Source organism: Heterodontus francisci, chromosome 34, assembly GCF_036365525.1.
Source record: "Heterodontus francisci isolate sHetFra1 chromosome 34, sHetFra1.hap1, whole genome shotgun sequence".
Taxonomy (NCBI): Eukaryota; Metazoa; Chordata; class Chondrichthyes; order Heterodontiformes; family Heterodontidae; genus Heterodontus; species Heterodontus francisci.
The window spans coordinates 19,263,925-19,396,229 of NC_090404.1; the positions used below are offsets into that span (position 1 = coordinate 19,263,925).

Here is a 132,305-nt window from a genome sequence, read left to right on the forward strand (position 1 = left end):
GGACCTGAATATCACCTGGCTTTGAATGTGGAAGGAGAAATGTTTGTCTGTTCTGTCTGTGGAAAAAGATTTCAAACATCAGTGTGACTGGAAACACATCGAGACACACACACCCGAGTGAGAGTGTCCCAGTGCACTGACTGTGGAAAGAGCTTTAACTAGTTACACAGCCTGAAAAAACATCGCACCATTCACAACGGGGAGAAACTGTACACATGTGTGTGTGGATGTGACGTCAATAGATCTTGCAAGCTGGAGATGCATAAGGACACCTGCACCATGGAAAAACCATGGAAATGTGTGGACTGTAAAAATTACCCATCGGAACTGGAATCTCATCGGCTCTGTTACTCTTAGGAGAAGGAGTTTACTTGCTCTGTGTGAGGGAAGGGATTCAGTCAGTCAGGCACACTTCTGATACACCAAGCTGTTCACACTCGGGAGAGGCTGTTCTCTTTCTCTGTGTATCGGAAGGGATTCACTCACTCATCCACCCTGTAAAACATCAGCAAGTGCACATGTGGAATAATGTAGTCTATAGGTGATAAAGGCTTGGATGAGGGTGCCAGCAGCAGATGAACTGAGGCAGGGGTGGGGCCTGGCAATGTAACAGAGGTGGAAATAGATGGTCTTGGTGATAGCACGGATATGATGTCAGAAGCTCATCTTGGGGCCAAATAGTGCACCAAGGTTGTGACCCATATGGTTTATCATCAGTTGCCAGGGAGATGTATGGAGTCAAAGGTTAGTGAATGGATTGTACAGTGCAGACCGAAGACAATGGCTTCAGTCTTCCCAATATTTAATTGGTGGAACTTTCTTCTCATCCAACACTGGAAGTCGGACAATCAGTGTGATACTTTAGTCGAGCGAGGTGGCGGTGAGGCAGAGCTGGGCGTGATCAGCGTATAAGTGAAAACGAGTGCTGTATTTTCAGATGGTGCTGCATGCAGATGAGAAATAGGAGGCCAAGAGTAGATCCTTGAGGGACACCAGAGGTAACTATGCAGGAATGGGAAGAAAAACTATTGCAGGTGATACTCGGGCTATGATTAGATAGATAAGAATGGAACCAGGTCCCACCCAGCTGGAGAACAGTGGAGAGGTGTTGGAGGAGGAGGATGTGGTCAACATGTCAGAAATTGCAAACAGGTTGGGAAGGATGAGGAGCGATAGTTTAACTTGTCTCAGTTACATAAGATATCATGTGACTTTGAGAAGACCCATTTCTGCTCTCTGGTAGCGGCGGAATCCAGATGGAGGGATTCAAACCTGGAATTCCGGGGAAGATGGACATGTATTTTGGAGACAACAGAACATTCAAGAAATCTGGAGAGGAAAGGGAGGTTGGAGATGGGGCTTTAATTTGCAAGTGAGGTCAAGGGATTTTTTTTTTGAGGGGAGGTGATGACAGCAGATTGAAAGGAGTGAGCGAGAGCACCTGAAAAGAGAACCATGAACAATATCAGCTAACATGAGAAGTTGACTGGTCAGCGGTTTGGTGGGAATCAGGTCGGGCAAGCTGGAGGTTGATCTCTTGGATAAGATGAGCTCTGAGAGGGCATGAGGGGAGAAAGGAGAAAAAATGCTCCAGAACCTGCCGCGCCCCTCACCAAGCTGTTCCAGTACAGCTACAACACTGGCATCCGCCCGGCAATGTGGAAAATTGCCCAAGTATGTCCTCTGCACAAAAAGCAGGACAAGTCCAACCCGGCCAATTACCACCACATCAGTCTAACAAACAAAAAACATTACAGCACAGGAACAGGCCATTCGGCCTTCCAAGCCTGCACCGATCTTGATGCCTGCCTGAATAAAACCTTCTGCACTTCCGGGGACCGTATCCCTCTATTCCCATCCTATTCATGTATTTGTCAAGATGCCTCTTAAACATCGCGATCATACCTGCTTCCACCACCTCCCCCGGCAGCAAATTCCAGGCACTCACCACCCTCTGTGTAAAGAACTTGCCTCGCACATCCCCTCTAAACTTTGCCCCTCTCACCTTAAACCTATGTCCCCTAGTAACTGACATTTCCACCCTGGGAAAAAGCTTCTGACTATCCACTCTGTCCATGCCACTTATAACTTTGTAAACCTCTATCATGCCCCTCCACCTCCGTCGTTCCAGTGAAAATAATCCGAGTTTATCCAACTTCTCCTCATAGCTAATGCCCTCCAGACCAGGCAACATCTTGGTAAACCTCTTTTGTACCCTCTCCAAAGCCTCCACGTCCTTCTGGTAGTGTGGTGACCAGAATTGCGTGCAATATTCTAAGCGTGGTCTAACTGAAGTTCTCTGCAGCTGCAGCATGACTTGCCTATTTTTATATTCTATGCCCCGACCGATGAAGGCAAGCATGCCGGATGCCTTCTTGACTAACTTATCCACCTGCATTGCCACTTTCAGTGACCTGTGGGTCTGTACACCCAGATCTCTCTGCCTGTCAATACTCCTAAGGGTACTGCCAGTTACTGTATACCTCCCACCTGCATTAGACCTTCCAAAATGCATTACCTCACATTTGTCCGAATTAAACTCCATCTGCCATTTCTCCGCCCAAGTCTCCAACTGATCTATATCCTGCTGTATCCTCTGACAATCCTGAACACTATCCGTAACTCCACCAACCTTTGTGCCGTCCACAAACTTACTAATCAGACCAGCTACATTTTCCTCCAAATCATTTATATATACTACAAACAGCAAAGGTCCCAGCACTGATCCCTGTGGAACACCACTAGTCACATCCCTCCATTCAGAAAAGCACCCTTCCACTGATACCCTCTGTCTTCTATGACTGAGCCAGTTCTGTATCCATCTTGCCAGCTCACCTATGATCCCGTGTGACTTTACCTTTTGTACTAGTCTACCATGAGGGACCTTGTCAAAGTCTTTACTGAAGTCCATATAGATAACATCCACTGCCCTTCCTTCATCAATCATCTTTGTCACTTCCTCAAAAAACTCAATCAAATTAGTGAGACATGACCTCCCCTTCACAAAACCATGCTGCCTCTCGCTAATAAGTTCGTTTGTTTCCAAATGGGAGTAAATCCTGTCCCGAACAATCCTCTCTAATAATTTCCCTACCACTGACGTAAGGCTCACCAGCCTATAATTTCCTGGATTATCCTTTCTACCCTTCTTAAACAAAGGAACAACATTGGCTATTCTCCAGTCCTCTGGGACCTCACCTGCAGCCAATGAGGATGCAAAGATTTCAGTCAAGGCCCCAGCAATTTCTTCCCTTGCCTCCCTCAGTATTCTGGGGTAGATCCCATCAGGCCCTGGGGACTTAACTACCTTAATGCTTTGCAAGACACCCAACACCTCCTCCTTTTTGATAATGCGATGACTGAGACTATCTGCACTCCCTTCCCTAGGCTCATCATCCACCAAGTCCTTCTCCTTGGTGAATACTGATGCAAAGTACTTATTTATTATCTCGCCCATTTCCTCTGGCTCCACACATAGATTCCCTTCTCTGTCCTTCAGCAGGCCAACCCTTTCCCTGGTTATCCTCTTGCTCTTTATATACATATAAAAAGCCTTGGGACTTTCCTTAATCCTGTTTGCCAATGACTTCTCATAACCGCTTTTAGCACTCCTGACTCCTTGCTTAAGTTCCTTCCTACTGTCTTTATATTCCTCAAGGGATTCGTCTGTTCCTAGCCTTCCAGCCCTGACGAATGCTACCTTTTTCTTTTTGACGAGGCTCACAAAATCCTGCGTTATCCAAGGTTCCCGAAACTTGCCAAACTTATCCTCCTTCCTCACAGGAACATGCTGGTCCTGGATTCTAATCAACAGAAGTTTGAAATACTCCCACATGTCAGATGTTGATTTACCCTCAAACAGCCGCCCCCAATCTAAATTCTTCAGTTCCTGCCTAATATTGTTATAATTTGTTTTCACCCAATTTAGCACCTTCACCCGAGGACTACTCTTATCCTTATCCACAAGTACCTTAAAACGAACAGAATTATGGTCACTGTTCCCGAAATGCTCCCCTACTGAATGTTCGACCACCTGGCCGGGCTCATTCCCCAATACCAGGTCCAGTACAGCCTCATCCCTAGTTGGACTGTCTACATATTGTTTCAAGAAACCCTCCTGGATGCTCCTTACAAATTCTGCCCCATCCAAGCCCCGAGCACTAAGTGAGTCCCAGTCAATATAGGGGAAGTTAAAATCACCCACCACTACAACCCTGTTACCTTTACATCTTTCCAAAATCTGTCTGCATATCTGCTCCTCTACCTCCTGCTGGCTGTTGGGAGGCCTGTAGTAAACCCCCAACATCGGGACTGCACCCTTCCTATTCCTGAGCTCCACCCATATTGCCTCGCTGCATGACCCCTCTGAAGTGTCCTCCCGCAGTACAGCTGTGATATTCTCCTTAACAAGTAATGCATCTCCCCCACCCCTTTTATATCTCCCTCTATCCTGCCTGAAGCTTCTAAATCCTGGAACATTTAGCTGCCAATCCTGTCCTTCCCTCAACCAAGTCTCTGTAATAGCAACAACATCATAGTTCCAAGCACTAATCCAAGCTCTAAGTTCATCTGCCTTACCTGTTATACTTCTCGCATTGAAACAAATGCACTTCAGACCACCAGTCCTGCTGTGCTCCACAACATCTCCCTGCCTGCTCTTCCTCTCAGTCTTACTGGCCTTATTTACTAGTTCCCCCTCATTTATTTCACTTGCTGTCCTACTGCTCTGGTTCCCACCCCCCTGCCACACTAGTTTAAACCCTCCTGAGTGCCGCTAGCAAATCTCACAGCCAGGATATTTGTGCCCCTCCAGTTTAGATGCAACCCGTCCTTCTTGTACAGGTCCCATCTGTCCCTGAAGAGATCCCAATGGTCCAGATATCTGATACCCTCCCTTCTACACCAGCTGTTCAGCCACGTGTTTAGCTGCACTATCCTCCTGTTTCCAGCCTCACTGGCACGTGGCACAGGGAGTAATCCCAAAATTACAACCTTAGAGGTCCTGTCTTTTTACTTTTTACCTAACTCCCTAAACTCCCCCTGCAGGACCTCGTCACTCTTCCTGCCTATGTCATTGGTACCGATGTGTACCACAACCTCTGGCTGTTCGCCCTCCCCCTTCAGAATGCCCCCTGTCCGTTCAGAGACATCCTTGACCCTGGCACCAGGGAGGCAACTGACCATCCTGGAGTCTCTTTCACGTCCACAGAAACGCCTATCTGTGCCCCTGACTATACAGTCTACTCTCAATCATCAGTAAAATGATGGAAGGTGTCATCAACAGTGCCATCAAGCGGCACTTGCTTAGCAATAACCTGCTCAGTGACACTCATTTTGGGTTCCGCCAGGGCCACACAGCTCCTGACCTCATTACAGCCTTGGTTCAAACATGGATAAAAGAGTTGAACTCAAGAGGTGAGGTGAGAGTGACTGCCCTTGACATCAAGGCAGCATCTGACCGAGTATGGCATCAAGGAGCCCTAGCAAAACTGAGGTCAATGGGGATCAGGGGGAAAGCCCTCTGCTGGCTGGAGTCATACATAACTCAAAGAAAGATGATTGTGGTTGTTGGAGGTCAATCATCTGAGCTCCAGGACATCACTGCAGGAGTTCCTCAGGGTAGTGTCCTAGGCCCAACCATCTTCAGCTGCTTCATCAATGACCTTCCTTCAATCATAAGGTCAGAAGTGGGGATGTTCGCTGATGATTGCACAATGTTCAGCACCATTCGTGACTCCTCAGATACTGAAGCAGTCCGTGTAGAAATGCACCAAGACCTGGACAATATCCAGGCTTGGGCTGATAAGTGGCAAGTAACATTCGCGGTACACAAGTGCCAGGCAATGACCATCTCCAACAAGAGAGAATCTAACCATCTCCCCTTGACATTCAATAGCATTACCATCGCTGAATCCCCCACTATCCGAGGGGCTACCATTGACAAGAAGCTGAACTGGAGTAGCCATACAAATACCATGGCTACAAGAGCAGGTCAGAGGCTAGGGATCTGGAGGCGAGTAACTCACCTCCTGACTCCCCAAAGCCTGTCCACCATCTACAAGGCACAGGTCAGGAGTGTGATGGAATACTCTCCACTTGCCTGGATGGGTGCAGCTCCAACAACACTCAAGAAGCTCGACAACATCCAGGACAAAGTAGCCCGTTTGATTGGCATCCCATCTACAAACATTCACTCCCTCTGCCACCGACGCACAGTGGCAGCAGTGTGTACCATCTACAAGATACACTGCAGCAATGCACCAAAAATCCTCAGACAGCACCTTCCAAACCCGGTCTCTACCAACTAGAAAGACAAGGGCAGAAAATGCATGGGAACACCACCACCTGCAAGTTCCCCTCCAAGCCACACACCATCCTGACTTGGAACTATATCGCCGTTTCTTCACTGTCGCTAGGTCCAAAACCTGGAACTCCCTTCCTAACAGCACTGTGGGTGTACCTACCCCACATGGACTGCAGTGGTTCAAGAAGGCAGCTCACCATCACCTTCTCAAGGGCAATTAGGGATGGGCAATAAATGCTGGCCTGGCCAGCATCACCCACATCCCATGAATGAATAAAAAACAAACTTTTCTTCAGGAGGTTCGATTTCCTGGGCACTAAGACCTGGAAGCCCTGCCCACTCAATGTGCCCTCACCAAAAATAGCTGCGCAGGCGCCCTCACCCTGTCCCAGATGGCGGCCCGTGCCCCCGCTACTGTCACCACGGGGCCTGTGGCCTCTGACTTGGGTCCTCAGGCCGACCCCAGGTGTTCCTGAAGCCTCCTCGCCCACCCACCGGCTCCATTCCTCCCCTGCGCCCCGCCGACTCTCACCCGCTGCAAAAGCGTCTCCAGCATTCGCACGACTCTGATCATAATGACACTGCACATGCTCCAAATAGAGGTCAGCACCGCGCCTGTGCGCTGGACTTCCTGTTGACTGAATCGAGAACATTCACTGGCGGAGGGGTTGCTGGTTAATAGAGCCACCACTGGCCACACCAGTTACTGAGGAAAGTCATATTCTGTGGTCGGATTGTGATGAAATTATTAAACAGCTCGCACAGAAACCGAAATGCGTGGATCTTTTATGATCTTGGAATCCCAGAAGTGATTAATATAATTTTGGATATACTTAGAGTCATAGAGACAGCACCGAAACAGGCCTTCGGCCCATCGAGTCCACGCCAACCATCAACCACACATTTATACTAATCCTACATTAATCCTATTTTTCCCTCTCACATCCCCACCTTCCCTCAATTCTCCAACCTACACGAGGGGCAATTTCTTTTACAATGGTCAAGTTACCTATCAACCCACAAGTCTTTGGCATGTGAGAGGAAACCAGAGCACCTGGAGGGAACCCACACGGTCACAAGGAGAACTTGCAATCTCTGCACAGGCAGTACCCAGAACCAAACCCAGGTTTTTGGGAGTTGTGAGGCCGTGGTGCTAACCACTGCACCACTGTGCCTTAGCAGGAGTGCAGCGAAGGCTCTCTAGACTGATTTTGCAATTGTCCTATGAGGAAAGAGTAAGGAGAAGAGGCCTATAATACTTACAGCTTAATGAATTTCAGGTGATCTCATTGAAATATATACAATTCTTATGCGGTTTGACAGAGTCGAGGCTGGGAAGATGTTTCCCCTGGCTGGTGAGTCATGAACCAGAGGTCACTGACTCACAATAAGAGTTAGCCATTTAGGATTTTTATTTATTTTATTCCTTCATGGTATGTGGACATCGCTGGCAAGGCCAGCATTTGTTGTCCACCCTAATTGCCCTTAAGAAGGTGATGCTTAGCCGATATGAAGAGAATTCTTTCCACTGAAATTAAATTTCTCTACCCCAGAGGGCTGTGAATGCTCAGTCATTGTGTAAAATCAACACAGAGAATTATAGATTCTTGGATCCGAAGGGAGTCAAGAATATGGCAATAATGAAGGAGGGTACTGTTGAGGTAGAAGATCAGCCATGGTCTTATTGATCATGATGGAGCAGACTCGAAGGGCCCGAAATCTACTCCTGCTCCAAGTTATGTTCTCTCCTGAATGTGCTGACTCTGGTTGGGTTGCAGAATAAAGATCTCTCTGCACAGTCCCATCAAACACTGTCAACCCATAATGAGCAGGGTTCAGCGAGGCTGGTTACTAAGCAATACAATGATGTCATAAAGAAACGCCTTTCAGCCCCGCTGGTCCTCCCCTTGCCCCTTTAAAGGTGGTGAAGTGCGACATCCTGTCTCAAAACATATCCCACCCTGTTCATAGTGAGAATCCCAAGGTGAAGAGCTGGGAAATCCTGTCTCAAAACGCATCCCACCCTGTTCATAGTGAGAATCCCAAGGTGAAGAGCTGGGACATCCTGTCTCAAAACACATTCCACTCTCTTCATACTGAGACTCCCAGAGTGGAGAGCTGGGACATCCTGTCTAAAAACGCATCCCACCCTGTTCATACTGATAGTTCCCGGGGAAGGGTCAAGGTCTAGATTGTGGAACAAAAGCAAGGGGAGAAAATAGGAGATAAGAGGCGGTAAATGAAGGAGTAGGGACTCAGGGACACCAGGCTTCAGTTTTAGAGCCTGTAGACTTCAGGAGGGAATGACTGAGTTCAGTAGTTTTAGGATCAGGGACCTGAAGAAGGAGCAGATAGGTAGACTGGGTCCAGCACAGTGAGGATGTAAGGGGAGGAAGATTGTGTAGCATTGTGTATTAGGGTTGTCAGGGGGACAAGAGAGGAAAGGGCAGATTAGCAATTACGACAGCAGTGTCCATAAATAGTGAGAGAGAGAGACAGCGGACGGGGGCGGGGTTAGAGTGGGCCATGGTCTGTCAAACTGTCGATTTGCTGTGTGATCAGTTTTCCTTCTGTTAAAAATAGCCTCCTGCAGCTCAGTGACACAAACAGCCCATTAAACGCCACCAATGTCCTTTGGTCTGCTGAGGTCTCCCTTGGTGAAACATCAGCTGTTGTTAAAGCCTTTCATTCTGACTCACTCACTGTGTGAAATGAGGCGCAGAACTGCCAACACCGTCAGCTTTAATGAGACGTTTCCCTTTGGAGATCGGATTGCTCATTGAATTGGATCAGGGGGATATTGGACAGGAAGCACACAGCATGAACATGACATTGCAACTAGGATATGTGAGAGTGTTACAGTGAGACTTTCAGGCACTTTATTTAACACACACACAACAGAAGCACATTATTCTGATAGGAGATCACTTACACACGAGCACCAGCGGTGTGGAGCCTTCTGAGAATCTTGTTCCTTTACAGCTAATGCTAACAGAATCTGGGGCACGGAAGAGAGTCTCAGTAAAACCAAGCATATATTTGTTTACACAATCCAACCTCCCAAAAACAGAGTTATTTATACTTCATTTACAGACACTCCAACTGTCTTGCGATTGATCGGCACTCCAACCAATAGGAGGAACTGGGGTGGGACTGGGGGACCAAGCAGGTGTTTGATCCACCAACCAATCGATCTGCTGCATGCATTCAGATAGAGTTCCCTTAACATTGCCTTTTTAACCGTGTTCCGCATTCCGATCCTATTTGATGTTTGCTTTCCCTTCATCTATCTTCTAATTTCACTTACCATTTTTCTCCTTCCTGTTACCAGTTTTGCTTCCCTCCTATCTTCCCTTCCTGCCACACTCAGATTATCAATTCCCTTATTGCTACCTTGCTCTCTTGCCTTCTCATCTCTCTCTAAATTATCACATTTTACCACAATTGATCCCTCACCCCCACTATTTAGTTTAAAGTCCTCTCTACCGCCCGAGTTATACGACTCACCAGAACACTTGGCCCAGCACGATTTAGGTGAAGACCATCCTTGCAGTGTAGCTCCCACTTTCTCCAGTACTGGTGCCAGTGTCCCATGAATCGAAACCCAATTCTCCCGCATTAACCTTTGAACCACATATTTAACTCCCTAATCTTATTTACCCGAATCCAATTTCCTCGGGTGGATCAGGTAATAATGCAGAGATTATTACTTTGAGGTTTTACTTTTTGATTTAGCCCCTAGATGCTCATACTCTCTATGCAGAACCTCTTTCCGCGTCCTATCTATGTTGTTGGTGCCCACATGGGCCACAATGACTGGATCCTCCCCCTCTGACTGCAAGCTCCTCTCCAGACTGAGCAGATGTCCCGAACCCTGGCACTTTTCAGGCAACACAGCCTTCTGCACTCTGGCTCTCGGCTGCAGAGAACTGTGTCTATCCCCCTGACTATACAGTCTTCTATTACCAATACATTCCTATTTACTTGCTCTGCTTGAATGTCTTCCTGTACCACGGTGCCATGGTCAGTTTTCTCATCCACCCTGTAGCCCCTGCTCTCATCCATGCAATCTGAAAGAACCTCAAACCAGTTGGACAATTGCAAGGGCTGAGGCTCCTCTACTTCTTCCTTCTCAATCCCCTTACCCACCACACTCGCAGTCACACACTCCTGTCCCTGACCACTGACCAAATCAGAAGACGCTATCCTAAGGGGTGTGACAGCCTTCTGGAACAAAGTGTCCAGGTAAGTTTCCCCTTCCCCGATGCATCACAATATCTGTAGCTCGGTCTCCAGCTCGTCTGCTCTGAGCCGAATCTGCTTGAGCTGCCCCTATTGCAGATGTCATTGCCAGGATCACATTTGTGTGCATGAGCTCCCACATCATCACCTGCCCTGCCATCCTTATTATGTTTCAATGAATTATTTGATCAATTTCTTTCTTTATTTTTTAAATTAATGCCTCTAGTCACCAACCACTTAAGCTACTAATTGAAACTTTAGTATTATAAAAAAAATAATCATACCACTTATAAGGCAGCTACTTCATGGTTATTTTAAAAAGAGAAAATGTTATGTATTTCCTATTTTCCAGTTATTTACACGCAAAAGCTAATAGCAATCAACCAATCGACTTACAGCTTTCCTGAGATGTCAATATCAGATTTTGGTATCAATCTTTCTTCAAACCAAGCACGAGCCGACGTCCAGATCCAGACACAACCACCGGCACAGCCTGAAAACACAGGCACAGACACAACCACAGGCACAGCCTGAAAACACAGGCACAAACACAACCACAGGCACAGCCTGAAAACACAGGCACAGCCTGAAAACACAGGCACAAACACAACCACAGGCACAGCCTGAAAACACAGCCACAGACACAACCACAGGCACAGCCTGAAAACACAGCCACAGACACAACCACAGGCACAGCCTGAAAACACAGGCACAGACACAACCACAGGCACAGCCTGAAAACACAGCCACAGACACAACCACAGGCACAGCCTGAAAACACAGCCACAGACACAACCACAGGCACAGCCTGAAAGCACAGCCACAGACACAACCACAGGCACAGCCTGAAAACACAGGCACAAACACAACCTGAAAACACAACCACAGACACAACCACAGGCACAGCCTGAAAACACAGGCACAGACACAACCTGAAAACACAACCACAGACACAACCACAGGCACAGCCTGAAAACACAACCACAAACACAGCCTGAAAAGACAACCACAGACACAGCCTGAAAACACAACCACAGACACAGCCTGAAAACACAACCACAGACACAACCACCAGCACAGCCTGAAAAAACAGCCACAGACACAACCACCGGCACAGCCTGAAAATACAACCACAGACACAACCACAGGCACAGCCTGAAAACACAACCACAAACACAGCCTGAAAAGACAACCACAGACACAGCCTGAAAACACAACCACAGACACAACCTGAAAACACAACCACAGACACAACCACCAGCACAGCCTGAAAAAACAGCCACAGACACAACCACCGGCACAGCCTGAAAATACAACCACAGACACAACCACAGGCACAGCCTGAAAGCACAACCACAGACACAAACTGAAAACACAACCACAAACACAACCACAGGCACAGCCTGAAAACACAGGCACAGATGCAACAACAGGCACAGCCTGAAAACACAACCACAGAAACAACCACAGGCACAGCCTGAAAACACAGCCACAGACACAACCACCGGCACAGCCTGAAAACACAGCAACAGGCACAATCACATGCACAGCCTGAAAATACAACCACAGGCACAGCCTGAAAACACAACCACAAACACAACCACAGGCACAGCCTGAGAACTCAGGCACAGATACAACCACAGGCACAGCCTGAAAACACAACCACAAACACAACCACAGGCACAGCCTGAAAACACAGGCACAGACACAAACACAGGCACAGCCTGAAAACACAACCACAGGCACCGCCTGAAAATACAGGCACAGACACAACCACAGGCACAGCCTGAAAATACAACCACAGGCACAACCTGAAAACACAACCACAAACACAACCACAGGCACAGCCTGAGAACACAGGCACAGATACAACCACAGGCACAGCCTGCAAACACAACCACAAACACAACCACAGGCACAGCCTGAAAACACAGGCACAGACACAACCACAGGCACAGCCTGAAAACACAACCACAGGCACCGCCTGAAAATACAGGCACAGACACAACCACAGGCACAGCCTGAAAACACAGGCTCAGACACAGCCACAGGCACAGCCTAAAAACACAACCACAGACAGAACCTCAGGCACAGCCTGAAAACACAACCACAGAGACAACCACAGACACAGCCTGAAAACATAGGCACAGACAGAACCACCGGCACAGCCTGAAAACACAGGCACAGACATAACCACAGACACAGCCTGAAAACACAACCACAAACACAACCACCGGCACAGCCTGAAAACACAACCACAGACACAACCACCGGCACAGCGTGAAAATACAACCACAGACACAACCACAGGCACAGCCTGAAAACACAGCCACAGACACAACCTGAAAACACAACCACAGACACAGCCTGAAAACACAACCACAAACACAACCACCGGCACAGCCTGAAAACACAGCCACAGACACAACCACCGACACAGCCTGAAAACACAACCACAAACACTACCACAAACACAGCCTGAAAACACAGCCACAGACACAACCACAGGCACAGCCTGAAAACACAGCCACAGACACAACCACAGGCACAGCCACAGACACAACCACAGGCACAGCCTGAAAACACAACCACAGACACAACCACAGGCACAGCCTGAAAACACAGCCACAGACACAACCACAGGCACAGCCTGAAAACACAGCCACAGACACAACCACAGGCACAGACACAGACACAACCACAGGCACAGCCTGAAAACATAGCCACAAACACAGCCTGAAAACACAGCCACAGACACAACCACAGGCACAGCCTGAAAACACAGCCACAGACACAACCACCGGCACAGCCTGAAAACACAGCCACAGGCACAACCACATGCACAGCCTGAAAATACAACCACAGGCACAGCCTGAAAACACAACCACAAACACAACCACAGGCACAGCCTGAGAACACAGGCACAGATACAACCACAGGCACAGCCTGAAAACACAACCACAAACACAACCACAGGCACAGCCTGAAAACACAGGCACAGACACAACCACAGGCACAGCCTGAAAATACAACCACAGGCACTGCCTGAAAACACAGGCACAGACACAACCACAGGCACAGCCTGAAAATACAACCACAGGCACAGCCTGAAAACACAACCACAGACACAACCACAGGCACAGCCTGAGAACACAGGCACAGATACAACCACAGGCACAGCCTGAAAACACAACCACAAACACAACCACAGGCACAGCCTGAAAACACAGGCACAGACACAACCACAGGCACAGCCTGAAAACACAACCACAGGCACCGCCTGAAAATACAGGCACAGACACAACCACAGGCACAGCCTGAAAACACAGGCTCAGACACAGCCACAGGCACAGCCTAAAAACACAACCACAGACAGAACCACAGGCACAGCCTGAAAACACAACCACAGAGACAACCACAGGCACAGCCTGAAAACACAGGCACAGACATAACCACAGACACAGCCTAAAAACACAACCACAGACAGAACCACAGGCACAGCCTGAAAACACAGGCACAGACACAGCCACAGGCACAGCCAAAAAACACAACCCACACTCAACCACAGTCACAGCCCAAAAACACAGCCACAGACACAACCACAGGCACAGCCCAAAAACACAACCATAGACAGAACCACAGGCACAGCCTAAAAACACAACCACAGCCACAACCACAATCACAGCCACAAAACACAGCCACAGATACAACAGGCACAGCCTGAAAACACAGCCACAGACGCAAACACAAGCACAGCCTAAAAACACAGCCACAGACACAACCACAAGCACAGCCATAAAGCACAGGCATAGACACAACTGCAGGCCCAGCCATAAAACACAGCCACAGACAAAACCACAGACACAGCCACAAAATACAGCCGCAGACATAACTACAGACAGAGCCAAGCAAAAACACACACATAACCACAGTCCAGGGACTGCTCCGCCTTAAAGCCACTTGTATACATTCACATGAGCTTTATAAAGGCTGATACCACGGACTACAGAGCCTTTCAAAGCCTCTCCCTCATTCTGCATGTTTTATTCAAGCCTTTTCTGCGAGGTTTCCCTGGGTGCATTGAGGACTCAGCGGCCATCCGTCCATGGACTGTAAACTGGCAGAGCAACCTTCCCCACACAGCCCCCTTTGGTGAAACACATGAATCTCAGGTCTGGTGAACTGGACTTTAGGAATCTGACCAGGCCACACCAGAGGACTACATGGGCTGAAAACCAGCAGGAATCCAGCAAGACTGGTCTCTGCGGATTTCCCACATCTACCGTTTCTGTTCATCACTGAATTCGGGTGGTGAGAGATTAAAACCTGCCTCATTGTGTGTTTATCACAGAGATGAGAGGATTGGCTAGGACAGGAAAACCACACATGGCGATGATAGAATGTCTGCTCATTATTTAATGAATTTAACTATTACAGTAAAAGGATATTTCACCGCATTCTTCAACTCCTCTCTGAATTTAGTCTGGGTCACTACATAAATACACGTGTTGGTGCAGCAACTCAGGAGCTAAAGCATAAATCCTAGTTCCTGTACAAGTGAAGGTAGATATACAGGAATAACGTCTAACACATACAATCGATAACACAGAGAATCTAACAGAAACACAGCCCAGAACAGAATAAAATTCCCCGATACAACTAACAGTAAAATGATGGATTTCCTTCACTTTTCCATCCCCGGATCACTGGGCTTCTCCCCACTGCTGTGAGTCCGGAGTCTCCTGCCAGCTCCGCTCGACATTAAAATGTGTTTGACAGTTAAAGCATTGAGGAGCAGAATTATAACAAAAGGAACAAATGGGTTCAAAATATAATGAAGGAATTCAATTATTGTCCATAATAGTGAATACGTGACATCAACTGTTACGATACAAAATCAGGGATCATTGACAATCTTATATTCACTTCCATACATAAAGAAGCAGAAAATGTTCTTCACACAGAACAGCACACTCACTGTTCTGAGAACCACAGCCGCTGTTTTCTCAGTGCAGTATTTTACTTCCAGCTTCCGGCCACAAATGGCCACAAATCGATCAAAGGTGAAAGTGACTGTGAACCAGACAGAACAGTCTGTGGCTGCATAAAGCAGGATGGCGTGGATATTACAGACTTTAATCTTCCACATGAACTGAAACTGGGCCGGATAACGAAGAGGAATCTGTCTGAGTATTAGATCAGTGATAATGACCAATAAATCCGCCACTGCCATGGCCACCAGGTAGTGGGTGACACATTTGGAGAGACCGCACCTTCCTCGAGACAGGATCACAATCGTCACTAAATTCACTGTAAGGAAGAAAAGAAAAGAACTTATATTTCAGACTGAGAGCAACAGCAGCCCGTCTGATAGAAATCTGGGTCAAACGTACAGCGTTATAATTGAATCCAGGGACAGCATCTAATTAGTTTACCTGTGGCTGATCTTTCAGAGGACAGAGGGTTTACAGTAAAGCACAGCTCTGTTGTAGCAACAAACCAAAGCTACCAGCAGGTCTCAGCACCATTTCCCGGTCTCTACTGCTTGGCAGTTGGAATCTACAAAGTCCTTAATGATCTTGGCACGGAGGGAAAATAACTCTGTTTCCAGTCCTGATCAATATCCCGTGACCCTGCAGCAAACTGCACACGTGCGGGCATAAGAAATGATATAGGCCATTCAGCCCCTCGAGCTGAACGGCTCCACCGTTCAATAAGATCGTGGCTGATCTGATTCTGGCCTCAACCCCACGTTCCTGCCAGCACACGTTAACCCTTGACTGCCTTGTAGATCAAAAAGCTGTCCAACTCAGCCTTAAATATATTCAATAATCCAGCCTCCATTTATATCTGGAGAAGTGAATTCCAAAAATTAGTGACCTTTTGAAAGAAGAAATTCCTCCTCATCTCCATTTTAAATGGGAGCCCCCTTATTTTGAAAATGTGCTGCCTCGTTCTAGATTCCCCCATGAGGGGAAAATTAATCTCAACATCTGCCCTATTAAGTCCCCTCATAATCGTCTATGTTTCAATGACATCACATCTCATTCTTCTAAACTCCAATGAGTATAGGCCCAACCTGCTCAACCTTTCCTAATAAGACAACCCCTTCATCCCAGGAATCAGCTTAGTGAACCTTCTCTGAACTGCCACAAAAGCAAGCGTATCCCTCCTTAAATAAGGAGCACAAAACTGTACACAATACTCTAGGTGTGGTCTCATCAATTCCCTGTACACAGAGAGAGAGAGAGAGAGAGAGAGAGAAAGTAACCCACACTCACTGGAGCTTTTTTTTATTAATTCGTGGGATGTAGGCATCGCTGGGTATGCAAGCAATTATTCCCCATCCCATATGGCCCAGGAGAAGGTGGTGTGAGCCGCCTTCTTGAACCGTTGCAGTCCATGTGGGGTAGGTACACCCACAGTGCTGTTAGGAAGGGAGTGTCAGGATTTTGACCCAGCGATGGTACAGGAATGGTGATACAGTTCCAAGTCAGGATAGTGTGTGACTTGAAGAACTTTGGTTTTCCCATGCAACTGCTGCCCTTGTCCTTCTAGCTGGTTGAGGTTGTGGGTTTGGAAGGTGCTGTCTAAGGAGCCTTGGTGCATTGCTGCAGTGCATCTTGTAGATGGTACACACTGCTGCCACTGTGCGTCGGTGGTGGAGGGAGTGAATGTTTGCGGATGGGGGCCAATATAGTAGGCTGCTTTGTCCTGGATGGTGTCGAGCTTCTTGAGTGTTGTTGGAACTTCAGTCATCCAGGCAAGTGGAGAGTATTCCATCACAATCCTGACTTGTGCTTTGTAGATGGTGGACAGGATTTGGGGAGTCAGAAGGTGAGTTACTTGCCGCAGGATTTCTTGCCTCTGACCTGCTTTTGTAGCCACGGTATTTGTAAGTCTACTCTAGTTCAGTTTCTGGTCAATGGTAACCGCCAGGATGCTGATAGTGGGGGATTTGGCGACGGTAATACCATTGAATGTCAATGGGGGATGGTTAGATTCTCCCTTTTTTGAGATAGTCATTTGCCTGGCATTTGGGTGGCGTGAAAATTACTTGCCACTTATCAGCCCAAGCCTGGATATTATCCAGATCTTGCTACCGAGATTGGGCAGAATGAGGCAATGGAGGGATTTGAAAACAAGGATGACAATTTTAAAATTGAGGTGATGCTGGACCGGGAGCCAATGTAGTCTGGTGAGCAGAGCTCTCATTGGTGAACTGGATTGGTACTGGGGGCATAGTCTAAACCTGGAGCCAGGCCTTTCATTAAACCACCACGCTCTCTAAACACAAGCATTAATCCACTCTTGGGTTCTGTAAACCCAAGCCTTAATCCACACCTGGGCCCTGTAAACCTGAGCATTAATCCACCCCTGGGCCCTGTAAACCCGAGCATTAATCCACCCCTGGGCCCTGTAAACCCAAGCATTAATCCACCTCTGGGCCCTGTAAACCTGAGCATTAATCCACCCCTGGGCCCTGTAAACCTGAGCATTAATCCACCCCTGGGCCCTGTAAACCCAAGCATTAATCCACCTCTGGGCCCTGTAAACCTGAGCATTAATCCACCCCTGGGCCCTGTAAACCCAAGCATTAATCCACCTCTGGGCCCTGTAAACCCAAGCATTAATCCACCCCTGGGCCCTGTAAACCCAAGCATTAATCCACCCCTGGGCCCTGTAAACCCAAGCATTAATCCACCCCTGGGCCCTGTAAACCCGAGCCTTAATCCACCCCTGGGCCCTGTAAACCTGAGCATTAATCCACCCCTGGGCCCTGTAAACCCAAGCATTAATCCACCCCTGGGCCCTGTAAAGCCAAGTGTTAATCCACTCCTGGGTTCTGTAAACCTAAGCGTTAATCCACCCCTGGGCCCTGTAAACCCAAGCATTAATCCAACCCTGGGCCCTGTGAATCCGAGCATAAATCCACCCCTGGGCCCTGTAAACCCAAGCATTAATCCAACCCTGGGCCCTGTGAATCCGAGCATAAATCCAACCCTGGGCCCTGTAAAGCCAAGTGTTAATCCACTCCTGGGTTCTGTAAACCTAAGCGTTAATCCACCCCTGGGCCCTGTAAACCCAAGCATTAATCCAACCCCGGGCCCTGTAAACCCAAGCATTAATCCACCCCTGGGCCCTGTTAACCCAAGCATTAATCCAACCCCGGGCCCTGTAAACCCAAGCATTAATCCGCCCCTGGGCCCTGTAAACCCAAGCATTAATCCAACCCCGGGCCCTGTAAACCCAAGCATTAATCCACTCTGGGCTCTTTAACTGTTCTATGAAAAGGAAGAATGTGCGGGGTTAAGGGGAGAAGGCGGGGTAATGGAACTGAATGAATTGCTCTTTCGGAAATCTGGGGCAGACACCATGGGCTGAATGGCCTCCTTCTGCACTGTAACCACACTGTGATTTTGTTTTTCAAAGTTGGTAAGGATGTAAGAAGTGCCATGCAGCATGATATATAACACTATTTCAGGTGGTGGGGGGAGATTACGGAGCACAATGCAATATTTCCAACTGTTTAACATCAGAAAATGAGGCTTGGATCTCCGATATTGCAGGAGGTTTTTCATTTTTCAGGATTCCCACCTGAAACATTCACCATTAAAATAGGTTCATAAGAGAACTTCAGACCATCTAATCATGAGATGTTTGGCGAGCAGATTCTTGGTGCTAGTCTGTTATAAATTGATGGACGAGTGAGATTTAAACGGAGCAGCATTTCGAAATTCAGCAAACTTTTACATCTGCTGAATCTGCATCAAACAAAGAGACAAACTGGAAACAAAGATTCTATATTTCCACATCATTCTTAAGATGCTACTTTTCCATTTGCAATTCTGCATGTTTTCTCTAACACTGTCCTTACATTAACAACAGTGACTACACTTCAGAAGCACTTCATTGGCTGGAAGCTGCTTTGGGGTGTCCTTGAGGTCATGAAATAAACTATAAAATACAAATCTTTCTTTCTGTCTCTCACTCTTAATGAACACAAAGATGTAATTGTGAAATGTATCTACACCTTTCAGTCTCTACCTCGCTCTCTGTCTTTGTGTGTGTCTTTGGCTGTCTCCATCTCTTCGTCTGTGTGTGTCTCTCTCTCTTTCGCTCTTTGTTTCTCTCTCCTTAATCACGCTCTGTAATAAATATTCCTCCCTCTGGTGCTGGTGAATTAGACCACAGAGAAAGCATGGTCCGTCCATGTGTCAGCTCCTCATTAATATAGTGGTGAGTATCCTCGCCTGTCACGAGAATAGGGGCAGAAGCATTTTTAAGATGTCAAATTGTCTTTCTATTACTTTGTGCTGATTCATCTTCAATAGCGACAGAGCTATCGCAAGGGGGTTGGAGTACTGGAGTAAGGGCAACTTGCTACAACTGTATATGGCGTTGGTAAGATCAGGCCTGGAGTAGTGTGTACAGTTTTAGTAAAAGCAAAATACTGCGGATGCTGGAAATCTGAAATAAAAACAAGAAACGCTGGAAATACTCAGCAGGTGTGGCAGCATCTGTGGAGAGAGAAGCAGAGTTAACGTTTCAGGTCAGTGACCCTTCTTCAGTTTTAGTTTTCGGTAAGATTACGCCTGGAGTAATGTGTACAGATTTAGTCTCTGTACCTAAGGAAGGATGTCCTTGCTTTAGAGTGGGTGCAACCAAGGTTCACTGGACTCATTCCTGAGATTAGAGAGTTGTCCTGCGAGGAGAGATTGAGTAGAATGGGCCTATACTGTCTGGAGATTTAAAGAATGGGAGGTGATCTCATTGAAATATGTAAGATTCTGAGACGGTTTGACAGGTTAGATGCTGATAGGCTGTTTCCCATGGCTGGAGAGTCTCGAACTAAGGGGCATAGTCTCAGAAGAAATGGACGATCATTGCTGGAATAAATGGAAAATCTTTATCACTGGTTCAGTGAGTCTACCTATTCTAAACTTACTTTTCACTAAATGCATTTATATTCTCTTATAATATATTTATATATTTTTTATACTATATTCTCAACGAATGAATATCTGAAGCCCTCTGGGGTGGAGAATTCCAAAGATTCACCTCTGGCACCACACTGGAAAATTATGACCAGTGCCACTGCAATTTCCACTCTCACTTCCCTCAGTATCCTTGGATGCATCTCATCTGGTCCTGGTGCCTTATCCACTTTAAGTACAGATAGCCTATCCAATACCTCTTCCTTATCAATTTTAAACCCTTCAAGTAGCTGAATTACCTCCTGTTTCACCATAACCTGTGCAGCATTCAGCCTGGTTCCCAGTTGTATTATCTATATATGTCATAAGCGCAATTTTTCTTCTTCATCTTAATCTCTACCCCTTTTGTCACCCAGCTCTGGATTTGTTTGCCCTGCCTTTCCCTTCCGTGGGAATATACCTTTATCGTGCCCAAATTATCTTCTCTTTAAAGGAAACCCACCAACATGGTTTTGTGCAGGGAAGGTCATGTCTTACCAACTTAATAGAATTCTTTGAGGAAGTGACAAAGTTGATTGATGAGGGAAGGGCTGTCAATGTCATATACATGGACTTCAGTAAGGCGTTTGATAAGGTTCCCCATGGCAGGCTGATGGAGAAAGTGAAGGCGCATGGGGTCCAAGGTGTACTAGCTAGATGGATAAAGAACTGGCTGGGCAACAGGAGACAGAGAGTAGCAGTAGAAGGGAGTTTCTCAAAATGGAGACGTGTGACCAGTGGTGTTCCACAGGGATCCGTGCTGGGACCACTGTTGTTTGTGATATACATTAATGATTTGGAGGAAAGTATAGGTGGACTGATTAGCAAGTTTGCAGACGACACTAAGATTGGTGGAGTAGCAGATAGTGAAGGGGACTGTCAGAGAATACAGCAGAATATAGATAGATTGCAGAGTTGGGCAGAGAAATGGCAGATGGAGTTCAATCAGGGCAAATGCGAGGTGATGCATTTTGGAAGATCCAATTCAAGAGTGAACTATACAGTAAATGGAAAAGTCCTGGGGAAAATTGATGTACAGAGAGATTTGGGTGTTCAGGTCCACTGTTCCCTGAAGGTGGCAACGCAGGTAAATAGAGTGGTCAAGAAGGCATACGGCATGCTTTCCTTCATCGGACGGGGTATTGAGTACAAGAGTTGGCAGGTCATGTTACAGTTGTATAGGACTTTGGTTCGGCCACATTTGGAATACTGCGTGCAGTTCTGGTTGCCACATTACCAAAAGGATGTGGATGCTTTGGAGAGGGTGCAGAGGAGGTTCACCAGGATGTTGCCTGGTATGGAGGGCACTAGCTATGAAGAGAGGTTGAGTAGATTAGGATTATTTTCATTAGAAAGACGGAGGTTGAGGGGGGACCTGATTGAGGTGTACAAAATCATGAGAGGTATAGACAGGGTGGATAGCAAGAGGCTTTTTCCCAGAGTGGGTGATTCAATTACGATAGGACACGAGTTCAAAGTGAGAGGGGAAAAGTTTAGGGGGGATATGCGTGGAAAGTTCTTTACGCAGAGGGTGGTGGGTGCCTGGAACGCGTTGCCAGCGGAGGTGGTAGATGCAGGCACGATGGCGTCTTTTAAGATGTATCTAGACAGATACATGAATGGGCAGGAAGAAAAGAGATACAGACCCTTAGAAAATAGGCGACATGTTTAGATAGAGGATCTGGATCGGCGCAGGCTTGGAGGGCCGAAGGGCCTGTTCCTGTGCTGTAATTTTCTTTTTCTTTGTTTTTGTTATTTGATTCCAATTATTCTGGGTCAGATCCATTCTTACCCCATTGAAGTTGGCTTTCCCTCAGTTCATTATTTTTACTCTGGATTGTTCCTTGTCCTTTTCCATAGCTAACTTAAACCTTATGACACAATGGTCACTGTCCCCAAAATGTTCCCCTACTGACACTTGATCCATTTGGTTGGAGAGTGAGATGCATTCAGGAATTTCCTGCACTAGCTGCCTGTTTCTTCTTGACAGTCTGTTAACCACCCATTCCTCCTCTCCCGGCAGGGTGACTACATCTCTAAACATGCTCTCCAAGAAGCACTCGATCTCATGGAAGGGCAACAGTGATACCAGCTGCTGCTCATGCTGTGAAACCTGGAGCTTGAACTGTTGCAACTGATGACACTTCCCGCACAAATGATGATCCAGAGCATGGGTAGTGTCCTTGAGTTCCCACATAGCACAGGATGTGCACTCTAGAGCTCAGAGCAGCCCTGCCATTCCTCTATCTATTAGATAATAAACCTTACTAATACTAATAAAACCTTACTATTTAAAAATAAAAGAGGAGACTCACTCATTTCCCTTCTGTTGCTGTCACTTAAATCTCGGGAAGCTCCCCATTATTCTGAAGAAAACTGGAATGTTTAATTTCCAGCTCCTTGGACTAACTTCCTAACTTTGGAGAAAGGGAAACAAAGCTACAATACTTACCAGCCAATCAACTCACAGGCTTCCTGACTCGGTGGAAACGGGAGAAGAAACCAGGAAGCGGCGGCTAGCATGGGGGTGGGGAAGTGCTGTACCATCACTTTAATGGTGCCCCCTCCCTCCCCCCTGCTCCCTCCCTACCCTCCTCCCTTCGTCCCTCCCTCCCCCCCTCTTTCCCCTGGGTTAGGGACCTAGAGGCCAATTCCTCCCAGATCTGTGACTGAAGATCCATCCCCCAATTTTTCCAGCGAGTAGAAGGGTGAGGCACAGTCGAAATCTTTTAGGATCTGGATCTGCGATCTCACATATGCGTCTTGGGACCGTACAAGCTACAGATCCCTCAGCACGCCCTTTTACTTCCTTCGACGCCTGCCATAAGGCCAGGGCTATGATGGCCTGACTGAGACAGGACTCCAAGTCAAGCATCTCCCTCTCCAGGCGCCCGACCTCAGCCTCCCGCCTCTTGGTCGACACCTTCACGTACTCCTGACCGAAGACACGGCTGTGAGTCTTGCCCACATTCCACCTTAACCTCAAGGAGGGGAAGCCCCCTGTCCAGTCGGCCCAGAATCGACGGAATGAGTCCTGGAATCACTCATCCTCCAGCTGTCTGTTGTTGAAGTGCCAGGACGTGGACCCTGCCCGCAACAGGTGGTGGTCCGAGCATGGCACCAGCCGCATGGAAGCTGCTGAGATGCGGGAGATGTACGCCTGCGAAATGTAGAGGAGCTCTATTCAGGACCCTCCTCCTCCAGACCTCCACGTGAAGGCGCTGGAGTCCAGATGGCGATTCCGCCAGATGTCCAACAAGTTGAGGGAGCTGATCCGTTCTCTGAACTGCTCCGCCAATGCTTGGCCTCGCTGGGGACAGGAGCGATCCCTCACCTCGAGGGTACGATTAAAATCCAACCTCCCCCCCCGCCCCCACCCCGAGGATGATGCACTTGCTGTTATTGATAGAGCTCAAGAGAGCGGACACTTCTTTAAAGAAGCGTGCTTGCAACACGCCGGCCCTGGGCATGTACACATTCACAAAAAGACCCTCAGGATCCCTGGCTGAAAAGTCAGGGCCAGCAAGATAGCCACCCCACTAGAAATAGGGGTGAAGTGACTCATGTAGACCCCACCCTGCCACTCCAGGAGCCAGGTAGCTTTGTCTCCTGGAATGGTGTGGGTTTCCTGCAGAAAGCTAAGCACATACCTCCCTTCCCTGAGGACTGAGAGATTGTGAAATCTGTGGAGAGACCCCCTGCTGCTATTGATTTTGAGGCTGGCTATGGTTACCTTCATGTCAAAAGTACTTTGATCTTTTCACTGACACCTCACTGTGAGGAGGGAGTGGGAGTGCATCTCGCCTTCCACTCCCCCCAGCAACCCAGAGATGAAAGCATTGAAGCAGTGCCTCACAACCAGTTTCACATCCGTTCCCTTGTCCCCCTTCTTGAGGGCAGCACGGACGGACCTGATGATCAGCACCAAATTCGACCAACAGTAGAGGGCTAGCTGAAATTTATTGTGGCAACCCCTGCAGACAGCAAGGAAATCCTGGAGTTCCACAGTGGGGATGAGAGGAGACTCAGTCGGAGGCACAAAGGAGTCCACCGCCTCACTGGCGATGGATTAAAAATCGTCCTCCATGCCCCACACTGAGTCCACATCCTCCTCCGGGTCATCACCACCAGTGGCTGACACCTACCACACATTGTGGGGCGGACGTCCCAGCCGGGCCAGCTGGTCCCGCCTCCAGCATGATCTCATCCCCAGGACTGATGGCAGAGGAGTCCTCCCTCGGCCCTCCTAGGGAACTGGAGCTTATGGGCACCAGTGGTTCAGGACCCTCTCTACCTCCATCCCTGGGCCACTAAGCGGCCCAGGGGATGCGGTAGTTACCGATTCCATAATTCCAGCCAGTACCGGAGGTGGAGAGAGGAGGCCATCTCCTGACCCACCAGTACCACAGGCCCACTATGCAAATTGGCCTCCAGGTCGGGTACATACCGAGTGGCAGTAACAGGCTGGTGGGAGGATTGACCCTCACAGGTCTCACCCCCATCCGGACACCCGATCCATTGGCAGATGGAGCGTTTTCTCCTGTGGGGTCCAGAGGCTCCCCCGCCACAGGCGAGCCCTCTCCTTCCTCATTGGGAGTTGCTAAATTAACAGGGGCTTCTCTCCCCACTCCGTCCAGAGGGCTGCTTCTTAGAGATCGAGGGTCTGATGGTGCTCGTGGCGAGGGGAGCCCGAGGATCTGCACCAAGAGATGGGCCCAGCCAACTCATGGCCCTCTTCAGAGGAGAGGCACCTCCTCCTCTTATTCTGGGAAAGATGCAGAGACTCAGAGACCTCCATCTCAGTAGAGGTCTCTGCTTCTAGCCCCACGCTCTCCTGCACAGATTCCTTCACCCCAAGCACAACCATGGGGGAGGTGGGCTCCCCTGAATCAGGCCTGGGATTGAGCTCAGGCTCAGGTTTTTTTCCTGCTTCTAGGGCTGCCTTCAGGTGTTTTGTTTTATGCCGTGCCTTCCTTCTGCCCAGATGGGTCCTCCCCCTCCTCCGCTGCAGGCCATCAAAAGCATGGCCTCCGGAACCGCTTGTGCGGTGGCTGTTGCAGGTGTAGGGTGTGTAGGGGGTGTGGGGAGGGGGGGAGGCGGGGTAGTAGCAGCTCCACCCTGGGCTGCCAAGGTGGAGTTGGCGGCCAAGAGGTTGGGGCAGTTCTTACAAACATGCCATACCCCTTGAAGGCATGGCATCACGCCCCATCCAAGGTCCAGGAGACACGGTAGGTTGTCCACTGGAGCTGCATATTGAAATGGCCCTCTGAGACAACCTCCCATGCCAGCTGCATAAATAGCTGGCAACAGAAGGAGTAGACGTGCTGTTCTCCCGAAGCCCGGGCGGGACCTCCCCCTCCCCAGTGCGGTGGCTGTTGCAGGTGGGAGAGGAGGACCTCACTGGGAATGAAGGGTGGGACATAGGATAGCAGAATCCACTGTGCAGTGGCCCCCAGAGGGTTCAGTGGAAGGGAAGTCCCACCCATAGTGAGCCCCTTGCTCAGGATCGGGGACACTGCCCGCTCAGTATTCTGGAAAAATACAACCTTCCCATACATTTTTGAGGCTGCGACAATGACTGAAGGGCTGACAACCTCGGCCATTGCGTTTACGCAAGCCACAATTGTCATATTCGGGTTAACGTAACTCTTCACCCCATGCTTTGTTGTTAAAAGCTTGAACAGTGATGGGGCCACAGGAGCAGCCGGAGCAACTGCTGCAAAATAGGAATGCCCCGCCACCGGATTGGACAGAGAAGCCATGGAGCAGAAGAGTCACACCCACCATTTGTTGAGAGAGAGGGAAAAAATTAATTAATAAATAATCAGTAAATGTCATAATAAATTGAAAATAAAAGTAAGGATGTTATGCTTCAGTTATACAAGGCATTGGTGAGACCACAACTCGAATAGTGTGTGCAGTTTTGGTCTTCTTATTTAAGGAAGGATGTAAATGTGTTGGAGGCAGATCAGAGGAGGATTACTAGATACTGATACCTGGAATGAGAGTGTTGTTTTAGGAGGAAAGGTTGAACAGACTGGGCTTGTTTTCATTGAGGTTTAGAAGAGTGAGGGAGACTTGATTGAAGTATTTCAGATCCTGAACGGTCTTGACAAGGTGGATGTGGAAAGGAAGTTTCCAATTGTTGAGTCCAGAACTAGGGGGCACTTATCGAAAATTAGGGGTCACCCTTTTAGGACCGAGATGAGAAGAAATGTTTTCTCTCAGAGGATTGTGCGACTTTGTAACTCTCTGCCTCAGAAGGTGGTGGAGGCGGGATCATTGAATATTTTTAAGATGGAGATCGATCGATTCTTGTTAGACAAGGGGATCAAAGGTAATCGGGGGGATATGGGAGTGTGGAATTCGAGACAGAAACAGATCAGCCATGATCTTATTGAAACGCAGAGCAGGCCCACTGAGCCGAATGGCCGGCTTCTCCTAATTCATATGTTTGTCTGTTAATTTAGGTTTCTGTATAAGTATAAGTATAACTCAGTAATGCCATTGATTCTCTAGCCAGCGGAAAAGCCCCTGGGAAGGACGGCATTACCTCTGAAATCATCAAGAGTGCCAAGCCTGCTATACTTTCAGCACTGTACGAACTGCTTTGCCTGTGCTGAGACGAGGGAGCAGTACCACGGGACATGCGCGATGCCAATATCATCACCCTCTATAAGAACAAGGGTGACTGCGGTGACTGCAACAACTCCCGTGGAATCTCCCTGCTCAGCATAGTGGGGAAAGTCTTCACTCGAGTCCCTTTAAACAGGCTCCAGAAGCTGGCTGAGCGTGTCTGCCCTGAGGCATAGTGTGGCTTTCGAGCAGAGAGATCCACCATTGACCTGCTGTTTTCACTTTGACAGCTACAGGAGAAATGCCGTGAACAACAGACGCCCCTCTACATTGCTTTCATTGATCTCACCAAAGCCTTTGACCTTGTCAGCAGACGTGGTCTACTAGAAAAGATTGGATGCCCACCAAAGCTACTAAGTATCATCACCTCATTTCATGACATCATGAAATGCACAATTCAGCATAGCGGCACCTCATCAGACCCCTTTCCTATCCTGAGTGGCGTGAAACAGGGCTGTGTTCTCGCACCTACACTTTTTGGGATTTTCTTCTCCCTGCTGCTCTCATATGCGTTCAAGTCTTCAGAAGAAGGAATTTTCCTCCACACAAGATCAGGTGGCAGGTTGTCAACCTTGCCCGTCTGAGAGCAAAGACCAAAGTACGGAAAGTCCTCATCAGGGAACTCCTCTTTGCTGACGATGCTGCATTAACATCTCACACTGAAGAGTGTCTGCAGAGACTCATTGAAAGGTTTGCAGCTGCCTGCAATGAATTTGGCCTAACCATCAGCCTCAAGAAAACGAACATCATGGGACAGGACGTTAGAAATGCCCCATCCATAAATATCGGCGACCACACCCTGGAAGTGGTTCAAGAGTTCACCTGCCTAGGCTCAACTATCACCAGTAACCTGTCTCTAGATGCAGAAATCAACAAGTGCATGGGAAAGGCTTCCACTGCTATGTCCAGACTGGCCAGGAGAGTGTGGGGAAAGGACGCACTGACACAGAACACAAAAGTCCAAGTGTATCAAGCCTGTGTCCTCAGTACCTCGCTCTACGAAAGCAAGGTCTGGACAACGTACGCCAGCCAAGAGTGACGTCTCAATTCATTCCATCTTCGCTGCCTCCGGAGGATCCTTGGCATCAGGTGGCAGGACCATATCTCCAAACTAAAGTCCTCGAGGTGGCCAACATCCCCAGCATATACACCCTACTAAGCCAGCAGCGCCTGAGATGGCTTGGCCATGTGAGCCGCATGGAAGATGGCAGGATCTCCAAGGACACATTGTACAGCAAGCTCGTCACTGGTATCAGACCCACCGGCCATCCTTGTCTCCGCTTTAAAGACGTCTGCAAACGCGACATGAAGTTCTGTGTCATTGATCACAAGTCGTGGGGGTCAGTTGCCAGCAATCATCAGAGCTGGCGGGTAACCATAAAGGCAGGGATAAAGCGTGGCGAGTCGAAGAGACTTAGCAGTTGGCAGGAAAAAAGTCAGAAGCACAAGGAGAGAGCCAACTGTGTAACAGCCCCGTCAACCAATTTTATCTGCAGCATCTGTGGAAGAGTCTGCCACTCTAGAATTAGCCTTTACAGCCACTCCAGGCACTGCTTCACAAACCACTGACCACCTCCAGGCGCTTACCCATTGTCTCTCGAGACCAGGAGGCCAAAGGAGAAAAAAGAAGATAAGTTATTTAATAATTTCATCACAATCCGACCATAGGGTATCCCTTGCGTTACGAATTGGCAAGGTCAATGGCGGGACTATTACCCAGCATCCCCCACGGCAGTGACTGTCCCCTATTCACGCTACAGGAGCCCAGCGCACAGGCGCAGTGCGTGTCTATATCGGAGCATGCGCAGTATCACTGTGTTAAGAGCCATGCGAGTGCTGGAGATGCTTTTGCAGCGGGTGAGAGTCAGCGGGTCGCAGGGGAGGAATGGAGCCGGTGGGTGGGCGACGAGGCTTCAGAAACACCCGGTGTAGGCCGCAAGCCCCCAATAAGAAGTTCCAGGTCCCGCGTTTGCACCGAGCGGGGTGGCAGCTGCGGGGCTTCTCTCCCGGTGACAGGCCCTGTTTGAAACTAATTATAAATTAAAAGGAGGGACTAAGTTCCCCGATTGAAGGGAGACCAGGAATAAAAAACCAGAAACACTGACCGACTGAGGCGGAAACAGGCGGCTCGGGAGGAGATTGTGGGCACAGGGGAGGAATTGGAGCCGTGGGTGGGCTGGGAAGCTTCATAAACACCCGGGCCACAGGCCCCGTGTTTACCCCGCGGTGACAGGCCCAGGGGAGCTAGAGCATTGTCCGCCATCTTGGACAGTGCGGCCATCTTGGTGAGGGCACAATGAGTGGGCGGGGCTTCAGGGTCTCTGTTCCCAACCGGGTCCTAGAGCCCGGGAGATATAGCATCCTGGACAACAGGGTTTTTCTGCAGCTTCACCCACTCCCAGGCCGCAAGTGATGTTTTCAGCCTAGAGGAGACCATGGTCCATATATACATTCAGCGTGAGAGGTTATAGGCCCTGTATCGTTACCTGAAGGAACTGCTCACCAACCTTTAGTTACACTTTAGCCCCAAGCTCCTGATCTTTGGTTGCTTGGTGTGGAGGAGGGTGGATAAGTCGGAGGATCTTCTCTTGGACCTGCTCTTGTGCCTGGTTAAAACAGCAAAGTGTAGTGTGGGGACCGTGTTGGTAGGGGTGGGGAGTGGGGGGGGGGGTCACTCTGACTGCATGCCTGTCTTCTGTGGTCTTATCTGAGACCTAGTGGCCGTGGAGAGGGAGCGCACTTAATATCTTCCACGACCGGTGAGTACCCCAAGATACAGAGTGTTTCATCGACACTGGTAACAACATTCTGGTTGTGTTGTGAAAGTTCCCTTTGCTTTTGTTGGGACTTAGTTGCTTGTTTTGGTTTCTTCTAGTTTGATTGGACCAAATGTTTGGGGAAACGAGAGGAAAGAATGTTCCCTAGAAACTAGAATTGTCTGTTCTGACTTTCTATTCTGAACTTACAATGATGACTTTTGTAAACTCCTTTTACAGGACTTTAGAAAGGGAGGATTTGCAGTCAGGAAACTCAAACCAAGAATCACATCATGATCTGACAGAGTCACTCAATTCATCAGGACCTGAATAGCATCATTATTTGAATGTGGAAGGAGAAATGTTTGTCAGTTCTGTCTGTGCGAAAATATTTCAAACATCAGTGCGACTGGAAAAGCACCGAGACGCACACACCCGAGTGAGAGTGTTCCAGTGCACTGACTGTGGAAAGAGCTTTAACCAGTTACACAGCCTGAAAAAACATCACACCATTCACAGCGGGGAGAAACTGTACACGTGTTCTGTGTGTGGACGAGGCTTCAACTGATCATCCAACCTGGAGAGACACAAGGACACCCGCATCATGGAGAAAGCCTGGAAATGTGGGGACTGTGGGAAGGAATTCAGTTACCCTTCCCAGCTGGAAATTCATCGACGCAGTCACACTGGGGAGAAGCCGTTCACCTGCCCTGTGTGTGGGAAGGGATTCACTTATTCATCCACCCTGCAGAAACACCAGCAAGTTCACACTGACAAGAGACCTTTTAAATGCCTGGACTGTGGGAAGTGCTATAAAAGTTCCAGGGAATTGATGTTCCATCAACGTGCTCACACTGATGAGAGACCTTTCAAGTGCTCTCAGTGTGGGACTGAGTTCAGGCAATCATCTGACCTCACTGTACACCAGCACACTCACACTGGGGAGAGGCCATTCACATGCTCAATATGTGGGAAGGGATTCACTTGTTCATCCTCCCTGCTGACACACAAGATCATTCATAGTGATGAAAGACCTTTCAAATGTTCTGAATGTGAGAAGGCCTTTAAAAGCAGACGTGAAATGGTGACACACCAGCGCACTCACACTGGAGAGAGGCCGTTCACCTGCACTAAGTGCGGGAACAGATTCACCCGTTCATCCAACCTGCTGGCACACCAGCGAGTTCACACTGGGGAGAGGCCGTTCACCTGTACTGAGTGTGGGAAGGGATTTCCTCGTTCATCCCACCTACTGACACACCAGCGCATTCACACTGGGGAGACGCCATTCACCTGTACTGAGTGTGGGAAGGGATTCGCTCAGCCATCCTACCTGCGGATACATCAGCGGGTTCACACGGGGGAGAGGCCATTCACCTGCTCAGAGTGTGGGAAGGGGTTCGCTCAATCATCCAACTTGCTGAGACACCAGCGAGTTCACAAGTGACTGCAGGGGTTGGATTCTGCTGTTATTGCTGCTGTTAATCACATCCAGGACTGACCAATGTTCATTCTGATGGTTAAAGAAAGATCTGCACGTTGTCAAAGCCCCCAATCAAAATATACGATTCCAACTGTGGTGGGAGAAACGCACTGTTAATTCAATCCCGTCACTCCATAGATCGCCTAACCTCTCATTTAAAACTTTCCAAATTAAAGAACGACCCGGCCAAATTGTACCATCGATTGATCCCCGAATGAGGCTAACCAAACCTAGTGACTTTAAATCAACAAATTAACTGTTTAATTAGAAATAGTAAATTCTTAAACACTATGAAGATATAAAGAACATTTAAAATAGAAAAAAATAGAGTCCTTGCAGATTTACCGTCCAATGTTGCCTGAAGTCCACACAGCCATCCGATGGGGAAAAAAGGTTCTTCCCCAGTAGAAGAGTCCATAGTCTAACTCCAGCAGTACGTGATGCTTCCTCCTTCAGTGATGGATTTCAACAATTAACAAGTTGAGAACACTTTCAATCGAATCAATCTGACTTTAGAGTTTTTGAGGGATTATAGATTGTCACAGTCTAACTTCCCTTCCTTCAGTTCAAATTATCAGAGATCTCTGTTTTGGCTTGACTTTTTTTAGAATTTTGAGAGATAATAATTAAACAGACTAAAATTTTCTTCTTTCAGTTTAAATGGCTGAGAGCTCTTTTTTCAGGCGCTACCACCCCAGCTGTCTGTCTGTCTGTGTTCTGTTATAACAAACTGTCTTCAACTAAAAAGCCAGTTCAAAATTGAATTGTAACAAATGTATCGCTTGATACTCAATCCCAGTGGCTGTGTCCATGGTAATAAGAATGCACCCTTTGAATCGCAGTCTCTGAATGGCTGTATCCAAGGCAATAAAAATGCACCTTCTTAGTAACTCCGGAGGCCTGCTGGTTCTTAAAGCAGTATTGATCCTTCGCAAGCCTTAAAGGTACACCGCATAAAAAAAACTACAGGACCATGACAACGTAAACAGCACCTTCCACTACTCAGGACCTGTCAAAGCGCTTTACAGCCAATGAAGTATGATTGAAGTGTAGTCACTGTTATAATGTAGGACACACAGCAGCCAATTGCACACAGCAAACTCTCCGGAATGGGACTTGAATCCACAACTATCTGACTGAGAGGCGACAATGGTATCAACTGAGTCACAGTCACAGTTCATTTCTGTTGATGTGAACTGGAAAGTGGGATTAAGCTGGATACCTCTTTTTCTGCTGGCACAGACACGGGCTAAATGGTCTGCTTCTGTGCTGCAATTTTTCTGTTTCCCTTCTGACAGTTGGGGTTTGTTTCTGCAGAGGTTAATATTCCCTATAACTTGGCTGGAGTTAAATATTCTGGATAAATGTCAAATAAATCAGCTTTGTTTGAAACACATTATTGTAGATTTTTGTCTTTCCCACCTGAGTGTTTAGCATCACCTGGCTGGAGCTCAGAAAGGACAATCTGGGGGGAGGATCGTACGGCAGGAACAGAACTTCAGCCTGAACACAGTCCTTCAGGATCACACTGAGAGGGACAAACAGCACTTTGGTCTTTCTCGTCTCTCTTCACTGACAGCAAAGTCCCCGTGTGGGTTAATCCTGAGGCCTGTAAGAAATGTGTCCCAGCCGCTCTCTTCCATGGTTCGGAGCTCCTGGGCACGGAACAGAAGGCTCCTTTACAACTGTGTTTAGAGTCAGGAAGAACAATGATGAATGCTGGAAACGTGCTGTCAAATCAGAGATTGGTGTAAAACTGTGATCTGTTCCTGACTGAAAGTGAAACGGCAGGTTTAAGTTTCCAGTCTGAAAATGACTGTGCTAATTATTCTATAAAACTTTAGTGTGTTTGTGTGACAGTTCTGAGTCTGCCATTTTAAGGCAGGTGTTAACTCATTTCAAATAAACCTGTTTAAAATAAATTGTTTAAAGTCTGCATTAAAATAGCAGATGGAGGAGTTCACAGGAGCCTGTTAACTGCTGGTACAATTATACAACATATGTTTGATCTCCAGATAAAGAAGGACCTGCAGTGTGTTTCCAGGAATTCCCTGTTTTATTGCTGTGTGAGTGTTGGACACCAGGATTACTAAAAATACACAACCCAAAATATCCAGGGGGATGCGATCCTGACAGTTACTCTGGGATCACTCCCGCTGTGGAACTCCACTACTGACCCTGCTGAAGATTGTAGTCTCAGGGAGTGGGGCCTCCAGGAGTGGACGGTAAGAAAGCTGGGTTTCCGCATCCTGACAGATACATGGTGAGGAACCAGAGGAATCCTTACTAAGGAATCATCTGGGGTTTTACCTGTCAGTGTAGGTCTAGGGGCGATTGATGCCTGACTCCCCGACCTGTCTTACATTGAACCCAGTTTGGAACAAGATGGATTCAGTTTCTGGGAGAACAGGGACAAATATCACCCACAATTGAGGGAGACAAAAGCAGCCATTAGAGAAGCTGAGAGATCTTTGGAAAAGAAGATGGTGCACCATTGTATTGATAATAGTGAAAGCTTTTCCAGCTACGTCAGGAGTCAGAGACATAGTAACACAGAGTTACATCGAATTACAGTGAGTGCATAGAGTCACATTGAATTGACAGCAGTGGTTGTCAAAGGTTTTTGGTTGATCCCATTTTCAAATGGATTAGTAATCACAGACCCCTCCCCACCCCCACCTAAATTATACTATAAACTCCTTGTACATTTACATTTCTGAATATAAAATTCATCGGTGTCCTGTTAAAGGGACTTGCAGGAAAGTTTACCAGGGCTGTTCGATATGGTGAACATTGATGTGATACGTGATTTGAAAATTTTTATCCTCCCTTCAGCTGAAAGGTAACCCGACAGGAAATATCCACTGAGTCTCATTGTAAAATTAATTAAATAATGAAAATGATACATTTGAGTTTAATTCAGCTTTCTCTCACCTCCCAGTGGGTCTGTCCTGTCCTGTCACTGCTGGGTCAGGTCCTGTCCAGTTCCACCAGCCCCGATAACATGGGCCATCTCGACATCCATGTGTGAGAAAGACAATCCTAGATCTGATTTGCTCCAAATTAAATTTCATGTTTAATTGAAGAGCCTCATTTCACTCCTGGGAGTGGTTTATTTTTTGAGGTTAAAATTATCATTATAATGACAACACACACTGTGTCCACCCATCATTCTCCCAGATGCACCATCATCTCATATTCGTGATCATGTGTCTATGAAGGGGAGGTTGTTGTCCTGTCTAGACAATCCTGAATACCCTTGCTCCATAACTGTCAGGAATAGAAGGTCCTGGGATTGAGAGGTGAATCAGGGTATCAGTCTCAGTGATCCTGTAAAATAGAGGAGTACATGAGTGGGAGGAGGCCATTCAGCCCCTTCAGTCTGTGTCTTTCTGTTACATCATGACTGACCTGTATCTCAGCTACATTTGCCGAGTTTGGTTTCACATCCCTGAATAACCTCACCCAATAAAAATAAATTAATCTCAAGCTTTAACATTCACTCTATCTATCTGTCTGTCACAGTTAGTCACTCACTCTGTATCTGTATCTATCGCTCACCCTCTTTCTGTCTATCTGTGTCTATCACTCACACACTCTAACTCTCACTTTGTCAGTCTCTGTTTTTCACTCTCTCTATCTCTCACCCTCTTTCTGTCCCTCTGTCTATCTTGCTCAGTCTCATTTTCTATTCCACTGACATTGATTCTCCACCTCAGACACAGAGTAGCTCCCACTCCAAGGTCAACACAACACCCAAGATGAACCCAGGACTGTGACCTCATACAGAACACAATTGGACCAATGTTCCCAGTCATTTCCAGTCAGGGTCCGTGAAGCTGACAGTGGATAAGAACAACATTAACCAGAGTGGAAGGAAATCGGACTCATCCTGGTGTGAGTCAGCTGCTGACTTAAAGCCCCACTGATCTTCCATTTGTCTGATATCACCGTCTGCTTACTGTATTAGGAAAAGGCTGACCTGAGTGCAGCAGAAATGCTGATTTATCGAGAAATGTACAAAATTGCCACAATATAAATCCTAATTTAATTTTAAACAATGATTTGAGCTAATTGCCTACAGGTTTAGCTGTGTGTTCATAATGTTGGCACCTCCAGAGAGTCTCATCAACCCAAAGGCTCTTCTTTAATATATTTCCTGAGTGGATTAACATTTAAAACTAGGTTTGCAATCAAAGGTGAGAGAGACGCTGTGGGAAACACACTAAGTCCAGTAGCTGAAAGTGATGAACAGACTGGGTTTTGCATTTAGTGATCCTAAGCTTGTTATTGATAACTTCCCTGGATACCAAGGCTAGGAGAGGCACTCTGGAAGGGATGGGGAGCTGGGACTTGTCCATGAAAGTAACTGAAGGTATAAGAACTGAAATAATCTGGAGTTAGAAAGGAGAAAATGCACAAACATGGAACAATTGGACATAAATCAGTCTCCTATGGGAATAGGTGCTCACCAGGCAGAGTAGAAGAACGAGGTAGTGCAGGAGTCCCCTGGGTCCATCTCCCTATCTAACAGATTTTCCACTTTGGATACTGTTGGGAGAGATAGCTTCTCAGGGGAATGCAGCAAGAGCCAAGTCTGTGGCACCATGGGTGGCTCAGCTGCACATGAGGGGAGGAAAAGGAGTGGGAGAGCTATAGTGACAGGGGATTCTACTGTAAGGGGTACATATAGGCGTTTCTGTGGCCGCAAATGTGACTCCAGGATGGTATGTTACCTCCCTGGTGCTAGGGCCAAGGATGTCATGGAGCAGCTGCAGGACATTCTGAAGGGGGAGGGTGAACAGTCAGATGTCGTGGTACACATTGGTACCAATGACCTAGGGAGAAAGAGGGATGAGGTCCTGCAACAAGAATTTAGGGAGCTAGGTAGCAGATTAAAAAGCAGGCCCTCAAAGGTTGTAATCTCTGGACTACTCCCGGTGCCACGCGCTGGTGAATATAGGAATAGGACGATAGAGCAGATGAATGTGTGGCTGAGGAAATGGTGCAGGAGGGAGGGCTTTAGTTTCCTGGATCACTGGGTCTGCTCCTGGCAAAGGTGGGACCTGTACAAGTTGGACGGGTTGTACCTGAACCGGAATGGGTCCAACATCCTTGCTGGGAGGTTTGCTAGTGCTGTTGGGGGGGCGGGGGTGGTTAAACTCATTTGGCTGGGGGTGGGATACAGAGTGGAGGCACAATAGGGTGATGCACAGTCAAATATAGAAGAGAAACTGAGTCAGTCTGGAAGGCAGAGCAAATATAGGTCTGTTAAGGCACAAGCGGGCAGTGCAGTGGCACAGTGATTACTACTGCAGCCTCACAGCTCCAGTGACCTGAGTTCAGTTCTGGGTACTGCCTGTGTGGAGTTTGCAAGTTCTCCCTGTGACTGCGTGGGTTTCTGCCAGATGCTCCGGTTTCCTCCCACAGCCAAAGACTTGCAGGTTGATAGGTAAATTGGCCATTATAAATTGCCCCTAGTGTAGGTAGGGGACATGGGATTAATGTAGGATTAGTATAAAATGGGTGGTTGATGGTCAGCACAGACTTGGTGGACCAAAGGGCCTGTTTCAGTGCTGTATCTCTCCATGACTCTATAAGTGTAAATGCAAGGCTGGATTGTATCAATTTTAATGCAAGGAATCTTACGAGTAAGACAGATGAATTGAGGCCGTTGATTAGCACATAGAAATATATTATTGCTATCACAGAGACATGGTTGAGGGAGGGGCAGGACTGGCAGCTCAATATTCCAGGGGATAGAATCTTCAGACATGACAGGGGAGGGGATAAGAGAGGAGGTGGAATTGCACTGTTGATCAAGGAGTCAATTACTGCAGTAAGGAGGGATGATATTTTAGAAGGTTCCTCGAATGAGGCCATATGGGTAGAACTTAAAAACAAAAAAGGGGGCAATCACTTGTACTACAGGTCGCCAAACAGTCAGGGAGAAATAGCGGAGCAGATAGGTAGGAAACTCTCAGAGAGGTGCAAAAATAACAGTGTAATAATAGTAGGAGATTTCAACTTCCCCAATATCAACTGGGATAGTCTTAATGCAAAAGGCTTAAAGGTGGCGGAATTCTTAAAACGCATACAGGAGAGCTTTTTGAGCCAGTATGTAGAAAGTCCTACAAGAGAATGGGCAGTACTGGACCTAATCCTAGGGAATAAAGCCAGACAAGTGGTAGAAGTGTCAGTGGGGGTGCATTTTGGGGATAGTGACCATAACTCTAAAATTTAAGGTAGTTATGGAAAAGGGCAAAGACGGTCCGGAAATAAAGGTACTGAATTAGGGGAAGGCCGATTTCAATCTGATAAAATAGGATCTGGCCAAAGTGGACTGGGAGCAGCTACTTGTAGGAAAGTCTACATCGGACCAGTGGGAGTCATTCAAAGAGGAAATAGTGAGAGTTCAGAGCCAACATGTACCCGTTAAGGTGAAGGGAACAGTCCAGGGAACCCCGGATGTCAAGGGATATAGAGGATTGGATCAGGGAAAAAAAAGGAGGCTTATGGCCGATTCAGAGCGCTGGAAACAGCAGAGGCACTAGAGAAGTATAGAAAGTGTAGGGGGTACTTAAAAAAGTAATTAGGAGAGCGAAGGGGGACATGAAAAAACATTGGCGGGCAAGATAAAGGAAAATCCTAATGTGTTTTATAAGTATACTAAGGGCAAGAGGATAAGCAGGGAAAGAGTAGGGCCCATTAGGGACCAAAGTGGCAATGTGTGCGTGGAGCCGGAGGACATAGGTGAGGTTTTAAATGATTACTTTTCATCTGTGTTCACTATGGAGAAGGATAATGTAGGTGTAGCGATCAGGGAGGGGGATTGTGATATACTTGAACATATTAGTATTGAAAGGGAGGAAGTACTAGCTGCTTTAGCAGGCTTAAAAGTGGATAAACCCCCAGGCCCAGATGAAATGTATCCCAGGCTGTTATGTGAGGCAAGGGAGGAGATTGCAGGGCCTCTGACACAAATTTTCAAATCCTCTCTGGCCACAGGAGAGGTACCAGAGGACTGGAGGACAGCGAATGTGGTACCATTATTCAAGAAGGGTAGTAGGGCCGGTGAGTCTAACATCAGTGGTTGGGAAAATATTGGAAAAAATTCTGAGGGACAGGATTAATCAGGGATAGTCAGCATGGCATGACAGGGGGAGATCGTGTCTAACTAACTTGATTGAATTTTTCGAGGACGTGACTAGATGTGTAGATGAGGGTAAAGCAGTTGATGTAGTCTACATGGACTTCAGTAAGGTTTTTGATAAGGTCCCACATGGGAGATTGGCCAAGAACATAAGAACCCATGGGATCCAGGGCAATTTGGCAAATTGGATCCAAAATTGTTTAGTGGCAGGAGGCAGAAAGTGATGGTCGAGGGATCTTTCTGAGAGTGGAAGCCTGTGACCAGTGGTGTACCACAGGCATCGATGCTGGGACCCTTGCTATTTGTAGTGTACATTAATGATTTAGATGTGAAGATAGGAGGTATGATCAGTAAGTTCACGGATGACACAAAAATTGGTGGTGTCGTAAATAGTGAGGAGGAAAGCCTTAGATTGCAGGACGATATAGATGGGCTGGTAAGATGGGCAGAGCAGTGGCAAATGGAATTTAATCCTGAGAAGTGTGAGGTGATACATTTTGGGAGGACTAATAAGGCAAGGGAATATACAATGGTTGGTAGGATCCGAGGAAGTACAGAGGGAGCGTGGTGTACTTGTCCATGGATCACTGAAGGCAGCAGCATGGGTAGATAAGGTGGTTAGGAAGGCATATGGGATACTTGCCTTTATTAGCCGAGGCATAGAATATAAGAGCAGGGAGGTTATGATGAAGCTATATAAAATGCTAGTTAGGCCACAGCTGGAGTACTGTGTACAGTTCTGGGTACCACACTATGTGATTACACTGGAGAGGGTGCAGAGGAGATTCACCAGGATGTTGCCTGGGTTGGAGCGTTTCAGCTACGAGGAGAGACTGAAAAGGCTAGGGTTGTTTTCCTTGGAGCAGAGAAGGCTGAGGGGGGACATGATTGAGGTATACAACATTCTGAGGGACATTGATAGATTGTATAGGAAGAAACATTTTCCCTTAGCTGAGGGGTCAATAACCAGGGGGCACAGATTTAAGGTAAGGGGCAAGGGGATTTGCGGAAAATTTTTTTCACCCAGAGGGTGGTTGGAATCTGGAACACACTGCCTGAAGTGGTGGTAGAGGCAAGAACCCTCACAACATTTAAGAAGTATTTAGATCAGCACTTGAAATGCTATAGCATACAAGGCTACGGGCCAAGTGCTGGGAAATGGGATTAGAATAGGTAGGTGCTTGATGGCCGGCACAGACATGATGGGCTGAAGGGCCTGTTTCTGTGCTGTATTACTGTTATTGAAGAGAAATCAAGGATTGGAACACTGTGTTTGATGCAAATTTGATTTATTTGAAATATATCCAGAATATTAAACTCCAGCCCAGATTCAGGGATTAACAACATCAACTGAAATAAACCCCAACTGTCAAAATGAACATGGTTCAGTCCTGGATGTGATTAACAGCAGCAATAACAGCAGAATCCAACCCCTGTAGTCACTTGTGAAATCGCTGGCGTCTCAGCAGGTTGTATAACTGAGCAAATCCCTTCCCACACACGAAGCAGCTGAACTGCCTCTACCCAGTGTGAATGTGCTGGTGTTTCAGCAGATTATTTCTGCTTTTAAAGCTCTTCTCACAGTCAGAACATTTAAAAGGTCTCCTATCAGAGTGAACAAGTTGGTGTTCAGCGAGGATGGATAACCGAGTGAATCCCTTCCCACACATGGAGCAGGTGAACGGCCTCTCGCCACTGTGAACTCGCTGGTGTGGCAGCAGGTCGGATGACTGAGTGAATCCCTTCCCACACTCGGAGCAGGTGAACGGCCTCTCGCCACTGTGAACTCGCTGGTGTGGCAGCAGGGCGGATGAGTGAGTGAATCCCTTCCTGCACATGGAGCAGGTGAACGGCCTCTCGCCACTGTGAACTCGCTGGTGTGGCAGCAGGGCGGATGAGTGAGTGAATCCCTTCCCACACATGGAGCAGGTGAATAGCCTCTCGCCACTGTGAACACGCTGGTGTCGCAGCAGGGCGGATGACTGAGTGAATCCCTTCCCACACTCGGAGCAGCTGAACGGCCTCTCCTCTGTGACTGCGTCGATGGATTTCCAGCTGGGATGGGCGATTGAATCCCTTCCCATAGTCCCCATATTTCCATGGTTTCTCCGTGGTGCGGGTGTCTTCGTGTCTCTCCAGTTTGGATGATCAGTTGAAACCTCGTCCACAAACAGAACACACGTACGGTTACACCCGGCTGTGAATGGTGTGATGTTTATTTCAGGCTGTGTAACTGGTTAGAGCTCTTTCCACAGTCAGAGCACTGGAACACTCTCACTCGGGTGTGTGTGTGTCTTGGTGCTTTTCCAGTTACACTAATGTTTGAAAGCTTTTCCCACAGACAGAACAGACAAACCTTCCATATTCAAAAGTTGATGAATCTAGTGACTGTCAAACCTTGATGCGATGTTTGGTTGGAGCTTCCCACCTGCAAAAGGAATTTACAAAATTCATCACAGTCAGTCCAGGCCAGAAATTCAGAACAGACAATTCTAGTTTCTATGGAACATTCTTTCCTCTCTTGTTCCCCCAACCATGTGATCCACTCTAACTAACAGAGTCTAAAATAAGCAACAAAGTCACAACAAAAGCAAAGAGAACCTTTACAACTAAACCAGAATGTTGTTACCAGTGTCTATGAGACACTCTGTACCCTGAGGTGCCCACTGGTTGCAGAAGATATCAACTGTGCTCCCTCTCCAGGGACACCCGGGCACGGACAAGATCACAGAAGAGATGCTGGCATCCAGAGTGACCCCCCCCCCCCCCCCCAAAACATGGTCCCCGCACATCCTGGACCTACACATTACTGTGTTAACCAGGCCCAAGAGAAGATCCTCTGACTTAGCCACACCACACTCACCCACTCTCCACACTGAGCGACCAAAGATTTGGAGATTGAGACTAAAGTGTAACCAAGGCTATTGATTAGGTCCCACATGGCAGACTGGTCACAAAAGTAAAAGTCCATGGGATCCAAGGAAAAGTGGCAAGTTAGGAAGCGAAGGGTAATGGTTGATGGGTGTTTGTGTGACTGGAGACCGTTTTCAGTGGGTTTCTGCAGGGATCAGTACCTTGCTCCTTGTGGTATACATCAACAATTTGGCTTTGAATTTAGGGGGTTTGATTAAGAACTTTGCCGACGATACAAAAATTGACTGTATGGTTAATAATGAGGAAGAAAGCTGTAGACTACAGGAAGATATCAGTGAACTAGTCATTGGGCAGAACACTGGCAAAGGAATTCAATCCAGAGAAGTGTGAGGTAATGCATTTGGGGAGAGCTAACAAGGCAAGGGAATATACAATAAGTGGTAGGATACGGAGAAATATAGAGGAACAGAGGGACCTTGGTGTGCATGTCCAGATCCCTGAAGGTGGCTGGCAGGTTGATAAGATGGTCAAGGAGGTATATGGGATAATTACCTTTATTAGCCTAGGCACAGAATACAAGAGCAGGGGAGGTTATGCTGAAATGGTATAAAATACTAGTTCAGTCACAGCTGGAGTACTGCGTGCAGTTCTGGTCACCACACTATAGGAATGATGTGATTTCACTGGAGAGGGTACAAAGGGATTTACGAGCATGTTCAGATCACAGAATTGTTACAGAGGGAGGCCGTTCAGCCCATCATTTCCAGCCCAGCTCTCCAAATAAGAAATTCACCTCATGCCATCCCTCCCCCTTCTCCCGCTAACCTTGCACATTCTTCCTTTTCGGAGAACAGTCTAATTCCCTTTTGAATGCTTCAATTGAACTTGCTTCTGCCACACTCTCAGGCAGTGCATTCCAGACCTTAACCACTCGCAGTGTGAAAAAGTTCTTCCTCCTGGCACTTTTTCTTCTTTTGCCCATCATTTTAATTCTGTGACCTCTCGTTCTTGATCCTTTAGCGAGCGGAAACAATTTTTCCTCATCAACTCTGTCCAGTTTTGTGTGCATCCACATATTTTGAAATTGTGCCCTGCACGCCCAGGTCTAGGTCATTCATATTTATCAAGAAAAGCAGGGGTCTTAATACTGACTCCTGGGGAACACAACTATGTATCTTCCTCCAGTCCAAGAAAACAACTGTACAGAATTACTGTCACTCAGCCAATTTCATTTCCATGTTGCTACTGTCCCTTTTATTCCATGAGCTATAACTTTGCTCACAAGTCTGTTATGCGGCACTGTATCAAACGCCTTTTGAAAGTCCATGTACAACACACTGTTACCACCAGGTGAGGAAGGGGGTCTCAGGCTCCCCTTTCGCCCCCTTCTCCAGTGTCACTGCAACAGGGTTTATCTTTTTAACCCAGTGATTTAACTTCCCACCTCAGTGAGCACTTACTCCTGCTCCTCTAATACATAACTGCAAATGAACCAATCAGACAGGTTTTCTTGAGTTTAAACAAGAAAGATGCAAGTTTATTAACCTGAATACTAAAACCAATTAAAATTTACTAAAATACGCTCAGCATCTACGCCCCATATTCATAGAAAAGCCACACACACACACAAATAGATTACAGAGGGATAAACAGAGTTGGGAGGTTGAAGTAAAGTCCGTAAGACATGGAATTTAAATACTGAGTCTCAGTGTCTTTAGTTGAAATTATACTCGAGAGAGAGAGCGAGTGAGTGAGAGGGAGGTGCTGTTCTCTTGCTGGGTCTCAGTTACTGTCTATCTGCTGAATCACCATTCACAAATCTCCAGAGTGGTCCAAGTGGTCATGTGATGTGATCACCTCTGTGTTTGAAACAGAAGCTTCTGGAAAGGTCTTTGAAATTCAAGGCTCTCCTCAAGCTGTTGAAACATATCTGGTAGGGGGGGCAGGAGAGGGGAAGGGTTGGCTCTTTCAAAGTCAATGGGTGTCGATGGCTTTTGATGACCCCCATTGATGAGGTTCTCCCAGATAAGTGAATCAGAGAGCATCCCACTGTTCTGGCTAGGCTGGGTTATCACCTCTGTCTCCTCTGCGGAAATTGTGCGTGGCCAACTTAGCTGCTCGCTTTTCTGTTTTTTTTTAAAATTACTTGCAACAGTCTCAGTAAAAAGTCTCAGGCAAAGTTCCTCACAATGTAATTAATATTTCCATTTGGTACGTGGGGTTTTCGTCACAGCATCAACAGCATTGCCCTCATCAACAGTCTCGGTTACCTCTTCAGAAAACCCCAGTTAAACATAATTTCCATTTAATGAATCTGTGCTGGCTTTCCTTAATTAACTCACATTTGTCCATGTGACTATTAATTTGGTCCCGAATTATTTTTAACAGAAGTTTCCCCACCACCGAAGTTAAACTGACTGGCCTGTCGTTGCAGGCCTCACCTTTACAACCTTTTTTGAACAAGGGTTTGCAATTCTCCAGTCCTCTGGCACCATCCCCGAATCTAAGGAAGACTGAAAAATTACAGCAGTGCCTCTGAAATTTCCACTCTCACTTCCCTCAGGATCCTTGGATGCATCTTATCCAGCCCTGGTGCTTTATCAACCTAGCTTACCCAGCTCAATAAACTCCTTCTGCAGAACCACATCCCTCTTCCTACCTACATCATTGGTACCAATGTGGACCAGGACGACTGGCTGTTAACCCTCCCCAGTATCAGGGTGCTCTGCAGCCACACAGTGATATCCTTGACCCTGGCACCAGGGAGGCAACACAGCTTCCTGGATTCATGTCTGCTGTCACAGAAACGCCCATCTGTTCCCCTGACTATCGAATCTCTTATCACTATCACTCTTCCAGGATTCCTTGTGCCCCCACTGTTGCCTGGACTGGAGAATTTTAGTTATGAGGAAAGATTGGGTAGGTGAGGGGTGCTTTCTTTGGAACAGAGGATGCTGAGGAGCAACCTAATTGAAGTGTAAACAATTATGAGGGTTCGAGATAGATGGATAGGAAGGACCCATTTCCCTTAATTGAAAGGTCTATAATCAGGGAGCATAGATTTCAGTAAGAGGTATAAACCTCAAAAAGATTTGTGGGGAAATGTTTTCATTCAGAGGGTGGTGGGGATCTGGAAGTCTCTGCCTCGAAGGGTGGTAGAGACAGAAACCCTCATAACACTGAAAAAGTACTTGAATATGCAATTGAAGTGCCCTAAACTACAATGCTACGGACCAAGAGCTGGAAAGTGGGATTAGGTTGGATTAGATTTATTGGCCAGAATAGACACGAAGGGCTGAATGGCCTCCTTCTGTGCTGTAAATTCCCATGATTCTAAATTGAGGAGCAAATCCTTTCAGCTAACTATACAGGGGCTGTAACCTCTCACACTGAATATATAATGGCCCATGGACTGCTCTAGACTGCTCGATGCAGCCTGTGAGTGGGTGAAGCTGCTTCAAACCCTGTTGTCCTGGATGCTTCATCTCCCGGGCACCAGGACCTGGATGGGAAGAGACCTGAAGCCCCGCCCACTCTCTGTGCCCTCAATAAGACAGTCACGCATGCGCCCTGAGCCCATCCTGCCCAAGGTGGCAGGTAGCAACCCCACCCCCCTGGGCCTGACACCATGGGGCCTGTGGCCTCTTATTTGGGGCCTTAGGCCGACCCCAGGTGTTTGTGAGACTTCCCAGCCCAGCCACGGCTCCAATTCCTCCCCTGCGCCCACAATCTCCTCCCGCCTCCCGAGCTGCCTGTTCTGGCTCAGTACATCTCCACCACCCGCACTGCACATGCTCAGAGCACAGTCCAATCCCACGCCGGTGCACTGGGTTCCTGCAGTCATTGAGAGGGGACATTCGAACCAATGGAGAGTCCTGGGTAATTAACCTGCCATTGAAAGCTCCAATTGTTGAATGAATGATCATTTTCGTGTCATCCTATCAAGATTGGGGCCGGAGAGACAATGAACAAAATTATTAAATAAGTTATCGAGAAACCCAAGTGCCCGGGCCATCAACTATGGTGTGAAGTACAAAGGAAGTTCTGTTGTTTACCCACATTTGGACTCCGGAATTAGAGGAACATTTTCACAATTTGCAGATGACAGTAAATTGGGTGGTAGAACTAATAAAGTGGAGACTGCACTGAAATCCAGGAAGATATAAACAGACTGGCAGACTGGACAGATAAATGGGAAATGAAATTCAACACAGTGAAATGTGAGCTGGTTCATTTTGGGAGGAGGAATAAGGAGGCCAGTTATTGGTTAGAATGTAAGAAATTAAATGGAGCAGAGGAGCAAAGAGATCTGGGAACAGAGTCACATAAATCACTAAAAGGAGCAACACAAGTCGATAAGAGAGCAAAGAAAGAGCTGATGTTCTTTTCTAGAGGAATACAATGTAACAGCAGGGAGGGAATGTTAAATTTATAGAGAACCTCACTTAGAAGGACTGTGAGCAGTTCTGGTCTCCAGATTAAAAAAGGATATTGAAGCACTGAAGAAAGTGCAGAATAGATTTACAAAGATGTCACCAGAGAGGATGCTACAATCCAGCAAGATTGAGCAGGCTGGGGCTCCTTTCTCTGGAAAAGAGAAGACTAGGAGGAGATCTGATAGAGGTCTTTAAAATTATCAGTGAGTCAGAACAAGGGGGCAGCAATATAAGACAGACATTAACAGGTCAAATAGAGAACTTAGGAGGAATTTCTCTACTCAGAGAGTGGTGAGAATGTGGAACTCGCTGCAATGTGGAGTGGTTGAAGCAGATAGCAATGATGTGTTTAAGGAGAGGCTCAATATATTTATGAGGGCGAAGTGAATAGAAGGATGTAGGAGCAGGGCGAGATGAGGGAATTCGAGAGGGAGGAGGCTCATGTGGATTATAAACACCAGCACAGACTAGTGGAGCCAAAAGGCCTGTTTCTGGGCTGTGATTCTGTATCTACAGCAGGGGTGGATTAATGTTTAAGCCCAGAGGCGGTTTAATGCTCAGGTTTACAAGGCCCAGGAGTGGATTAATGCTCGGGTTCACAAGGCCCAGGGGTGGATTAATGCTCGGGTTCACAAGGCCCAGGAGTGGATTAATGCTCGGGTTCACAAGGCCCAGGAGTGGATTAATGCTCGGGGATACAGGGCCCAGGGGTGGATTAATGCTCGGGTTTACATGGCCCAGGGGTAGATTAATGCTCGGGTTTACAGGGCCCAGGGTGGATTAATGCTCAGGTTTACAGGGCCCAGGGGTAGATTAATGCTCGGGGATACAGGGCCCAGGGATGGACTAATGCTCGGGTTTACAGGGCCCGGGGTGGATTAATGCTCGGGTTTACAGGGCCCGGGGTGGATTAATGCTCGGGTTTACAGGGCCCAGGGGTGGATTAATGCTCGGGTTTACAGGGCCCAGGGTGGATTAATGCTCAGGTTTACAGGGCCCATGGGTGGATTAATGCTCGGGTTTACAGGGCCCAGGTGTGGATTAATGCTCGGGTTTACAGGGCCCAGGGGTGGATTAATGCTCAGGTTTACAGGGCCCAGGGGTGGATTAATGCTCGGGTTTACAGGGCCCAGGGGTGGATTAATGCTCAGGTTTATAGGGCCCAGGGGTGGATTAATGCTCAGGTTTACAGGGCCCAGGGTGGATTAATGCTTGGGTTTACAGGGCCCAGGGGTGGATTAATGCTCAGGTTTACAAGGCCTAGGAGTGGACTAATGCTCGGGTTTACAGGACCCAGGGGCTGACTAATGCTGGGGCTTACAGGGCCCAGGAGTGGATTAATGCTGTAGGAGGGCACAGAGTGTGAAGAAGGGAGTTTGGTAAGTGTGGGAGTTCTGTAAGCTAGGGAGTTCGGTAAGGAGGGGAACTGTAAATTGAGAGAGAAAATAAATTTGTCTGCACTGAGAGCTACTTTGAGTGCAGAGAGTGTAAAGTGGGGGTAGGTGCATGAGGGAATTCAGTGAGGGAGGGGCTCCTTTCTTTCTTTTTCTACGTTTTCAGCCTCAAGTAGCTGCCCCTCTCTTCGGTACAGGGAAAGAAGCTGATTGGTGAGTAACTGATGAGTCATTCTACTCCTAATTGTAATAAATAGTTTTTAAAGTTACAGTATGGCAGCTCAGCCAAGTGGAATGTTCGTCCTGGGGTATTTGGGAATTCATGGACACACCACGTATCCAAGAGGAACACATCTGCAGAAGCCTGAGCCCTGGGTTTCGGACCTCGAGCGGCAGCTGGAGTCGCTGTTGTGCGTCCGTGAGGCTTAGGACTACGTGGACAGTACGTTTAGGGAGGTGGTCACACTGCAGGCTAGGAGCATGCAGGCAGAGAGGGGAATGGGTGACCGCCAGGCGGTCTAGGAGAACCAGGCAGATAGTGCAGAAGTCCCGAGTCTATTTTGCTTGCTAATCGGTTTTCCACGTTGGATACTGGTGAGGGTGATGGTTCCTCAAGGGAGTGCAGCCGGAGAAAAGTCCGTGGCGCCACTGATGGCTCAGCTGCACAGGAGGGGAGGAAGAAGAGTGGAAGAACAACAGTGATAGGGGATTCTTTAGTTAGGGGATCAGACAGGCATTTCTGCGACAGTAAACGTGACCCCAGGATGGTGTGTTGCCTCGCTGGTGCCAGGGTCAAGGATGTCACTGAGCAGCTGCAGGACATCCTTTTGGGGGAGGGTGAACAGCCAGACGTCGTTATCCACATTGTACCAATGACATCGGTAGGAAGAGGGATGAGGTCCTGAAAGCAGATTTTAGGGAGTTAGGAAGGAAATTAAATAGCAGGACCTCAAGAGCAGTTACCTCAGGATTACTCCCAGTGCCACACTCTAGCGAGCATAGGAACAGGTCGCTGAGTCAAAATCCTGGAACCCCCTTCCTAACAGCACTGTGAGTGTACTTACCCAACATGGACTGCAGCGGTTCAAGAAGGCAGCTCACCACCATCTTCTCAAGGGCAATTATGGACGGGCAATAAATGCTGGTCTAGCCAGCGACGCCCACATCCCATGAACAAATTTTAAAAACTAGGAGGATAATTCGAGGCATTGGGACCGGTTCTGAGGCAGGTGCGACCTATACAAGATGAACATGCTACACCTTAATAGGACCGGAACTAACATCCTCGCAGGGACATTTGCTAGTGCTGTTGGGGAGGGTCTAAACTAGCTTGTCAGGGGGATGGGAACCTGTGGGGTAGCTCAAATTGGAAGGAAGTACAGCTGGTCACAGGAGGTAGAAAAATAGCAAGCGACATTAGAAGGCAGGCGAAACAAAGGCGTGCATCAGCTTGGTTTAGAATGCAGAATAATGTCAAGAATACATGCACGCAGCATTCGCAACAAGGTAGATGATTTAACGGCGCAAATAGAGGTAAATGGGTATGATGTAATTGCCATTGCGGAAACGTGGCTACAAGGTGACCAAGACTGGGAACTGAATATTCAAGCATATTCAACATTTAGGAAAGACAGGCAAAAAGGAAAAGGAGGTGGTGTTGCACCGATAATGAGGGACAGGATCAATACATTAGTAAGGGAAGATCTCAGATCGGAAGAACAAAATGTGGAATCTGTTTGGGTGGAGCTAAGGAACAGCAAGGGGCAGCGAACATTGGTGGGAGTTGTTTATAGACCACTGAACAGTAGTGGTAGTATGGGGCATGGTATTAATCAGATTAGAGAAGCATGTAGCATGGGTAATACAGTAATTACAGGTGACTTCAATCTGCACATAGACTGGGTAAACCTAAAGAGCACTAATGCTATGGAGGACGAGTTTCTGGAGTGTGTTAGGGATGGTTTTCTAGAGCAGTATGTTGAGGAACTGACTAGAGAATAGGCTATTTTAGATCTAGTATTATGTAATGAGGAAGGGCTAATTAATAACCTTGTTGTAAAAGAACCTTTAGGGATGAGTGACCATAATATGATAGAATTTTACATTATGTTTGAAAGTGAGGTAGTTCAATTTGAACAAAGGAAATTGGCTGAGGTGGATTGGGAAAATACATTAAAAGGTATGACAGTACATAGGCAATGGATAGTCTTTAAAGAATTATTACATAGTTTACAGCAACTTTAGACCGGTTTTAGAATACAGTAAAGGAGGACCAAGAAACTGATAAAGGGAGAATAGAATATGAATGTAAACTAGCAAACATAAAAATGGACTGTAAAAGCTTCTACAGGTACGTAAAAAGGAAACATTTGGCTAAGGCAAATATGGGTCCATTACAGGCAGAGTCAGGAGAATTTAAAATTGGGAATAGAGAAATGGCAGAGAAGCTAAATGAATACTTTGTGGCTGTCTTCACTGAGGAAGATACAAGAAATCTCCCAGAATTAGAGATCCAAGCGGCTAGGGACAATGATGAATTGAAGGAAATTAGTATTAGTAAGAAGATTGTATTGGAGAAATTAAAGGGGCTGAAGGTTGATAAGTCCCCAGGACCTGATATTCTACATCCCGGTGTGTTGAAAAAGGTAGCTATGGAGATAGTGGGTGCTTTGATCATCTTCTAAAATTTCATAGTTCTGCAACGGTTCCTTCAGATTGGAAGGTTGCAAATGTCACCCCACTATTTAAAAAGGGAGAGAGAAAACAGGGAATTAAAGATCGGTTAGCCTTACATCAGTAGTAGAGAAAACGTTAGAACGTATTCTAAAGGATGTGATAAATGGACACTTGGGTAATAATGATCTGATTGGGCATAGTCAACATGGATTTATGAATGGGAAATCATGTTTGACGACCCTGTTTTTTGAGGATGTTACTAACAGAATTGAGAAAGGGGAGTCGGTGGACGTGGTATACTTGGATTTTCAGAAGGCTTTTGATAAAGTCTCCCACAGGAGGTTGGTTCGCAAAATTAAAGCATGTGGGATAGGAGGTAATATACTGGCATGGATTAAGGATTGATTAACAGGCAGAAAACAGAGTAGGAATAAATGGGTCATTCTTGCCTTGGCAGGCTATGGCTAGTGAGGTACCACAGGGATCAGTGCTTGGGCCCCAGCTGTTCTTATCAATGATTTGGATGTGGAGACCAAATGTAATATTTCCAAGTTTGCAGTTGACACAAAACTATGTGGTAATATGTGTTGTGAGGAAGAAGTAAAGGGGCTTCAAGGTGATTTGGGCAGAATTAATGAGTGGGCATGAACGCGGCAGATGGAATATAATGTGGAAAAATGTGAGGTTATCCACTTTGGTAGGAGGAACAGATGTGCAGAGTATTTCAGGTTTTAGGCAAGAGATACAGGAGGGTGTGAGGAAGAACGTTTTTACACAGTGAGTAGTAATAACAAAGAACAGTACAGCACAGGAACAGGCCATTCGGCCCTCCAAGCCCGCGCCGGTAATGACCTGGAACTCACTGCCAACAAGGGTTGTGGAAGAGGAGACGATCAATAATTTTTAAAAGGAAATTGGACAGGCACTTGAGAGAAATAAACCTATGGAGCTACAGGCGTAGAGCAGGGGAATGGTGCTGTATTGCTGTAGCGAGCTGGCATGGACTCAATGGGCCGAATGGCCACTTTCTATGCCACAATGAGTCTGACTCATTTGTGTAATTTCCCCTTGTTATTTAACCCTCGGAATGCAGGTATCATCCAGGTAATACTGCAAAGCACTCCAAGGCCAATATATCCCTTCCTCAGGTGTGGTGCCCAGAACTGAACATACTGCTCCAGGTGTGGTCTAACCAGGGCTCTATGTATCTCAGTGCTTTTCCAGTCACACTGATACCTGAAATCTTTTCCCACAGATAGAACAGACAAACCTTTTTCCTTCCATGTTCAAAGGCTGATGACATTCAGGTTCTGATGAGTAACTCTGTCAGATCTTGATGTGATGCTTGGCTTGAACTTGCTGTTTGAAAATCCTCCCCTTGTAATACTCTGTAAAAGGAGTTTACAAAAATGATCTGTCAGTCAGGATAGAAATTCAGAACAGACAAACATTTTCCTTGGTTTGAGTTTCCCCCTCTGTAAATCCTCTCCTTCTAAGCCCCTGGAAAATGAGTTTACAAAAGCCATCACTGCGAGTCCAGGATAGAAATTCACAACATTCTCTTCTCCTGCTTCCTGGCCCAGGACGGCAGTGCACACACCCTGCTACTCATGGCACGTAGAAAGATTGAGGTAAGACGAGGAACCTCCTCGTGGGACTGCTCCTGGGCCTGGCCAAAGTGGTCAACAGGTCTAGACAGCAGGCAGTTGAGGAAGTCGTCCAGCCAGACTGTCTGCGGCAACGTCTGCAGCCGGGTGCTCCTGGAGAGGAAGCAGTCAGTGTCCACCTGACGCCTTCATCGACCAGTGGGCACCAGAGGAACTGGAGTATCTCATCACCACAAAAAATGTCATTTTAATTCAATATAGCTGAGTCACCTTCATAGTTTTTGTTGCCGCAAATCACTGATGCCCCTCTCTTTAAATTACAGATGCAACAAAAAAGACCTACACAGGTCGGTGACCAACGTCCACATCAACATCCACCCCGATATAAACTAGCTCAGTCTGTCTGTGTTTCTACTCAGTTCTGTGAGCAACACCAGTAATAAAACAAAAGCAAAATACTGTGGATGCTGGAAATCTGAAATAAAAGGAGAAAATGCAGGAAATACTCAGGTCAGGCAGCATCTGTCAACAGAGTTGATTTTTCAGGCGCATTGAGCCACCGGAGCCTGCAGCCTACAACTCTGAGTGGGAGGAGGAGGAAGAATGAGGAGAAGCAACATAGTCTAACACTCACAGCAACCTCCAATCCACCGACATTACCGAGATAGGGAGACAGAGTTTTGAAACACTCAGCAACACGACTCCTGTAAAACATCCCAGGAGGAAAAGGGGGAGCAGTGTGTGTACCTGCCCTGATATCCCCCTCCCCAGGCCTGTCAGTCAAACCCCCCACTCCTCCCAGTCCACAGCTCAGCCTATCAGCTTGCAGCTTCCTGCACCTTGAGCCAGCCCTGCCCAGGTGTGGCCCAGTCCAAGGGGAGTCTTTGTGGAACCAGGGAGTGGGGGAGGGGGGACCTCCTGCCCTGTGCTGTGTCCCAAATGGTTCCTCCCTCCCCTCCCCCAGGCCCCTTTATAACTGAGCTCAGTTTCCTTTAAAGTTTTCTCCTTTGATGTTACACTTTATTAATCTTTAATTCCTCCAAAAGAGCTGGAAATCTGGCGGCCGTTAACCCCGGGCCTGTCACCGGGAGAAGCCCCGCAGCTGCCGCCCCGCTCGGTGCAAACGCGGGACCAGGAGCTCCTCAGTGGGAGCGTTGAGGCCTACACCGGGTGTTTCTGAAGCTTCCCGGCTCCACCACTCCCTTCGCCAAGCCGCCGCTTAACTCACTGGCGTCTCTCCACCGCCATCACTTGCTCCAAACACTGTGCCGCAATACGCCTGCGCACTCATGACCTCTGACCCGACAGCTCAGTCCGGATGATTGACGGCAGCTCAGGAACAATAGGAGGACGGGGGTGACCCCGCCCCCTTGGGCGCAAACTCCGCCCTTCACCGGTTCCGACTCGTTGGAGGATCCACTGCCCGAACGGTCCTCCAGTCCCGCCCCCACTCTTCCTATTGGCCTGCCGTTGATGTCAATCAGCCCGGCGGGCGGAGTGAGGTGAGCATGCGCGGCCAGCTGTGAATTGTTACAGTGCAGAGGGAGGCCATTTGGCCCGTCGTGTCTGCACCGACTCTCTGAAAGAGAAATTCACTCAGTTCCCTGCCCTCGCCTTCTCCCCATAACCCGGCACATTCTTCCTTTTCATATAACAATCTAATTCCCTTTTGAATGCTTCAATTGAACCTGCCTCCACCGCACTCTCAGTGTGGAAGAAAATAATAATCATGGGAAAATAAGTAAAAGAATTATGCTTGCTAAGTAGGAATGAAATAGTTAAAAGTAAATGCTGATGATGTGGATTCATGTAGACTAGCTGACGCCTGTGATTCCCGTAATTATCAGGACATTTGTTCCTTTGTGGTATAATCAGGTAACACTTTGTGATTTGGAACAATGGGCTCTTTTGAAACAATACTACCCATCTCTGTCAGATTAATGATAAGGAATGTAAGAGTCAAGGACAGTTGATGGGGTCTGGGATGACTAATGTCAAGGAATGTGAACTGATAGCGCAAAGTCGTTTACTTTGGTGTATAAATGTAAGCACTCTTCACTGTTCGGGAGAGTGCTGCTTACAGTGCGGACTGTACGGGCTCTCCGTGATATCATGTCAATAAAATCCTAGCCGCGAATCTCGAAGTCTCCGTTTGAGTTATTAAAATATCTTCGACACTCAGGCAGCACATTCCAGACCTTAACCACAAGCTGCATGACAAAAGTTTTTCCCCATGTCACTTTTGCTCCCCTGTACCCACAATCTCTTCCCGCCTCCCGAGCCACCTGCTCATCTCAGTCTGTCTCCACCACCCGCACTGCACATGCTCAGAGCAGAGTCTGATCCAATGCCAGTGCACTGGGCTCCTGTAGATATTGATAAGGGACTTTCTGGCCCAGGGAGAGTCCTGGGCTCCAAACATTGAATGGATGATTTCGTGTCATCCCTTGGAGATCACAGCCGGAGAGGCAATGAACAAAATTATTAATTAAACTATACAGACACCCGAGTACCCGGGTCAACAATTATGGTGTGAAGTACAATGGAAGTTCCGTTCTTTACCCACATTTGGATTCAGGAATTAGAGGGAGGTTTTCACAATATGCAGATGACAGCAAATTGGGTGGTAGAACTAATAAAGTGGAGACTGCACTGAAATCCAGGAAGACACAAACAGGCTGGCAGACTGGACAGATAAATGGGAAATGAAATTCAACATAGTGAAATGTGAGCTGGTTCATTTTGGGAGGAGGAATGAGGAGGCCAGTTATTGGTTAGAATGTAAGAAATTAAATGGAGCAGAGGAGCAAAGAGATCTGGGAACAGAGTCACATAAATCACTAAAAGCAGCAACACAAGTCGATAAGAGAGCAAAGAAAGAGCTGATGTTCTTTTCTAGAGGATTACAATGTAACAGCAGGGAGGGAATGTTAAATTTATAGAGAACCTCACTTAGAAGGACTGTGAGCAGTTCTGGTCTCCATATTAAAAAAGGATATTGAAGCACTGAAGAAAGTGCAGAATAGATTTACAAAGATGTCACCAGAGAGGATGTTACTATCCAGCAAGATTGAGCAGGCTGGGGCTCCTTTCTCTGGAAAAGAGAAGACTAGGAGGAGATCTGATAGAGGTCTTTAAAATTATCAGTCAGTCAGAACAAGGGGGCAGCAATATAAGACAGACATTAACAGGTCAAATAGAGAACTTAGGAGGAATTTCTCTACTCAGAGAGTGGTGAGAATGTGGAACTCACTGCCACGTGGAGTGGTCGAAGCAGATAACAATGATGGGTTTAAGGGGAGGCTCAATATATTTATGAGGGAGAAGGGAATAGAGGGATATAGGGGCAGTGTGGGACAAGGTAATTAGATTGGGAGGAGGCTCATGTGGATTATAAACACCAGCACAGACTAGTGGGGCCGAAAGGCCTGCTTCTGGGCTGTAATTTTGTATATCTACAGCAGGGGTGGATTAATACTCGGGTTTACAGGGCCCAGGGGTGGATTAATGCTCAGGTTTACGGGGCCAGGGGTGGATTAATGCTCGAGTTTACAGGGCCCAGGGGTGGATCAATGCTCAGGTTTACGGGGCCAGGGGTGGATTAATGCTCGGATTTACAGGGCCCAGGGGTGGATCAATGCTCAGGTTTACGGGGCCAGGGGTGGATTAATGCTCGGATTTACAGGGCCCAGGGGTGGATTAATGCTCAGGTTTACGGGGCCAGGGGTGGATTAATGCTCGGATTTACAGGGCCCAGGGGTGGATTAATGCTCAGGTTTACGGGGCCAGGGGTGGATTAATGCTCAGGTTTACGGGGCCAGGGGTGGATTAATGCTCAGGTTTACGGGGCCAGGGGTGGATTAATGCTCGGGTTTACAGGGCCCAGGGGTGGATTAATGCTCAGGTTTACGGGGCCAGGGGTGGATTAATGCTCAGGTTTACAGGGCCCAGGGGTGGATTAATGCTCGGGTTTACAGGGCCCAGGGGTGGATTAATGCTCAGGTTTACAGGGCCAGGGGTGGATTAATGCTCAGGTTTACAGGGCCCAGGGGTGGATTAATGCTCGGATTTACAGGACCCAGGGGTGGATTAATGCTCAGGTTTACAGGACCCAGGGGTATATTAATGCTCGGGTTTACAGGGCCCAGTGGTGGATTAATACTCGGGTTTACAGGGCCCAGGGGTGGATCAATGCTCGGGTTTACAGGGCCCAGGGGTGGATCAATGCTCGGATTTACAGAGCCCAGGGGTGGATTAATGCTCGGGTTTACAGGGCCCAGGGGTGGATTAATGCTCGGGTTTACAGGGCCCAGGGGTGGATTAATGCTCAGGTTTACAGGACCCAGGGGTATATTAATGCTCGGGTTTACAGGGCCCAGTGGTGGATTAATACTCGGGTTTACAGGGCCCAGGGGTGGATCAATGCTCGGGTTTACAGGGCCCAGGGGTGGATCAATGCTCGGATTTACAGGGCCCAGGGGTGGATTAATGCTCGGGTTTACAGGGCCCAGGGGTGGATTAATGCTCGGGTTTACAGGGCCCAGGGGTGGATTAATGCTCGGGTTTACAGGGCCCAGGGGTGGATTAATACTCGGGTGTACAGGGCCCAGTGGTGGATCAATGCTCGGATTTACAGGGCCCAGGGGTGGATTAATGATTGGGTTCACAGGGCCCAGGGGTGGATTAATGCTCGGTTTTACAGGACTCGGTTGGATTAATGCTCGGTTTTATAAGGCCCGGGCAGATTAATGCTCGGTTTTACAGGACTCGGTTGGATTAATGCTCGGTTTTACAGGACTCGGTTGGATTAATGCTCGGTTTTATAAGGCCCGGGCAGATTAATGCTCGGTTTTACAGGACTCGGTTGGATTAATACTCGAGTTTATGAGGCCCGGGCAGATTAATGCTCGGTTTTACAGGACTCGGTTGGATTAATACTCGAGTTTATGAGGCCCGGGCAGATTAATGCTCGGTTTTACAGGACTCGGTTGAATTAATACTCGAGTTTATGAGGCCCGGGCAGATTAATGCTCGGTTTTACAGGACTCGGTTGGATTAATACTCGAGTTTATGAGGCCCGGGCAGATTAATGCTCGGTTTTACAGGACTCAGGCGGATTAATGCTCGGGTTTACAGGGCGTAGGGGCGGCATTAATGAAAAGACTTCCTCTAAGTTTTAGACCATGTCCCCTCATATTACGGGATTCCACAATCAGTGGAAAATGTTTCTCTCTATCTACTCTATCAGTTCCAATTAATAGCTTGAAAACTTGGATCAAATCAACCCTTAAACCTCTAAATTCCAGGGATTCAACCCTCATAGTGAGGTGATGAATTCTGGTAGAAGGGATAGGGACAGGCAATATAGACTTAATTGCACAATTATCGAGTGTGCAGGGGTAGCAGGACCAGGGGTTCATGTGCATAGATCATTGAAGATAGTGGGACATATTGAGAGAATAGTTAGCAAAGTATGTGGGATTTTAGGCTTCATTAAGCACAAAATCTGAAAAGTTACACTTCTTTTTCTTTGGCCTCCTTGTCTCGGGAGACAACGGGTAAGCGCCTGGAGGTGGTCATTGGTTTGTGGAGCAGCGCCTGGAGTGGCTATAAAGGCCAATACTAGAGTGACAGACTCTTCCACAGGTGCTGCAGAAAAAATTGGTTGTCTGGGCTGTTACACAGTTGGCTCTCCCCTTTGCGCTTCTGTCTTTTTTCCTGCCAACTGCTAAGTCTCTTCGACTCGCCACACTTTAGCCCCGCCTTTATGACGGCCCGTCAGCTCTGGCGATTGCTGGCATCTGACTCCCACGACTTGTGATCAATGTCACAGGACCTCATGTCGCCTTTGCAGACGTCTTTAAAGCGGAGACATGGACGGCCGGTAGGTCTGATACCAGTAGCGAGCTCGCTGTACAATGTGTCCTTGGGGATCCTGCCATCTTCCATGCGGCTCACATGGCCAAGCCATCTCAAGCGCAGCTGACTCAGTAGTGTGTATAAGCTGTGGATGTTGGCCGCCTCGAGGACATCTGTGTTGGAGATGCGGTCCTGCCACTTGATGCCAAGGATTCTCCGGAGGCAGCGAAGATGGAATGAATTGAGACGTCGCTCTTGGCTGACATACGTTGTCCAGGCCTCGCTGCCGTAGAGCAAGGTACTGAGGACACAGGCTTGATACATTCGGACTTTTGTGTTCTGTGTCAATGCGCCATTTTCCCACACTTTCTTGGCCAGTCTGGACATAGCACTGGAAGCCTTTCCCATGCGCTTGTTGATTTCTGCAGCGAGAGACATGTTACTGGTGATAGTTGAGCCTAGGTAGGTAAACTCTTGAACCACTTCCAGAGCGTGGTCCCCGATATTGATGGATGGAGCATTTCTGACGTCCTGTCCCATGATGTTCGTTTTCTTGAGGCTGATAGTTAGGCCAAATTCGTTGCAGGCAGCCGCAAACCTGTTGATGAGACTCTGCAAACACTCTTCAGTGTGAAATGTTAATGCAGCATCGTCAACAAAGAGGAGTTCCCTGATGAGGACTTTCCGTACTTTGGTCTTCGCTCTTAGACGGGCAAGGTTGAACAACCTGCCACCTGATCTTGTGTGGAGGAAACACTAAACCTTTATAAACCGCTGGTTTGACCCACAATTAGAGTATTGCATTCAGTTCTGGTCACCACACTTTCGAAAGGATGTGAAGGTCCTTGATACGGTGTGGAGGAGATTTACCAGAATGGTTTCAGGGATGAGGGAACTTAGCTACAAGATTAAGTTGGAGAAGCTGGGGTTGTTCCCCTTGAAGCAAAGTCGGCACTTACCTCCCAGGAGAGCAGCGGAGAGGAGCGGACCTGTGGGGGAACACGGAGCGGGGAGCAGTTAAATAAAACTTAAGGAGATAAGTCCAGGCGCACCAGATTTTGAAAACACTGTGAACAATGACATCACTGGAATACTGCAAGGTGATTGGTTGGTGAGAAACTGCTGTTAGGAAGTATCATTAAATAGCTGGTTTAGTGCACGACTGTTAGGATGTGTGTGTAAATAGCTTGGTTATCGCAACTCAACAGCTGGCAGACTAGTAAAGAGTATAAATTAAGTAATAAGCAATAAGTGAGTAGCTGGTCTTTTTTTGAGTAGGGTTTACATTCACTACTAAACTGTATTGATTTTTAGTAAGATTTATCAGTACTAGTAAGGTTTTATTAATAATTCTAAGGTGTTGTAGTATTGGTAATTTTTTTTAGCAATAGCAAAGGGTCAACTAATAAATAAAGGAATGGCAGGGATGCTTCAACCTCGAGAGTGCACCTCCTGTGCTGTGTGGGAGCTTCAGGATGCTTCCCGTATCCTGGAGAACTATTTGTGCATGAAGTGTTGTCAATGTGGCAGCTAGAGCTCTGGGTTTTGGAACTTGAGTGGCAGCTGGCGACACTGTGGTTCATTCATGAGGATGAGAGCTATTTGGATAGCATGTTTATAGAGGTGGACATCCCACAGCTTAAGAGTATGCAGGGTGACCACCAGGCAGTCAAAAAGAATCAGGCAGGTAATGCAGTAAACCCCTGAGTGCATCTCACTCTCCAACAGGTATTCAGTTCTGAATACTGAGGAAAGTGATGCTTCACTTGGGGAGTGCACCCAGAGGCAGGTCCAGGGCACCACATGTGGCTCAGCTGTACAGGGGGATACAGGGAAGACTGGAAGAGCCATAGTGACAGGTGATTCAATAGCCAGGGGAACAGACAGGTGTTTCTGTGGCCACAGATGTGAATCCAGAATGGTGTGTTGCCTCCTTGGTGCCAAGGTCAAGGATGTAGCTGAGTGGCTGCAGAGCATCCTGAAGGGGGAGGGTGAACAGCCAGCAGTCGTAGTCCACATTAGAACCAATGACATAGGTAGAAAGAGGGATATGGTCCTGCAGTCAGAATTTAGGGAGCTAGGTAAGAAATTTGCAAGCTTTGCGTCAATACTTTGCGTCTGTTGTTAGTTACCTTGTTAGTTATTACAGAGGATACAGTGTAAAAATGGTCATGTTAAACTAAAATCTAGCTACCCAAACCTACTTGCAAGTCCCTAGTTTGAGGGTGAAATATATGACAATATATTGATCCCTCATTACTTTGCTGCAATGTCCACATTGAGTCTACTGAGCTCGTTGTTAATGATGGCGGTCTTCCGAGAATCGTTGATTTGTGTAAGGTCTTCCGACAGGCCAGGACACATAGTTCTGACGTTCCAGCTTGCAAAGCGAAGGGCTGGTACCTTCTTTCCTTTTTTCATGTTGTTTGGTGCGGTGTATCAGTCCACCTTTCGGACAATGACCCTGAGCTCCAAGCACCCATTGAAGCAGGCAGACTGTGGCGGGACAGAACCTTATTGACCGGGGGCTGCCCGGTTTGAGGCGGGCGGTAGCTGTCCAGTGAGGTGCAATGACCTCTCCCACCGACAAAGGCAACCCGTGGCGCCCAGTTTCTACGCCAATTTATCTGGACTTATAACCCGTAACTGCTGCCTTCCGTGTTGTTTCAGTCGCTGTGAGGCAACTATGGAGTGACCTCTCCATGGCGCATGCCTGGGCAAATTTATGGAGGTTGAGAGTTGCCCAGTCGTCAAAACCCCCCTCTCGGCCTTTCTGGTGGGGTCCAAAGGAGTGCAGGACACGACGTTTGGCACCAGTATGGCTGCAGGAACTGCCGGAAACATGCCAAAGGTGACACATGACCGCCTACGGGGTTCCGCTCCGGATTTTCTGTTAGGGTTTACTCCCTTAGCCTTGGTCTCTCCCGAGACGCCCACAAGGCAGTGGGGTTGTTGGGGCCCCTACACAGGTGTAGGATGGTGCCGGTGGGAGGAGGGGATGCAAGGGGGAGGGGTAGAGGGAGGGGGTGGGGGGGGGTGCAGGGGAAGGGGGTGCGGGGTGAAGATGGTGCGGGGGGGGGGGCGGGCTGGGACGGGGTTGTGAGGGGGTGAGCTGAGAGGGTGGAGCAGGGAAGGGGACGGGGGTGGGGGGGGGTGGAAGGGGGGTAAAGGGGGGGGGGGGGAGGGGGGGTGGAATCTGGTGCAGGTAATAAGCCATTTCCTCAGTGCCCACCATCGACGTCCGGAAAGTTCATCTACGTCCTTCGGGAGGTGAAGCATCATTTGGCAGACTTAGAGGTGATTACATTTGCTAAGGGTTTTTTTTTTTGCAGTGGTTTAAATAAAGGCATGCAGCATTGCCGACAGTGCGCTGCAGATGCTCTCCGAGCCATCTCCCGCGGGCGCTTTGAAGTTGCGGCCTTCTTCTGGCAGGGCAGGGATCCTGAAGAACCAAGACAGCATGGAGTGGGCTTCGCCATCAGAAACTCCTTGCTCAGCATGATAGAGCCTCCCTCAAATGGCTCGGAACGCATACTGTCCATCCGACTGCTCACCACCTCTGGTCCAGTACACCTACTCAGCATCTATGCTCCAACACTCTGTTCCGCACCTGAAGCTAAAGACCAGTTCTATGAACAACTCCATGACATCATTAGCAGCATCCCCAACACCGAACACCTATTCCTGCTGGGGGACTTTAATGCCAGGGTTGGGGCCGACCATGACTCATGGCCCTCCTGCCTTGGGCGCTATGGCGTTGGAAGGATGAATGAGAACGGGCAGAGACTGCTTGAGTTGTGTACCTATCATAACCTCTGCATCACCAACTCGTTCTTTCACACTAAACCCTGTCACCAGGTTTCATGGAGGCACCCAAGATCACGTCGTTGGCACCAGCTAGACCTCATTGTCACAAGGCGAGCCGCCTTAAACAGTGTTCAAATCACACGCAGCTTCCACAGTGCGGACTGCGACACCGACCACTCCCTGGTGTGCAGCAAGGTTAGACTCAGACCAAAGAAGTTGCATCATTCCAAGCAGAAGGGCCACCCGCGCATCAACACGAGCAGAATTTCTCACCCACAGCTGTTACAAAAATTTCTAAATTCACTTGTAACAGCCCTTCAAAACACTCCCACAGGGGATGCTGAGACCAAGTGGGCCCACATCAGAGACGCCATCTATGAGTCAGCTTTGACCACCTACGGCAAAAGTGCGAAGAGAAATGCAGACTGGTTTCAATCTCATAATGAAGAGCTGGAACCTGTCATAGCCGCTAAGCGCATTGCACTTTTGAACTACAAGAAAGCCCCCAGCGATTTAACATCCGCAGCACTTAAAGCAGCCAGAAGTACTGCACAAAGAACAGCTAGGCGTTGCGCAAACGACTACTGGCAACACCTATGCAGCCATATTCAGCTGGCCTCAGACACCGGAAACATCAGAGGAATGTATGATGGCATGAAGAGAGCTCTTGGGCCAACCATCAAGAAGATCACCCCCCTCAAATCTAAATCGGGGGACATAATCACTGACCAACGCAAACAGATGGACCGCTGGGTTGAGCACTACCTAGAACTGTACTCCAGGGAGAATGCTGTCACTGAGACTGCCCTCAATGCAGCCCAGCCTCTACCAGTCATGGATGAGCTGGACATACAGCCAACCAAATCGGAACTCAGTGATGCCATTGATTCCCTAGCCAGCGGAAAAGCCCCTGGGAAGGACAGCATTACCCCTGAAATAATCAAGAGTGCCAAGCCTGCTATACTCTCAGCACTACATGAACTGCTATGCCTGTGCTGGGACGAGGGAGCAGTACCCCAGGACATGCGCGATGCCAACATCATCACCCTCTATAAAAACAAAGGTGACCGCGGTGACTGCAACAACTACCGTGGAATCTCCCTGCTCAGCATAGTGGGGAAAGTCTTTGCTCGAGACGCTCTGAACAGGCTTCAGAAGCTGGCCGAGCGCGTCTACCCTGAGGCACAGTGTGGCTTTCGTGCAGAGAGATCGACTATTGACATGCTGTTCTCCCTTCGTCAGATACAGGAGAAATGCCGTGAACAACAGATGCCCCTCTACATTGCTTTCATTGATCTCACCAAAGCCTTTGACCTCGTCAGCAGACGTGGTCTCTTCAGACTACTAGAAAAGATCGGATGTCCACCAAAGCTACTAAGTATCATCACCTCATTCCATGACAATATGAAAGGCACAATTCAACATGGTGGCTCCTCATCAGAGCCCTTTCCTATCCTGAGTGGTGTGAAACAGGGCTGTGTTCTCGCACCCACACTTTTTGGGATTTTCTTCTCCCTGCTGCTTTCACATGCGTTCAAATCCTCTGAAGAAGGAATTTTCCTCCACACAAGATCAGGGGGCAGGTTGTTCAACCTTGCCCGTCTAAGAGCGAAGTCCAAAGTACGGAAAGTCCTCATCAGAGAACTCCTCTTTGCTGACGATGCTGCTTTAACATCTCACACTGAAGAATGCCTGCAGAGTCTCATCGACAGGTTTGCGTCTGCCTGCAATGAATTTGGCCTAACCATCAGCCTCAAGAAAACGAACATCATGGGGCAGGATGTCAGAAATGCTCCATCCATCAATATTGGCGACCACGCTCTGGAAGTGGTTCAAGAGTTCACCTACCTAGGCTCAACTATCACCAGTAACCTGTCTCTAGATGCAGAAATCAACAAGCGCATGGGTAAGGCTTCCACTGCTATGTTCAGACTGGCCAAGAGAGTGTGGGAAAATGGCGCACTGACACGGAACACAAAAGTCCGAGTGTATCAGGCCTGTGTCCTCAGTACCTTGCTCTACGGCAGCGAGGCCTGGACAACGTATGCCAGCCAAGAGCGACGTCTCAATTCATTCCATCTTCGCTGCCTTCGGAGAATACTTGGCATCAGGTGGCAGGACTATATCTCCAACACAGAAGTCCTTGAAGCGGCCAACATCCCCAGCTTATACACACTACTGAGTCAGCGGCGCTTGAGATGGCTTGGCCATGTGAGCCGCATGGAAGATGGCAGGATCCCCAAAGACACATTGTACAGCGAGCTCGCCACTGGTATCAGACCCACCGGCCGTCCATGTCTCCGTTATAAAGACGTCTGCAAACGCGACATGAAATCGTGTGACATTGATCACAAGTCGTGGGAGTCAGTTGCCAGCATTCGCCAGAGCTGGCGGGCAGCCATAAAGACAGGGCTAAATTGTGGCGAGTCGAAGAGACTTAGTAGTTGGCAGGAAAAAAGACAGAGGCGCAAGGGGAGAGCCAACTGTGCAACAGCCCCAACAAACAAATTTCTCTGCAGCACCTGTGGAAGAGCCTGTCACTCCAGAATTGGCCTTTATAGCCACTCCAGGCGCTGCTTCACAAACCACTGACCACCTCCAGGCGCGTATCCATTGTCTCTCGAGATAAGGAGGCCCAAAAGAATTACTTTACATTGACTAATGCTTTTCTTTAGACATTAGAGTTGGGTTCCAACTCAATTCAGTGCACTTCAGCAATCTTGAGGGAAGATTTCTCAAGAAACAGAGGACAGCTATTATTACGATTGTGACCAACGTTTGTACCAACATGAACAGAGTAGAAATAATTCTGAGCCAGGGATGTTGACTTGCATTCACAACTGGATCACACCTATGTCTATTTCCCAGATTTTCAATTCCTTTCTCTCTTTGTTCATTTCTTGTCGCGCCATAAACAAGTGCTTTTGGGATGTTGCAGTATTTTAATTATGGATTTTAAATCTAATGATAGAGGGGGTATGGGGTGTCTCCACTGAATCATTGCCTTCAAAGCTTCCTCTTGCATTCCAAAGTCAACTCTGATTTCAGTGATGTTATGGGTAGGTACAGGGAACATGATATCATTCCCTATCTGGGTGACCATCGTGGACTTGAAGCAATACACCAAGCAGTGAATTATCTTACAATATCCCCACCTCGAGGGCAGGGCTTTTATGTCGACCCCTCAAATGAAATTCTTGTACGTTTTCTCATTTCCAAGACATTCTGTTCTGTGATCATGTTTAATTGTGATCTTGTCTGACACACCAGGTGCTTCAAGTAGCAAGTGTGGAGCAGTCAGCATATTAGCGCCAATAACTGAGTTATAACCAATACCTGTGAAATGATCCTAATCCATGGGGGAATTTCCATGTTTAACCCTATTTCCCACCAATGTGTTGAATCTCCTACCCCTGGAACTTCCTTAGCTATAGCTTTATTTCCTTGCTGTAGCGCGTAATAATGGCGTTGGGAGATGTTGACTTTCTTATTAATGTTGTTAAGGCTCTTGGGATGTCATACCCAAATTTAGTGACATAATGCTCAAGCCCTCTTTTACTCGTAAGACCTGCTGGTCAGGCATAGCAATGGCGGGGAGTGTTTTTCCCCCATCGCTGTGGTTTTGGTAGGTGTAATACAGTCGGTCCCAGGTTTGATTTAACATTTAAGTTCCCGTGATGGTAATAGTCTTCTAAGGTGGTAAAACAGTGCTTCCTTTCTCATACATAGGCCGCTCTAGTTCTCACATCTGATGAACCTGTAACTTCCACAGTACAGTTCAGCCCATTCTCATTCCAATTGAAACCACATGTGTCTCTTGAGTGATCATATAAATCATATGGGGAAATGAGGGCATCCTTGCTTGTTCAGCATCCCTGTAGGTTTGGTTCTATCCAAGTTAGTTCTTCTAGCCGGATCAACCATTGGGGTGCCGTCAGGAATCGACTAATGACACTTACCCTCACAACCCCTATGTTTTCTACACTAAACAGAGGATTAGGCATGGTTCAATTCATAAGACTGGGTATCTGTACTACTAGACCCAATAGCTTCTGGTTCCCACCTTGTGGCATTTGTGCTTCAACGGGTGAACCTCAATCAAACTCTTAATTTTACATAATTCTGCATCTTCCTGCTAACGGGATCGTCCTGATAAATGTCTATTTGTTCCCACCCAAGTGGAAAGATGTCCTTCATTGATAACTTCTAGGTTGTCTCTGAACTGTTCTACCAACCAATTCCCTTACATGACACATACATTGTTATGAGCTGCCTGGTCAGAGGCCTTTCTGCCCTCTCTGCTAAGGTCATTAATCTTTTTTAGATGATTTTCTGTCTCAAGTATAGTGTCTTGTAAGTGCACGACCATTATCTGCTCCTCTCCCAGCTCTTCATGTTTTATGCTATTGTCTTTATTGAATATATGTTTCAATTTCTCCTGCACCGTGCATAACTGTATCTGTGAAACTGCCTAATCCATAGAGTTAATCATTGAGGTGGCTGTATTAAACCAGTAAATACAACATTTATCAAGCCTCTCTTTCACCTACTTCTTGTTTGATTTATTTCTAGTATTGTTCTCATGGAGGAATGCCTTCAGTACATCCTCTATACTTGGGACAAGGTAGCCTTTTCTCAATACCAGTCGAAAACCTGCTGTGCCATTCATTGAGTTAACTGTATTGTTTTATTCCAATAAAACATTTGGGCAGTACTAAATCAGTTAAGTTCAAAATGACAGGACCACTTCTGGTATTACCTGGTAATATACTGCTTTATGATGTGGATAATTACAAGGCTATTTCCAGGTCCTGCCTCTAATTGAGGACATTGCCCCTCTTTGCCCTGATCCCAAGCATCTGAGCTATCCTCTTCCTCATACAGTATGAGCATAACACTGTCGAGGTACCCGTCAGTCTTTGCATCCTCACATCTTATCCTGACTCTATCCCCGCCCCTCCCCGCCCCCGTCAATTTTAGGGTAGTTATATCCTCCCTATAGCTTTAAAATTACAAAAGGGTGTTCGTTGTCCCAATTTCTGTTATTGGACATTTTGTTAGACCCAATATGAGTACTGTCCTTCGTGGCTCTTCCACCATCCAGGCCAACACAATTGGATGTATCCTTCACTCTCTGATACCACTGGGCCTTGGTTTGATTCTTTTATTTGCTCCCAAGTCCCTTTATTCTTTACCAGAAATTTCCGCACGCTCGGGCCTCCCCTGTCTTTTCCCTTGCACCTAATACACACTCCATATCCCTCTTTTATTTCCCACATGGAAACTCTTCCCAGGAGAATACCACAACCTGTTATGTATGCTGTCGATACACTATCTCTTAATATTTCTTATCCAAACTGGGAGATCCCCCTCATATGTTTGTATGAGTCATTGTGGCTCATTGGCTTTTTGTGTCCAGCACGAATCTGAGGTTCTGATCTATAAATTGCAAGTGGGGCACATTCACCTCCGTTTGTCCAAAGATCGCATTCAGGCATCTTGGTGGACATAGTGAGACACAATCAGCTGTTTAAAAAAATGAAGGTTTAAAACCCTGGAATCTGCTGCCTTATACTGAACAATACCTGGTTTCATTATTAGTCAGAGTCCCATATCTGGGTCGCCAATTGTAGCTTTCCTGCTACTTTCAGGATTCAGTTTAATCCAACAAGGGTGACTTGTCCGTGACTGCAACAAACCACAATGGGTACAGGTTATAAGCAAAACAGATGTATCAAGTAGTTTACATTCAGTGCAAAGAAGTAGTACTAAAAGACAATAGTCACAGTCTGTTTCTCAAAACCTTGGCGGTAGCCCTCCGAGTGACTGTGGTGCGATCTCTCTTTCTCTTGCTGTGTTCTGTTGACTGAAGATTCCCTTCTTTCTTCTCCTGGGTTTTTCATGCTTCTCATGTTCAATAGCTGTTCTTTTATACCCTTTTTCTCCTTTGAGCCTATGTGGCAACTGACAATCGCTTGGGCTATTTCACTCATTCTGCTTAATCATTTTTTTAAAAAATTAACATGAAATTTTGCTTAATTTTCTGGTGTCACTGTGTTCCATTTTCTTGCAACTTTGTTATTCCTTTTCTAGAAACTTCATACAGACAGTTGTTACATGAGTTACAGCAATGTATTTTACTCCAGTGATAACAGATCTTAGAAGCTTTAAACCTTCTGTTTTAATTGTAACTTAATTAATGTTCTGTTTTTCATTATCTGTTAGTTTTAAACATACCACTATATTCTTTTCATATTTAACTCAAAGTTCGCTGCCCTGACAGTTTTTTTTTTGACATAACCTTAGCTCAGCATCAGGCTTTGCTTCTCAGCTCAGACCATGTTTAACTGAGCTTACACATATTATAGTTACTTTTACAATATTTAAAGCATTATTACTTATAATCACTTCTAATTAAAGTTATGTATTTTAAGACATTATACCAAGCAGTGAACTTTCTTGCTCTGGGTCTGGAGTCACATGTAGGCCAGACCAGGTAAGGACAGCAGATTTCCTTCCCTACAGGATATTAGGGAAGCAGATGGGTTTTTACAACAATCAATGTTAGTTATATAACACTATTACTAAGACTAGCTTTTAATTTCAGATTTTTTAGTTAATTGAAGTTTTAATTAATTGAATTTAAATTCCACCAACTGGTTTGAACCCATGTCCCCAGGGTAGTACCCAGTAACATTACCACAATGCCACCATCACCCCAGCACTCCAGTTCACTGTGCACAGGAGAATGTCTGTTCTCTCACACTACGAGGGGACAGAACAGAGAAAAATCTCAACTGTTAGAAACCCTTGAATCGTTTGCAAGTATCGTTCAAATGCTGACAGGTTCACACTGACAGCTTCCATTACATTGAAGTCAATGGAAGATGGAGAGTGCTTATGCTGGAACAAAACACTAGTTAGACCACAGCTAGAGCACTGTGTACAGTTCTGGTCACTGCATTACAGGAAGGATGTGATCACACCAGAGACAGTACAGAGGAGATTTACGATAATGTTGCCAGGACTGGAGAATTTTAACTACGAGGTGAAGATTGGATCGACTGGAGTTGTTTTCTTTGGAACAGAGGAAGCTGAGGGGCGATTTAATAGAGGAGAGGGGCCTGGTAGAATTGGTTAGGAAGGAGTTATTTTACTCAGCAAAAAAGTCAATGTACAGGAGGCATAGATTTAAAATAATTGGAAGGATTAGGGAGGAGTTGAGGAGTTTTTTCACCCAGGGGGTGGTGAGGGTCTGGAATTCACTGCCTGAAAGGGTGGGAGAGGCAGAAAGCCTCTTCATATTTAAAAATGACTTGGATATGCTCTTGAGTTGCTTATCCTGCAGGGTTAAGAACCAAGAGCTGGAATGAGGCATTCGACTGAATGATTATTTTTCACTGGCACAAATACGATGGGCTGAATGGCCTCCTTATGTGCTGTAAATTTCTACGATTCTGTGATGACAAATGGTCCTTGTTGTTTTCTCCAAGACAGACCTCAGTCCAGTCATTTGCTCCAAGTGTTCATGTGATGGTTCAAGCTAAGAGGTGCCAGGTATCGGGAGCAGTGAATAAAATCGAAATGTAAGTAAGTACCGATATAGTTTTAAATAACTTTTGTTGACTGTGACCCTCACCCAGTGCCAGGATTTCAGATCAGACTCACCATGGAAAATGAGTTTAACACCCCTGAGGTAGACAATGCGAACTTGATCCTCAGTATCTCTGTCACCTCCTCCAACCCCACAACCCTCTTTGTAAATACAAGTTGTTGTTGGATTACACCCTGAGGTAGACAATGTCTCCCCTCATCCACCAACACAGCAACGTCTTCACAAACACAAACAAGTTTGTAAGACGCTATCTTCTTTTCCGAAGCGTGTTGAGTATCTCTAATGGCCCCTTCTCTTCCCCAGTGATCAGAAACAGCATCTCTTAGGATCCCTTCAAGTACCTTCCCTGTGATAGAGCTCATGCTGATGGGCCTGTAGTTCCCTGCCTCAGATTGGTCTCCGATTTGGAAAATGGGAACCAAATGAGCCACCTTCCAATCTCAGGCAACAATCCCTGACTCTATTGAGCTGTTGAAGATACAGGCAAGGGGCTCAGAGAGCATCCGTCCCATCTCTTTAAACACCCTTGGGTGGCTATCATCTGGACCTGGAGCACCATCTAGTTTGAGATTTCCTATTTTATCCAGGATGACAATCCCTTTCTAATTGAATATTTATGATGTTATTGTCGACAGCACATCCCACAGCTGGAATCTGAGCATCATCCACAGAGTCAGAATGATGTGAAATAGTCATTTAACAGCTCTGTCATAGCCTGGAAATCTGTTTCAATCTGTCCTGAACTGTCTCTCAGTGGCTCAAACCCATCTGTTCCCATCTTCTCACTCCTGATGTAGCTGGAAAAGGTTTTGCCATTATCACCACCATTGTGCACCATCTTCTTTTCCAAAGATCTCTCAGCTTCTCTAATGGCTGCTTTTGTCTTCCTCAATTGTGGGTGATATTTAGAGTCATAGAGTGACACAGCACTGAAACAGGCCCTTCGGCCCACCGAGTCCGTGCCGACCAACAACCACCCATTTATACTAATCCTACATTAATCCCATATTCCCTATCACATTACCACAGTTCTCCTATCACCTGCCTACAGTAGGGGCAATTTACCTATCAACTTGCAAGTCTTTGGCTGTGGGAGGAAACCAGAGCACCCGGCAGAAACCCATGTAGTCACAGGGAGAACTTGCAAACTTCGCCCAGGCAGTACCCAGAACTGAACCCAGGTCGCTGGAGCTGTGAGGCTGCGGTGCTAACCACTGTGCCACCCTATTTGTCCCTATTCTCCCAGAAACTGAATCCATCTTGTTCCAAACTGGATCCAATGTAAGACAGTTAGGGGAGTCAGGCATCATTCACCCCTAGACCCACACTGGCAGGTAAAACCCCAGACCGTTCCTTCGTAAGGATTCCTCTGGTTCCTCGCCATGTGTCTGTCAGGATACGGAAACCCAACTCTCCTACAGTCCACTCCTGGAGGCCCCACTCCCTGAGCCTACAACCTTCAGCAGGGTCAGTGGTGGACTTCCACAGCGGGGGTGATCCCGGAGTAACTGTCAGGATAGCACTCCTGTGGACGTTCTGTGTATTTTTACTTATCCTGGTGTCCAACACTCACACATTAATGAAACAAGAAATTCCTGGAAACGCGCTGCAGGTCCTTCTGTATCTGGAGATCAAATGCCTGTTGTATAATTGTATCAGCAGTTAACAGGCTCCTGTAAACTCCTCCATCTGCTTTTTTAATGCAGACTTCAATTTATTTAGTTTCAAAAGGTTTATTTTAAATGAAGTAACACCTGTGCTAAAATGGTAGATTCAGGACTGTCACACAAACACATTAAATCTCCACAGAATAATTATCACAGTCATTTTCAGACTGTAAATTTAAACCTGCTGTTTCACTTTCAGTCAGGAACAGATCACAGTTTTACACCAGTCTCTGATTTGACAGCACGTTTCCAGCATTCATCGTTGTTCTTCCTGACTCTAAACACAGTTGTAAAGGAGCCTTCTGTTCCTTGCCCAGGAGCTCTGAACCATGGAAGAGAGCGGCTGGGACACATTTCTTACAGGCTTCAAGATTAACCCACACGGGGACTTTGCTGTCGGTGAAGAGAGATGAGAAAGACCAAAGTGCTGTTTGTCCCTCTCAGTGTGATCCTGAAGGACTGTGTTCAGGCTGAAGTTCTGTTCCTGCCGTACGATCCTCCCCCCAGATTGTCCTTTCTGAGCTCCAGCCAGGTGATGCTAAACACTCAGGTGGGAAAGACAGAAATCTACAACAGTGTGTTTAGAATAAAGTTGATTTATTTGGCATTTATCCAGAATATTAAACTCCAGCCCGTTAATGGGGTTATCAGCAGAAACAAATGTCAATAGTCAGAATGAACATGGTTCAGTCCAGGATGTGATTAACAGCAGCAGAATCCAACTCCAGCTGTTACATGTGAACTCACTGCTGTTTCCGTAGGTCAGATGACTGAGTGAATCCCATCCCACGCTCAGTGCAGGCATACGGCCTTTCTCCTGTGTGAACTTGCTGGTGCCTCAGCAGTTTGGATGACTCAGTGAATCTCTTTCCACACAAGGAGCAAGGAAACGGGCTGTCCCCAGTGTGAACTCGCTGGTGTCTCCTCAGATCCTGTTTGCTTTTAAATCCCCTCTCACAGTCAGAACATTTAAAAGCTCTCTCATCAGTGTGAACACGCTGATGTTTAGTGAGGTGGGATGACTGAGTGAATCCCTTTCCACACACGGAGCAGGTGAACGGCCTCTTCCCAGTGTGAACTCACTCGTGACTCAGCACATTGGATAACTTAGTGAATCCCTTCCCACAGACAGAGCAGGTAAACGGCCTCTCCCCAGTGTGAATACGCTGTTGTACAGTGAGTTCAGTTGGTCGCCTGAACCCAGTCCCGCAGTGAGAGCACCTGAATGATCTCTTGTCAGTGTGAACATGTTGATGGCAGTGTACTTCCACACAACGTTTAGAGCAGTTCCCGTGGTCTGGACATTTGAAAGGTCTCTTGTCAGTGTGAACTCACTGGTGTCTCAACAGGTTGGATGACCAAGTGAATTCCTTTCCACACACGGAAAAGACGAATCGCCTCTCACCAGTGTGAACTCGCTGGTGTGTATGGAGGTTGGATGGCCGAGTGAATCCCTTCCCATACACGGAGCAGGTGAACGACCTCTCCCTGGTGTGAACCTGCTGGTGTTGCAGCACAGTGAACAATCGCCTGAACCTCTTCCCACAGTGAGAGCAGCTGAACAGTGTTGAACTGGTGTGAATGCGCTGGTGCCTTCTCAGTGACTGTGCGCTTTTTAAGCCTTTGTTACAGTTTGAGCATTTAAACTCTCTTTCTTCAGTCCAAACTCGCTGGTGTGTATGGAGGCTGGATGATCGAGTGAATCCCTTCCCACAGTCAGAGCAGGTGAACGGCCTCTCCCCAGTGTGAATGCGTCAATGTGTTTCCAGCACAGATGATAATCGAATCCCTTCCCACAGTCCCCACATTTACCCGTTTTCTCCCCAGTGTGGCTGCTCTTGTGTCTCAACAGGCCAGTTGATTGGCTGAAGTCTTGTCCATGCACAGAACACGTGTATGGTTTCTCTCCGCTGTGATTGGTCCTTTTTGCTTTCATGTTCAAAGGCTGACGATATACAGGTTATGATAAATTGAGAGACTGTCAGATCTTGACGTGATGGTAGGTTTGAGGGAGGAGGAGAATTTATACATCTACAACTCGACATGAACTCCAGAGCTGCAACCTCCACAAGATAAAAGGATAAAGGAAGCAGGTGCATTGCACCACCTCCAGGTTCCCCTAAATGATGCACTATCCTGACTTGGACACATATCACCGTTCCTTCATCATCACTGGGTGAAAATCCTGTAACTCCTTCCCTAACACCATTGTGGGAGAACCTTCACCACACGGACTGCAGCAGTTCAAGAAGGTGGCCCACCATCACCTTCTCAAGGGGCAACTGGGGATTGACAATATATGCTGGGATGCTAGTGATTGCCAGATCCCAAGAATGGATTTTTAAAATCCTGTATATATAAAATGAATTAAAATCTCTACATAAATACTTGTTATTAAAAAAAGACTCTATTATATTGTACTGTAACGGAATGCTCAGCAACCTAATCTCCCCTAGAATCTGCCTCCCTTGACAGTCTCACATTGGAAATTGTTGAGCCGGACTGGGTTCAAAAGTACTCGCCGTTAAACCCAGCAGCTTCTCATCCATCTCCACTCCAGCTCAAACTGATGAAACACAAAGACCTGCACAGGAGGTCAGGCACTGACCTCGGCATCCAACACCCACCCTGATACAAACCAGCTCTTAATTGGTCTGTCTGAGTTTCTAGACTGAGTTCTGTGATCAACGCCTGCAATAAAACAAAAGGAAAATATTGTAGATGCTGGAAATCTGAAATAAAAGGAGAAAATTCTGGAAATACTCAGCAGGTCAGGCAGCATCTGTGGAGAGAGAAACAGAGTTAAAGTTTCAGGGTGAGCAGAATGAATTACAGGGAGTAAAGATGATGCAGAATTTGATGGTCAATCTAAGCTCAGAAGTGGAAGAGAAACAGACTATAGTGCAGGAAAAACAATTCCTGACAATGAAAGACACTGTGTGAAAATAAAGCTGGTAATCCAGCAGTGCATGGTCAGGGATGGCACTGTGGTGCAGCCATTAGCATGGCAGCCTCACAGCTCCAGCGACCCGGGTTCAGTTCTGGGTACTGCCTGCGCGGAATTTGCAAGTTCTCCCTGTGACCTGCGTGGGTTTCTGCCGGGTGCTCTAGTTTCCTCCCACAGCCAAAGACTTGCAGGTGGATAAGTAAATTAGCCATTGTAAAATTGCCCCTAGTGTAGGTAGGTGGTAGGAGAATTGAGGGAAGGTGGGGATGTGGTAGGGGACATGGGATTAATGTAGGATTAGTATGAATGGGTGGTTGATGGTCGGCATAGATTCGGTGGGCTGAAGGGTCTGTTTCAGTGCTGTATGACTCTGACATGGGCAGCAGCAATAACAACAAAATATCAAACACAGCTAAAATACAACCATTATTAGAGGAAGTTAGACAATGGAGGAGAGCCGATTGAGGAGGGCAGAGGTGAAACACAGCAGTGGATGGACATGGATTCAGATCCACAGCAAAGGAGCACATCAGCTCCAGAGCCATAGAACCCCTCACACATAACACAGTGTGTGATCAAGAAACCGCTGAAGGCACTGGCTACTGCAAAGCCTAAGGGTCCTGACAACATCCCGGCTGTAGTATGGAAGACATGCACTGCAAAACTAGCTGCGCCTTTAGCCAAGCTAATTCTGTACAGCTACACACTTGCATCTACCCGACAATGTGGAAAATTGCCCAGATATGTCCTATCCACAAAAAGGAAGATATATCCAACCCGGCCAATTACTGCCCCTTCAGTCTGCACTCCATCATCTGCAAAGTGATGGAAGGTGTTGTCGACAGTGCTATCTAACAGCAATAAGCTGCTCACCGATGCTCAGTTTGGGTTCTGCCAAGGCCACTTGGCTCCTGATCTCATTACAGCCTTGGTCCAAACGTGAATAAAAGACAATATCAAGGCAGCATTTGATCGAGTATGGATCAAGGAGCCTGAGTCAATGGGAATCGGGGAAAACTTTCTGCTGGTAGGAGTAATACCTAGCACAATGGAAGACAGTTGTGTTTTCTGGAGGTCAATCATCTCAGCCCCAGGAGTTCCTCAGAGTAGTGTCCCAGGCCAAACCATCTTCAGCTGCTTCAACAATGATCTTCCCTCCAACATACATTCAGAAGTGGAGATGTTTGCTGCTAAATATGTGATTTCAGAACCATTCATAACTCCTTATATAATGAAGGAGTCTGTGTCCATCTGCAGCAAGACCTGGACAACATCCAGGCTTGGGCCTGAATGCATTCAGTAAGGTAGATGGTTTAAAGGCCCAAGTAGAGGTAAATGGGTTTGATCTAATTGCCATAACGGAAGCTTGGCTACAGGGTGACCAAGTCTGGGAACTGAATATTCAAGGATATTCGGCATTTAGAAAGGTCAGGCAAAAAGGAAAAGGAGGTGGTGTTGTGCTGATAATAAGGGATGGGATCAGTATATTAGTAAGAGAGGATCTCAGATTGGAGGAACAAAATGTAGAATCTGTTTGGGTGGAGCTACGAAACAGCATTGGTAGGAGTTCTTTATAGGCCACCAAGCAGTAGTGGTAGTGTGGGGTATGGTATTAATCAGGAGATTAGAGAAGCCTGTGGTATGGGTAATACAGTAATCGTGGGTGAGTTCAATCTGCATATAGACTGGGTAAACCTAATGAGCACTAATGCTGTGCAGCATCAGTTTCTGGAGTGTGTTCGGGATGGTTTTCTAGAGCAGTATGTTGAGGAACCGACTACAGAACAGGCTATTTTAGATCTATTATTATATAATGAGAAAGGGCTAATTAGTAATCTTGTTGTAAAAGAACCTTTCGGGATGAGTGACAGAATTTTACATTATGTTTGAAAGCCAGGTGGTTCATGAATTAAAAGCAAAATACCACAGGTGCTGGAAATCTGCAACAAAAACAAAAAGTGCTGGAAATACTCAGCAGGTCTGGCAGCATCTGTGGAGAGAGAAGCAAAGTTAAAGTTTCAGGTCTGTGGTATGAAGGTTCACCAGACTTGTTCCTGGGATAGCGGGACTATCCTATGAAAAGAAATTGGGGAAACCCAGAGAGATTGGGTTTGAAACTGGGAGAGTTTCGAAAAGCTACGTAAATACGCTGTGTGGGGTGACGTCATGTATTTGTCAGTCCGCAATGACGTCATCGCGCACAGCTCATCTGCGCAAAACAGGACGGGTAACGGTGTGTTTAAAACAAAAGAGCAAAATGCCGCGGATGCTGGAACTGGCCAGAACGTTGAACCGGCTGCTAGGGCTGTTGCCATGACCGTGAGTGTGCGAAAACTGCGCGTGCGCGGCAGGTGTTTGACTGGGCACCAAACGCCTTCTCGTCTAATTCGGACTTTCAATGGCGGTGTTTTTACCCAACATTGTCCGCGATGGGGAATGTTCCCCATCCAATGCACAGACGCCCGCAGCACGAGTGTTTAGAGCATGCGCAATACGGGCAATGTTCGGAGCATGTGCAATCCAAGTCGTGTTGGGAGCATGCGCAGTGCGAGTGATGGCGACAGAGAGACCTTTGTTCCTTTTCGATAAGCGGCAGCGGCGGAGGGAGCAATGGAGCCGGCGGGAAGATGGGAGACTCCGTAACCACCTGGTGTAGGCCGCAAACCCGGAGTGGGAGCATAGAGTGGAGACGACGAGGGAACAATTGTTAACTTGGGAATTTAGTGCAGAGGGGGAAGGAGGTGCTGCTTTTTATACCTTTTTACAACCTCCAGGAGCTTGTGAGTGTTCAGAGGCTTTAATTGGGGAGCAGGTCGCTGATTGGTTGGTGAACTTAAGAATTATGTCTCTAAACGGGGGGCAGTAGTTTAAACTGGAACCAGGGAGATATAAGTATTGCAGTAAATTTATCACTTAATTATTAAACTACTTAATGTAACTACAAACAATTATTGAGTGACAGTTCTCAACTTGAAAGCTAATTAGTTAAACAAAACACAATACAGATGGCAGGGCAGGTGATGTGTTGCAGCTGTAGCATGTGGGAGCTGGTGGACACCAGTGTGATCTGCTGCAACCCCATCAGTTAGTGTCTGCAGCTTGAGGAACTTTGGCTCAGAGTTGCTGAGCTGGAGTCTGAGATTCAGATATTGCGAGGCGTCAGGGAGGGGCAGGTTACCTGGTCCCTTCGTTCCAAGAGGCAGTCGCATCCCTTCGGATAGGTACTTCAGATTTGTTCCATGATCAGGGACACGAGGGTGTGACTAAGAGTGAGGCCGGGTATGGGGATCCAGAAAGTAGCAATGGAGGAGCCTCAGGGTTTGCAATTGTTCAACAGGTTTGAGGTTCTTGCAGCTTGTGTGGACGAGAGCAAAGACTGCAGGGAGGATGAATAAACTGACCACAGCACCATGGCACAGGGGGCCATTCAAGTGGGGGGAATAAAAAGGGATGTGGAAGTAGGGGACAGTATAGTTAGGGGGATAGATACTGTTCTCTGCAGCTGACGGCATGAGTTCCGAAGGCTGTGTTGCCTGTCCAGTGCCAGAGTTAAGAACATCTCCTCAGGGCCAGAGAGGAGGAAGGATCCAATTATCGTAGTTCATGTGGGTACCAATGGCATAAGTAGGACTAAGAAAGAGATTCTTCTTGGAGTATGAGCAGCTAGAGGCTAAATGAAAAAGCAGAACCACAAAGGTAATAATCTCTGGGTTACTACCTGAGCCATGACAAAATTAGCTTAGGGTAAATAAGATCTGATTGTTGAATGCATGGCTCACAGATTGGTGTGGGAGAAATGGGTTTCAATTCATGTACCAGGCACCAGTACTGGGGAAAGCGGGAGATGTACCATTGGGATGGCCTTCACCTGAACCATGTTGGGACCAGAATCCTGCTGAATCGTATAACCAGGGCTGCAGAGAGGGCTTTTTAAAATTTGTTATGTGGGATGTCGGCATCACTGGCTAGGCCAGCATTTATTGCCCATCCCCAATTGCTGTTGAACTGAGCGGCTTGCTAAGAGTCAACCACATTGCTGGAGGTCTGGAGTCACATGTAGGCCAGACTAGGTAAGGACAGCAGATTTCCTTCCCTAAAGGACATTAGTGAATCAGATGGGATTTTACAACAATTGACGATGGTTTCATGGTCGCCATTAGACTAGCTTTTTTTTCCAGATTTTTAAAAAATTAATTGAATTCAAATTTCACCATCTACCATGTCCCCAGAGCATTAGCCAGGGCTCTGGTTTGCTAGTCCAGGGACGCCTCCACGTCCCCTTTAAACTAAATAGTTGGGGGGAGGGGCGGGGAAAGAGTTCAGGGACAGAAAATTCATAAATTTACCAAAAATGGCAATAGTGCAGGGTAGCAATATGGATAATGGTAACCAGAGTGTGACAGGAAAGGACAGAGTCTACAAACATAAGAGTGCACCAGCAAATAAGGTCAGAGTAGGGAAAAATGGTAAAGACAAAATTAAGCACTTTATCTGAATGCGTGCAGCATTCATAACAAGGTGGATGAATTGATAGCACAATTAGAAATAAATGGGTCTGGTATGATAGCCATTTCAGAGACGTGGTTGCAAGGTAACTAAGGCTGGGAGCTAAATATTCAAGGGTATTTAACATTTCGGAAGGATAGGAAGAAAGGTAAAGGATGTGGGGTAGCTCTGTTAATAAAGGTTGAGATCAGTACAGTGGTGAGAAATGATCTTGGCTTGGAAAATCAAGATGTAGAATCAGTTTGGGTGGAGATAAGAAAGAGCAAAGGAAAGAGGTTACTAGTGGGCGTAGTTTATCTGCTCCCTAACAGTAGCTACACTAAGACAAAATATAAATCCAGAAATAATAGGGGCTTGTAGGAAAATTTCTGCAATAATTATGGACAGTTTTAATCTTCATATTGATTGGACTAATAATTGGCAAAGGTAGCCTGGAGGATGAGTTCATATTTGGGACACTTTCGTGGCACAATATGTTATGGAACCAACCCAGGAGTAGGCTATTTCAGACTGGTAATGTGCAATCAGACAGGATTAATGAATGACCTCGTAGTAAAGGATCCTCTAGGCAAGAGTGATCATAATATGATAGAATTTCACATTCAGTTTGAGGATGAGAAGTCTGGGTCTGAAACTAGTGTCCTAGACTTAAATAAAGGCAATTACAAGGGTATGGAGACAGAGTTGGCTAAAGTGGACTGAGAAAATAAGTTAAAGGTAAAGAGAGTAGAGAAGCAGTGGCAGATATTTAAGGAGATAGTTCATTATTTTCAACAATATACATGCCATTGAGAGAATGTATGAGAAGGGTGTGGCTAACTAAGGAAGTTAAGAATGGTATCAAATTAAAAGGAAAGGCGTACAATACTGCAAAGATTAGTGTTGGCCAGAAGATTGCGAAAATTTTAGAAAAGAGCAGAGGATGTTGACAGAAAAGGGTGAAATTAGAGTATGAGAGTAAACTAGCAAGCAATATAAACACGGGCAGTAAAAGCTTTTAAAATATATAAAAAGGAGGAGACTGGCTAAAGTAAATGTTGGTCCTTTACAGGATGAGACTGGGGAATCAATAACAGGAAATGGCAGAGAATTTGAATAAGTATTTTGTATCTGTCTTCACAGTCGAAATCACAAAAAGCATCCCAAGAATAGCAGAAAATCAAGAGGCAAAAGTGAGCGAGGAGCTTTAAACAAAGCTTTAAACGAGGCCCTTACTTACCTGGACACGTGGGCGGCAGCAGGCGGACCTGGGAGGAGGCTGAACCGAAGTGGGACCTGGAAAGGAGAGAGTGGGGCTCGAGGCCCTTACTTAGCAGAAGACCGCAGTGGCGGCAGGCTCTGTCTCGCGCTCTCTCTGTGCCAGCGCGCACTGAGGTTCGAAAGAGGAAAAAAAAGAATTACAGTGAGATCACGGGAAATCTGAAAGTTGATTGGTTGGGTAAGTAACAGCTGTTAGTGCATTAAAATAGCTTAAAATAAGGGGAAAGTTTTTATTTGAAAAAAACCTCAAAACCTACCGTATAAGTGATAAGGTGAGTGTTGCTAAAGTGTTTTTTTTTTAAATTTGTGTAATTTATTAAGGACTTTAGATTGTAGTGGGTAGTGTTGGGAGTAGAACAAGGCCCCTACTGTAATTAGTATTTTTTAAAGGGAATAATTAAGTAATCTAAAGGTAAGTCATGGCAGGAGAGCTCAGCCCCGTGATATGCTCCTCCTGTGCTATGTGGGAAATCAGGGAGGCTTCCAGTGTCCCTGATGACCATGAGTGCAGGAAATGTATCCATCTGTAGCTACTGACTACCCGCATTACGGAGCTGGAGCTGCGGGTGGATTCACTGTGGAGCATCCATGATGCTGAGGACGTCATGGATAGCACGTTTAGTGAGGTGGTCACACCGCAGGTAATGGCTGCACAGGCAGAAAGGAACTGGGTGACCACCAGGCGGAGTAGTAGGCGCAGGCAGGTAGTACAGGAGTCCCTTGTGGCCATCCCCCTCTCAAACAGATGTACTGCTTTGGATACTGTTGGGGGGGGGGATGACCTCCCAGGGGAAAGCAGCAACAGCCAAGTTCGTGGCACCAGGGGGGAGAAAAGACTGGGAGAGCCATAGTGATAGGAGATTCAATTGTAAGGGGAACAGACAGGCGTTTCTATGGCCGCGAACGAGACTCCGGGATGGTATGTTGCCTCCCTGGTGCTAGAGTCAAGTCTGTCTCGGAGCGGCTGCGGAACATTCTGAAGGGGGAGGGTGAACAGCCAGTGGTCGTGGCACATGTGGGTACCAACGACAAAGGTAGAAAAAGGGATGAGGTCCTGCAGGATGAATTTAAGAACTCAGGAGCTAAACTAGAAAGCAGGATCTCAAAGGTAGTAATCTCAGGATTTCTTCCTGTGCCACATGTTAGTGAGTATAGGAACAGGAGAATAGACCAGATGAATGCGTTACTGGAGAAATGGTGCAGGAGGGAGGGATTTACATTCCTGGGACCGGTTCTGGGGAAGGTGGGACCTGTACAAGCGGGACGGGTTACACCCAGGCAGGACCAGAGTCGATGTCCTCGCAGGGGCGTTTGCTAGTGCTGTTGGGGAGGATTTAAACTAGAATGGCAGGGGGATGGGAACCTGAGCGGGGAGACTGAGGAGGAGGAAACAAGGATAGAAACAAAAAGGCAAAAGTGGAAGGCATAGAAATCAAGGGCAAGAAACAAATAGGGTCATAGTACGAAATAATGCTAACATGACTAAGAATGTTGAAAAGACAAGCCTATGGGCATTGTGTCTCAATGTGTGGAGTATTCGCAATAAGGTAGGTCAATTAACTGCGCAAATAGATGTAAATGGATACGATATAGTTGTGATTACGGAGACATGGCTGCAGGGTGACCAAGGATGGGAACTGAACATCCAAGGGTATTCAATATTTAGGAAGGACAGGCAAAAAGGGAAAGGATGTGGAGTAGCATTGTTAGTAAAAAGAGGAAATCAATACAATAGTGAGGAAGGATATTAGCTCAGAGAATCCTGATGTGGAATCTGTATGGGTGGGGCAGAAAACATTGGTGGGGGGTTATATATAGACCCCCAAACAGCAGTGGTGATGTAGAGGATGGCACTAAACAGGAAATTAGAGACGCGTGCAATAAGGGTGTAACTGTAATTATGGATGACTTTAATCTACATATAGATTGGGAAAACCAAATTCGCAACAATACTGTAGAGGAGGAATTCCTGGAGTGCGTACGTGATGGTTTTTTGGGCCAATACGTTGAGGAACCAACTAGAGAACAGGCCATCCTAGACTGGGTATTATGTAATGAGCAAGGATTAGTTAACAATCCTGTGCGGGGTCCCTTGGGGAAGACCGACCATAATATGATAGAATTCTTCATTAAGATGGAGAGTGAGAGATTTGATCCTGAGACTAGGGCCCTGAATCTAAATAAAGAAATCTATGAAGGTGTGAGTTAGCTATGATAGAATGGGCAACATTACTTAAAGGGTTGACAGTGGATAGACAATGGCTAGCATTTAAAGAGTGCATGGATGAATTACAACAATTGTTCATTCCTGTCTGGTGCAAAAATAAAACAGGAAGGGTGGCTCAACCGTGGCTTACAAAAGAAATTGGGATAGTATTAAATCCAAGGAGAAGAAATATAAAATGGCCAGAACAAGCAGCAAACCTGAGGATTGGGAGCAGTTTAGAATTCAGCAAAAGAGGACAAAGGGATTGATTAAGAAGGGGAAAATAGAGTATGGGAATAAGCTTGCAGAGAACATAAAAACTGACTGTAAAAACTTCTATAGATAGATGAAGACAAATGTGGGTCCCTTACAGTCAGAAACGGGGGAATTTATAAGGGGGAACAAAGAAATGGCAGACCAATTAAATACATACTTTGGTTCTACCTTCACAAAGGAGGACACAAATTACCTCCCAGATATGTTGGGGAACACAGGGTCTAGTGAGAAGGAGGAACTGTACGAAATCAGCATTAGTAGGAAAATTATGTTAGGGAAGTTGACAGGATTGAAGGCCGATAAATCCCCAGGGCCTGATAATCTACATCCCAGTGTACTTAAGGAAGTGGCCCTAGAAATAGTAGATGCATTGCTGGTCATTTTTCAAAATTCTATAGACTCTGGACCAGTTCCAATGGATTGGCGGGTAGCTAATGTAACCCCACTATTTAAAAAAGGTGGTAGAGAGAAAACGGAATTATAGAGCGGTTAGTCTGACATTAGTAGTGGGGAAAATGCTAGAGTCCATTATAAAAGATGTAATAGCAGAGCACTTGACAGGTTCGAACAAAGCCAACATGGATTTTTTGAGGATGTAACTATTAGAATAGATAAGGGAGAACCAGTGGATGTGGTGTATTTGGACTTTCAGAAGGCTTTCGCTAAGGTCCCACATAAGAGATTAACGTGCAAAGTTAAAGCACATGGGATTGGGGGTAAGGTACTGACACGGATAGAGAACTGGCTGGCAGACAGGAAACAAAGAGTAGGAATAAACGGGTCTTTTTTCGAGTGGCAGGCAGTGACTAATGGGGTACTTGCAGGGATCAGTGCTAGGACCCCAGCTATTCACAACACATATATTAATAGATGAGGGAATTAAATGTAATATATCCAAGTTTGCAGACGACACAAAGCTGGGTGGGAGTGTGAGCTGTGAGGAGGATGCAGAGAAGCTCCAGTGTGACTTGGACAGGTTGAGTGAGTGGGCAGATACCTGGCAGGTTACATGTGAGGTTATCCACATTGGTGGCAAAAACAGAAAGGCAGATTATTATCTGAATGGTGATAAGTTGGGAAAGGGGGAGGCGCAGCGAGACCTGAGTGTCCTTGTGCACCAGTTGCTGAAAGTAAGCAAGCCGGTGCAGCAGGCAGTTAAGAAGGCAAATGGTATGTTGGCCTTCATAGCGAGAGGATTGGAATACAGGAGCAAGGATGTCTTGCTGCAATTATTCAAGGCCTTGGTGAGGCTGCATCTGGAATATTGTGTGCAGTTTTGGTCTCATTATCAGAGGAAGGATGTTCTTGCTGTAGAGGGAGTGCAGCGAAGGTTCAGCAGACTGATTCCTGGGATGGATGAAGAGAGATTGGGCCGATTAGGCTTGTATTCGCTAGAGTTTAGAAGAATGAGAGGGGATCTCATAGAAACCTACGAAACTGTAGCAGGACTGGACAGACTAGATGCAGGAAGGATGTTCCCGACGGGCCCCTGCCGTGCCACCCGAAGAAGCGGGGGGGGGGGTGGGGGTTGCTGGGACCAAGCCTGCCACCGAAGCGGAAAGTGGGGAGCGAGTGGCCGAGAGGAGGGAAGCGGCGAGGCCGGGAGCGAGTAGCTGGGATTGGTCGGGGGGTAGGGTGCGGGGAGCGAGTGACCGAGGGGGCGAGACGGGAGCAAGTGGCCGAGAGGAGGGAAGCGGCGAGGCCTGGAGCGAGTGGACTGGGTTGTTGGAAGCGGGGAGGGAGCGGCGCCACCTTGTGGTTACGTTGTCGGCAAACGCAGCTTTGATTTCAATTCCCACTCTGCAGAAGGGCTGGGGAACTGAACCCAGCCAGATAGAGAGAGGGGGAAAACCGGCAGTGGAGGAAAGAGATGGCGCAGATGGTGCCGTGGGTTTGGATTCCAGCAGAGGGAGGAGGGAGAGTTTGTGGGACGGGGATTTACAGCTTTGGGGGAACAAGAGAGGAAAAATGTTCCATAGAAACTAGAATTGTTTGTTCCGAATTTCTATCCTGTACTGACGTTAATGACTTTTGTAAACTCCTTTTACAGGGTATTAGAAGTGATAGATTTGCAGACAGGAAACACAAACCAAACATGACATCAAGATCTGACAGAGTCACTTGATTCATCAGGACCTGAATATCATCATCCATTGAATGTGGAAGGAGAAATGTTTGTCTGTTCTGTCTGTGGGAAAAGATTTCAAACATCAGTGTGACTGGAAAAGCAGTGAGACACACACACACCCGAGTGAGAGTGTTCCAGTGCACTGACTGGAAAGAGCTTTAACCGGTTACACAGCCTGAAAACACATCACACCATTCACAGCGGGGAGAAACCATACACGTGAGCTGTGTGTGGACGAGGCTGCAACTGATCATCCAACCTGGAGAGACACAAGGACACAAAAGCATGGAGAAACCGTGGAAATGTGGGGACTGTGGGAAGGGATTCAGTTACCCTTCCAAACTGGAAACACATCGACGCAGACACACTGGGGAGAGGCCGTTCACCTGCTCCGTGTGTGGGAAGGGGTTCACTCAGTCATCCAGCCTGTATACACACCAGCGAGTTCACACTGGAGAGAGGCCGTTCATCTGCCTTGAATGTGGGAAGGGATTTAATGCTTTATCAAACCTCCAGTCACACCGGCGGGTTCATTCTGATCAGAGACCCTTTAAATGTTCTGAATGTGAGAAGAGCTTTAAAAGCAAAAAGGAGCTGCTGCAACACCAACGCACTCATATCGGGGAGAGGCCGTTCACCTGCTCCGAATGTGGGAAGGAATTCATTCGATTATCCCACCTTCTGAGACACCAGCGAGTTCACACTGGGGAGAGACCCTTCACCTGCTCTGTGTGTGGGAAGGGATTCATAAAGATATCCCACCTCACTGAACACCAACTTGTTCACATTGATAACAGACCTTTTAAATGTTCTGACTGTGAGAAAAGATTTAAAAGTAAAGGCAATCTGCTGAGACACCAGCGAGTTCACACCGGGGAGAAGCCATTCACCTGCTCTGCGTGTGGGAAGGGATTTGCTGATTCAAACAATTTGCTGAGACACCAGAAAGTTCACACCGGGGAGAAGCCATTCACCTGCTCTGCGTGTGGGAAGGGATTTGCTGATTCAAACAATTTGCTGAGACACCAGCGAGTTCACAAGTGACTACAGGGGTTGGATTCTGCTGTTGTTGCTGCTGTTAATCACATCTGGAACTGAATCCTGACTGGAAGCATTTTTCCAGTTGAGCTTCCACAGGGCTCAGCACTAGGCTGCTTGCTTTTCCTGGTATATATCAATGATTTAGACTTAAATGTAGGGGCCATGAGTAAGAAGTTTGCAGATGATACAAACATTGATCGTGTGGTTGATAAGACAACTGTAGAATGCAGGAAGATATCAATGGACTGATCAGGTGGGCAGAAAAGTGGTAAATGGAATTCAATATAGAGGTGTGAGAGGTAATGAATTTGAGGAGGGAAAACGAGGCAAGGGAATGCACAATGAGTGGTACAATCCTGAAAAGTGTCGAGAAACAGAGGGACTTTGGACTGCATGTCCACATACCTGAACTGAAGGTAGCAGGATCGGTAAGGTGATCAAGAAGGCATATGGAATACTTTCCTTTATTAGCTGAGGCCTAGAGTATGAGAACAGGGAGATTAAGCTAGAACTGTATCAAACCACCACCTTCTCAAGGGCAATAGGGATGGGCAAAAAATAGTGGCCAGGCCAGCGATGCCCACATCCCATGAGAGAAAAAATAACACTAATCAGGATCCCCCAGCCCACAGCTGGGTAACTGTACAGATCTGGTGTCTGCATTAATCAACTACAGAGCAAGACTAGATCAATTTATTAGCATAAAACTCAAGCCAATTTGATAATTTATTGTTTAATTACAATCAGATCTAGGGATAAAGTTCAATGACAAGGTATAGTGACAATAAAGGGTTCTGAATTTTTCAGTAAATTACAATGAGATGTATATAGATAATAAAAGTTAAGTGAAACAATTAAGTTAACTCCCTATAAAATAAAATGACATCAGCACAAAGGAAGCAACTGACCAGTGAATAGCTGATAAGTCTTCATTTATTTAAATCTTACATTTATTCCAGTTAAGTCAATTAAAAGACTAATAAATAAAGGCAGGGCATCTCAGTTCAGTGGAGTCTACATCCTGTTCCTTGTGGGAACTTGAGGACCCTTCTCATGTCCTGGACAACCACATGTGCAGGTAGTGTCATCAGCTGGAGTATCAGGAAGGAAAAGGTAATGGTCCTGGGGTGTTTTTGTAACCGGAAGGCTGTTTCCAGCGGGGTTCTGCATGACTCAGTACTATATCAATATCAATGATAGTACATAGCAATGATTTAGACTTGAACATAGGGGGCATGATTAAGGCGTTTGCAGCCTTGTAGTTCATAGTGAGCAAGAAATCTGTAGACTGCAGGAAGATATCAATGGACTGGCCAAGTGAGCAGAAAAGAGGCAAATGAAATCGAATCCGGAGAAGTGTGAGGTAATGCATTTGGGGAAGGCTAACAAAGGAAGGGAATACAATATTACTGGTAGAATACTGAGAAGTGTAGAGGAACAGAGAGACCTTGAAGTGCATGTCCACAGATCCCTGAAGGTATCAGGACAGGTAGATAAGGTGGTTCGAGGCAGAGAATATAAGGGCAGGGAGTATTCCCAGCATTTTCTATTGATGTTGGGACACAGACCTGAAATGTTAACTCTGTTTCTCTCCACAATGCTGCCAGAACTCCTGAGTACTTCCAGTATTTTCTATCTTTTAAGAGCAGGAAGATTATGCTCAACCTGAATAAAACACTAGTTAGACCACAGCAAGAGTACTGTGTACAGTTCTGGTCACTGCATTACAGTATAGATGTGCTCGCACCTAGAAGGTACAGAGGAGATTTATGAAGATGTTTCCAGGACTGGAGATTCTTAGCTATGATTAAAGATTGAATAGGCTGGATTGTTTTCGATGCTCAGGAGTGATTTAATTGAGGTGTATGAAATTGTGTAGGGCTCAGACAGAGTGGCTAGGAAGGACCTATTTCCCTTAGCAGACAGCTTAATAACCAGGGGGCACAGGTTTAAAGTAATTGGCAGAAGGATTAGAGGGGAGTGTTGAAATCATTTCACCCAGAGGGTGGTGGGGGTCTGGAACTCAGAAACCCTCATCGCATGGGGGAAAAAAAACACTTGGATATGCACTTTGGGGTGCTGTAACCTACAGGGCTACAGGCCAAGAGATGGAAAAGGGATACAGCTGGATAGCTCCGGTTCGATGGGCCAAATAGTCTCGTTCTGTGCCATAAATTTTCTGTTTCTGTTCTGACAGTTGGGGTTTGTTTCTGCTGATGATGATAACCCCTGTAACTGGGCTGGAGTTTAATGTTCGGGATAGATTTGAAATAAATCAGTTTTGTTTTAAACACACTGCTGTAGATTTTTGTCTTTCCCACCTGAGTGTTTAGCATCACCTGGCTGGAGCTCAGAAAGGACAATCTGGGGGGAGGATCGTACGGCAGGAACAGAACTTCAGCCTGAACACAGTCCTTCAGGATCACACTGAGAGGGACAAACGGCACTTTGGTCTTTCTCGTCTCTCTTCACTGACAGCAAAGTCCCCGTGTGGGTTAATCTTGAAGCCTGTAAGAAATGTGTCCCAGCTGCTCTCTCCCATGGTTCAGAGCTCCTGGGCACGGAACAGAAGGCTCCTTTACAACTGTGTTTAGAGTCAGGAAGAACAACGGTGAATGCTGGAAACGTGCTGTTAAATCAGATATTGGTGTAAAACTGTGATCTGTTCCTGACTGAAAGTGAAACGGCAGGTTTCAGTTTCCAGTCTGAAAATAACTGGTAATTATTCTACGAATCTTTAATGTGTTTGTGTGACAGTCCTGAGTCGACCATTTTATCACAGGTGTTCATTTAAAATAAACTTTTTGAAACAAAATAAATTAAAGTCTACATTAAAGTAGCAGACGGAGGAGTTTACAGGAGCCTGTTAACTGCTGGTACAATTATACAACAGACATTTGATCTCTAGCTAAAGAGAGACCTGCAGCGAGTTTCCAGGAATTCCCTGTTTTATTGATGAGTGTTAGACACCAGGATAAGTAAAAATACACAGAACATCCACAGCAGTGCTATCCTGAAGATACTCCGGGATCACTCCCGCTGTGGAACCCCACCACTGACCCTGCTGAAGGTTGTAGGCTCAGGGAGTGGGATCTCCAGGAGTGGACTATAAGAAAGCTGGGTTTCAGTATCCTGACGGATACATGGTGAGGAACCAGAGGAATCCTTGGGCTGTGAGTTCAAATCCTACTATGGTGGTGGCAGCAGCTGGTGGAGTTTTTACTTCATTGACTCATGCAAATGTGAGCTTTTTGAACTACACCCAGTGATGGTGCCAATGAACTATCACCGATTGTTGTAAAAACCCATCTGGTTCAGTCATGTCATTTCAACAAGGAAATCTGCTGTCCTTACCTGGTCTGGCCTACATGCGACTCCAGACCCACAGCAATGCGGTTCACCTTTTAACTGTCCTCTGAAATGGCCGAACTGGCCACTGACTTTTCAAGAGCAATTAGGGACGGGCAGTGAATGCTGGCTTTCTCGGTGATCCCTACATCCCATGAAAATTTTTTTTTAAAAAGGTTTGAGTCTATTTTGAAATTGCTTTGCATCTTTCTGCTGGCTTGCTTCTGTTCAAATCACCGAATAACTGATTGCCACCCAGGAGAATTGAGTTTCTCACATGTTCCCTTTTATCTTCCTTCATGGGATGTTAGCATCGCTGGCCCATCAATAATTGCTCTTGAGAAGGTGGTGGTGGCGAGCCACCTTCTTGAACTACTGCAGTCCATGTGCAGCCGGTACACCCAGTGCTGTTAGGGAGGGGCTTCCAGAATTGTGACTCAGTGACAGTGAAAGAACGGCGATATAATGCCACGTCAGGATGGTGTGTGGTTTGGTGAGGAACTTGTAGGTAGTGGTGTTTCCATGCGTCTGTTGCCCTTGTCATTCAAGGCGGTAGAGGTGATGGGTTTGGAAGGTGCTGTCAAAGGAGACTGGGCTTTAGGGGTGATAATGAGGAGAAAGCTGTAGACTGCAGGAAGATATGAATGGACGAGTGACGTTGGCAGAACAGCGGCAATTGGAATTCAATCCACAGAGGTGTGAGGGAACGCACCACCAATGCATTCAGTATTTCTAGGGCCGCTTCCTTAAGCACTCTGGGATGTAGATTATCAGGCCCTGGGGATTTATCGGCCTTCAATCCCATCAATTTCCCCAACACCATTTTTCTACTAATACTGATTTCCTTCAGTTCCTCCCTTTCACTAAACCCTGTGTTCCCCAACATTTCTGGTATGATATTTATGTCCTCCTTTGTGAAGACAGAACCAAAGTATGCATTTAGTAGGTCTGCCATTTCTTTATTCCCCATAATAAATTCCCCTGTTTCTGACTGTAAGGGACCCACATTTGTCTTCACCAATCTTTTTCTCTTCACATGCCTATAGAAAATATTACAGTCAGTTTTTTTTTCCCCGCAAGCTTACTCTCGTACTCTATTTCCCCCTTCTTAATCAATCCCTTGGTCCTCCTTTGCTGAATTCTAAACTGTTCCCAATCCTCAGGTCTGTTGTTTTTTCTGGCGAAATTGTATGCCTCTTCCTTGGATCTAGTGCTATCTCTAATTTCCTTTGTAAGCATGGTTTGGCTACCTTTCCCGTTTTACTTTTGCGTCAGACATGAATAAACAATTGTTGCAGTTCATCCATGCGCTCTTTGAATGTTTGCCATTGCCTATCCACCATCATCCCTTTAAGTAACGTTTCCCAATCCATCATAGCCAACTCGTGCCTCATACCTTTGTAGTTCCCTCTACTAATATTCAGGACCCTTGTCTCAGAATCAACAACGTCACTCTCCATCTTGATGAAGAATTCTATCATATTATGGTCGCTTATCCCCAAAGGGGTCTCACACAATTAGATTATCAATTATTCCTCTTTCATTACACAATACCCAGTCTAGGATGGCCTGTTCTCTAGTTGGTTCCTCAACATATTGGTCCAGAAAACCATCCCGTGTACACTCCATGAATTCCTCCTCTACAGTATTGTGGCTAATTTGATTTGCCCAATCTATATGCAGATGAAAGTCACCCATAATTACAGATGTTCCTTTATTGCATGCATCTCAGTTTCCTGTTTAATGCCATTCCCAACATCACCACTACAGTTTGGGGGTCTATATACAACCCCCACTAACGTTTTTTGCCCCTTAGTGTTTCTCAGCTCTACCCATACAGATTCCACACTGTCAGAGCTAATATCCTTCCTCACTATTGCGTTAATTTCCTCTTTAACCAGCAATGCAACTCCACCGCATTTTACTTTGTGTCTGTCCTTCCTAAATACTGAATACCCCTGGATGTTCATTTCCCATCCCTGGTCACCTTGCAGCCATGTCTCTGTAATCCTGACTATATCATACCCGTTTACATCTATCTGCGTGATTAATTCATCCACTTTATTGCGAATGCTCTGCTTGTTAAGGCACAAAGCCTTAAGGCTTGTCTTTTTAACATTACTTCTCCTCTTCCCACTATTTTTCACTGTGGCCTGGTTTGATTCTGGCCCTTGATTTCTCTGCCTATCACTTTTCTTATTCCCCTTACTGTCTTTTGTTCTTTTCTTTGATCCCCCCTCCTCTGACTCCTTGCAAAGGTTCCCATCCCCCTGCCATTTTAGTTTAAACCTTCCCCAACCACTCGAGCAAATACTCCCCCTAGGACATCAGTCCCGGTCCTGCCCAGGTGTAACCCGTCCAGTTTGTACTGGTCTCACCTCCCCCAGAACCGGTCCCAATGTCCCAGGAATCTAAAACCCTCCCCCTCACACCTTCTCGGCAGCCACGTATTCATCCGATGTATCCTGCTATTTCTACTCTGACTAACACGTGGCACTGGTAGTAATCCTGAGATCACTACCTTTGAGGTCCTACTTTTCAACTTACTTCTAACTCCCTATATTCTGCTTTTAGGACCTCATCCTTTTTTTTAACCTACGTCGTTTGTACGAATGTGTACCACGACCACTGGCTGTTCACCCTCCCCCTTCAGAATGTCCTGTAACAGCTCGGAGACATCCTTGACCCTCGCACCAGAGAGGCAACATACCAGCCTGGCGTCTCTTTTGCGGCCACAGAAACGCCTATCTATTCCCCCTACAATTGAATCCCCTATAACTATTGCATTCCCACACTTTTTACTCCTCCCCTGTGCGGCAGAGCCAACCATGGACCAATGAATTGGGCTGTTGCTGCTTTCCTCTGAGAGGCCATTCCCCCCAACAGTATCCAAAGCAGTATATCTGTTTTGCAGGGGAATAGTCACAGGAGATTCCTGCACTGCCTGCCTAGTCCTCTTGATCTGCCTGTTGGTCACCCATTCCTTTCCTGCCTGTGGAATCTGAGCCTGCGGTCAGACTATGATTCATTTTGGTAGGGAGAACACAGAGAGACAATATAAAGTAAAGAGTACAATTCTAAAGTGGGTGCAGGAGCAGAGGGAACTGAGTGTATATGTGCATAAGTCATTGAAGGTGACAGGACAGGTTGAGAGAGCAGTTAGTAAAGCATACAGTATCCTGGGCTTTATCAATAGGGATATAGAGTACAAGAGCAAGGAAGTTATGTTGAACTTGTATAAGACACTAGTTCGACCTCAGTTGGAATATTGTGTCCAGTTCTGGGCGCCGCACTTTAGGAATGATGTGAGGGCATTGAAGAGAGTACAGAAAAGATTCAGGGGAATGGTTCTCAGGATGAGGAATTACAGTTATGAAGATAGCCTGAAGACGTTAGGACTGTTTTCTTTGGAGAAGTTAAGGCTGCAGGGTGATTTGATAGAGGTATTTAAAATTATGAGGGGTCTGGACAGAGTAGATAGAGAGAAACTGTTCCCACTCATGAAAGGATCGAGAACGAGAGCGCACAGATTTCAAGTATTTGATAAGAGAAGCAGAAGTGACATGAGGAAAAACTTTTCCACGCAGAGAGTGGTTAAGGTTTGGAATGCGCTGCCTGACAACGTGGTGGAAGCAGGTTCAATTGAGAATTTGACTGTTATGTCTAAAGGAAGAACGTGCAGGGTTATGGGCAGAAGGCACGGAATGGAACTGAGTGAATTGCTCTTTTGGAGAGCTGGTGCAGACGCGATGGGCCAAATGGCCTCCTTCTGCACTGTAACAATTCTGTGATTCTGTAAAATTATTGAACCAATGTTGAATTCATAAGGCTGCAACATGCTCAGTCGAAAGATGAGGTGCTGTTCCTCAAGCCTATGTAGAGCTTCATTGGAACACTACAACATCAAGGGTGTGTAGTCACTGGGCTAGTAATCCAGAGGCCCAGGCTAATGCCCTGGGGGGGGGCATTGCTTCAAATCTCACCATGGCAGCTACTGGCATTTAAATTCAATTCATGAATACAAGTCTGGAATTGAAAGCCAGTCTCAGTAATGGTACCATGAATCTATTATTGATTGTCGTCAAAACCCAACTGGTTCCCTAATGTCCTTTAGGGAAGGAAATCTGCTGTCCTTACCTGGTCTGGCCTACATTTGACTCCAGACCCACAGCAATGTGATTGACTCCCAACTTCCCTCTGAAATGGCCTCTCAAGCCACTCAGATGTCAAGGTCAATTGGGGATGGGCCACAAATGCTCACCTTGCCAATGATGCACACATCCCTCCCATGAAAGAATAAAGTAAAAATAAAAGTAGGCCAAGGACATAAAGGAAACAGAGAGTAGGCATAAACGGGTCGTTTTTAGGTTGGCAAGCTGTAACTAGTGAAGTGCCACAGGGATCAGTGCTGGATTTGCAACTATTTATAATCGATATCAATAACTTGGATGAAGGGACAGAATGTATCGTCGTTAAGTTTGCTGATGACACAAAGATAGGTAGGAGAATAAGTTGTGAAGGGGACATGAGGAGTCTGCACAGGGATATAGATAGGTTAAGTGAGAGGGCAAAGATTTGGCAGATGAAGTATAATGTGGGAAAGTGTGAACTTGTCCACTTTGGACAGAAAAATAGAAAAGCAACATATTATTTAAATGGAGAGAGATTGCAGAACTCTGAGATGCAGAGGGATTTGGGTGTCCTGGTACACAAAACGTTAGTATGCAGGTACAGCAAGTGATTAAGAAGACAAATGAAAAGTTGTCATTTATTGCAAGGGGAATGGAATATAAAAGTAAAGACATTTTGCTACAGTTGCACAGGGCATTGGTGAGACCGCATCCAGAGTATTGTGTACAGCTTGGTCTCCTTACTTAAAGGATATAATTGCATTGGAAGCAGTTCAGAGAAGGTTCACTCGACTGATTCCTGGGATGAAAGGGTTATCCTTTGAGGAAAGTTTGAACAGGTTGGGTCTGTATTCATTGGAGTTTAGAAGGATGAGCAGTGATCTCATTGAAACATATCAGATCCTGAGGGGACTTGATAGGGTAGATGTTGAAAGGATGTTTTCCTTGTGGGAAAGACGAAAACTAGGGGGGGGCACAGTTTAAAAATAAGGTGTCTCACATTTAAGACAGAGTTGAGCATTTTTTTCTGAGTCGTGAGTCTGGGAACTCTCTTCCCTGGAAAACAGTGGAGGTAAGGTCATTAAATGTTTTAAAGGCAGAGGTAGACAGATTCGTGACAAACAAAGGAGTCAAAGGGTATCGGGTGTAGGCAGGAAAGGAGTTGAGTCCATAAACAGATTAGTCATGAACTTCTTGAATGGTGGAGCAGACTCGAGGGGCTGAATAGCCTACTCCTGCTCCTAGTTCGTATGTAGGTCAGACGAGGAGCAAGGTAGAGAATTAAAATGAGAAGCAACAGGAAGCGCAGGGTTGTGCTTGCGGACTGAAGGGAGGTGTTCTACAAAGCAATCACTCAGTCTGCGTTTAGCCTCCCCAGTGTAGAGGAGACCACAGGTATCTAACACTGTGTAGTGTGAGGGCACCTGGTGATAAAACCGTCTCCGCTCAAGAAAATTCTCAAAGAACATTCCCTCTTGCATTTTTACTCTAATTTTCTCTGTAGTGTTTTAAGATAAAACTACAGCATAAAACATTTTGATGTCTTAAAAATATATAATCACCCCATCACAGAATATAACCCACATGCTAGACAGGGGCACTCACCATGATACTAACAAGGAACTAATAAATTCAGGACGAGTGCATTGCCGACAGGAGCATCAGACCAGGAATCAGATGTGTCTATCAAACCTGGACTCATCCAGTTGCCCCAAAAGGAGGATTCTTATTCCAGACAGTGTTTGATCTGGGTGACTGGCAGAACAGACTCGAAGGGCCAAATGGCCTCCTCCAGCTCCTATTTCTTATGTTCATTAAACCTCAGTCTGGTTCCTCTCAAGCTGCTGAGTGAGTGAATTAAATCTTTCTCAACAAATCTCCAAGATACCAGAATACAAGTCATGCCCAAAACATCATTTATCGGTTACAAATCACAACTTAGTTAAATCTGGGCACACAGACACTTTATAGACATGTATAAACACAGAGAAATGTAATCAGAGTTATCCAGCAGTTGAGCACTAATAGGGAGAATATTTCACAAAAACAAGTAATAAATGCAGGGGTGAGAATGGACAAAGACCAAAAGGTCTGAAAATTAGTGGCCGAAGACAAAAGAAGTCTATAATTGGTTTCTGATAAGGAATCATGTAATTTATAGCACTGTTATTGAAACAAACTAGGTGAGTAATGGCAAATTCATACAATTTTGCATATGTAATGAATAAAATTGCTCTGTACTCAGAATACAATTTCATGAGACTTCCCTGACAGCTGATAATTAGTTTTACAGAGCTTCATGTTCTCAATGTCCTGCTTCTGTCTATTTATAGCTTGCTCATGTAAAAGGTGTTCTGTGAAGATGTGTCAGCTTTACTGGAAAGTAATATATATATAAACATACCAGATGGCACATTCTGGTACCTTGATAAGTGATGTGAACAAATCAGTAGGTATATAAATTAATAAAAAGTAACCATTTATGAGACATTGACAATCAGAAACTTGAACATAAGTGGGGTCATTTTTCTTATTTTGTGCTATGACATAATCACCTGAACGAAGCAGAAAGCAAAACCAGGTAGGGAGGATTGTATACCAGTTATACAGCCTGTCCAATTTGCTGTCCATTAAATTAAATGGACAGGAATATCACATACATTCTGTTAGGAGCATGTGAATCTCCCGATCCAATTTTCTTTTGGACAGCACTTGTGGTGCAGGACAGCCTTTTCCAGATAATCTTAAGCAATGTCAAACCACACATTGAAGAAAGATGGCCAGAGTTATACTCCTTGCCTTGCATCACTATGGTGCAAAAGACAGCTTCACACTGACTCAAGGTTTACAGTGTGACTGGGGCAGTAGACAGTGAAAGTGGAGATGAACAATGAATGGAATTCAGCCATACACCTGAGCAAACCGATAAGTGGAAATTCCAGATCACTTCAGTTGCTGCAAAGTACAGGACATATTCAGTTTATACAGCTCATGCTCACTGCAGGATATTCACAGTTTGTGCAGGGTTTTCAGAAACTACTTCAGACACACACTGCTGTGTAGGAAGCAAGTTTCAAATTCCTATTGACAGACCAATGTTTTTGCTGCAGACCAGCGACTTGCCAGCTACTGATCCTGCACCATTCATTTTAAGCTGTCAAATGAGCTGTGTCAGTTCTCAGGTGGTCTCTGCTAAGATATCCCTGAAGACAAAAACAAACATTGGGAATTGGTCTGTGTTTACACACACCTTTTTGGCCATTTACAGAAGACTGACAGACTGAAGTTGTGAAGGAGTATGCAGTTCCACCCACTTGCTTTCCTGGTTGAAGTTCATTTCCACTGAGGTGGAAGACTATAAAAAGACAAAGACGACTTAAAAACAGGTAAATAGATCTCTGGGCAGATTTGTGGTTGGACGAGTTGAAAATAAAATGAAACTGACGAGTAATTTTTTGTTCAAAGCTGGTCTTTTGGTCAAGGTCGGAAGGGGAGAAGCCAATAGTAGATTTCTGAAATCCCAATGTCGTAAATCTGCTATTTGGCAGAAATATCTCATCCCTGAGTTGTGAACTCGCTGGCGTCTCAGCAGGTTGGATGAACCAGTGAATCCCTTCCCACACTCTGAGCAGGTGAACGGCCTCTCCCCAGTGTGAACTCGCTGGTGTATCAGAAGGCTGAATGACTGAGTGAATCCCTTCCCACACACAGAGCAGGTGTACGACCGCTCCCCAGTGTGAACTCGCTGGTATGTCAGCAGGGCCCATGCATCAGTAAATCTGTTCTCACACCTGGAGCAGGTGAACGGCCTCTCTTTAATGTGAACAGGTTGGTGTTTTAGCAGGTTGGATGAAGTAGTGAATCCTTTCCCATGCACGGAGCAGGTAAACTATCTTTCCAGGGTGTGACTGTGTGGATGCATTTCCAGCTCAACTGGATAACTCAATCCTTTTTCACAGTCCCTGTATTTACATGTTTTTTCCCAGTCTGACTGCACTTGTGTTTCGACAGGCCAGATGAACGGCTTAAGTCTCATCCAAACACAAAACATGTGTATGGTTTCTTCCCACTGTGATCAGTGCTTTTTCCTTCCATGTTCAAAATCCAGTGATATTCGGGTTCCAATAAATTAGGTGAATCCTTCAGATCCTGATCTGATGTTTCTTTGTGTTTCTCAGCTGCAAATCCTCCCTACTAGCCTTTGAAATTGATTGTAAACAGAAAAAAAGAGAGAGAATCCACAAAAACACAAAGACAGGTTGTGAAATGGAGCAGAATGAATCTGGTAATTTATGGGGCCGGCACAAGGAAGAAGTGACCATGAAAGCTGCTGGATTGACGTAAAACCCTGACTGATTCATTAATGTCCTTCAGGGAAGGGAACCTATCACCCAGTCTGGACCTACACAAGACTCTGCCCTCTACTGAGAGGGAGGAGAGAGAGAGAAGGGGAAAGAGACAGAAAATGAGAGAGTGTGATGAAGCAGGGAGCGAAGGAAAGGTATTTTATATATCTACAACTCAATTAGAACTTTGGCAGAACCTCCCAAACCCTCAGCATCCATAATCCAGAAGGACCAGGGTAGCAGGTGTATGTGAACACCATCACCTCCAAGTTCCCCTCCAAGTCACACACCAGCCTGACTTGTCTGACATCCAGTAGTGGATGAACAGAAATTTCCTCCACTGGAGGGATGGAAACAGTGGTGTCCCCAGGGTCAGTGTTGGGCCCAGTTCTGATGAAGGGTCACTGACCTGGAATGTTAACTCTGCTTCTGTCTCCATTGTTACTGCCAGACCTGCTGAGTATTTCCAGCATTTCTTGTTTTTATTTCAGTGTTGGGACTATTGCTCTTCTCAATATAGAGAAATGATCTGGGCTGGGTGTATGGGACACAAGATCAAAATCTCCAGATGTCTTTAAAATAGGGAACTTGGGGGACTGTGAAGAGGAAAAGAAGTTACTCAGTGTGAATACATAGTTTGGTAAATGGGGCAGGTAGATGTCAGACGAAATTTATCACATAGAAATGTGACATGATAGATATTGGGAGGAAGAAAAAAGGCGAACATTTATTTAAATGATAACTTTAAAAGTAGAGGGGCAGAACAGTAAAGAGGTGGAAGATTCTAGCTAACACCTTGTCTTATTAATTACCACGTTTGGGAGCGCAGTCTCAGTGACTTTATTCACTTAAGAAATATAAGCTGAGCAGATTCCCTGTCCTCCACTGTATCTTATATTGATCCATCAATCAGAGTAAACATGCAAGTCCCGCATGTCCACAGTCACAGTCCACTGGACGGAACCTCAGACACCCTGAGCTTGATCTCTGGCGTCTCCAGTCCTGACTGCCTCCTTACATCAGTATCCCCTCACTTTTATACCCTGTGGTGATCCAGCTCTGGAACCTGACTCTTCTTTGTCTTCTCTGCTGGGTTTTGACAGGAAGTGAGGAAAAGACAGCTGGAACGTCTGTAATCTGTGATTTACAAGGACACATTCCCTGGTTCCCAGCAGTTACTTTTCTTCAGTAATTTTCTCATTATCTCTAAACTACTCTGCCTACTGTTCATTGTTATTTCTTCTAGTTTAATGATTATAGGTGTAAACATAACACATTATTGTGGTTAATGACAAACAAACCCTGTCCTTTCCCTTGATCTGATTAGTTTCCTATGAGCTGATTCTGTGGAATGAAATATCTCATCAGTGTTTCCATGGCAACCTGACTGCAGTGAAGTGCCTGTTTGAGTTTCTAACTCAGACTAAACTTATCCATCCCATAACACACATTATATCGGACATTTGATTTCAGTGTATTTTAGCCACGTTACGTTAATATCTCTAAATCCTACAAGGGGTTCAGAGACACAGGGCTGGATTTTACCAGCGCCCCAACATCGGGGGTCGTGTCGGGGGGGCTGCCTATAAAATCCTTCAAAGAATGGCCCGCCAGGGGCCTCAATGCTGAAAAGGCCGCACCCCATTTTATCAGTGGCGGTGAGGCCTCGGGGCAGCCTCCCCACCGCACGGCATTGGAGACTTTATTTAAATATGTTAATAACAATAAAATTGATGAATAAAGACCTACCTTGTAGGACAGCCATCGCACGTTGATATTTCGTCCAGTTGCTGAAAGTCCCTTGCCTTGGAGATCCGAGGTGTGACACTGGTGGGGGGTGGGGGGTGGGGGGGGGTGTTGGGGGGTGCGGGTGGAGGGGTGACTTCTTCAGAACGGGGAGGAGAGATGCAAAAACCAATGTGATTGGTTGCGGAGATGGTGGGAAGGGTCAAAGGGAAAAAAGTTCGTGGGGGAAAGGTCGTGAGTGAAACCACATTTTTTGGGATGATAGGAGATAAAATAAACTATTTATTCATTGGGTGGGTGGGAGAGGGGACTGGAAGTCTGAGTAAAATTTTATTTTAATCTTTTGCCAAACCTGTTCCTTTAAAATATTAAATGACCGGTCAGGGCATGAAGCCCTTTAAAAATGGTGCCAGTGCCTCCGCGGTGGCGCCGAATGCCGTTGCCGGGGATGAAGCGCCTGCCCCCTCCACATCATGGGGGGTGGGCAGCCCACCCCCTTCTATGTTAATGAGCCACTGCGCAAAACTCACGGCAGCCCCGTGGCACACGTCTCGTGCAGACGCCGCAGTTTTTCAAGCTCACCACCGAGTACGGCGGCAAGCTATTAAAATTCAGCCCAAAATCCTTTCAGAGTGGGAGGACAAATTGCTAGAGTGTTTAAAACAACATGTGGGATCCTAGGTTTTATAATTCCGGGTGTAGAGCACAAAAGGACAGAGGTCATGTAAACCTGTACAAATCATTGGTTAGGCTGCAGTTGGAATATTGGGTCAAGTTTTGGGATCTTACACCAGGAAGGATGTCAGGGCCAATGGAGAGGGTGCAGAAGAGATTCACTGAGATGATACCAGGGAAGAGAGGCTTTAGTTATCAGGAGAGATTAGAGAAACTGGGGCTCTTTTCATTAGAACAAAGGGCCATTGGAGATCAGAGGGAGGGCTTCACAATTTCATCAGGTAAATGGGGAAAAACTATTTCCACTAGTCGGTGAGTCAGTAACTAGAGGATATCACATTCAAATCATCACCAAAAGATCAGACCCCGGGATGAAATTAGCGAGCATAATGTACGAAAATGGTCGGGTCACTCACTGTCCCTCCAGATCTGCATCTGGGGAAGAAACTGATGGGTTTCTCTTATCTCTGGGTTAGATGCTGTTCTCATTGAGTCTGTTTGAATCATTCTCCAGTCAGACACAGCACAAACTGGATACGGAGCAAAGCTTCCTTTACACATTCCCACCTAACACTCCAAGGGCAGGTACAGCATAGGTCAGATACAGTGTAAAGCTCTCTCTACACTGTCCCATCAAACTCTCCAACGGCAGGTACATGGGTGTGTTACTGTTACGACCAACCGCTCCAGTCAAAGAGCCCAATCAAAATATATGATTCTGATTGTGGTGGGAGAGACGCACTGATAATTGAATCCCGTCTCTCCACAGATCGCCTAACATATCATTTAAAACTTTCCAAATTGAAGAAAGAACCAGTCAAATTGTACCATCTATTAATCCCCAAATGAGGCTAACCAAACCGGGTGTTTTTAAATCAATAAATTAACTCTTTAATTAGAAGAACTAAATTCTTAAACACTATGAAGATATAAACAACATTTTAAATAGAAAAAAATAGAGTCCTTGCAAATTTACAGTCCAATGTTGCTCAAAGTCCTCACAGAATGTTGCTCGAAGTCCTTGCAGAATGTTGCTCGAAGTCCTCGCAGAATGTTGCTCGAAGTCCTCGCAGAATGTTGCTCGAAGTCCTCGCAGAATGTTGCTTTCCTTCTCCAGCGAATTTCAACAATTAACGATTTGCAAACACTTTCAACAGAATCAATCTAACTTTAGAGTTTTTGAGGGATAAAAGATTGTTACAGTCTAACTGCCCTTTCTTCAATTTCAATTACCAGAGATCTCTGTTTTGGCTTGACATTTTCTTAGAATTTTGAGAGCTAATAATAAAACAGACTAAAATCCTATTCCTTCAGTTTAAATGGTTGAGAGCTCTTTTTCCAGCTGCTGTTGGCGCAGCTGTCTGTGTCCTCTGTCTATTGGAATAAACTGTCTTCAACTAACAGCCAGTTCAGAACTGAACTGTAACAAATCTATCGCATGAAACTCACTCGCAGTGGCTGTTTCTATGGTAACGAGAATGCACCCTTTGAATCACAGTCTCCAAATAGCTGTTTCTAAGGCAACGAAAATGCACCTTCCTATAACTCCTGAGGCTTGCTGGTTCTTAAAGCAATACAGATCCTTGGCAAGCCTTAAAGGCAAATCATATATTCCTGGAAAAAAAACTACACGACCATGACAGTTACTGATACCCTCCCTGGATATGAAAACTGGGAGAGGCTGTCTGGAAGAGATGGGGAATTGGGATTTGTCCATGAGAACATCTGAAGGTCTGAGTACTGAAATAATGTAGATTAACGGTGAGGTGTTAGTCTGGGCTCAGTGCTTACATTCTCATCTGAGTCAGTAGGTTGTGGGTTCAAATCCACGTTGATTTGAGGACAAAATCTAGGATGATAGTCCAATGCAGCACTGAGGGGGTGCTGCACTGTCAGAGGTCCCATCTTTCAGATGACACCTTCAACCAAGACCCCATTTGTCCTCTCAGATGGATGCTAATGATCCCATAAAGTTCTTTGAAGAGCAGGTGCTTTGTTCTTTGTTCTCCCTGGTGCTACTAATATTTATCCCTCAACCAACAGCACTAAAAATTATATGCTCATAGCCACCTTTCTGTTTGTGGCACTTTGATGTGCACAATCCTCCTGCCATAATTCTGACATTGAAAGAAAGACTTGCATTTATATAGCGCCTTTCATGACCTCAGTATGTTCCAAAGCATTTTACAGCCAATTAAGTACTTTTGAACTGTTGTAATGTAGGAGACACCGCAGCCAATTTACACACAGCAAGATCCCACAAACAGCAATGTCATAATGACCAGATCATCTGTTTTACTGATGTTGATGAAGGGTTAATATTGACCAGGACACGAGAGATAACTCCCCTCCTCTTGTTTGAAATCGTTCAACAGGATCTTATACATCCACCTGAGGGGGAAAGCGGGGTCTCAGTTTAACTTTTCATCTGAAACACGGCACCTCCGACTATGCCGCACTCCCTCAGTACTGCACTGGAGTGTCAGCCTTAATTTTTGTGCTCAAGTCCCAGAGAAAACTTGAACCCATGACCTTCTGACTCAAGAGGTGAGAGTGCTACCCACAGAGTCACAGCTGCCAACAGCACTGAGTCCACATTGTTACGAGAGCTTCCATTTTTTGTTAAAACTTGAGAATCTATATTTTAAAACTTTGTGGCTGTTTTTAAAAGAAGTTACCAGAAAGTTAGGACTGAATCTAAAAAAATGTTACTGAAAAGCACCTGTTTGTAAAGAGTGTTGTGTTTTGACCTGAAGAGCTATTTGCTTATTGACAAGTCAGGATTTATAGTTGTCTCGGGACTGGTTTCTGGAAAAAGTTGGTTTCATTTTGAACTGTTAAAAAAGCCAGTTGGTTTGGCTAAAAACAGGCAGTTGGAATTTGCTTATTGACCTGCCAGGGGAACAGAAGATTCAGCCAGCCCATCTTTCTCTTGAAAGGCAAATCCTGTGTCATGTGGTTCCTGTTGCCTCCTCCATTTGAAGAAATCCTGCATGCTTACAGAAACAGGGCAGCACAGTGGCTAGCACCGCAGCCTCACAGCTCCAGTGACCTGGGTTCAATTCTGGGTACTGCCTGTGCGGAGTTTGCAAGTTCTCCCTGTGCCTGCGTGGGTTTTCGCCGGGTGCTCCGGTTTCTTCCCACAGCCAAAAGACTTGCAGGTTGATAGGTAAATTGGCCATTATAAATTGCCCCTAGTATAGGTAGGGGAATTGTGGGGATGTGGTAAGAATATGGAATTAATGTAGGATTAGTATAAATGGGTGGTTGATGGTCGGCACAGACTCGGTGGGCCGAAGGGCCTGTTTCAGTGCTGTATCTCTTAAAACAAACCTTGCATCTTTGACAGAACCTTGTATTGGATATGTGAGAATTTGATGTTGCTGCACCTCTGATGTAAAACTTATGTGAAGCCTTCTGTAGCTGCATCGCTTGAAAGCCTACACAGACTGATCTTCAACATCGCCTGGAAGGGACTCTTCTGGGAAGATCCTAGTGGCAACTGCCTATTCGCCTTTGGGACATTTCACCAAAACCAAGGACATCTTCTGTACCTACTTATATTGAAAAGTTTTTTCTATTTCTTCCGAGCAACTGTAAACAAAAATTCCTTTTTTCCCCCCAGTTAACCAATTTGCTACGTATGTGTGCATGCATGACGGATAGGATAAAATAAAGGGCTTTACTATTTCAATTCGTGCATATGTTTACTTCGTTTTTGGTTAAGACTTGGTTTATAGTAAATGGATAATTTTATTGTTTATTAAAGAAATCTGTTTGGTGTGCTTTATTCTGAGGGAAAAAGAGAGTATCTGATTAACTGTTTCGGTAAGTGAGAAAATTTAAATATATGTTGTGACCTGTGGAGAAGCGGGACTGAATTAACAGTGCACTCCTGCCTCGGTCGTAACAAAATCAAAAAAACTTCATTAGCTGTAAAACACTATGAGACATCCTGAAGTCACAAAAGGCAGTATACAAAGACAAGTCTTCCATTAACAACGGAGAAAAGGCCCAAAATTGGAACAGTCAGTAACAGAACATCAGCCGTCTCTTCTCTTACAGAAATCAGGGACTCGAACACTGTGCATTGGACACAAAGCTGATTTATTGAACATATATCTAGAATATTAAACTCCAGCCCAGTTACAGGGATTAATGTCAAACGAAACTAACACCAACTGTCAGAATGAACATGGTTCAGTCCCGGATGTGATTAACAGCAGAATCCAACCCCTGCAGTCACTTGTGAACTCGCTGGTGTCTCAGTAGGTTGCATGACTGAGTGAATCCCTTCCCACACGCAGAGCAGGTGAACGGCCTCTCCACAATGTGAACTCTCTGGTGTCTCATCAGATCATTTCTGCTTTTAAAGCTCTTCTCGCAATCAGAACATTTAAAAGGTCTCCTGTCAGAGTGAACAAACTGGTGTTCAGTGAGGTTGGATAAACGGGTGAATCCCTTCCCACACTTGGAGCAGGTGAACGGCCTTTCCCCAGTGTGAATGCGTTGGTGTGCCAGCAGGTTGAATGACCGAGTGAATCCCTTCCCACACTCGGAGCAGGTGTACGGCCTCTCCCCACTGTGAATGCGCTGGTGTGTCAGCAGAGCATGTTTGCTTTTAAAGCTCTTCTTACATTCAGAACATACAAAACATCTCTCAGAGTGAACAAGTTGGTGTCTCAGGAGATGGGATGACTGAGCAAATCCCTTCCCACACTCTGAGCAGGTGAATGGCCTCTCCCCAGTGTGAACTCGCTGGTGTGCGAGCAGGTAGAATGACCGAGTAAATCCCTTCCCACACTCTGAGCAGGTGAATGACCTCTCCCCAGTGTGAGTGTGTTGGTGTGTCAGCAGATCATTTTTGCTTTTAAAGCTCTTCTCACATTCAGGACATGGAAAACATCTCTCATCGGAGTGAACAAGTCTGTGTCTCAGGAGATGGGATAATCGGGTGAATCCCTTCCCGCACTCGGAGCAGGTGAACGGCCTCTCCCCAGTGTGAACCCTTTGGTGCATCAGCAGGTTGGATGACCGAGTGAATCCCTTCCTACACACGCAGCAGGTGTACGGCCTCTCCCCAGTGTGAATGCGTTGGTGTGTCAGCAGAGCATGTTTGCTTTTAAAGCTCTTCTCACAGTCAGGACATACAAAACATCTCTCAGAGTGAACAAGTTGGTGTATCAGGAGATGGGATGACTGAGCAAATCCCTTCCCACACTCAGAGCAGGTGAATGGCCTCTCTCCAGTTTGAGTGTGCTGATGAGTGTCCAGTTCTGATGGATAATTGAATCCCTTACCACAGTCCCCACATTTCCATGGTTTCTCCATGATGAGGATGTCCTTGTATCTCTCCAGGTTGGACAATGAATTGAAACCTCATCCACACAGAACAAATGAAAGGTGTGATTTTTTTTTTTTCAGGCTGTGTAACTAGTTAAAGCTCTTTCCACAGTCAGTGCACTGGAACACTCACTCGCGTGTGTGTGTCTCTCGGTGCTTTTCCAGTCACACTGATGTTTTCCCATAGAGAGAACTGACAAACATTTCTCCTTCCACATTCAAAGGCTGATGATATTCAGGTCCTGATGAATCGAGTAACTCTGTCAGATCCTGATGTGATGTTTGGTTTGAGTTTCCCATCTTCAAACCAACACCCTTTAAAAGGAGTTTACAAAAGTCATAGCAATCAGTCCAGAATAGAAATTCAGAACAGGCAATTCTAGTTTCTAGGGAACATTCCTAACTCTTTCTTTTCCCCAAGCATCTGGTCCATTCAAACTAAAAGAAGCCAAAACAAGCAACAGGAACCGCCCAAACGAAACCAGAATTTTGTAACCAGTGTCCACGAGAGACTCTGTACCCGGTGGTATGAAGTGTGCTCCCTCTCCAGGGCCACCCGGGCACGGACAAGAGAACAGAGCAGAGGCTGGCAGCCAGTGTGACCACCAGCCCCCAACATGGTCCCCGATCATCCTGGACCTACACATTGCTGTTTTAACCAGGCCCAAGAGCAGATCCAGGAAAAGATCCTCTGACTCACCCACCTCCCTCCACACCGAGCGACCAAACATTAGGAAAGTGGGGCTAAAGTGTAACCAAGGCTTTTGATAAGGTTCCAGATGACAGACTGGTCACAAAAGTAAAAGCCCATGGGATCCAAGGCAAAGTGGCAAGTTGGAGCCAAAATTGGCTCAGAGGCAGGAAGCAAAGGGTTGATGGAGTTTTTGTGACTGGAGACTGTTTTCAGTGGGGTTCTGCAGGGATCAGTACTCGGTCCCTTGCTTTTTGTGGGATTTATTAATAACGTGGACTTGAATATAGGGGGGTTTGATCAAGAAGTTTGCAGATGATGCAAAAATTGACCATATGGTTAATAATGAAGAAGAAAGCTGCAGACTGCAGGAAGATATCAATGGACTAGTCAGGTGGGCAGAACAACAGCAAATGGAATTCAATCTAGAGAGGTGTGAGGCAGTACATTTGGAGACAACTCACAAGGCAAGAGAATACACAATAAATGGTAGGTCTCAGGCCGACCCCAGGTGTTTATGAAGCTTCCCACCCACACACGGCTCCAATTCCTCCCCTGCGCCCACAATCTCCTCCCACCTCCCGAGTCGCCTGTTTCACCTCAATCCATTTCCATCACCCGCACTGCACATGCTCAGAGCACAGACCAATCCCACGACGATGCAGGGTCTCCTGTAGTCATTGATAGGGGATTTTCTGACCTGCAGGGGATCCTGGGTAATTAATCCACCATGATTTTGCGTCATCCCATTGAAATTGAGGCCGGAGAGACAATGAATGAAATTATTAAATAAATTATACAAAACCCGAGTGCCCAGCCATGTACTACGGTGTGAATTACAATGGGACTTCTGTTCATTACCCACATTTGGACTCAGGAATTAGAGGGACGTTTACACAATTTGCAGATGACACCAAATTGGGTGGTAGAAATAATAATGTGGAGGACTGCACTGAAATTCAGGAAGACAGAAACAGGCTGGCAGACTGGACAGATAAATGGGAAATGAAATTCAACATAGTGAAATGTGAGCTGGTTTATTTTGGGAGGAGGAATAAGGAGGCCAGTTATTGGTTAGAATGTAAGAAATTAAATGGAGCAGAGGAGCAAAGAGATCTGGGAACAGAGTCACATAAATCACTAAAAGGAGCAACACAAGTCGATGAGAGAGCAAAGAAAGAGCTGATGTTCTTTTCTAGAGGAATACAATGTAACAGCAGGGAGGGAATGTTAAATTTATAGAGAACCTCACTTAGAAGGACTGTGAGCAGTTCTGGTCTCCATATTAAAAAAGGATATTGAAACACTGAAGAAAGTGCAGAATAGATTTACAAAGATATCACCAGAGAGGATGGTACTATCCAGCAAGATTGAGCAGGCTGGGGCTCCTTTCTCTGGAAAAGAGAAGACTAGGAGGAGATCTGATAGATGTCTTTAAAATTATCAGTGAGTCAGAACAAGGGGGCAGCAATATAAGACAGACATTAACAGGTCAAATAGAGAACTTAGGAGCAATTTCTCTACTCAGAGAGTGGTGAGAATGTGGAACTCACTGCCATGTGGAGTGGTTGAAGCAGATAGCAATGATGTGTTTAAGGAGAGACTCAATATATTTATGAGGGAGAAGGGAATAGAGGCAGGGTGGGATGAGGTTCATATGGATTATAAACACCAACACAGACTAGTGGGGCTGAACGGTGTGTTTCTGGGCTGTAATTCTGTGTATGTACAGCAGGAGTCGATTAATGTTTAAGCCTGCAGGCCCAGGGGTGGATTAATGTTCAGGTTCACAGGGCCCAGGGGTGGATTAATCCTGGTGTTCACAGGGTCCAGGATTAATGAAAGGTCTGGCTCTAACTTTTATACTCTGACCCCTAGTATTAGGTTTCCCAACCAGCGGAAATAGTTTCTCTCTATACTATCTGTTCTAATTAATATCTTGAAAACTTTGTTAAAAGCACCCCATAATCTTCTATATTCCTGGGAATACAATCACTATAAGGTGATGCATTGTGGCACAAGGCATAGGGAGAGGCAATATATACTTAATGGCATTTATAAAGAGTGCGCAGGGACAGAGGGACCTGGCGGTTCATGTGCATAGATCTTTGAAGATGGTATGACATATTGACAGAATAGCGAGCAAAATGTTTGGGGCCTTGGGCTTCATGGATAGAGGTACTGAATACAAAACCTGAGAAGTTATGCTGAACCTTTCTAAAGCTCTGGTGAGGTCACAACTAGAGTATTACGTCCAGTTCTGGTCACCACACTTTAGGAAGGATGTGAACGTCCTTGAGAGGGTGCAGAGATTTACCAGAATGGTTCCAGGGATGAGAGAATTTAGTTACAAGATTGTGTTGGAAAAGCCGGGATTGTTCTCATTGGAGCAAAGCAGGTGGAGGGGGAGATCTGATGGAGGTGTTCAAGATTATGACAGGTTTAGATAAGGTAGACAAAGAAAAGCTGTTCCCATTAGCTGATGGTACAAGGACGAAGGGACACAGATTAAGATTTTGGGCAAGAGATACAGGGGGTATGTGAGGAAGACCTTTTTTTACACAGTGAGTGGTAATGACCTGGAACTCGCTGCCTACGAGGGTGGTGAAAGCAAAGACGATCAATGATTTCAAAAGGAAATTGGATGGGCACTTGAGGGAAATAAACCTGCAGGATTACGGGGATAGAGCGGGGGGAATGGGACTGACTGGATTGTTCTACAGAGAGCTGGCATGGAATCAAAAAGCTGAATGTCCTCCTTTTGTGTTGTAATGACTATGACTCATTTGTGTAATCGCTACTTGTTATTTAACCCTTGGGAGTCCAGGTATCATTCAGGTAAATCTACACTGCACTCCCTCCAAGGCCAATATATCCTTCCTAACGTCTGGTGCTCTGAACTGAACTCAGTGCCCTAGGGCTTTGTGTATCTCAGTGCTTTTCCAGTCACACTGATAACTGAAATGTTTTCCCACAAGCAGAACAGACAAACCTTTTTCCTTCCATGTTTAAAGGCCGATGATAGTCAGGTCCCGATGCACTGAGTAACTCTGTCAGATCTTGATGTGATGTTTGGTTTCAGATTCCCCATCTGCGGATTCTCCCCTTCTTACTCCCTGTAAAAGGAGTTTACAAAAGCCATCACTGTCAGTCCAGGATAGAAAGTCACAACATTCGCTCCTCCTGCTTCCTGGTCCAGGATGGCCGTTCATGCGCTCTGCAGTACACTGTCCCCTGGAAAGCTGGCGGCTGTTAACCCCGGGCCTGTCACCGGGAGAAGCCCCGCTGCCGCCCCGCTCAGTGCAAACGCGAGACCGGGAGCTTCTTACTGGGGGCGTTGAGGCCTACAACGGGTGTTTCTGAAGCCTCCCCACCCACCCCATCACTCCCTCCGCCCCGCCGCCACTTACCGGCTGGAGATGTGACTCACAAGCATCTCTCCATCGCCATCACTCATACCGCGCCCGCCCCAGACACTGTTCGCCACCAAGCCGGCTCCAAAGTGAATGAGGATCCGTTGGAATAAAACTGGGAGACAGGAAGCACAAATTCCAAAAATTGTTTGGCGCTGCGCCTGTGCACTGGTCTCCTGTGGTGTGAATAGGGAACATTCTCCACCATGGACAATGCTGGGTAAAAACCCCGCCATTGTAGACCCAAATAAATGTAATCATGTTTTTGCTGTAATCCAGATTCCCCAAAACAGCAGCAATAACAGCAGAATCCAACCCCTCCTGTCATGTGACCTCAGTGGTGTGTCAGCATGTGGGATGAACGAGTGAATCTCTTCACACACACAGAATATTTAAACAGCTTCTCTCCAGTAAGAATGTGCTGATTATGGATCAAATCCTTTGAATTTTGAAAGCTGGGATGTTAACAGGTGGGAAGACTGAGTAAATCCCTTCACACAGGTGAAGTATCGGAACGGTCTCTCTCCAGTGTGACTGTGCTGGTCTATCAGTAAATGGGATGACTGAGTGAATCCATTTCCACATTCAGCTGGTGAACACCCTCTCCCCGATGTGACTGCACCCAGGAGCTTCCAGCTCAGACTGGAACTGAATCCCTGCCCATGGTCAACAACAACAATGTGCATTTATATAGCATCTTTAACATAGTAAAAACATCCCGAGACTCTTCACAGGAGTGTTCCTACTTCTGAGGTCCTGCTTGTTAATTTCCAACCACCTCCCTAAATCCTGACTGCAGGACCACATCCCTCTTTCTGCCTATGTTTTTCGTACCAATGTGGATACGACTGCTGGCTGTTCACCCTCCCCCTCACGGTGCTCTGCAGCTGTTCAGTGACATCCTTGATCCTGTCACGACGGAGGCAACAAGTCTGCGGCTACAGAAATGCCTGTCTGTTCCCCTATCGAGTATTGTATCACTGTTGATCCTCCAGTCATCTTTGTGCCCCCCTGTGCAGCTGAGCCAACCATGGTGCCATGGACTTGGCTCTGGCTGCAATCCTCAGGTGAACTACCACTCTCATCGGTATTCAGAACTGAATACTGGTTGGAGAATGAGATGCACTCAGAGAACACCTGCACTACCTGCCTATTTCTTCATGACTGTCCGTTGGCCACCCATTGCTTCTCTCCCTGCATACTCTGAAGCTGTGGGGTGACCATATCGATAAACGTGCTATCCATGAAGCTCTCAATCTCACGGATAAGCCGCAGTGACGCCAGCTGCTGCTCATGCTCCAAATCCCGGAGCTCGAGCTGTTACAACTGACGACGCTTCCTGCACAAATGGTTATCCAGGACACGGGAAGTATCTTGGTGCTCCCACATGGCACAAGATGTACCTCAAGCAGGCTGTAAGAAGAGAACCCATCAAGGGAAGTTGTAAGAGAAGGCACCCAGCAGGGGCAGCTGGAGAGAGAGAGAGAGAGAGACAGAGAGACAGAGAGAAAACGCCTGCTCTCTGAAGATATAGAGCGAAAAGCTATGGAAACTTGAACCTTTTTTTGAGACTCGAAGTTTGTAGAGGGGTAAAGGGCCCACAGCATCATCAGAAATCACACTATCTACAGACGTCCAGATCAGAGGTGCTTGGAGAAGGGAGCGAAACTGGGAGGATTTTGGGACTTTTAACTGCAAACGATTTTGTCATCAAAAAGGATTGTGTAACGTATCAGTGTGGTGTGAGATATTCAAGTGTTGAATAAGTAAAGAAAATACCTTTGATTGTAATTTAGGGTGTCAGCTATTTACAAAGTTCTATTTAATTAATTGGGGATTTCTTTTTGTTGTTAGAATGAAAGACTTAAAACATGAAATCTCATGTGATTTATTAAATCGGTCTGGGGGTTCATATCTCGTATTTTTCATCTTGTCAATCTCTCTGAGGTCGTAACAACTAGAAAGGGAGACTGAGCTGGATACCTCTTTTTCAGCTGGCACAGACACAATGGGCTGAATAGCCTTCTGTGCTGTAAATTTTATAGAGCACAGGATGAGCAATGTATCATAGAATTCTTTTTTCTTTCTTTTTGGGCCTCCTTATCTCGAGAGACAATGGATACGCGCCTGGAGGTGGTCAGTGGTTTGTGAAGCAGCGCCTGGAGTGGCTATAAAGGCCAATTCTGGAGTGACAGGCTCTTCCACAGGTGCTGCAAAGAAATTTGTTTGTTGGGGCTGTTGCACAGTTGGCTCTCCCCTTGCGCCTCTGTCTTTTTTCCTGCCAACTACTAAGTCTCTTCGACTCGCCACAATTTAGCCCTGTCTTTATGGCTGCCCGCCAGCTCTGGCGAATGCTGGCAACTGACTCCCACGACTTGTGATCAATGTCACACGATTTCATGTCGCGTTTGCAGACGTCTTTATAACGGAGACATGGACGGCCGGTGGGTCTGATACCAGTGGCGAGCTCGCTGTACAATGTGTCTTTGGGGATCCTGCCATCTTCCATGCGGCTCACATGGCCAAGCCATCTCAAGCGCCGCTGACTCAGTAGTGTGTATAAGCTGGGGATGTTGGCCGCTTCAAGGACTTCTGTGTTGGAGATATAGTCCTGCCACCTGATGCCAAGTATTCTCCGAAGGCAGCGAAGATGGAATGAATTGAGACGTCGCTCTTGGCTGGCATACGTTGTCCAGGCCTCGCTGCCGTAGAGCAAGGTACTGAGGACACAGGCCTGATACACTCGGACTTTTGTGTTCCGTGTCAGTGCGCCATTTTCCCACACTCTCTTGGCCAGTCTGAACATAGCAGTGGAAGCCTTACCCATGCGCTTGTTGATTTCTGCATCTAGAGACAGGTTACTGGTGATAGTTGAGCCTAGGTAGGTGAACTCTTGAACCACTTCCAGAGCGTGGTCGCCAATATTGATGGATGGAGCATTTCTGACATCCTGCCCCATGATAGAATTACAGAAAGCTTAAGTCACAGAAAGAGGCCACTTGACCCATCGTGTCTGTGCTAGCTGAAAAACGATCCACCGATTCTAATCACACCTTCCAGCATTTAGGCTGTGGCCCCGCAGATTACGGCACTTGAGGTTCATATCCAGACCCCTTTTGAATGAGTTGAGAGTTTCTGCCCCCCATCACCCTTTCAGGTAGTGAGTTCCAGACCCCCATCACCCTCTGGGTGAAAAAGGTTTTCCTCATCTCCCCTCTAAATTTTCTACCAACCACTTTAAATCTATGCCCTCTAGTCACTGACCTCTCTGTTAAGGTGAATAGACCCTTCACCTCCACTCTATCCAGGCCCCTCAAAATGTTGTACATTTCAATAAGATTTCCCCTCAGCCTTCTCTGTAATAAGGAGAACAACCCCAGCCTATCCAATCTTTCCTACCATTCCTCGAACCTTACCACTTAAAAATAAAAGAGAAGACTTTCCCTTCTGTTGATGTCACTTAAATCTCGGGAAGCTGCCCCTTATTCTGAAGAAAACCGGAATGTTTAATTTCCAGCTCCTTGGACTAACTTCCTAACTTTGGAGAAAGGGAAAGAAAGCTACAATACTTACCAGCAAATCAACTCACAGGCTTCCTGACTCGGTGGAAATGAGAGAAGAAACCCGGAAGCGGCGGCGAGGATGGGGGAGGCGCTACACCATCGCTTTAATGGTGTCCCCTGCCTCCCCCCGGGGCCCTCGCCGGACGTCCGCCGAATTCGGCACCTCTGATTCGGTGCCTGAGAGCCGCTGAGACTCGGTGTTGCAGAGGCTGCGCTCGGCCTCGCTCAGCTTCCGGGAGCCGCAACACGCATGCTCCGCGCACACAGGCAGGTTCTGGGAGGTACGGGGCCTTCCCGCGCCTGCGCGTTGCGGCCCTTGGGATGGAGATAGGTCGTTTTCATCGGCGCGGAACATTCTGGGCATTGTACCTGCCATTTACATGTCGGAAAATGGACGGAAAGTTTATGTTTCACACTCAAAAAAGGTATAAAACAGCGAACATATGTTGAGGACGCGCGTTTACTGGGAACGTAACCACCAGGTGGTGCATCGCTGACATGCGCAATGCAGCCTCATCGACTGTTACGTCATTTTATGTGACGTAACAGGCTGTTGCCAGTATTAAAGATGGCGCTGCTCAATTTGAAACAAAACACGAATTCAATCCAAACCTCCTCAGTGGTTGTGTTTATCGCTTCTCTTCCCTGCTCTGTCCGGCGCCCATCTGCTCGCCGCTCGGATTGCAGCTTGCTGTGAGTGTTGGACTATATTGCCTCTCCTCATTCTTCCTTATTCTCCCACTCCTAGTTCCAGGCTGCAGGCTCCAGTGGCTCAATGCACCTGAAACATTAACCCTGTTTTTCTGACCTGCTGAATATTTCCTGTATTTTCTCCTTTTATTTCAGATTTCCAGCACCTGCAGTATTTTGGTTTTATTTTATTACAGGCGTTGCTCACAGAACTGAGTCGATAAGTACAGACGGACCAATTAAAAGCCCGTTTGTATCGGGGTGCGTGTTGGATGTGGAAGTTGGTCCATGACCTCCTGTGTTGGTCTTTTTTGTTGCATTAGTTTGATCTGGAGTGGAGATGGAAGAGCAGCTGCTGGGTTTAATCCCGAGTACTATTGAGTCTAGACGGGCCCAGCAATTTCCAATGTGTGACGGTCAAGGGAGGAGATGTTGCTAAATAGACACCAAACACTCAATGTGAAAGAGTATTGTTTGAGTAAGAAGTATTTCTGTAGAAGCTTTTAATCCATTTTACATGTACAGAAATTTTTAACTTCATTCTTCGGATATGGGCATCACTAGCCAGCCCAGCATATATTGCCAATCCCCAGTTGCCCATTGAGAAGGTGATGGTGGGCTGCCTTCTTGAACCGCTACAGTCCGTTTGGTGAAGGTGTTCCCCCAATGGTGTTAGGGAAGGAGTTGCAGGATTTTCACCCAGTGATGATGAAGGAACGGTGATATATGTCCAAGTTAACATCAACTTGCATTGATGTAGTGCCTTTAATGTAATAAGATGTTCTAAACTATGGACGAGGTGCTGGAAGGTGGGATTAGATTTTTTTTCAGGCAGCACGGACATGACAGGTTGAATGGCCTCCTTCTGTGCCATAATTTTTCTATGGTTCGAAGGCGGTTCACAGGAGTGTTCTAAAGCAATGTTTGATACTGAGCCACATAAGGAGATATTAGGGCAGATGACCAAAAGCTTGATCAGAGAGGTGGGTTTTAATCAGTGTCTGAATCAGGGAAGGTGAGGTAGAGAGGCGGAGAGGATTAGGGAGGGATTTCCAAAGATTATGGCCTTGGCAGCTGAAGTCACAGCCACCAGTGGTGGAGCAATGAAAATCAGGGATGCTCAAGATGTCAGAATTAGATGATCCCTGATCTCTCGGAGGGTTGTAGGACTGGAGGTGATTATAGAGATAGTGAGGGAATGGAGGGAGGGCATGGAGGGAGTTGAAAACAAGGATGATGATTTTAAAATTGAGGTGCTGCTTAACTGGGAGCCTGTGTAGGCCAGCGAGCACCGTGGTAATGGGTGAACAGGACTGGGTTCGAGTAAGGACACAGGCAGCAGAGATTTGGATGATCTCAATTTTGCAGAAGGTAGAATGTGGGAGGCCGGCCAGGAGTGTGTTAGAATAGTCAAGTTGAGAGGAAACAAATACATGGATGTAAGGTTCAGAGGCAGATGAGCTGAGGCAGTGGTGAAGTCGGGCGATTTACTGAGGTGGAAATAGGCGGTCTGAGTGATGGCACCGATATGCAGTCAGAAGCTCATCTTGGGGTCAAATATCACAGCAAGGTTAAGAATGGTCTGGTTTAGCCTCAGACAGTTGCCCGGGAGAGGGATTGATTTGGTGTTTTGGGAGAGGAGTTTGTAGCAGGAATTGAAGACAATGGCTTCAAATTTCCCAGTATTTAGTTGGAGGAAATTTTGGTTCATCCAGTACTGGATGTCGCAAAAGTCAGGATGGTGTGTGACTTGGAGTGAAACTTAGAGGTGATGGTGTTTGTACTTGCTGCCCTGGTACTTCTAGATGATGGAAGTTGAGGGTTTGCGAGGTTCTGTCAAAGGTCTGCTTGAGTTTTAGATATATAAAATCCCTCTTTCTGTATCTCTATCTGTCTCTCTCTGTCTGTCTGTCTCTCTCTCCATAGAGGGCAGAGTCTTGTGTAGGTCCAGACTGGGTGGCAGGTTCCCTTCCCTGAAGGACGTTCGTGAACGCGTTGGGGGTTGTACGTCAATCCAGCAGATTTCATGGTCACTTTTTCCTCGTGCCGGCCCCATAAATTACCAGATTCTTTCACCTCCATTTCACAACCTGCCCTTGTGTTTTTGTGGGTTCTCTCATATACTTTTTTTTTTCTGTTTTAAATTAATTTCACGGGTTTTAGAAGAGGAGGAATTGCAACCATGAAATGCAAACCAAACGTCAGATCAGGATCTGAAGGAGTCGCCCAGTTTATTACAACCTGAATATCATCAGATTATGAACCTGAAAGGAAAAAGCTGCGATCACAGTGGGGAGAAACTGTACATGTGTTCTGTGTGTCGACGAGGTTTCAGCCGCTCATCTGGCCTGTCAAGACTCAAATGCAGTCGCACGGTGTAAACATGAGGACTGTGGAAAGGTATTGAATTATCCAGTTGAGCTGGAAATTCATCCACGCAATCACACCCTGCAGAGGCTGTTCACCTGTTCCGAGTGTGAGAAGGGATTTACTCAATGACCCTACCTGCTGAGACATCAGCGAGTTCACACTGGGAAGAGTCCATTTACCTGCTGCATGCGTGGGAAGGGATTCACTACTTCATCTGATGTGCTGAAACAGTGGCAAGTTCACACTGGGGAGAGTCATTTCACCTGCTCAGAGTATGGTACGGGATTCACTCATTCAACCTGCTGATACACCAGCGCAGTCACACTGGGAAGAGGCCATTCACCTGCTTAGTGTGTTGGAAGGGATTCACTCAGTCATCCAATCTTCTGCCACACCAGCAAGTTCACAAGGGGATGAAAAATTTCTGCCAAATAGCAGATTTCCGACATTGAGCTTTTGGAAATCCACCATTGGCTTCTCCCTTTCCGACCGTAACCAAAAGACCGGCTTCAAAAAAAAAACTGGAGCTGTCAGTTATAATTTTTTTTTTTAATGCCAGACAACCACAAAGCTGTCCGGAGGCCTTTATACCTGTTTTTAAGTTGTCTTTATTTTTTATAGTCTTCCACCTCGGTGGAAATGAACTTCAACCAGGAAAGCAAGTGGGTGGAACTGCATACTCCTTCACAACTTCAGTGTGTCAGTCTTTTGTAAATGGCCAAAAAGGTGTGTGTAAACACAGACCAATTCCTAATGTTTTTGCTTTGATGGGATATCTTAGCAGAGACCACCTGAGAACTGACACAGGTCATCTGACATGGCTTAAAATGAATGGTGCAGGATCAGTAGCTGGCAGGTTGCTGGTCTGCAGCATGGATTTGTTAGGGGATGATCTTGTTTGACCAACTTGATTGAATTTTTTGAAGGAGTAATAAGGAAGATAGATGAGAGTAGTGTAGTTGATGTGGTCCACATGGATTTTAGCAAGGCTTTTGACAAGGTCCCACCTGGCAGACTAGTTTAAAAAAAAATTCCAGGGAAATACAGCAAGGCGGATACAAGCCAATGGAGCAAAGGCTCCATGACCTTCTGGTCAGCTATTCTGTGACATTGTCCTATCAATACCTTCTCTTTTGTTACCTCTTACCCCCACCCCTGCTTTACTTGCTCAAATTCTTTTACATTCCTTATATCTGCCAGTTCTGAAAAAGGTTTACTGACCTGAAACGTTAACTCTGCTTCTCTCTCCACAAAGGCACTTAAAACACCTGTGGTTAAAGTATTGGCCTGCAGGGGGGATTAAATCCATGACCTTGGCATTTCTAGCACCACACGCTAACCATCTGAGCTAACAGGCCTTGACAGGCAAGTTGTACATTAATGTTTCAGGTCTGTGATCTTTCATCAGATTTTCCCTGCTTTCCGAGGTAGGAAGAAGCTTTCCTGCTTTCCTCTGCAGGAGGGTTTCAATGTGCTGCCGATCTGGCTGCCTGCAGTACTTGCCATCACCTGTTTCTGAACTCTATGGCACTGCAGGTCTGTGGCCCTGTTGCTCCCCTTCGCACGCTTTTTCAGGCATTGTCCACAAAGCTGTTTATTTTGCTGTCATTGGCACCAGGATGCCTCAAATAGCTGTGATGGCTATTTTCAGCATTTTATTTTAAGCCTGCTTTTCAATCGATCTGCACTGGCCTTTTTCAGCCTTTTGCAAGCTTGTCTTTGAATTAACTTGCAGCGGCATGCCCCAAATCAACCGATCACACCCCTTCGCTACTGAACCGCTGGCCCCTCAGTGCAGCTACTCACTGTTGCCAATGAAGTACTGCCTTCTGATAATGCTTCACCTCTCGGAGCTCTGTCGACAGCTTCTGCGCCCCTCGCGGAATGCTGCTGTCGTGCCAAGCTGAATGTGACGCTCTCCCAATGTGCCTTTAAAAACTCCAAATCTTTGACAAATCATTCACTGTGACCACATCGTGTTCCCTCTATCCTTCAAACACAATGTCGCCGATCACGTAGGTAGGACAGGTAAACTATATTGAGTTCTTGATTTGAAAATTAGAGTCGAATATCAATATTGCTGGAGAGCATTTACTGGAGCGTCTTGCTTTGTCAACGAACAGATTCCAGCTAATATGTCTCATGCCGATGACCTCATACCCTATCTAACCTACAATTTCCCCTCCAAATCACACAACATCCTGACGTGGAATTATATCACCATTCTTTCACTGTCACTGAGTCACAATTCTGGAACTCCCTCCCTAACAACACTGTGGGTGTACGGACACCACAAGGACTGCAGCAGTTCAAGAAGGTGGCTCACCACCACCTTCTCAAGAGCAACTAGGGCTCGGCAAAAAATGCTGGTCTAGCCAGCGATGCCCACATCCCATGAATGAATTTTTTAAAAAAGGAGTAGTAATTCTGATGATTGGGAATGTTTCAGAAATCAGTAACGGGCCACCAAAAGTTGAGAAAAGAGGAAGGAAGTAGTATATGGGAGAAAACTCGCCAGTAATATACAGCTTATAAGAGCTTTTCTAGGTATATAAAAAGGACGATAGTAGCTGAGGTAAACATTGGTGCTTAGATGCAGAGCCAGGAGAAATTATCATGGGGAATCAGAAAATGGCAGAGGCATTGAACAAATATTTTGTGTCTGTCTTTACAGTAGAAGATAAAAGTTTTACACCAGGAATAGACAGTAACCTAGGTGCTGAAATGAATGAGGAAATTAATATCAGCAGAGAAAAAGTATTGGAGAAACCAAAACCTAAAATCTGACAGGGACCTGATGGCCTACACCCTAGGGTTCTAAGAGAGATATCTGCAAGGATAGTGGATGAGTTGGCTATAATTTTCCAAAATTTCTTAGATTCAGGAATGGTCACATCAGACTGAAAGTTGGCAAATGTTACAACTGCTTTTCAAGAAAGGAGGGAGAGAAAAAAATGGGGACCTACAGGCCAATTAGTCTTACATCATTCATTGGGTAAATGCTGGAATCTATTATTCAGCAAGTCTCTAAAATGCACTTCGAAAAGCACAGTCTGATGAGAACAAGTCAACAGGGTTTCACTAAAGGAAAATTATGCTTGACACGTTTCTTAGAGTTTTTTGAGGATGTGACTAGTCGGGTACATAAAGGAGAACCAATAAATGTATACCTGGATTTCCAAAAGGCATTCGATAAGGTGTCACACAAAAGGTTAATAGGCATGATACAGCCTCATGGAGTTGGGGGTACTATAAGCATGGATATAGGATTGGTTAATGGACAGGAAGGAAAGAGTGGGCATTTTCAAATTGGTGGGCAGTGACTAGTGGAGTGTACATATGACTTGGGAGCAGGAGAAGGCCACTTGGCCATTGAGCCTGCTCCGCCATTCAATAAGTTCGTGGCTGAGCTGATGACTGTACGTTTCCCGCCTACCGCCGATAACCTATAGGAACATACAACTTCGTAGCAGGAGTACCACAAGGATCAGCGCCTGGGCCTCAGCTATTTACAATCTATATTGGTGACTTAGATGAAGAGATGGGGTGTAATGTCTCTAAGGTGCTGATTGGTGGAAAGGTAAGCTGTAGCGAGGACATAGAGGGGCTACAAAGAGATATAGACAGATTAAGTGAGTCAGCAACAAGATGGCAGATGGAGTATAATGTAGGGTAGACAGTGAGAGATTATGTCTGCAGGTCACGGAATCTAAAACACGGCACAGTTTCAGGATAAGGGGCCAATCATTTAGGACTGAGATGAGAAATGACATCAATGGGTTGTGATTCTTCGGAACTCTCTACCCCAAAGGATTGTGGATGCTCCATCTTTGAAAACATTTAAGGCTGAGATAGACAGATTTTTAGTGTCTCAGGGAATCCAGTGATATGGTGAAGTTGAATCCGAAGATCAGCCATGATCATTTTGAATGATGTATCAGGCTTGGTGGGAGCACAAGGTCTACTTCTGCTCCTATTTCTTGTGTTCTCTTGAGGTATGTCTCATGGACAGGTGGAGAATGGAGAGGGCATCTTAGATCGTATAATTGAAGAATGCAATGCCTGATGGTGTGGTGGAGGCAGATTCAATCACGTCTTTCAAAACAGAAATGGATAAGTAGCTAAAGATTTTTTAAAAATAGCAGGGCTACAGGAAAAAGGCAGGGGGTGTGGAACTAGCTGAATTGCTCTTGCAGAGAGCTAGTGCAGACCCGATGGGCCAAATGGCCTCCTTTGTGCTGTAACCATTCCTTGGTTCTATGATTCCATGAATAGTTACAGCACAGAAGCCCTGCAATATTTTCTCCAGATAATTATCCAGTTCCCTTTTGAAAGCCTGGGGTAAATATGCCTCCACCACGCTCTCACGCATTGCAATCCAGATCCTAATGACTGGCTGCATAAAAGAATTTTTCCTCATGTCATCTCTGGTTCTTTAGCCAATCACCTTTAAATTGGTGTCCTCTGGTTCTCGATCCTTTTGCCAATCTGAATGCCGGATTAAGGCTCCGCTCTTTGAGGAGGAGTGGTTCGAATTTGTTAATTTATTGACAAGTTGTACTTAAAGCTTTATGGAATTTAAGTTATGTTGTTTTTTGAAATACTTTACTGGAATATAAGGTTAGCATTGGCCTGGAACGGAACCCACATCTCCACTGTGAGAAGCAAGAATTCTCCCGTGAACCACCAATGCAATTCCCCGGTCTCTACAAGTTATTTATCCATTTTGTTAACACAAGAGCAATAATGTGACTAAATAAATAGCAAACTGTAACTGGTGGTGGATATGGAAGTATTCAGAAAATGCTGGAAACACTCCATAGGACTCGGAAACACCTGTTCAGAAACTAACAAAAGTTTCCTCCAGATCAATAAGCTCATCAGAAGTTGTAGCACAGCTTCAAGATATAGAGAGTTGCCTACCAAAGTTTGAGTTTCAAAGGCAGGAAGATAGCATCACACTTAGAGAAATGGCCCATAAAAGGATAAAATACATTACCTTGGCATTATTAGCACCACGCTCTAGCCGACTGTGCTAACATACCACTACAAGTGATGGATATGGGCAAAATCTTTGCCTTCTAGCCTTGTATTTTCAAAATGTCCTTTAAAAGCCATGAAATGTATTCTTTAATGAAGTAACAGAGAAAACTGATGAGGGTAGCGGTAGTGTGGTTGATGCTGTGGATATAGACTTTCAAAAGGTATCATTGACGGTGCTATTAAGTGCCAGTTAAACAACAAACTTCTCACTGATGCTCAATTTGGGTTCTGCCATGGTCAGTCAGCTCCTGACCTCAGTACAGCCTTGGTCCAAACATGGACAAAAGAGTTGAAATTAAGATGTGAGGTGAGAGTGTTTACCTTTGACATCAAGGCAGCATTTGACCAAGTGTGGCATCATGGGGCCCTGGCAAAAATGAAGTCAATGGGAATCTGGGGGGGAAACTCTCCACTGGTTGGAGTCATACCTAGCCTAAAGGACAATAGTTGTGGTTGTCGGAGGCCAAACATCTCAGCCACAGGACATTGCTGCAGGAGTTCCTTAGGGTAGTGTCCTCGGCCTAACCATCTTCAGCTGCTTCGTCAATGATCTCCGCTCCATCATAAGGTCAGAAGTGGAGATGTTCGCTAATAATTGTACGATGTTCAGTACCATTCATGACTGATCAGATACAGAAGCGGTCTGTGTCCAGATGCAGTGAGATCGGGACAACTTTCAAGCTTGGGTTGATAAGTGGTGAGTAACATTCGTGCCACACAAGTGCCAGGCAATAACAATGGCCAACAAGAGAGAATCTAACCATCTCCCCATGATCTTCAATGGCATTACCATCGCTGAATTCCCCATCATCAACATCCTGGGAGTTATTGTTAACCAAACACTGAACTGGACAAGACACATACATGCGGTTATAGGCGCAGGTCAAAATCTGGGAATTATGGTGAATAACCCATCTCCTGTCTCCCCAAATATACTCTCCACTTTCCTGGATGGTTTTGGAGCCGCATTCACTTTGGAAGCTCGATGCCATCCAGGACAAAACAGCCCGCTTAATCAGAATCCCATTCACCACCTTAAACAACCACTCCCTCCACCATTGACACATAGTGGCAGCAGTGTGTACCATATACAAGATGCACTGCAGCAACTCACCATGCCTCCTTCGATAACACTTTCCAAACCTGTGACCTCTTCCACTTAGAAGGACAAGCAGAGCAGCTGTGGGGGGACAGCATCACCTGCAAGTTCCCATCCAAGTCACACACCATCCTGACTTAGAATTATATGGTCATTCCTTCACTGTCGCTGAATCAAAATCCTGGAACTCTCTCCCTAACAGCAGTGGGTGTGTGTAGTTACAACAGGTGGACTGAAGTGGGTTCAAGAAGGCAGCTCACCACTTTCTCAAGTGCAATTAGGGACGGACAACAAATGCTAGCCTAGCCAGCGATGTCCACAACACATGAAATTAATGAAAAAAAGTCAGAATGGAAACAAAAATCAGCCAAATTAGTGAAACTCTCTTTCCTTCCTTTCTCGGTGTATGTGCCTGTCTGTTTCACTGTGTGTCAATGTGGTTCACATTTTGCAGTTTTCCAGCAGCCATGTTTACGGTTCCTTCCTCCTGTCCCTCCTTGATTCTTTCTACCTGTGTGTAACTGAGGCTGCATTTTGAGTAGGTCTTGTTGAGGTGGCCTGCCTAATCACACAGGTCGCAGCACTTATTCTGCTTCCAGTCCTTTGTCTGGTGACCTTCCTGCTTGCAGCTAGCTGTTTTGTATTTGGCCGCTAAGTGTCCAGACTCTCCACATAACTGAATTTTCTCATCCCTGGACATGATGCAAGGTGAAGAACTGTGAGGAGGTCTTGGAAAATATTGCCACTTGGGAGTGGGAAAAATCGAAAGGAACCAAAAAGGAAATCCCAGGCTCCAGATTACGCTTCTGACGAATGGTCTTCTGATACAACACAAAGTTCACTTGCAGTCTTCCAAGGTCCGATGAAAAAGGGGTCCTTCCAGAGATAGGGGTTCAACAGTTCAGTTCGGCAGTTGTAATATAAAACTCTTTTTTTTTTTCCCCAGCGATGAACACAGCAGATCAACAAATTTGTTATTTCACTCACTCCTGTATTCTATAAATGCTCCTCGGAGGTTCAGTAACCAGGACGCATGTTTTTCTGAGCCCGTGCTTGGTGTATGGGGAGGTTTGGCCCGGATTGTAGTATCTTGTGTCCCAGGGATGTACAGTAACCCTCTGATTGATTTGCTGCTTTCTGCTGGTGGTGGGTGATGGGAGAGTGTGGGGACGGAATATTGCTGTTTGTCCCGGTCTCACTCACTGTGGAGCTTGGAAAGAGTGAATAATTGATGGATTTGTTTGCATGTGTGACATGCAGTTTAGATCTGCTGTTATTAACCAAGGTAACATGGAATGATCCTTTAATAATCTCCTCACAAATGGAACAGAAATCACAGTAACGTTCAACTTTGAGAGTGACATTTTGCTCTGTCGGGGCTGGAAACGGCATACAATCCTCCCTACCTGGTTTTGCTTTCTGCTTCGTTCAGGTGATTATGTCATAGCACAAAATAAGAACAATGACCCCACTTATGTTCAAATTTCTGGATTGTCAATGTCTCTGAAATGTTTACTTTTTATTAATTTATATACCTACTGATTTGTGCACATCGCTGACCATGGTACCAGAATGTGCCATCTGGTACGTTTTTATATATATATACATATATTATTGCTTTCCATTAAAGTTGACACATCTTCACAGAACACCTTTTACATGAACAAGCTATAAATAGGCAGAAGCAGGACATTGAGAACATGAAGCTCTGTAAAACCAATTATCAGCTGTCAGGTAAGTCTCATGAAATTGTATTCTGAGTACAGAGCAATTTTATTCATTACAGATGCAAAATTGTACAAAATTGCCATTACTCAACCAGTTTGCTTCAATAACAGTGCTAAAATTACATGAATCATTGTCAAAAAAAATCAGACTTTTTTTGTCTTCAGCCACTAATTTTCAGACCTTTTGGTCTTTGGCCACTCTCACCCCTGTATTTGTTACTTGTTTTGTGAAATACTCTCCCTATTAGTGCTCAACTGCTGGATAACTCTGATTACATTTCTCTGTGTTTATACATGTCTATAAAGTGTCTGTGTGCCCAGATTTAACTAAGTTGTGATTTGTAACCAATAAATGATGTTTTGGGCATGATTTGTATTCTGGTATCTTGGTGATTTGTCGAGAAAGATTTAATTCACTCACTCAGCAGCTTGAGAGGAACCAGACTGAGGTTTAATGAACATAAGAAATAGGAGCTGGAGGAGGCCATTTGGCCCTTCGAACCTGTTCTGCCATTCACCAAGCTCATGGCTGATCTTCTACCTCAACTCCACCTTCCCGCACTATCCCCATATCCCTTAATTCCCTCAGTCCCCAAAAATCTATCAATCTCTGTCTTAAATATACTCAACGACTGAGCATCCACAGCTCCCTGGGGTAGACAATTCCAAAGATTCACAACCCTTTCAGTGAAGACATTTCTCCTCATTTCAGTCCTAAATGACCGACCCCTTATCCTGAGATTGTGACCCAGTGTTCTAGATTCCCCAGACAGGGGAAACATTTTCTCAGCATCTACCCTGACAAGTCCCTCGAGAATTTATGCTGCATTTAGATCATGTCTCATTCTTCTAAACTCCAGGGAATATAGGCCTAGTCTACTCAATCTCTCCACATAGGAGGAGATAACCACTATGCACTATGTTACTCAACTAGTAATCCAGAGGCCTGGACTAATGATGTAGAGACACAAATTCAAATCCCACAATGGCAGTTCAGGGATTTAAACTCAATCAATTAAATAAATGTGGGATCAAAAAAAATAGTTAGTATGGGGGGGTGGGGGGGAGCAATGGCGTAGTGGCAGTGGACGAGTAAACAAGAAACCCAAGAGTACTGCTCTGGTGATATGGGTTTGAATCCCACCAAGGCAGAATTTGAATTCAATTCATAAATCTGGAATTACAAGCCGGCATGTTCCTGTTAGATGGAAGGGCAAGGCTGGCAAGTTTGGGGAACCTTGGTTGACGAGGGATATTGAGGGTCTGGTCAGGACAAAGAAGGAGGCATATGTCAGGTATAGGCAGCTGGGATCAAGCGAGTCCCTCAAGGAGTATAGGGGATGTAGGACTACACAAGAAGAAAATTAGGAGGGCAAAAAGGGGCCATGAGATTTCCCTGGCAGATAAGATAAAGGAGAATCCTAAAAGATTCTAGAAGTATATTAAGAGTAAAAGGGTAGCTAGGGAGAGAGTAGGTCCCCTTAAGGATCAGTGTGGCAATCTATCTATGTGTGGAGCCACGGGAAATGGGCGAGGTCTTAAATGAATATTTCTCGTCCGTATTTACCATGGAGGTGGTCATGGAAGCTAATGAGTTCAAGGGAGGGAACACCGATATCCTGGAGCAGAACAACATTACAAAGGAGGAGGTGTTGGAGGTCTTGAAGCGCATTAAGGTGGATAAATCCCTAGGGCCTGACCAGGTGTATCCTAGGATGCTCTGGGAAGCAATGGAGGAGATTGCTGGGGCCCTGGCAGAGATTTTTGTATCAACGATAGCCACGGGTGAGGTACCGGAAGACTGGAGGATAGCTAATGTTGTGGCTTTATTTATGAAGGGCAGCAGGGATAAGCCAGGGAACTACAGGCCAGTGAGCCTTGCATCAGTGGTGGGAAAATTATTGGAAGGGATTCTGAGACACAGGATTTATATGCATCTGGAAAGGCATGGTCTGATTAGGGATAGTCAGCATGGCTTTCTGCGTGGGAAATCATGTCTCACGAATTTGATTGAGTTTTTCGAGGAGGTGATCAAGAGGATTGACGAGGACAGGGTGACGGACGTTGTCTACATGGACTTTAGCAAGGCTTTTGACAAGGTCCCGCATGGTAGGCTGGTCCAGAAGGTTCAAACACATGGGATCCAGGGTGAGCTAGCAAATTGGATACAAAATTGGCTTGGTGATAGGAGGCAGAGGGTGGTAGTGGAGGGTTGCTTTTCAGATTGGAGGCCGGTGACCAGTGGTGTGCCCCAGGTGCTGGGCCCTCTGTTATTTGTCATACATTCACATCCAAGTCATTAATATATAAGGGTCATGATTATTAAGTTTGTAGCTGACACCAAAATTAGTGGTATAGTGGACAGTGAAGAAGGTTGTCTAAGGTTACAACAAGATATAGATCAACTGGGAAAGTGGGCAAGTGTGAAGTGATGTATTTTGGGAAGTTAAACCAGGGCAGAACATATACAGTGAATGGCAGGGCCCTGGGGAGTGTTGTTGAGCAGAGAGACCTTGGGGTGCAAGTACATAGTTCCCTGAAAGTGGCAACACAGGTAGACAGGGTGGTGAAGAAGCCATATGGCATGCTTGCCTTCATCGGCCGAGGCACTGAGTACAAGAGTTGGGACGTCATGTTACAGTTGTACATAATGTTGGTTAGGCCGCATTTGGAGTACTGTGTGCAGTTCTGGTCGCCACACTACAGGAAAGATGTGATTAAGCTGGAGAGGGTGCAGAAAAGATTCACAAGGATGTTGCCTGGTTTGGAGGGCTAGAGTTATAAAGAGAGATTGGATAGGCTGGGTCTGTTTTCCCTGGAGCGAAGGAGGCTGAGAGGGGACATGATAGACGTGTATAAAATTATGAGAGGCATAGATAGGGTAGATAGCCAGAGTCTGTTTCCCATGGTAGATGTGACTAAAACTAGAGGGCATAGATTTAAGGTGAGAGGGAGGAGGTTTAAAGGGGATCAAAGGGGTAAATTTTTCACACAAAGAATAGTGGGTATCTGGAATGAGCTGCCAGAGGTGGTGGAGGCAGGAACAGTAGCAACATTTAAGAGGCATCTGGACAGGTACTTGAATGAGCAAGGCATAGAGGGGTATGGAATTAATGCAGGCAGGTGGGATTAGTATAGACAGGCATTATGGTCGGCATGGACGTGGTGGGCCAAAGGGCCTATTTCTATGCTGTACGATTTTATGACTCTACTGGCAGGACAGGAATAGGATGGGAATAGAGGGATACGGACCCCGGAAATGCAGAAGGTTTTAGTTGAGACAGGCATCATGATCGGCGCAGGCTTGGAGGGCTGAATGGCCTGTTCCTGTGCCATACTGTTCTTTGACAACCCAGCAGCAATGGTGGCACAGTGGTATACAGTCCCAAATATCGACTCCAGACCCCATGACATCTCATGGCATCAAGTCAAACATGGACAAGAAACCTCCTGCTGATTACCACCTACTGCACCCCCCCCCCCCCACCCCCCTCCCCCCACCCCCCTCCTCAGCTGATGAATTTGGAGTACTGTGTACTCCTGCATGTTGAACACCACTTGGAGGAAGCACTGAGGGTGGCAAGGGTGCAGAATGTACTATGGGTGGGGGACTTCAATGTCCATCACCAAGAGTGGCTCGGTAGCACCATTACTGACCGCACTGGCAGGGTCCGAAGGGACATAGCTGCGAGACAGGGTCTGCAGCAGGTGGTGAGGGAACCAACAAGAGGGAAAAACATAGTTGACCTTGTCTTCACTAATCTGACTGTCATAAATGCATCTGTCCGTGAAAATATTGGTAGGAGTGACGCATCTTCACGTTGAAGATACCCTCCATCGTGGTGTGTGACTCTACCACAGTGCTAAATGGGATAGATTTCGAACAGATCGAGCAACTCAAAAGTGGGCTGAGGGCCATCAGCAGAATTGTACTCAACCACAATCTGTAACCTCATGGCTCGGCATATTCCCCACTCTACCATTACCATCAAGAGGGGGATCAACCCTGGTTCAATGAAGAATGCAGGAGGGCGTGCCAGGAGCACCACCAGGCAAACCTAAAAATGTGTCACTTCACCAGGTTGACAACCAAGGACTACTCATATGCCAAACAACATGAGCAGTACACGATAGAGCTAAGCAATTCCACAACCAAAGGATCAGATCTAGGCTCTGCAGTTCTGCCACTTACAGTCATGAATGGTTGTGGATAATGAAACAACTAACAGGAGGAGTTGGCTCCACAATATCCCCATCATCAATGATGGGGGAGCCCAGCAAATCAGTATAAAAGATAAGGCTACAGCATTTGCAACAATCTTCAGCCAGAAGTGCCGAGTGGATGATCCATCTCGGCCCCCTCCTGAAGTCCACAGCATCACAGATGCCAGTCTTCAGCCAATTTGATTCACTCCGCATGATATCAAGAAATGACTGAAGGCATTGGATACTGCAAAGGATATGGGCCCTGACAATATTCCAACAATATTACTGAAGACCTGTGCTCTAGAACTTGCCACAACCCTAGCCAAGCTGTTCGAGTACAGCTACAACACTGGCATCTGCCCAACAATGTGGAAAATTGCCCAGGTATGTCCTGTACACAGAAAGCAAGACAAATCCAACCCAGCCAATTACCATCCCATCAGTCTATTCTCGTAAAATAATGGAAGGTGTCGTCGACAGTGCTATCAAGTGGCGATGGCACTTGCTCAGCAGTAACATGCTCAGTGATGCTCAGTTTGGGTTCCGCCAGGGCCAGTCAGCTCCTGAGCTTATTACAGCCTCATTCAAACATGGACAAAAGGGCGGCACAGTGGCGCAGTGGTTAGCACCGCAGCCTCACAGCTCCAGCGACCCGGGTTCAATTCTGGGTACTGCCTGTGTGGAGTTTGCAAGTTCTCCCAGTGTCTGCGTGGGTTTCCTCCGGGTGCTCCGGTTTCCTCCCACATGCCAAAGACTTGCAGGGTGATAGGTTAATTGGCTATTATAAATTGTCCCTAGTATAGGTAGGTGGTAGGGAAATATAGGGACAGGTGAGGATGTGGTAGGAATATGGAATTAGGGTAGGATTAGTATAAATGGGTGGTTGATGGTCGGCACAGACTCGGTGGGCCGAAGGGCCTGTTTCAGTGCTGTATCTCTAAACTAAACTAAAAGAGCTGAACCCCAGCGGTAAAGTGAGAGTGAATGCCCTTGACATCAAGGTAGCATTTGACCGAGTATGGCATCAAGGATCCCTAGCAAAACTGAAGTCAATGGTAATCAGGTGGAAAACTCTCCGCTGGTTGGATTTGTTTCCAGTGCAAAGGAAGATGGTTGTGGTTGTTGGAGGTCAATCATCCCAGCTCCAGGACATCACTGCAGGAGTTCCTCAGGGTAGCGTCCTAGGCTCAACCATCTTCAGCTGCTTCATCAACGACCTTCCTTCCATCATGAAGTCAGAAATGGGGATGTTCGCTGATGATTGCACAATGTTCGCACCATTCATGACTGATCAGATATTGAAGCAGTCTGTGTAGAAATGCAGCAAGACCTGGACAATATCCAGGCTTGGGCTGATAAGTGGTAAGTAACAATCGCACCACACAAGTGCCAGGCAATGACTATCTCAAACAAGACAGAATCTCATCATCTCCCCTTGACATTCAATGGCATTACCATCGCTGAATCCCCCCACTATCAACATCTGGGGGTTACCATTGACCAGAAACTGAACTAGAGCAGCCATAAAAATATCATAGCTACAAGGGCAGGTCAGAGGCTAGGAATCCTGTGGTGAGTAACTCACCTCCCAACTCCCAAAGCCTGTCCACCATCTACAAGGCACAAGTTTGGAGTGTTATGGAATACTCTCTACTTGCCTGGATGGGCGCAGCTCCAACAACACTCAAGAAGCTCAACACCATCCACGACAAAGCAGCCCACTTGAGTGGCATCTCACCCACAAAAATTCACTCCCTTCACCACCGACGCACAGTGGCAACAGTGTGTACCATCGACAAGATGCACTGCAGCCATGCATCAAGGCTCCTTAAACAACCCCATCCAAGCCCACGACCTCTACTACCTGTAAGGACAAGGGCAGCAAATGCATGGGAACACCACCACCAGCAAGTTCGCCTCCAAGCCACACACTACCCTGACTTGGAACTATATCGCCGTTCCTTCACTGTTGCTGAGTCAAAATCCTGGAACTCCCTTCCAAACAGTACTGTGGGCGTACCTAACCCACATGGACTGCAGCGGTTCAAAAGGCGGCTCACCACCACCTTCTCAAGGGCAATTAGGGATGGTCAATAAATACTAGCCTAGCCAGTGACACCCACCTCCTATGAATGAATTAAAAAAAGTGATGGTGACCATGAAACGAACAAATTGTGCTAAAAACCCACCCTGTTCACTAATTTCCTTTAGGGAAAGAAATCTGCCCTGCTTACCCAATCTGTCCTATATGTGGCTCCAGATCCACAGAAATGTGGCTGCCTCTTAACTGCCCTATGAAATAGCCTAGCAAGCCACTCAGTTATATTCAAGGAGGTGACTCACCACCACTTTCTGAAGGGCAATTAGGGATGGGCAATAAATACTGGCCTTTCCAGCAACGCCCACATTCTGTGAATAAACCGAACAATCGCCTCAGCCCAGGGCCCAGACTAGTGAACCTTTGTTGCATTCCCTCAAGGGCAGTTACTTCCCTCCTGAGGTAAGGAGACCAAAACTGCACACAGTTCGCCAAGTATGGCCTCACCAATGTCCTGTTTAATTGTAGGAAAACTTCTTTCCTCTTACACCCCAATAGGGAGAGTAGGAATAAACGGGTCATTCTCACATTAGCAGCTTGTGACTTTTGGGGTACCACAAGGATCAGTACTCGAGTCCCAGCTGTTAACAATATATATCAATGATTTGGATGTGGGGACCAAATGTAATATTTCCAAGTTCGCAGATGACACAAAACTAGGTGGGAATGTGTGTTGTGAGGAAGATGCAAAGTGGCTTCAAGGGGATCTGAACAGACTTTGTGAGTTGGCAAGAACATGGTAGATGCGATATCATGTGGAAAAATGTGATGTTATACTTGGTAGGAGGAACAGATGTACAGAGTACTTCTTAAATGGCAAAAGATTAGAAAGTTTCAATGTACAGAGGGGACCTGGATGTCCTCATCAATAATTCACTGAAAGCTAACATGCAGGTGCAGCAAGCAATTAGGAAGGCTAATGGTATGTTAACCTTAATCGCAAGAAGTACAGGGGTAGCGCAGACTTATTTCAATTATATAAAACCTTGGTTCAACCACACCAGGAGTAGTGTGTGCAGTTTTGGTCCCTTACCTTCAGAAGGATATTATTGCCATAGAGGGAGTGCACTGAAGGTTCACCAGACTAGTTCCTGGGATGGCGGGACTGTCCTATGAAGAGAGATTGGGGAAATTGGGCCTGTATTCTCTGGAGTTTCAAAGAATGGGAGGTGATCTCATTGAAACCTAAAAAATACTGAAAGGGATAGACAGGGTAGATGCAGGCAAGATATTTCCCCTGGTTGGGGAGCTTAGAATCAGGGGACACAATTCAAAATAAGGGGGAAGCCACTTAAAACAGAGATGAGGAGAAATTTCTTTACTCAGAGGGTTGTGAATCTTTGGAATTCTCTATGCCAGAGGGCCATGGAAGCTCAGTCATTGAGCATGTTTAAAGCAGAGACTGACAGATTTCTAAATACCAGTGACATAAAGGGATATGGGGATAGTGTGGGAAAAAGGCATTGAAGTGGATGATCAGCCATGATAGTATTGAATGGTGGAGCAGGCTCGATGGGCTGAATAGCCTACTACTTCTCTCTTACTACCGAAGTGGGAGGAGTGCATTATTAATTTAGTCCCACTTCTCCACTGGTCACAACATATCAATAAATTTTCCCACTTACCAAAACAGCCAATTAAATACTCTATTTGTCATCAGGACCAACCAGGTTTCTTTAACACAAATTATCCATTTATTATAAAAACAAGTGTCAACCAATAATGAAGTAAATATAGACGCGAATTGAGATATGAAAGCTCCTTATATTTTTCCCTAGCCTACACACATACATTCAAAAACTGGTTAACCAGGAAAAAAAGATATTTTTGTTTCCAGCTGTTGCAAAGAAATAGAAGGAATAAAAAGTAAACTTAGACTACAATGATCTGGAAGGAGGTCCTTTGGTGTGGCGAGGTGTCCCAAAGTCAAATAGTTGGATGCCACTCGAAGGCTTTCCAGGCGATGCTGATGAACAGTCTGTGTTGGGTAGGCGTTCAAAGAAATACAACTGCAGAAGCTGCTCAGGTCTTCCATCAGGTGTGCAGCAACAGGTGTCAATTCTCATCCACATTCGATGCAAAAGTCCTTTTAAAGATGCAAGGTTTCTGCAAATATTCAGGATTTCTTCAAAAATGCAGGAGGCAACAGTACCACTTCATACAAGTTTTTGCTTTTCACCAGCAAGGAATCTTCAAAGGGAGCTTACAGTTATGTGTTTTTCTTTCTGATCTCCTGGCAGGTCCATATGCAGATTCCAACTACCTGTTTTTAGTCCAAAAACCAGCATCTTTTAACAGTTCAAAGTGAAACTAAAAATTTTCCAAGCAAATCCCATGGCAATCATAAATTCTCTCTTGTCACAACAAATGGTAGCTCTTAGGTCAAAACCCCCTGTGGTTTCCTTGCAATCACTTGGTTTCCAGTATTTGTTTACTGATCAAAACCAGGAACCTCTTGTTGACCTTGCTTTTTTTTTTAAGCATCCAAAAGGTTCAGCCATCTCCAGAAGTTTCGATGTCCATGAGATATTTTACGTTTTTAAAAATATAGAATCCCAAGGTATAACACAAAAAAAATGGAAATTCCGTGACACTCCTATGTAAACCCAACAGCCTAGGGCATGCTGGGTAATGGAGACCCCCATTAAACCCTCATGCGTAGGCAGATGGTGAGAGAATCAATACCAGGGAATAATCTACTTAACCTTGCCCTCAGTCAGCTAGCTGTCGCATGTCTGTGTGTCTGTTAATGACAGTATTAGTCGGAGTGACCACCGGACAGTCCTTGTGGAGACCAAACACCGTTTACACACTGAAGACACCCATCATCATATTCGGTGGCACTACCAGTGTTCAGTGAGATAGATTAAGAGCAACTCAAAACTGGGCACCCATGAGGTGCCATGGGTTATTGGCAGCAGCCGAATTGTATTCCACCAAAATCTGTAAACTTGTGGCCCTCACTTC

At 46.2% G+C, this 132,305-nt stretch overlaps 3 protein-coding genes across 4 annotated transcripts; 1 reads left to right on the forward strand and 2 right to left on the reverse strand.

Moving 5' to 3' along the window:
- The first annotated feature begins 29,839 nt into the window (after positions 1-29,839).
- LOC137348694 (zinc finger protein 271-like) lies at positions 29,840-87,123 on the forward strand. The gene is made up of 14 exons (XM_068013952.1): positions 29,840-29,918; positions 30,156-31,358; positions 33,773-33,971; positions 34,234-34,240; positions 41,670-41,811; positions 47,528-47,673; positions 52,585-52,708; positions 65,777-65,828; positions 66,624-66,698; positions 67,639-67,700; positions 68,698-68,790; positions 72,962-73,081; positions 74,671-74,860; positions 83,984-87,123. Exons 2-14 carry the CDS (start codon positions 30,520-30,522, stop codon positions 84,851-84,853), a joined length of 2,919 nt encoding a protein of 972 aa, XP_067870053.1. The 5' UTR covers positions 29,840-29,918; positions 30,156-30,519; the 3' UTR covers positions 84,854-87,123.
- On the reverse strand, positions 39,824-52,852 carry LOC137349159 (zinc finger protein 623-like). Of its 2 annotated transcripts, none has more exons than XM_068014578.1 (3): positions 52,767-52,852; positions 51,202-51,319; positions 39,824-40,979 (listed from the first exon to the last, which is right to left on the reverse strand). In XM_068014578.1, the coding sequence occupies exon 3, from the start codon at positions 40,642-40,644 to the stop codon at positions 40,072-40,074; it is 573 nt and encodes a 190-aa protein (XP_067870679.1). In that variant the 5' UTR covers positions 40,645-40,979; positions 51,202-51,319; positions 52,767-52,852; the 3' UTR covers positions 39,824-40,071. The 2 variants fall into 2 exon arrangements, with proteins under 2 accessions (XP_067870679.1, XP_067870680.1); XM_068014579.1 differs by lacking the exon at positions 52,767-52,852 and adding an exon at positions 52,173-52,318.
- A 16,062-nt stretch (positions 87,124-103,185) lies between the features above and the next one.
- LOC137349144 (zinc finger protein 132-like) lies at positions 103,186-112,363 on the reverse strand. Its single transcript, XM_068014544.1, has 3 exons — positions 112,116-112,363; positions 108,122-108,245; positions 103,186-104,753 (listed from the first exon to the last, which is right to left on the reverse strand). Exon 3 carries the CDS (start codon positions 104,424-104,426, stop codon positions 103,338-103,340), a length of 1,089 nt encoding a protein of 362 aa, XP_067870645.1. The 5' UTR covers positions 104,427-104,753; positions 108,122-108,245; positions 112,116-112,363; the 3' UTR covers positions 103,186-103,337.
- Positions 112,364-132,305: the final 19,942 nt, after the last annotated feature.

Coding starts and splice junctions, on each gene's coding strand:
- LOC137348694 (XM_068013952.1), top strand. CDS start 30,520: ATGGAGAAAGCCTGGAAATGTGGGGACTGTGGGAAGGAATTCAGTTAC. Junction 67,701..68,697: donor TCACATGTAGGCCAGACCAG/GTAAGGACAGCA, acceptor GTTTTCTCCAAG/ACAGACCTCAGTCCAGTCAT. Junction 73,082..74,670: donor CACAAAGACCTGCACAGGAG/GTCAGGCACTGA, acceptor TATATAATGAAG/GAGTCTGTGTCCATCTGCAG.
- LOC137349159 (XM_068014578.1), bottom strand. CDS start 40,644: ATGGGGACTATGGGAAGGGATTCAATCGCCCATCCCAGCTGGAAATCC.
- LOC137349144 (XM_068014544.1), bottom strand. CDS start 104,426: ATGGAGAAACCATGGAAATGTGGGGACTGTGGTAAGGGATTCAATTAT.